Raw genomic sequence first — 118607 nt, forward strand, 5'->3', positions numbered from 1 at the left:
ACACACACACACACACACACACACACACACACACACACACACACACACACACACACACACACAGAGCTCACCTGCGGAGTCTGTGAAGAGCTCATCTTGCCTCTGTTGTCACCGTGGCAACAGGAGGAAGTCCCTGTACCTCCAACTGAGTTCACACAAAGAAGAAGACTGGAGCAGAGGTAGCACTTCAGAGGAATAACAGCTCCACAGTGTGATTTTCTTCACACACTTTCAAAGTATATAGGAATGGGAGAGCAGGGATATCAAATGCAACAACAGCTTATCTCATCCCTGCAAAACAAATCGAGGAGCGTCTCAGTGGGAGCTCTGAATAGTGTCACCGATTATTTTGCAGCACAAAGGAGATTCATTTTTGACGTTTACTCTTTTATCTTCTAACAGCCTGAAATGTCTGAGATCCTTTCCTGTGTGTGTGCAACAAAACCATCAGCCCCATTCATCTGAAAACATTCCCATGAGTACATTAAAAGCATTATTATTGACTGTAATATTTCCTCCTCTATAAAGCTGCTGTGAAACTGTGCTGCAGCATAAATTAAAACACCAAAGTCCTCATATTTCTGAATTCATTTCTCAAAAAGCTGTTTTCTGCAAGTTAGATTTAAATCAAAAAGGAAATAAACTAAGACTGAAATATACAATGTGCAACATAATTCAGTTTTTTGCTGTAATTTGTGTCACAATAGGTAAAGAGTAGAGGCATTCATCGAACAAAACTAAAGCAACAAAGCAAAACAAAGGAAATTTAACAGTATGACCACTTTTCTGTCTGGGAGAGTGGAAGTAAATCCTTTTGGACACTTTCCTGATGCAAATTACAAGTTGACCTACAGAGTTTTAAATATCTTTTTGACTCTGGAAGCTTGACTCAAGTGGTACAGCGCTAAGACTGTTTTATTTTTTCTTTTGAACTACATGATTTTATATTTCAGGAAAATTAGTTACTTACACGGAAGACAAAAATGTGTTAAGACCATCTCCACAGGGTCCAAAGTTTCAGGAGTGCTGGGTTTTAGAAACTAAAATTAATCACATTTTGGTTTCGTTGAGCTTCAGTAGTAAAATCTTACGTCCATGGGGATGACAGATTCTACTCAGTTCTGAGAAACTTTTTTTGTAGACATGCCATGAGGTTTCCTTTTAAAATCATTTCAGTTTAAGCTTTGATGGATTCTGCATTAAGTCCTTAATCTTTAACCAAAAGCCAAATCTAGTGCGAGCTATCAAAAGTCAGAGTAAAAATGATAATATAAAAAAAATAAGGAAAGTGAGAGTAAGATCCCTTCTTAAGTTGAATTAATACAAAATAATAAAAGCATCTATCTTTGAAATGTCAGATGCCCATCTGTGCCCAGTTGATGCTGAGCAAAGAGCCTCTGATGCAGCGCTGCTCAGTCTCGCAACAATGAATCACATACCTCTCGGCACAAACACAAACAAGCTGGAAGCTGACCTTACATTCTAAGGAGTGTTTGTGCATAAGCCAGTGAGCTGAATCTACTTTGTAAAATATGAATCTGAGCTGTTAGAGGGAATGTTTGATTTATGGTGCAGATTAATGTGTTATCCCTTCTAAATGAAATAAAAATTCTGAGCCTTTGCTACTGACAAATACACTCTCTTATTTTTTTTATCCAGCTAAATCCCCCATACAATCAGCTAACAAGCTTTTTTATTGTGTAGCTTTTGTTGATTAAAGCACCTGTAAAAACAAACTCATATACACTGACTTTGATGACTAGTTGTTCTCTTGAACACTTTCAGGCCTCAAGCACGTTCTGTAAATGATCTTTGCCCATTTTGTGCCTCTCTTGAAACTCTAATGAGACAAGCAGGGACATTATCTTGATTAAAATCAATCCCTATTGGATTACACTGTGCTACATCCCCTCGCTCAGCTTCACTGATTACAATAGTGCGCTGAAAACAGAAATTGGGGCTGAAGAGACTCATTAAAGTGCTGCTTGTACATGCATGGACAACTTGACAGCTAATCCCCGGACTCCTCTTAGACATCCAGCCCTGTCCCCAGATTGTGTTGGGGAGCTGTGGCTGCTGGTGTTTTAAAGATGTATATAATTTGTGGACTCATTATTTGATTCTTTTATCGAATGCAATGCAGAGTCACTTATAGGGGGAGTTTTTGGTATGATGGATTTGTCATGCAATAGTGTACCTCTGGAGTTGTGGCGCCTAATACTTAACGATGCTTAACAATTAGGAGAGAGAGAAAAAAGGATGGGGAGCAAGGAAGAAGAACAAAAGGGCAATAAAAAGAAACATGCAATTAGAAAAAATGAAGAAGATCAAAAGGGAAAGGAAATGATTGAGAGACAAAATTTAACGAGAGAACAAGGGGGTACGTACTGAGAAAGGTAAAAGGCCAGAAAAAAAAGTATGGAAGGAAGCATGGACAGAGAGGAAGGAGGCAGACAAGGAAAAGAAAAAGTAAAGGGGAAAATAAAAAAAGACAGTAATAAAGTAGAGTTCATAGGTATCTCAGGGAAGAAGGTAAAGAAAGGAAGAAAATAAGGATGAAAAAATGTAATGAGGGGGAAAAAGTGAAAGAGACGCGAGGGAGTGTTTTAGGACGGAGGAAGACCAAAACGAAAAATAAATAAATTTTGTGAAAAGGGAGGGCTGAGATTGTTAAAAGGAGACGAGGATAGAACCAATGTAGGAAGGGAGCAAGGGAGCGAACTAATTCATTTTCACTCAGTCGCCTCTGTTCTGTACAGGCTGTGGCGCGTGAGGGTAGTCAGTGCTCACTCTATATCACACGCGGCCACATTCTATAGCACGCGGGGATTCGTCGTTACGGGAGCTTTGTCCCGCGCGTGTCAGGCAGCACTTCTCTAAAACAAACAACAGACAGGCTCACTGTGGGACATCGCAGGCACCGGCAAGAGCACATGAGTGGTGGAGAAAGGCGCGTGCAGCACAGTTACCTTTCACACTACCGACCGAGGACCATGGAGAGCGCAGTTAACGGTTCAGACGCGGATTACCGGAGCCAGCTTCCCGTGTTTAACAACAGTAGTAGCTTCTGTCGGAACTTCACCGACAGCAACGACAGCACCAGCTTCACGGAGGTGAGATGTGACGGCGACCGCAGGCTGACGGGCAGGCTCGAGGACGACGCCAACCCTGTTATCATCGCGATTGTAATCACCGCGCTGTACTCTATCGTGTGCGTGGTGGGGCTGGTGGGGAACGTATTGGTCATGTACATCGTGGTCAGGTAAGAAAAGTACCCTGAACACTAACATGTGTGCTGTCTCTCGCTCTCTGTGCTGTATTTCCTACAATCAAACACACCAACCATCACCAACCATCACCAACCATCACCAACATGCCTTCACCTGACTAACATCAGACTCTCCATTAACCTGTTGCTGCATATTGAGCACCAAGCTGTGTTTGTGTTCTGATGAGGCTGAGTGTGACCATGTGAATGTAGTGTTGACAGTCCAGCTGTCACTCGTGCGTAAAATCCCATCAAGCTCGCGGCAAGTTGCTCCCGCGCGCATAAACAAGCGAGCCAAGCGAGGGGAGAAGAAGAGGACAGACATCTGCACCAAACAGACACATGTACAACAACAGAGGGCGAGTTGTGTATGTGTCAAGAAGCCAACACACGCTCCTTTCCCTTGAGCCTCTTTCATGCCCTTGCTGAAGTGGGAAAATCTCACTGTTATTGCAAAATGCTGTATATTACTCCCATGTGAGCTCCCAACGGAAACAGTGAGTCCCATTAAAGGCTTCTGTTTTCATATGCTAAGTATCATGTTCCCTTATGGTTGTTCTTCATGTAAACTAGATGAAAACCCTTATATAAGCTTGGTAAAGCAATTATAGTGAGCCATTTGCATATTATTAAGTGTAATTTCCATTGCAGAATTACTTCTTCTAAAATAGATTGTATAATGCTCCTCCACATATTTCCTGCTCCTTTCTTGGATAGGGAACACTGGCACTGGATATATTCTTTCATCTGACATGCACACATCTCTTTATCAATATTTCAAACTCTGCTTAAAAGAGAATTCATGGGGCTCATGTAGTCATGTCCTCCATAAAAGGCCTGTCACATAGACCAAAGGCCAAAACACAAGATGAGGGGAGTAGAACTTTAGAAATTCAAGGCCACCTGCAGTTACAGTCAACAATGTACTATTACGATGAGAAAAGTCAGTGGAAGGAAGTATTTCAAAAGTTTGACACAAGACTGATCAGCACAAGTTTCCTGATTTGATAAAACGGACTCAAGTTTTGCTTCAGTGCCAGACAAATACTTTCAAGGTAACCTATTCTGTCAAGCATATCCACCCTGGGAGAGTTCTGTCTTGAGAAGGGTTTTGTGAGTCGGCACGAAAACCCTCACTTGTCTCCACAAGACAATTCCCATCTGATTTCAGTACTTGTTAAAGCAAACCCATTTAGGTGATAGAAGTCAGGGAACGATGGGAGGAGAAAATGGTACAAAAGACACGAGAGATGAGGAAGTTAAGATGATAACAGGAGGAGGTGAGGACCACTGGATAGATCTGACAGAAGCAATAAGGAGTGGAAGAAGGATTGTACTAAACTTGTCAGACAGGTGCTTGAACCACTATCTGAGTGAATGAAGAGAGTTAAAATCGCCTCTTTTATTTGATTTACTTCTCGACCACCTCTACAATTACTGTCTGACACCCGTAATTCCTCTCACTCCCCCACTGTTCCACGGGCAGATGCAGCACCAAGTAAATGCTCATTTGCCAGACTGCACACATGATCCTCTTCAGTCTGAGTGCTTCCCCAAATAGTCCAGCACAACTCTTATCAGTTTGTTTTCTGCATCCATTCCTATTGTTTTCTCTCTAGACCCTCAATTCCACAGCTCTGCCTCAGGCTCAGGAATGGGAGCGCTACACTTCATACTTAATGTAGAAGCAGACTGAGGTTTGATTGCAGTGTTATATAATTGAGGTGATGAACATTATCTTCAATTGAGTTATAAAATGATGTGTATTAACATGTCTACAGTCAAGGGGAACAGAAGCACTGAGCAGTGCTTGTCCAACATGAAATTATTGTGCCATGGACAAAATGTGCAGCCTCTGTGCTCAGCTGATTATGAATAATGAATACAGTATATTTCACCCTCCTCAGCAAAGCCTTATGAGGACAAAACCCATTAAATTCCCAGCCATCGACAGGGCAGCTGATGCTTAAAGCAATGTTGGGCTCTAAAGATTAAATAACCTGCCACTTTAACAGCTGAATAAAACATTATCAATGTCATATAATCTAAAAAGCTAAAATATTATTGCTGGGCAAAGAGTGTTCCCTGCAGAGTGGTTACATCCATCAGTGAGTTTAGAGTGCTGTAGCATACTCCTCAACCTGCTTTAAGTTCAGTTGCATAGCTCAGATATTATCAGTGACGAACATAACCAGTGGGACCAGACTATCTGTGCCACAGGGTTCAAAGCAGACTGAGAACTAAGCAGCCACAACGAGAAACAGTGATGACTGGTATAAAAAGGTAGACAGCACAACAGCTCTCCAAAAGTGAAGCAAACACATTTCTCCGCACTACAGCAGAGGTCATATCAACATCTCATCTATGTGGTCATTTGGAATTTGATCCAGCGTTCAAATCTGAAAATATATTTAATTAGATTTTTTTTTCTGCTTTCATAGTTATTCAATGTTGCTCTGATTCTTGCGCCTTTGTTCTGCTTGAATCAGTTAATTGACGCTATAGAAAAGAACAAAGATATGACTGACAGCTATTTTGACAAGAGTGGTAGAGAGGAGGAAAAATTAAAATGCAAACTCCAACACAGAGTCTTTTAACTCTCCTTTACTGTGCGGTTTTAACGAGCACAGTAATCTATCCCTCTCTGAAATCTTCGGAATCTTAATTATTTAGGTTTGTGTTTTAAGAAGGGGAGAACATTGATATTCTCCATCTTTACTGTATCAAACTATATTATCATTAAAGATAGCTGAGGAAACAAAAGAAAAGCCCAACACACCTGACCTGATTTTAGTCCTTCCTCAGCAAACACTTAAATAGTGGAGTATTCAAAGGTTAATTATTATAAATGAGCCCTCAACCCCGGACCCACACAGGTCAGGTCTTATTATAGGCAATAACATCTGAGTCGAGTCTTATGCTATTATTGCAGGTCTAAGGTCTGATTATCATTTTGTACAACACCCTAGTGGATTCAAGAAGGCTCTTGATCAGCGCTGATTACAGGAGCATTGCTTGAGCACTGTTGATGGATCATGCATAAAGATTACTTTGAAAAGAGTCAGATTACAAAGAGATGTGTAAGACAAAGGGTTTGAATGTTTCAAATCTGATGACAGATGGTTGATTTCCCTGATGATTTAGGGATGGAACAGTTCACAAAATCCGTGCTCCAGATCTCATTATGGTTTAATGGTCACAATTTTGGGGTCATGGTATTGATTTAGTTTGGTGTTTATTGTTGTTGTTATAAACTCCCCAGAATGCCAGATATCCCAGTAATCCACCGTTAACAGTTTTTTCAAATTTGTCATGTATTATCAAATAAAACCTAGACAGTTTTCCATTTGAAACACCATTAAATCTGGTGCCAACTCCTCAGTAAGGAAAGTCGCTATTGGCTGTCCCAGAAGTCGCTAAAAGTCGCTAATGACACCATCGCCTATTTTGCATAATATGCCATTTGCATGTATTTGTCCTTGATGCTGTAGGTGAGAGAAATAACGTGGGAGAGACAGAAAGCACACAAAAACTAAACAGATGTTTTTAATAAACCATTCCATCCCTACTGCTGATTTAAGAAGGATGCAGCACTGAGATCTTGATGAGAGGAGATCGTGGTTTTTCAAGGGTTTATATGGTCTCTGTTTTTTCCTCACGCCGGTGTTTTCAAAAAAAAAAAAAACCTTATTGTAAAAACCTGAAACGTCTTTTTAAAGCTCCCTGTTCTATAATCCAGCGGGTGGGAGAGCAATGGGCAGACCTTGGTGTTTGAGGCCCATTGTTCTTTAATAGAATTTGTCAGTTCTAGCCAAACAAACAAACCAAAAAAAAGGCAAGTGTACTAGGTGCAACATGTTGAGTTACTGTTAAATCCAGAATCTATATATTAAATTGTGCTCCTTTGAAAGCTAAAGTTAATTTTGGAGGTAGGGGAGGTTTCCCTGTGTTCCTGCATGAAGACCCCCATCTTGTTAACATTCAGTTTGTTTACAGATATGGCGCTCTCTCCAGTACTGTCTGTTATTGCAAACCTGTTAGACATTGATTTGTGTGAATTTTTCAATAATTTTTATAGGAAATCATTTGAAGTTACTGATCTTCTGGGTAAATGTTTGTAAACACACAGGTACACATTTAGTCATTTAAATGTCATATCCCAGCCCTTTATGTGATTACACAATTTCACATTCTCACATTGTGATTGTCACTGGATTTATTGCAGCACTATTTCTCATCAGTTTTTCTTGGATAGCAGAACAATATCTCTGCGATAGGGCTGGGTATTGCTAAGCACCTCATAACTCAATTCGATTTTGATTCTTTAGGTTGGAGGGGAATCATAGTTGAATCAAAATGGAATCAATTCGATTTCGATTTGATTTCGATTTGATTTCGATTTGATTTCGATTCGATTCGATTTCGATTTCGATTCGATTTCGATTCGATATGATTCGATATGATTCGATTTGATATCGCTTTGATTTGATTTGATTTGATTTGATTGGATATTAATTGGATATTGGTTTAAATGCTTCTATTATCGATTTTCATGCCCCATGTGAACATATATGGTATGTCACCTATAGTGCTGCAGGATTTGGGGAAAAGGTGCGATTTGCGGTTAGGTGGACAATATTGCGATTGTGATTGTGCTTGCAATTTAATAAAAAAAAGTTGTGTCATGATGAGTCTACAGACTTGCTTGGTTATCATGGAGAAAAATCTGAATTTCATGTGCTGACATTGTGATTGCGATTGCGATATCCTCTTTTGCAATTACGTAATTGCATGTGCTGACATTGCGATTGCGATTGCAATTGCGATAATCGTGCAGCTCTAGTCACCTCACCTTTTGGAGAAATTAAACAACCCAAACGTCACACTTTAGAGCTCAAGGATCTGGCTTTATGCTGCTGCCGCTTTGGCTGCCATTTTTTTATGTTATCTGGTTTCTCGCGGCCCTCGTCCACACAACAGGGATAACACACACTCTCCCTCCATTCGCCGGGAGATGAATCGATTGATAGGATTTGCTGAATTGATATTGAATTGGGTGCGGCAATAATTCAATGCATTGATTCATCAATATTTTTACCCACCCCTATGCTGAGAACAGCTACCCTCATGTAAGCCAATTGATCTATAGCTAAAAATATCCAGATAAAGGAACACTTCTTCTTCTTTTCTGTCACCCATTTTTTCTTTCCGTTGCTAGGCGCTACCCAAGTAGCTGCCTGTTGCAGCAGCTCTCTCGTCTTTGTCCGTTTCTTGTAATTTTTTGTCTCTTTTTCGTAATCTTTGTATTTGGAGTGGATCATCACTTTGTATGGTTCATTGTCGGTGTCGGACACCAAAATTTTTGTGGCTTCGGCGATATTTTTTACTACTTTTCTCCTGTGTTTGTCTGGAGATCCTACATGTAACCATGGCTGCATTGTTTACAAGCAAAATTAGCTGTTAGCAGCCTGTAGCATGTCAATGCTAACTAGTGTAGGGCTTGATGATTTCCCTCGAGCTGAGGAGGAGGAGGTGAGGACGACGTGCTGGTTCTCGGATGTGAGCTGGGAGGTGACGACGTGGACCTGTCCTTCCATCCATCGTTGTTGGGAACGTGGGATTTAGCCCCGGGGGATGGACGAGCTAGCTGTGCTAACCCAGCGGCATCGTGCTGTTCACGGATGTGGCTGACGGAGCTGACATCGGACGCCGGCGCCACATTGGAGGAGCTTCGCCTGCTGTGAGCAGACAGGATCCAGGAGACAGAGACTGAACAGACTTCTGGGGAGGCTCAGTCCTGGACCCTGTGGAGGTGGAGACTGGCTGGGCTGGAGAGTGGTGGACAAGTGGTGGACGGGATGTCGTCATCTAATTTCTTATGGACTTTTTTTGCACTTTCTATACTCTTCCTTACTTTTGTTTTCTTAAATGCTGCGGTGACTCCTGAATTTCCCCTCGGGGATAAATAAAGTATTTTCTATTCTATTTTCTATTCTATTCTATTCTATTCTATTCTATTCTATTCTATTCTATTCTATTTCTTCTGACACTGGCATTTTTCACAGGAAAAAACAAAGTGTAGAAGAAACACCGGTCAAATAGAGGTGAAATCACCTCCTGAAGCATTAGTCATGCCCCAGAATTGTTCTAATATTGGGTTCACTGTCTGGCGAGGGTACAAGAGCATTTATGATGTATAAGATGGCAGCCACACTCTTATTATGGATTCCAAACTTGTTTTCCTACAAAGCAGATGATCGATGTAAGGGCATTACTTTCAGCTCTCTCAGCCTTGGCTGTTTTGTGACAGCAGATATAGGACATCCAAGCTGTCCCCCACCTGTCTGTCACAGCAAAGAAATGGGCTTTCGTGTTGAAAGTGATGTGTGTGAGCGAATATGGTGATTTACAACATTTTGAACTTGGCTAATGAAACTTCTAGAAAGTTAGAGGATGTGTACCCAGAGGACCACAATTCATCAGGGTCAACATTCATCAGATTCTTTGTTCCTCACTCTCTGTCTTTTGTGTTTCCTCTCCCTGTCGGCTGATTCAGGAGGAACATCCATTTAGTTAATGGCACACAGCGGATGTTTATTTGAAAATGTTAATGCAGTCTTAAACTCTTCCTACATTTTGGCCTTTAATGCATTTTTGCTTGATTAAAAGGAGGCAGCAGCAGATGAGACACGATTTCCCCTTTCTGTCTGACATTTGATAAGTTAAAAGCCATAAAAAATTCCTCCCTTTGTCTTTATTTCTTTGTCCCTAAGTTGCGTTCACGTCACACTTAACCCTTCTGCTAACTTCTTTTGAGCAAACAAACACAAGCAGAGGTCTGCATGCTCAGAAAGGGAAAATCCAACACAACCGGGCTACACAAGGTATATGCCAGCAGTGCAGAGTATTTCTTGTTACCAAGGAAACACTGAAAGGCTTTCTGTGTGTGTCGAGTGCAAAATGGCTCCACCACCTCTCTTTAAACCCCTGCTTCAATGCCCCATCAGAGGCTTTTACCATCTGAACCAGCTGACCTGGACGTGCATTTCCTCTGAAAGTCATGTAAAACAAAAGTGACCTTATATATTTCTCTAACTCTTTCACACGAGGCACATTTTCCATGACCCTGGGCTCAGATGTCAGAGAAGCCTCTAAACATCTGGTTTCTTGCTGTTTATGTAAGAGTCTCAAACTCGCTCACATGAAAAATGATGTTATGATGTGAGTCAACACAATCTGCCTCCCAAGAGTCATGCCATAGATTCTCCTTGCTAATGTTTCTGTGTAACGGGTTTACATGTACCTCCTGCCGTCTTGACAAATAGCTTTATGTAGAGTTTTAAACAACCAACCTGAACTGTTTCAAAAGTTAGAGGCTATTTAGCCCTCAACTTTAATCATTGCTTGTGCTTGTTTTAATCTTAAGAATTCTGAAGTAGCTCATGGAAATATTTCTTTTTTTTCCTTTGCACTATTGTTTGAAGAACAGCAGAACAACGGAGGCAGACAGAAGAAGCTCCCGGTGAACTCTCAAACAAATGCTATGTTTTGTTTCTTGAGTGAAGTGTTCAGCAGAAATGTTCTCTAAGAATCGCAGTCCTGGAAGACAAATCTCTTTGTTTTTTGGTATACAGGCTATGGGACTTTAAATGAAAGCTTTGTTGATCCATATAGGGGCTCTAAAGGGGGTTTGTCATGCCCAGGAGCTTGGGTAGATCCCATAACTTTCCCCAAACCAACAACAGCCAGAAGTTCAACATCACATGATGAATCACTCTTTCAATTAAACCAGTTAATCATTTGTCAAATTGCTTCCTGTTAATGGCACGGTCCTTGCTAGTGAAATGATAGAAAAAAACAACCACAATCGTTAATGACTCACGCTGCTTTATCCTTTAAAGCCAGTAATACTTACAGTCAGCCTGGTACTTTCTCTCTGTCTCCTCTTTAAAATCAATAAATGTGTCAGAAATGTCTTTTGTAGAAATTATTTTTTTCCTTTTTCAGGATGAACTTAACTTAAGAAGTCTCTAGAGAATTTGTCATTTTAATATGTTTTGAATGCTTTGAACTGCACAAATAACATTGTACAGCTATAATACAGCTACAAGCAGTGTAGTTGGCCTGGACCTTTAATTTCAGCTACAGCTTGACTAAGTACAGTAATGACCAGTGTCTTTTTCATGAATGACATTTCCTGAAGTAGTTTCTGACCAGTTGGAGGCAGAGTCCAGAGTACATTTGGGGACAAATCTAGGCGGGCATTTCTAGGAACAAATATTCAAGTAAGACAGAAAAGTTATAAATGAGCAATGATACAGCAATTTGAGACAAAGCCAATGAGAAAAAATGTGCTAGGTATTGGAAATAATTTGTTTAACAAACCTGGAAATGAATATTTAGTGTAAACAAACTGTTTCCAATGTGTTTGGGATGGCAACACGCCCCCCGTCTCCTCCTATATCTTCATCAGCTCCCCTTTCTCCACATATCTAACTCTCCTCTATCTTGTGGATGACTCAACGTTTTTTCTTACTGCAGTACAGAACAGTATTACCTATACAACAACTACTGACTGATTATATAAAAAGATTAACTTCGTAAAAACAGGCAGACGGTGGTGAAATACAGGCGAGCGTCAGCCAGATCTTGGGAAAAAAAAAAAAGGCAAAACGACCCTTGAAACTTCCAGTCAAAAAAACAAAGACTGAAACTATTCTTCACAGCAAAGAAAAATCTAAAGATGAAGTAGACACTGCAAAAACCCAGCTTAACACTCAATGCTTGCACTCTCTCTCATACTCAGTCTCACCAGTTTCTCTTTCTTACCCTGATGCAAAACTTAACGCAAAGCTGTGCTTCTCAGCTCTAAGAGTTCATTTGAGATATGTCAATACCATGGACAGTAGGGATGCACTGATACCGATCGATGGTGTCGGTAATCACTGTATCATTGCCCCTCAAAGCTGGATTGGTATCGGTGGGAAGAGATCCAGGTGAACAGCTCTATGCCTTTTTTTCTTTTTTACCAGCGCTCTTTGCTACTTGATTTAAAGTGTTGCCTCTAATGTACTTGCTTTGTTTTTTGCTGCATTACCAGTCAACAGGGTATGAAATTTTACATTTGAAAATAATTTGTGTATATTTTGAAGAATTGTTTTGATTGTCAACATTTAAATATTTCATAGTTTTAAAGAATATTAACTTCCTTAATTCCATATACTTATTTTCTGCCTTTGACCCAAAACATTACTGGTCTTATCCTACCGTGGGGCATGCAGGTTATTATTTAACACTGGTATTGGGTCGGTATCCGTATTGGTATCCGTATGGACATCGGTCAATACCAAAGCCCAGGTATCAGTAGTATCGGAACCACAAAAGTGGGATTGGTGCACCCACCCAAAGTTGGAGAGTCAAGTTGCTACCAATTTCTAAGATTGTAGGTCATTTTCTGTTGTTGATAATAGCATCTAGTTTAAAATGGTTAAGTGAAGTAACCACCTAGCTGTGTATGATGCGATTATGACACTTGAAAATCAAGGATGAATGATTCAAAACAGCAAATGAGATGGTTGGGACAACCTGGTTCCACATCATATTGGGTCCATCCCCAGCAGGGAGTCTGGGAAATTTCACCACTGCCTTTGACACTGGAGTAAAATCGTTAGCTTAGCGACAGGGTGTTGGTCAACTTGTAGTAGTTTCCAATGATTAGATAAGTTTAAAGGATAAATAGAAGACATTCCTGGCTCTATGACAGCACTAAAAGCTGGTCCTTGGCTGGATTATAATGCAGCAGCTGTGTTTATATTTCAGTTGGTTGAAACTCTGGCTGGTGTTTGAAAGCATGGGAATCAGAACTGGCTGGTCTTCTCTTCAGCTCTGATTAAGCAAGAAACATTTTTCAGAGAAGTAGTAGGAGGGCAGTACACACTACTGGGGAAAATAATTGCATGGTATGTGTAGTTTAGATTGCACAACTTTTGTCTTATATCAGCCAAGACTGCATCAATGAATTGATTGAATACACCAAAAAATCTGTAAAAATGTGTTGGCATATTTCAGTAGTGGAAGTGAAGCACAAAAAAACCAATGATCTACGTGAAACACGACAGAGGCGGAGGAAGCAGCTAGGCCAAAAATATCATCATTTAGGGGGTGTTAAATGTTAACATTAGAGAGTGTGTTAATCCCAGACTCTGCAGCAACATTATGGCATGGCACCAGAGCAGCATGGTGAGAACTCAGCACCTCGAATAAAAACATGGTGAGGTCATCAGTGAGGAAAAAGGCCTCAATAGCTGGGTAAGTTACCACGTGTTTCCTTTAAAATTTGGAAATGTAATGGTTGTGTCTTGGTATGAACTCGTCACCCTGTTTGATAAGCAGTCTTTCAAGCACAAGCACGCTCCATATAGCAAACACAGAGCTGGAAAACTACCTCAAGAAACATTCCCTACCAGCTTCTCTATGAAGATACAACACTCGTTCTCCTCACCTCCCCCCAAGGCTGTAAACCCAGGGGAAACACTGATAAGTATGAGAAGTTCATGAACTAACTTCTGAGTTAGCTGTTAAAGTGGTGTGGCAGAGGCGATGTACCATTTGACTTGCAAATAATATAAATGAGGTTTACTAATCCCTCAATCCATTGTTATGTCAGTCTGTTTTCTCTGATGGTTTTCTTTCATATTGTTAATTGTTAAATATTTTACTTGAGTTTACCTTTAGCACCTGATCAGCTTAAGCTGTTTGCAAATTTGTTGCTTAAATTTACATTCCTTTTTTTGAAATGCAATGATGCAGCCATTAACTTTTGATTCTTTAAAAGGAGCTCTGAGGTGCTGTTGAATGTCAGTGAGTAGTGAGGCAGGACTATGCATTCAGACATGAATAACGATGTGTGAAAATTTATTCAAGTATCATTCAAATACTGGAAGTTTTATTTCTTATGGAATAATATTTCACTGATGTTATAATCAGACAGGCGTGTAAGTTCAGAGGTCTTTCCACCACTGCATACAAAGTATATCTCTCATATTCAGTGAATGTCTCCTGTCTGTAAATGGTCTTTGTGCTACAGACTTTAATCTAAATACCTATTATGAACTAAAACAGGAAGGCGTCTATTATTGATGTGTACTTTGCAATAGTTGTACACCCACAATATTCTGGAAGAAAAAAACATGATTGGACACTTGACAGAAAACATATCCACCTGAGCAAGCAGCAGTCTCAATTGATTGCGTCTTAGACATGAGAGCAAGCATAAGCCGTCAGAGTGTGGACATACTCACATTCTTAACCTACAATGTTAAGTACCTGAAGAAGGAAGAGAGAGAGAGGGAGAGAGAGAGAGAGAGAGAGAGAGAGTGTGTGTGTGTGTGTGTGTGTGTGTGTGTGTGTGTGTGTGTGTGTGTGTCATTTTCATTCTTATTTTGCAAAAAAAAAAAAAAAGATTCTTAATAAAAGGAATTGGAGGCACAAAAGGCCCCTTATTTATGTTATAACATGAATCAGTCCGACCCTCTGACGGTAGTTTCATTTATGGTTGTCAAGCTCTGGAGGGGCACAAAAGGTCCCTTATATATGAGCTGCACCTATCCAATGCTGCCAACTTATCACAAAATGATGTCATAATTCAGTGCTAGAAAATAACATCATAATTTAGTATCATGAAATAATGTGAAAATTTAGTATCACATTCAGGGTTGCATAGTTCTTGCAATGTTCAAGGTTAAAATCTTTCCATGCAAATTTTCAGGAATTAACTGCATTTACATGATCATAAACATTTTGGTTTCTTTTGAGCACACTTGCATGCTAATATGTCTAATACTTTAAAATGACATTATAAATAAATTTTAAGGATTTTTTTCTGAGTCTTTCATAAATAAAGGCATAAATATTTGTTGTAGCTAGCCTCTAAAAAAGTCATACATATTTTGTCGACACTTGCCATATTTTCTGGGAATTTTTTGAAAAATTCATGTAGGTTGACGGCAACGAAACCTTGAACATTTCTAATGTTCTAGTGCTAAAATTTGTTGTCTAGACTTCAAGAAACTTTCCTGAAATTTTCTGGAATTTTCCACCACTTTGCAACACTTGAAACGTCATTACATGTTCATTATTATATTGTAATGTGATTCTGATACATTGCTTGTTTATCATTTCTGGCATGGCAGCAATATGCTTTACGTCTCATGGAGTAATTAAAAATATAACTGGCAGGTGAAATGATTTTTGAAGATAATTGTTATTGCTAAGCTTTGATTTTCAACTAACACATAGATCAAAACAAATTACAGACCTTCTTTGATGAAGTTTTTTTTGGAACAATTGCAGATTCTTTTCAATACTCACCAATATGGTTATTTTTTCACAGAGCAGATATGCTGACCACAATGTCTGGCTTAATGTAGAAACAGGTGCAGTTTGTGTTCTGACCAGTAAAGAAGGCACAGACTTAATAATTTACACTGGGCCCTGCGCTCTCACCCATCACATGGAGCAGAGTATCACAGACCAGCAGCGAACTATGTGAGCCCATGCAGCTCATCTGCTACGTATGCAGCCACTTTATGTGAAACATTCTCGCTACAACGGAGGAGCACTCAGACAAACATGTCTGCACTCTTTACAGCCCTAGCCAGACGCTGCCGCACACTCAACAACAGCTCAAAAGCATATGTTTGACAGCCATTACTGTCTGGGAATGAAAGTCTCATCCAGAGCAACAGAGGAGAAGCCTCTTTTCCTTCTGGCGGAGATGTTCCCAATTTTTCAAAGTGACACTTGGTAGTTAGACTGTCCCATTATAATCCATAAAGTAAACCCACCAGGGATTTGGGGCCAGGAGGAAAATGAGAACTTGGCCTTCTGGTATTACTTAAGGACACGGTCGGTCACACTGGTCATCCAAACCGTGCTGTGCTCAAACACGATTGCTCCCCTGCCGCGTCGTTCGTCTGCTGGACAGTACGGCTGGTGGTCACCATTCTCCAGTATGAACCAGACTGTAGCAGACCTCATTCACATACTCACACCCATATGCACACACACTCACTCACCCGCCTACCTTATCGTGAAGCCCCTGTTCACACAAAGTGCAATCTCATCAGAGACAGGACAATGAGACTCTGAGAACACTAACTTGACTTTTTGGCTTGTGTTTAGTTGTTTTGGTCCGACACAGCCCTCTCACACGCTGTTTAAAACGGTTGTCAAGAGGAGCTTTTGCGGCGTTCCTACATCATGGATCATATGCGCTGTCTATGAGCTTGTGTCTTGCATGAAGTGAAGTGTGCTGAAGCCCACTTCTCTGAAGCATGCCAAAGCAGAGAAGTGAATCGTGCTCAAGCACGGCATGCTTGCGGTCATACTGGCCAAACGAACTTGGCTTTAGAGCCGAAGCTTGCTTAAGCACAGTTTGCCAGTGTGACTGCATCCTAAGTCTCCTTTGAGATTTGTTCTAAATTTCCTCCCCCTATGGCTCCCCTTATTGGGAGATCTGACAGCGAGGTCATAAAGTTGCAACATTTTGATCGGACATGTTTTCAAAATGTGGATAGTGGATGACATCATTGAAGGTAGAGTACGGTTGTTAAACACTGCTACCTTCATGTTTTAGACGTGTGAGACCCTGCTCATGTGGTGCCTGAGAGTGTGAAAATCCAGCATATGATTTGTTTGGCACTAGCACCTCTGATCATCCCTGCCAATCCAGAACAGCGTGAAAACTGTGACATTAAAGGGGACATATCATGCTGATCCGTGATTTAATACTTACATATAAAATAAAGTTGAAAACAAGACCTTTCACCCCCCTGAATTTTCAAAAAATGAGATATTGTATTTTTTCTGATATCCTAGAATGAGATTTGATGCCTCTGAAAATAGGTCATTGACATTTGGCTTCGAGATTTTGACCTCAGTGACGACATTAGGATCCTTTCTTTTTATTGGAGTAATCTGATAAAGCAGCTCCTCCTCTGTGAAGTAGGTTAGTCACACAACCGAGAGAAAAGTGAAGGAGCAGGATGGAGCCCTGTTATAGAAAAAGTTTATTGGTGAAGTCTGCCTATATTTCCACGTATAAACGATACATGTTACAGTACCGGTTTGACTCACCACACTGAAGCGTCCTGAGATGATCTGTGTCGAGGTGGATTTTCTTCCCCCTGAGCTGCAGAACCGTCCGGGTCTGACTCGGGGTCCAATACAAAAGGACGTATCCTACACTCTGCCATTTTATTAGTGCTATCAATGCCTTACAGTGAAGTTTTGGCAAACAGCAAACTCGCTCGGTCTGCAAAATTCAATGTGGCGATTTTGTAAATACTGCCATGCTGCAAAAACCGCCCCCTGGCCCTACCCCCTCCACCCCTCTGATAGAACTGACCAATCAGAGCACAAAGGGCAGTGATGTTGTGTGGTTACTGGAGGTCATTCTGGAAACGGAGCATTTCAACGAGATCTTCAGAATTGCCTAAACTGAGGATATTGAGAACGCTATTGTGGGAAAATGAAGGAACTAAATGACTTGTACTGAGGGCAGAAATGCTTTACAGGCATCCTAGTCTGGCATAGTGAAAAGGAGAAACAAGCATGATATGTCCCCTTTAAAATTGTAATGTAGATCTGCAGCCCACTTTGTGTCTCTAGGTAGGGTGATGTACTCCAGGCATCCCATCCTCACCTCTTAACATGCTGTGACCTGCTACTGACCTCAGTGTACAGCTGAACAATCTGCCTTTGAGTAGTGGGACCTTGAATGCATTTAAACCAATCAGAAGTGGACAGCTTGATAATGGCGTGTACAGTTAACGCTCCATTACTCTGTTTGCTTAAGATTCCTGACAAACTCACCTGGCACAAAACAATTGAGAAAGAATTGCCTGCCTTCAACAATAAAACTATCAACATTTATGAAGATTAATTGTTTGGACATGTGTCAGGCAGAATTTCATTGATAAACCTTATCAGAGTTTTACAGCTCAGTGTTGGGCTTATGAAGGAGGTAATTCGGCATGCTGCTTTCCTTGAATGTGTGTAAATGGAGACAGCAGAGGGTTCAGAGTCCAATTTGTTGTTGAGGAGAAAGTGCAGGAGGTAATTAGGCGATCCATCCTGTGTCTGTGTGCGACAGTGTGTTTCTGACTAATGAGCTTTTTAACATCACTGGACACACTGCTGAAGAGTAAGCATGCTGGTAGTCTAGACTTTAAAAAAGAAGTTAAAGACTAAAAGAAAAAGACTGAAAATTTACATTTACATCATGTTTAAATGTTTCAGAGCTTGGCAGGCCTTGCCTTTGGCGACTGAAAAACTCAGGGAAAGGATAAAGTAATTTTGCAGTCATTTTGTGTTGTTTTAGTTGAACCTTTGCACTCGTGGTTTTGAGCTGTGTCATTTACCAGGAAACCAGCTGCTGGCAGAGTTCTCCCTTTTACCAATACAACTGGATATAGTGTTTACATCTGTTTCAAGCGAGCATCCCTCCATCAAATAGACTGAACTTGGAGCTGTTTTTTGCAGGTCTCCCTCAGTCTTAAACTTAAAACAATGAACAAGTTGTAGGAACTAGGAAGTTTTAAAATTTATTACGAGGGTGTTGGGGGTGATAGTGAAGCTGAATCAGCAGAGCAACTTGCTTGCTTTTGGCTCTCCCTGCAACCGTAACCAGTGTCCTCCCCACTCCCTTTCCTAGAATTCCTGTCTCTCTTTATCTGTTTTACCTAACCAAGGCAAAAGCTGAATTAAAGAAGCTGTTTTTTTATTTTCTCAAAAAAAGGTTGCTCTTGTCTGCTCCATGAGAACAATTCACTTTGCAACTGAGATGGGGACTCAAGTTTGCAACTCTAACTCGAGTCGCACACACACAGACTTAAGATTTGACTTGGACTCACGCTCAAAAGACTTCAGACTTGACCTGACTCGTGTTTTGGGATTTGTGAACGCTCAGTGTTTTCTTTTGTGGCACATTAAGATTGAGGAAACTCTTCCTTTTTACATAATAACCGTGATAAACCACTTTACGCATCGGGTGTGTGCCTCGCAGCATCATGCAATATCGCTTATATGTTGGATTACCACAAGGGTGACTGGTGGCGGGTCTGCAGCTGCTGCTGTGCCATTTTTCATTACATCTCATTACAAAAACTTCAAACAGGAAAGCACCAACAAAAGGAGTGCTGACTGCAAAGTCTGCAGTATCTGGATCAAAGATGCTGGATCCACATCATATTTTATCAGGCACCTGAAACTCACCAGATAGGTCAGTCACATTAGCACATATGGACAGTTAGCTCAGCATTAGCTACATAACGTTCACTTAGCTTTCTTCTACCTTTGTAACTGAACATTTGAAGAGATGAGTAAAAGTTTGCTTGTTGCACTTGTTTACATTGAGGTGCATTGACGTGACAAATGGGTAATGTTAATCATCTATGTTCCACTGCCATCCTCTACTGGCTAGCATTAACCATAGAAAAATACAGTTGCACTGTCAGCGTAAAGGCAAGCAGGTTAAACTCAGTTGAGCACTTAACGTTTGCTCAACCCGCTGCTGGAGAGATTTCTCTCCAGCAGCTGGCAGGGGGTTCGGGGGGATCTGCTCTGGTGGACCAATCAGGTCAGACTTGCTCCTGATTGGTTAAAAAAGGGAATCACTGACGTCGGCAAATCCCCAAAATCCAAACAGCTCGGTTTAGGTCAGGATTTTACATTCACAAGCACCACTGAGTACAGGTTTTGTCATTAAATATCACATTTTGTGGGCTGGGAGGAAAGCCAAAATCCACACATTTCAGTAAAAGACTTAATCAAGCCCCTCCATGAGTGAGCTACCACCTTATCGTGGTGGAGGGGTTTGCGTGTCCCAATGATCCTAGGAGCTAAGTTGTCGGGGGCTTTATGCCCCTGGTAGGGTCTCCCATGGCAAACAGGTCCTAGGGGAGGGGCCAGACAAAGTGTAGCTCACACAGACCCCTTATGATGAGTACAAACAATGGTTTTACGTTTCCCTTGCCCGGACGTGGGTCACCGGGGCCCCCTCCTGGAGCCAGGCCTGGGGGTGGGGCTCGATGGCGAGCGCCTGGTGGCCGGGCCTGTTCCCATGGGGCCCGGCCGGGCACAGCCCGAAGAGGCAACGTGGGACCCCCTTCCCGTGGACTCACCACCCGCAGGAGGGGCCATAGGGGTCGGGTGCAGTGTGAGTTGGGCGGCAGCCGAAGGCAGGGACCTTGGCGGTCTGATCCTCGGCTGCAGAAGCTAGCTCTAGGGACGTGGAACGTCACCTCTCTGGCGGGGAAGGAGCCTGAGCTGGTGCGGGAGGTTGAGAAGTTCCGGCTAGACATAGTCGGCCTCACCTCAACGCACAGCAAGGGCTCTGGATCCAGCCTTCTCGAGAGGGGTTGGACTCTCTTCTACTCTGGAGTTGCCGATGGTGAGAGGCGGCGGGCTGGGGTGGCGATACTCGTTGCCCCCAGGCTCGGTGCCTGTACGTTGGAGTTCACCCCGGTGGACGAGAGGGTAGCCTCCCTCCGCCTTCGGGTGGGGGGACGGATCCTGACTGTTGTTTGTGGCTATGGTCCAAATAGCAGTTCAGAGTATCCACCCTTTCTGGAGTCCTTGGAGGGAGTGCTTGAGAGTGCTCCGTCTGGGGATTCCCTTGTCCTACTGGGGGACTTCAACGCTCACGTCGGCAATGACAGTGAGACCTGGAGGGGCGTGATTGGAAGGAACGGCCCCCCGGATCTGAACCCGAGTGGTGTTTTGTTGTTGGATTTCTGTGCTCGTCACAGGTTGTCCATAACGAACACCATGTTCAAGCATAAGGGTGTCCATATGTGCACCTGGCACCAGGACACCCTAGGTCGCAGTTCGATGATCGACTTTGTAGTCGTGTCATCGGACTTGCAGCCGCATGTCTTGGACACTCGGGTAAAGAGAGGGGCGGAGCTGTCAACCGATCACCACCTGGTGGTGAGTTGGCTCCGATGGTGGGGGAAGATGCAGGTCAGACCTGGTAGACCCAAACGTATCGTGAGGGTCTGCTGGGAACGTCTGGCAGAATCTCCCGTCAGAGAGAGCTTTAACTCCCACCTCCGGGAGAGCTTCAACTGTGTTCCGGGGGATGTAGGGGACATTGAGTCTGAATGGACTTTGTTCCGTGCATCCATTGTTGAGGCGGCTGATCGGAGCTGTGGCCGTAAGGTGGTTGGTGCCTGTCGGGGAGGCAACACCCGAACCCGCTGGTGGACACCAGTGGTGAGGGATGCCGTCCAGCTGAAGAAGGAGTCCTATCGCGCCTTTTTGGCGTGTGGGACTCCTGAGGCAGCAGACAGGTATCGACAGGCCAAGCGGAATGCAGCTTCGGCGGTCACCGAGGCAAAAACCCGGACATGGGAGGAGTTCGGTGAGGCCATGGAGAACGACTTCCGGACAGCTTCGAAGAGGTTCTGGACCACCATCCGGCATCTCAGGAGGGGGAAGCAGTGCACTGTAAACACTGTGCTCAGTGGAGACGGTGCGCTGCTGACCTCGACTCGGGATGTTGTGGATCGGTGGAAGGAATACTTCGAAGACCTCCTCAATCCCACCGGCACGTCTTCCTTGGAGGAAGCAGGGTCTGGGAATGATGGGGTGGGCTCATCCATCTCTGGGGTTGAAGTCGCCGAGGTGGTTAAAAAGCTCCTCAGTGGCAGGGCCCCGGGGGTGGATGAGATCCGCCCAGAGTTCCTTAAGGCCCTGGATGTTGTGGGTCTGTCGTGGCTGACACGACTTTGCAACATCGCGTGGACATCGGGGGCAGTGCCTCTGGATTGGCAGTCTGGGGTGGTGGTCCCCCTTTTTAAGAAGGGGGACCGGAGGGTGTGTTCCAACTACAGGGGGATCACACTCCTCAGCCTCCCTGGTAAGGTCTATTCGGGGGTACTGGAGAGGAGGGTCCGTAAGATCGTAGAACCTCGGATTCAGGAGGAGCAATGTGGTTTTCGTCCTGGCCGTGGAACTGTGGACCAGCTCTATACCCTCAGCAGGGTTCTTGAGGGTGCATGGGAGTTTGCCCAACCTGTCCACATGTGTTTTGTGGACTTGGAGAAGGCATTCGACCGTGTCCCTCGGGGAGTCCTGTGGGGGGTTCTCCGGGAGTATGGGGTGTCGGGCTGCTTGTTACGAGCCGTCCGTTCCCTGTACGACCGGTGCCAGAGCTTGGTCCGCATTGCTGGCAGTAAGTCGGACTCGTTTCCAGTGAGGGTTGGACTCCGCCAGGGCTGCCCTTTGTCACCGATTCTGTTCATAACTTTTATGGACAGAATTTCTAGGTGCAGCCAGGGTGTCGAGGGGGTCCGGTTTGGTGACCTCAGGATTGGATCACTGCTTTTTGCAGATGATGTGGTCCTGTTGGCTTCATCAAGCCGTGACCTTCAACTCTCTCTGGAGCGGTTCGCAGCCCAGTGTGAAGCGGCTGGGATGAGAATCAGCACCTCCAAATCTGAGTCCATGGTCCTCAGCCGGAAAAGGGTGGACTGCCCTCTCCGGGTCGGGGATGAGATCCTGTCCCAAGTGGAGGAGTTTAAGTATCTCGGGGTCTTGTTCACGAGAGAGGGAAGGATGGAGCGAGAGATCGGCAGGCGGATCGGTGCGGCGTCCGCAGTAATGCGGACTCTGCACAGGTCTGTCGTGGTGAAGAGGGAGCTGAGCCGGAAGGCGAAGCTCTCTGTTTACCGGTCGATCTTCGTTCCCACCCTCACCTATGGTCATGAGCTTTGGGTAGTGACCGAAAGAACAAGATCGCGGGTACAAGCGGCCGAAATGAGCTTCCTCCGTAGGGTGGCCGGGCTCTCCCTTAGAGATAGGGTGAGAAGCTCGGCTATCCGGGAGGAGCTCGGAGTAGAGCCGCTACTCCTCCGCGTTGAGAGGAGCCAGATGAGGTGGCTCGGGCATCTGATGAGGATGCCTCCCGGACGCCTCCCTGGTGAGGTGTTCAGGGCACGTCCCACCGGGGGTAGACCCCGGGGCAGACCCAGGACACGCTGGAGAGACTACATCTCTCGGCTGGCCTGGGAACGTCTTGGGATCCCCCCGGAAGAGCTGGCTGAAGTGGCTAGGGAGAGGGAGGTCTGGGCTTCCCTGCTTAGGCTGCTGCCCCCGCGACCCGACCCCGGATAAGCGGAAGAAGATGGATGGATGGATGGATGGACTTAATCAAGTGATTTTTGCATAATATGGGACCTTTAACTTTTTTGTACACTTAATAGGCAGATAGCAGCAGATGACAAAAGCTGATAAGACTAATTCTTTAGACACTTAAATTAGGCTTGTGACCTAAGACCTGGGACTTGACTTGGACTTGCAAAAAAAGACTTGTGAACATCTCTGCTTTGTACATGAAAAAGTTTTGCAGTTACACTTTGCACATACAGCAGTATACTAGTCTTCATACACTGCAAAAAACTGAAATCTTTTCAAGTGTTTTTGTCTTTTTTTTAAGTAAAAGTTGTCTTATTATACTCCATATGAGCCACTTTCAACTTATCAATCCAGAAAAATGTCTTGTTTCAAGTTATCAGAGTACAAAAATGAGGTTTGAATCGCTTGTAACCAGTAAAAAAATCTGCCAATGGAACAAGAAAAAATTGCTTGAAAATTTCCTTGAGACTAGAATAATGTCTTATTACAAATAACTTTTCTCTTGTTCCATTGGCAGATTTTTTTACTGGTTGCGAATTCAGACCTCATTTTTGTCCTTAAATAACTTTAAACAAGACATTTTTCTGGATTGGTCACGTGAATTTGGCTCATATTGAGTCTAAAAATGAATTTTCTACTGAAAATAAACAAAATGAACACTTGATAAGATTTCAGTTTTTGCAGCGTAAGCTGAACATGATTCATCAACACCCATCCATCCGTAATCTTTACCGCTTATCCCTCCCCCCCCCATCGGGGTTAATATGAAAAGAAAACCATACACACTCACACCTGCTGGCAATTTCAAGTGACCAATCAACCTGACAAGCATATCTTTGGACAGTGGGAGGAAGCCAGAGAATCCAGAAAAAAGAGGCTCACACAAGGAGACCATGTGAAGTCTACACAGAGAGGCACCTGCCCAGCTGGGGATTTGAACCAGGAACCTTCTTGATGTGTGGCAACAGCGCTGACGACTTACCAAAAAACACTCCTTCCTTTTAAAGAAAGCAGTATGCTGACTGTTTAAATGTTACCTCAGGCTTTGTGAAACCTAAATCATCGAGCGGTCAAATCATGAGACTCATTTATCCTCCCAGTGCAGCCTGTTGTGAAATGCAATTTATCAAATAGAAACAAAAGTCATATTTTTGTACTGCAGACAAACTCTCTAAAAATCCTAGCTTGTGTTTGAGGGACTAAAGCGTCAGCCACAGTTCTCTGTGAAAAATGAGCCATGATAAAGGACTGATGACAAACTTAAAAAGAAGGAACAGAGGACAGTTTTCATCCCTCTTTATTCTTAATGATTGATGGGGCCTTTCAGCTCTTTTGTCCGTCCGTCAATAACAAAGCGACTTGCTCTGTAACCCTGTTGCAACTCTTTATTCTTTATGACAGGTAGTGTTAAACACATCTTTCTTCACCCAGCCTGGCATTTCAAAACACGGGGGGGTATCACAGATTTGAAGAATTAATATGTCAATACTGTTACCCTGCTAGTTGTTAGTCTTCTGAACATTTTGTTTTAAAAAAAGGGATTTGCTGTCGACAGCTTATCGTTGCACAAGGATGAGCAAGCAAATCAAAGAAACAATCACATAGTGTCTCATGACTCCTGACCTCTTCTGAAGTAAAATCTGCTTCAGTTTCAGAGTTGCAGAGCCACACCACTGCTGTTTACTAATGTTGCACTTAGTAAATGTGGACTGAAGATAAAGACCAAGGGCACAGAGAGAGCCTCTAGTGGAGATCTCCAGTACACAGAGGACAGTGTTCCTAAGCAACAAGCTGATAAACTCTTGTGGAGGTTCTGTGGAGGAACCAACATCTCTGAAAGGATTGTTTTTTTTCTAAATTAGGTTCACTTTCTTTTGCAACAGAAGTGGAAACCATTATGATGAGTCGCAATGACGCAGGTAGAGATTGTCAAACTCAAGAGCAGAACACAATACAGTAGTTGAATGAATGTAGAGTGTGCAATTAACTTTGATTGAAATTTTCCCTTTTGAGGCTGCTGCTAAGTGTTTTGCAAACTTAATTTGAGCACCCTCAGGTTTGAATTCTTGAAGATATAACCACTGATGAATAGTAATTTGTGGATCTGTTTTTCCAAGCCATTTTCCTCTACTCTTATGAATCCTAACTATAATAGATCATATTCTCTATGTTTTCAAGAATAAAGAGGAAAAATACCTCACATTTTGTTCAACTGGATTACAAATTATCATTTTAGTAAACTCAAGTACCAGGTAGCTCGTACAAACCTTATTTATTTGCCCCTGGAAGTGACTGGGAAGCAATTTTACATCGGACAAACAAAGACAAACTCCACTCGAGTTTGCCTTTGTTTGTACATGGATATGGATATTGATCTCCTTGCATCTATTACGGTACAGCCAACCAAAAGCGTTAGCAATATGTCACCTCTCAATGTTGATGGATGATTTTATTAAATGTTTCCATCTGTGAGCTCGTAGGGAAAATGTCAGCGTGTGCTTTCTTCCTGGCAGCAGCCACTGTGGCTGGGATACAGAAATCCAAGGACAGGTTTTGTTATCTCTTAGAGGTCAAAAGTTTTACTCAGGCTGACAGAAGTACAGCAGTAATGATTATGATGACATATAACCTCTCAAACACCTGTTGTCAAATTGGTAAAATATGGTGCAGTGTCTCTTTGGTAATAGACCCTTGTTTGTTTGCAGACTTAGCTTTTGTGTGTTGAAGCAAATCACAGCTCAGTGTGTGCACTTGAAAAAGAAAACTCAGAGCAGTCAGTTTCAAAGAGAACTCTCATTTTTTTTAAACTAATCCTTGCATTTTTATCATCAGTTAATAAAGATATGGAAGAAATAAACAGCAGTGATCATTTCACTTTAATGCAGATGACTTGCATCTGCATGCTATCTGAAATTTGATTCAACTCAACTAAAAATGTGTCACATTACAGTTTTATTGGAGACATGAGTCATTTTTTGGCGTCATCTGGAAAGCTTTGACCTCTTACCACCATGATTAGTTTGTACTTTCTCTTACTCTGTGGTCAATTCAATCACACACCACCTGTTTCCAACATCATCTGATACCCATCGCCGTGCCTAATCGCATATTGCAGCCTCTATTTTATAAGATCCATAATTCAATCATTGTGGATACATCACAGCTCTTTTCTTTCCTGTCATACACAGAATGCATATCAAAGTTTTCACTTAGCAGACCCTCTCTTATCTTCTCTCTGCTGATTGTTTATCTTAAAGGTCAGAAATCCACTCACACAACTTCACCAACAAGATGAGGTGAATTGAGTGCTTCTTCAAAGGAGCTTCGAAGACAATCTAGAAAAACTAGTGTTTTCTGAGATAGACTACATTTCCCATGAGCACTTACATCCAATGTTGTGAGGATGTGACTCTTGCAATGGCGTGTTTGTTTTAAACCAAATGAACGGAGAGTGGATCTATTTGACATTACTTTTCTTCTGCCCAAGGCAACTTTTTAAAGGATGCAGTGTGACAAGATAAGGTATGCATTTGTATTTACATAGTAGTGCAAAATGAATCTGCAAAATCCTTCCAGCAGAGAAAAACACAGATTTCTCTTATTGTGGCTAATCTGTGTTGGCCTGGTGTCATAGAGATTTTGACGTGCTGTAACTCAATCCTGTCCTGTTGGAACTGATCAGGAAGCTAAGAAATAGCATTTAGAAATAACCTATTTCGCTGCTGATGATCTCATTTAAATTGTGAATTACGATCTGGCATATAGCTACAACTTTTTCAAGATCGTTTGGCCCCTTTTCTACAGCAACACTTCACCCGAAAACACAGAGATGCAGACAAAAAACTCTGCCTTTACACAGAATTGCTAAGGGACTAAAAACGCTGTAGTAAGCATGCCAGGCCTGGAGCTGGCGCTATAACTGTCTTGTCCAGAAGCGGCTCTTGCTAGATCACCACCAAAGCAGAGTGGAGCTGATCATGTGGTGTATTGGCCAATGCTAAGTGCAGAAGTGATTCAACAGATGCACATTTTGTTGAAAGACAGTCAGCAGATTCAGCAGCACAAGCACGAGGGTGTAGTTTGCGACAATCGTAACAATAATACTGTTGCATGTCATATGGGCATGCGTGAAGTGTAGCATGACGTCAGCATTTCCACTGAAAACACCAGCTTGCTGTTTACATGGCAATGGTGACTGCAGCGTTTCAGAAAAACTACACTCTGGAGGCCGTTTTTAGAAGTTTGTGTTTTCAATCGGCTAAAATGACGTTTTCGTGTATACGAGCGGCTGAAACACAACAATACTTTTTAATAACTTAGATTTATATAGCACCTTTAAAGGAACCCAAGAATACTCTTAACTTTCTTGTGGAGTTGATACCAGCATCAAAAACTCTGCTGTAATTGCATTATATTGGACCCATATGCACATTGGGTTCACGAAGATGAAACTATCAGCATTCACACCTCATGCCCAAATCTTCCACTGTAATTCTTATTGGTAGACCACACATTGACATGTCTCATACACATGAATGTATCAGTATCCTGTGCATATCAATCCCTAAAGGTATCTCACTAATGTTTCCTTCTCTTACCCCTCCTCAGCTGAACCCTTCTCAATTTTGCTTGTCAGTGGGGATTGAAAAGAGCACCTGCGTGATTCTACGCTCATGAATTTATTCTTTCCCTGTCTCAGTGATGCTGAATTACTCCAAGATCACAGTTTTTGTACTAATGAAAAGTTTGAAGAGTTAAATGAGTTGACAGGCTCTGCATGGATGTCTGGTTTTATGACTAAATTAATATGCATGTGTTGAGACTGATTTCCACTCATCCAACACGCCACTTAAGCAAGTCAAGATTATCAGAACTGAATTTTGTCGACCTAATTTGAGTATTCTGGGAGACAAATTTGCAAAGCAATCAAGATTTATCTCCACTGGTGTTCATAATTAAATCATCCAGTTTAGTTTGTGTATTCTGGAGGCTTAATCAGTTCTTTTTATGTAAATGAATGGTTAATTCAGAAAAGCAACACATCATCAAACTGACAGATTTAGTTTTCTTGATGTAATTTTTTCTAATGTCAAGTTTATACATTGAGCAATAGAGCTAGGACGATATGCTTTTCTTGTGATTCAATTCTTTCATGATTATTGGGATGCTGATTTGATTTGTATTTTGAATCTTTGATAGTTCTGATTTTTGTAATTTTTAGTTTTCTTCTTTTCAACACCAGACCATGTGAAAAGGTTGAATGATAATGATGTCTACAGACTATATGAGGAGCCATATTTGACTGACATAGTCAGTTTTTAGGATTTATTCAGGGGATCTGACATCTCAGTTTGTTTCCAACCCAGCTTAAAAAAAACACTAAAAAGGATTAAAATTTGAAGAAAAAAAGCCCAGCAAAAGCAAACAATTTTTGAACCAAAAAATTGTGATTCAGAATTATTAAACAACCCAAGATACTTCCATCATTGTTTCTTAAAGTAAAGTCTCTGAATAAAGTTTACATGTTTTCTCTTCAATCTAAGAGAAAAAGTCATTCCAGCACTGCTAGAATGGGCCAAACACCTCCAGGGTTGGCACTCCTCCAGAGGAAAACAAATTGCTTTCATACCTGTAAGGTCTGATCTCTGAACAACCAAGAAAAAGAGCAGCCATCTTCCCTTATTCTTATCAACTTTACATGGATTGAACTGAACTCAGAAGTCAGCACAAGAGTGCGATCCCAGCAGCAGAAATCACAGCCCACTTTTCCTGCCATCTGGCTTATGATAGGGGAAAATTGCTCTGAGCTGCAAAACTTTGCTTTCAATTGAACATTACTCGGTATATCTTTTCAGAAGCACGAGAGCACTGTGAATTGTGCATCAGTTACAACCATTATCTGCCCCATCAGCGACAGTAGTTTCTTTCTTTGGAGGATACAACTACAGAGCAGGGAAAAGTAAAACTGGGGAAGCCCTTGAAAAGATGTTTTGAAAGATGTTGAAATTTACATACAGCTACAAAAAAGCGACTCTGGCTTTGTGAGTGGGTCTGAATGGCTTTGCCCTGCATTACTGAGATGACTGGGAGAATAGCCGAGAGAACAATGAGAGGCAAATTAAAGCAGAACAACACTGAGTTGTGATTTTCTACATTTATGGTGCAAACATCCACCACTGGACCCTGAAAAATCTTTTTGGACAGAAAGATGGGTTGAGGAGAACCCTTGCCTGACTCAAAGTCTCTCAAATGCCTTTAACACGTTTCCATTTGTAATGAGGCAAGTTTATGAGATGATGGCAGAGTTTCCCTCTTTCTCTTAACAGCTGAAATGTCCTTAACTGCAATCAAAAGAGATTGGTTCGAGACCAATGTGCATTAGCAATAGTTTGAGACAGTGGAGAGAAAACTAATAACAGACAAAAGTGACTTACAGTGGTTGATTCGCTGCACATTTAATAGTATTCTGTGACTTTTGAGCTCCTCACATAGGTGAAAACCTGAATGCAATGTCTTGTAGGTTTAACAGCCGTTCGCAATTGTCACTTTTTCCCCTTCGTCTACCCCTTCCCCTTGGCCCTCTGCTTCCAAGGTTTTAATATTTCTTTTCCATATGGATTGTAGGAATAACAACTGTTTACACTCTTTCAAATCCAACATATTTTTACAAAGTGATAATGGCCGATGACAGACTAGGGCGACAAATTCATAGCAAATGGGCTGCGCTGATGTAAGCGATAGGGATGTCCCGGTATTACATTTTCACTTCCGATACGATACCGATACTGCGGCATTGAGTATTGGCCGATACCAATATTAATCCGATACGATATCAGCATTAAACATGCATACCTTTATTACTTATTTTGTAGTATGTCTGTCATGTTAGAAAATGCTTGATTAATTGATATTATTCGAACAAAGAACAGTAATCAGCAACAGTAGGTATGAGGAAAAACTAACCCATTTATTGTTAACCAATGGGTAACAGAAACTGCTTATACCGGAGTGTTTATATCGGAGATTTGGGATGCATTCCGATATGATACTGATACGTATTTTTTTGCTGATATTGGACCGATATCTGATATCAATATCGGACTGGGAAACCTCTAGCAAGCGAACATTACAGCGTTTGCAGCCTGTCAGTTTTCTAATCATTCTGTCTTAATATTCATGAAATGCAGTACATTGTATTGAGAAATGTATTATACCCCTTGGTTTTAAGTGAGGTCCCAGTTTGTCTGCATTTCAGAGGCTGTGTAGCCCTCCCTTTAACCTTATGGAGAACTGGGATACCTCTTTATGAGGATCAAGGGCAAAAGGGTAAAACAAGGGCTGGAGGGTAGACGTGGGATTAGCCCTAAACATATTTAATGTTAATAAATATGTTCTGCTTTGTTGTGCTGTTACACTCAGACAAAGACAAAAAATGAAAGTTGTTTTGTGGTTGGCATAGGCCATGGATATGTGTCTGCCAAGTCGTTAAACTTATCTGAGGTCAATCAGTATGTTAGCAGTTAGAAGTTTTTTAATGGTGTTGTACTTTAAAATTGAGCAGATGTTACATGCTGTTTGACCGAGTTCCTGTCAAGGTTCATCTGTGTTCAGCTTGAAACATACTGGATGTTGTTGTAAATAGACTTGGGCATCTTTATCAGAGTGGAGCAGTGACACACACAGTGCTTAGGAAGAGCGGAGATCCATTGCAGAGCTGGATATTGACAAGAATGGGAAAAGATCGACTCCACTGTGCAGGGCACTGATAGATTACAATGTACATTGTTCTAGTGGAAAATGAATGGTAGCAACACAGAGGAGATAGAAGCAGTTAAGCTCTAAGAACAATGGAAGAACTAAATAACTAAAAAATAAATGAACGAGACATAAGGACAATAAAGTGGATATAAGCATCAACAAAGCAATAGATGTAAGGCATGAAACAAATAACGACAATGAATCAAAGCAAAGCAATGAAAGGTGGAAAGATAATTACATGAAATGATAGCAATAAAAACTGAGAAAAGTGATCAGAGGAATATTAAGAAATGAGGTTATATATGAAAGCACATTGAGGACATGACAATGAGAAGACGTATGAAAACAAGTCTATAAAAACAGGTTTGAAGAAGTGATATAGCAACAGAACCCGTAAAACTGTCTGACAACTCCACTGGTACCTTTGTCCTGCAAACTAATGCAAATCACTTGGCCTTATTGTTTCCAAGAGATTTGTTATGTAGTATAAATAAATAAATGAATCTAATACAGTTGTAGTATTGGAAGGTAAAGTTGCCCTGTGTCTCAGGCTGTAAGCATGTTTAGTTGTTGGACTTTTAACTGGCTTTTGAGCCAGCCTTTAGTGAACTCTTGATACATTCGCTTAATTTCTGCATGGACTTCACATTTAATTTCAGGGAAACTGGACCAAACATACTCCCACGAGTCCCGCCTCAGTTGTCATAGTCAGGAACTTTCAGGGTGGACCTCTCTGACTGAACAAACTGTGACTTTTTAGACTTCTCTTCGACCTTACGGCTATCTGAAACTTGTGCAAATGACTTTTTATTGTTGCCAGACCATCTTTAAGGGTACAGAGATAAAACAAGGGAGTATAAATAAGCTGAGTGCACAGTCAAGAGAACAAAGTGAGGGGCCAGGAGATATAAACATTTATTTGCTATAAGCTTTAAAAAGGGTTTGCCACTTGGAGTTTCACTTTCTTCCATCGTGTCAGCATGTTGAACACAAAAGAGACTTAGCAAAAGAAGATTTAGCTTAGATCCTTTCTGACTGCAAGTATTTCATCCATGGCCTTATAGTGTTGTTTTGCCCCCATTCCCTTTTGTTTTTTTTTAAACTCACTTCACCAATGTTTTCTTTTCTTCTCTCTCGTTTTGCTCAGGATTATCTACAGGTTAATCTTACGTATCAAGCTGGTCTCAGCTTTAAAGCACTAATGCTGCAGAGAAGCAGCAACAATGGGTGTTCAGGCAAACCCTTCAGAAATCTATGTACCACTTGATTCAGAGGTCGTTTTATTTTATCAAGTATGATTGCTCGATTCCTTCTTTGATATACACTTTCCCCTTCAGTCATTTCTGTTCAAGTGTTTGCCATTTCCATTTTTCCTTGAGCTCACCTTAGGCAGGTTAAGTGTGATTCATCTCATTAAATTCAAAACATCTCTAAAAGCCTTTTTACCCATGTCAGAGTAAGTGCCGGATGTCGATCAGTCTGTCAAGGCTGAAGACATTGTGTGTGGGTCTTTTTACCAACATTTAAGACTGCACTGGGATCTGTTTCTCTTCCATTGTATTCCCGTTGGGGCTTGTCTAATGACTTCCATTTACTGAATGATTTCCAGGAGAGTGGTAAAAAAAAGGAAAATAATTGGGTCTTGCTTCAATTCAGAGTACCACATGGGAAATATGGTTTGCAAACATATTAATAGCAATAAGGAACAGAGTATCCGCCTTCATGAAAACAGAAAGAGGAATCATTTAGTCACCATCTCCGATCAAAAGAAAACATTTTTTTAAATCATATTTTTATGCATCTTCTCTATTTTTTAGTTCCACTAAAATCCATCCACTTCACACTATACTAGGGATAGAACGGTTCACATAATCCATTTCATGATCTTCTGATCTTCTGTTCCTTCATCCATCCATTTTGGTATAATGCTAATTCACAACAAGCATCATCTCAAGGCTTCCATAGAGAGATTGCCGCTGTGGCTGATGCTGAACACGCAACCTTCTCTAAAATGGGTTCTGTTCAGGGTAAGAGAACTGTTTATCAAAAACTCTGCCTACTAACCTATCAAATCGCTTCATCATGGAGCTCTTTGAACTGATTGTAGTGTCTCACATGAGTTTTTCTAAGATGGTGTGTATGATAGGATTGTTGATGTGGTTCTTTATAGGGCACAACCTTGAAATTCAAAATTTCAAGTGTTGTTGGAAGACATAAGACTTTTTTTTGTTTTACTTTTGTGACATTTTTCAGCATTTTTTCATTGTGTAGTGTCTACAGAAGTCAGCGTTGAGACTAAACATCAAGGTAAGAAGAGATTCGATCTTATCTTGGCTAATCCACCACGATAGGGGCACTTAGGAGCTTTAAGCAAGTTACAGTGAGGTGAAAAAACTTCTTTCCAACAGGCAGAAACCTCGAGCAGAGTCAGACTTCCACTGCGAATGCTGGGCTTAGAAAAAGGGATAAAAAGAGGTGCAGAAAGAGAGGGATAGATAGAAAGAACAGCTTACACAGACCTGTAATTACAGTGCCATTATTGATGATAGAAGGATTTGTATTGTTTGCAGGGACAGCAAATGGATGACAGTAAACTGAACCTAATGTACAGCACTTAAAGCCTATATTTGGTAAATGCCTTTATAATAGTACAGATTATAGGAAAGATGATATCACTCAGAGCATTTGGAGTTGAGCTATTCTATACTTTTGCATTTTAACAATAATGATAATAAAAATGTTAGGACTGATAGCTGTTGGGGTCAGCAGCTGACTTCCTGCAGCAACATTATGAAGATATGAAAGGAGGAAGCTCAGGGACTCTTAAAAAGATCTATGGTTAAAGACTTAAATGGGAAATTAAGAGCTCCATTTTAACAAGCTTCAATTTGTAGGATATATTGGCTTCTCTGTCTTAGTGTGTGCTTATTTTTACCACAAGCGCTACAGCCCTGAGATTTTACAATACCTACACAGTCTTGGCTTTCTTCATAATAGGGGTTAATGATGCAAATAAACAAAAAGTACTTTTTTATGGCATTATTGGATTTTTATAAGACATAAATGTGAAGGAGCGCCTTAAATTTGTCAGGCTTTCAGATCAGTGGAATTAATTTCCAAGACTGGCTTGTGTACAAATACAGCTACACTTCCCACATCTTGATGGTGTACATATGTTATTATTAAGAGTTTGTGGGAGAAAAATATGCTTCATTTTCATTCACCAAAGGCAAAAACAAATTTCTACTTCCTGACACCACTCTCTACAGAAACATGCCCAGCAGCCAGACAGACACCCACAGTCACACACCGTGCACCCTCATCCATCATGCTCCACACAGCGTGCATGGACAGTGTTATTGGTGGGAGCCAGAGGCATACAGATGTCTGTTCACATGAGCAGCCTCTGTTTTTGCAGCCACGACTTAATGGTTTATCAGCACCCAGCAGCAGCCCATGAATCACAAGGTTACACACACACACTGGCCAGCTTGGCCGGGTGATGATGAATTATGTTTAGCTCTCTGTGTAACAAAAGGCACCAAAAAAATTTATCGGCTCCCATTCCAAACTGTTGAATACAAGTGCGTAGGTTTCAGCTTGACGTTTGAGGAAGCATGTGGACTAGACTGTTGACTCACCAAAGGCTTGCTCTGAAGATAGACAGAGCTCAGACTGGAGCTGAAAGGGATGACATCAAAATGTCCTGCCAAGTTATTGATCTCTTTTAATCTGTCCGCCTCTCAACATCTTTAAACTGCTGCCCCCTTGCAAGAGGAATCCAGAGGAAATGTTAACAGAAGCTTAATTTACAGAAGAAAAGGAAAGGATTCAGTCCAATCTAAAAATAACCCTCATCACATTCATGTTTATTAACAGTTGTGTTTTTCTGACTCTCAAATCTGCCAAAAAAATAAAAGCTTTGAATGTTTTTTCTCACTCAATTGGATGTTACTATGCCATAGATTTAATCAAAATCAAAAACAACACATACACAAGTAGTTTCTTGTTTGTAGTCATTAATTGCACAGAAAAAAAAAAAATCTAGTTTCAACTCATTAAATGCGACTCTAAATGTTTTGGTCTTCTCTTGCGATTAAAGCCCCACTTATAGAAATGTATTTCCTTGCAAAGTTTGCTATCTGTGCTTTGATGTCATGAAGTGACCACTGGTACAAAAAACAAAGTCATTTTTATCATCTTCATCACTAATACAATCACCCCCACATCACAGTCACGGTTGTTGCCATGGTGAAGCACGATCCCCACATGTGCGAACAGACAGTTATCAACTAATTACCATTCAGGCCCATGTGAGTGGCTCCACGTTGCTTACTTTATTCATGCTGAGGAGACGTGTAGTGCTTTATCCCCTGCTTTTTACTTGTCCCACATGTTTTCATGTCAATCATCGTCCAACACAAAAGAAAAAACACTCAGATGCTGTGAATAGTTTTTTAAGCGTTTATCTTTTGTTACTGAACAGCTGGGGTTAGACTCCTTTTGCCTAGTTTTCTGGAAAGCACGTGCAACTTAAATTGACAGTTTTATGGACTGTTTTTTAACCACAGAAAGCTTAAGTGATAAATATTTTAATTAGTGGTGGGACTTGATTAAAAAAATTAATTGAATTAATTATGCCATTTGTAATTAATTTATCGTAATTAATCACATTTTAATCACATCAATATTCAACATCAGAAGCAACACTTTTCAAGCTAAACAGATTTTGGTAGAAGACTAAATCATTGCATATTCTCACACACAAGTTTAAACCACAAAATCCTGTTTATTTTGGTTTGAAGATTTTTTTTTTTTTTATTGTGGACACTACTTTCAATTACATTCATCAGCCATTATGTGGTAAATAGTGCTGTCAGGAGATTAAAAAATAATCAAATTGTTTACAGCAGGGATGTCCAACTTGTGCCATGGAGGGCCAAGAGGCTGCAGGTTTTCTTTCCAACCAAGAACTCCACCAGCTGATTCCATTGAGTACCTCACCTTCAAGCAGAGAGCAGGGGCTAATCAGTGGAATCAGCTGGTGGAGTTCTTGGTTGGAAAGAAAACCTGCAGCCTCTTGGCCCTCCATGGCACGAGTTGGACATCCCTGGTTTACAGGATTTGTTATTAATTGATCTGATTAATCACATTTTAATCTTATATCTGCTGAAGGTCCCCACATAAAGAATCTGAACTGTAGGACATTACAAAATTATAGTGCATGACTAATCAAATGAATTCACGAAAAAGAGAAGATTTGTAAATCCTTTTTTTTTCAGCTGGTCAATATTAATTAAAATGTCCGTGTTCCCTGCCATTGACATTGGATTACTGTTTACTGCGTCTATAGAAGTAAATTATCTTTTTCAGCGGAGGGAGGTGGGGTCTGGTGGAGCTTGTCAATCAAAATCCTGCTCGTAAACTACTGTGGGTGGTGCGCTCTTTGGATGAGAGCTCAGCATGGATATGAGGAGAAATGTGAGATGACAGAGACACAGAGAGACGCTGCAAGTCAGGAAAGTTCAGGCAGCTCACGCTGACACAAAGATGTGTCACAGTAGTTCAGAGAGAAAGAGCGGCGCCATCGTGAGAAAAGGCGACGGAGATCATCGTGAGGATCAAAGGATGGAGCGCTCGAGATGAACACGATCAAAAAAGTTTGATATTTCTATTTTTTGGACCAAAAACAGGAAGAGAGACATAAAAGAAGAGAGTCCACTCTTCTTGAGTAACTTTGGTGTTTACATGGTCAGAGAAAACAAGATTATTTGGGTCTTAAAAGATCATTCAAGATGCTCTGAAAATGGCTGTCAGCCAATGAGTTAATCTTGCATTGATTTTTATAACGCGTTAATGTGCGGTGTAATTAACTAATCTAATTAACACGTTAAAGTCACAACCCTAATTTTAATGTATCAATACAGATTGAAAACTCTTCACAAACACTGATGGTACGTTGTTCTGTTTCAATTATTCACTCTTAATCCATTCTTAACTTCTTCCCAAGTAGCCCAGAATATGTTGAATTATTGGTTTTGAAAGAATCATCTCCATCCATCTCCGTGTCTTGTTTCACATGCCTTGGAAAATGCTACAAAGCCTTTTTAAAACCTCCTTTGGTGTATTAAGACCTTAAAGAACAGTCACTGGGGTCTCTTTTGAGTGTTTTGTACCACATGCAATCTGTTAGTCTGGAGTTATATATTGAAGACCTCTGCTTCTACACTGAATGTTGAAATGAAAGAGACTATCACCTACAATATTGATATTTGGTGCCTGATACCTGTTAAATACAAGTCAGGGCAATGAAATATCAATCTTTTGTTCCTTTCCCGGTCATATTATTCCTTTTTTCAAATTATTATTTTTTCAAACTTTCTAAAGTCAAACTCTCAATTTTCCTTCTTTTTTAAATTACAAGGGCAAGAAATAGAAGACAGAAAGTAATTTAAAAAATGAATAACCATTTTAGATAGCTGTTCGGTGCTTCTCATTACAGCTTCAACAGATGGAGCTCATTAGATAGTGTAGCTAGAGGTTATTGCTATTTTAATTTTAATGATTTGTTATACAGCTCAAGTTACCTAAGATGAGTTAGATTATGAGTCAAACTGAAAAAATTATATCACTTTTCTGAAATGATCAAATTAGTCACTGTTAAATTTGCTTCTATGAAAATAACCAATCTTTATTGGCTCAGTGCGGGCCTGTTTATCACAGGTTTTTGAAATAGCACATCATCAAGGTTATAAGACTGAGCCTTTGCAAATGTGTTCAGTGATCTGGGTCTTTAAATGATGCGCTATAGAAAAATAGACCAGATGATGGTTTCTGTCTGTCTTTGCTGCTGGTTTGTTAGTTCTAAATGCACGTTTCTCTTCAGAATAGTGTCAAGGATAATTGAACATATTTATCTTGTGATTTTCTCTGTCATTTAGAGCGAAAGAGACAGAAGAGAGACAGGCTGAATGAGAAAGTGTCCCCCTCTGTCAGGTGGGAACCAGAGCTAACGTGTTGATGGAGGTCTATAAATTATAAATGATTTCACTGAAAGGACTGTTTTGGTTGATTCTAAGCTCCATTATTGCTGGCTGTCTGCCGCCTCGGTGCTTCAGTGGTCCACATAAAGACCAAGTCAGGGTTGTTTAGAGGCAGACTGAACCATTTCTGCTGTCTGGTGTTGTTTATGCACAGACAGCATAATAAAGATTTACTTTTTCCGGACAGTTACTTCTGCCTGGTTCCTGCAGTGCACTGTCACTTTCTTTTCCTGTCAATTATAGGGGAGATCTTGGCGGCTCATGTTTTCATTTATGGTGTAGTTACACAATCATTAAGAGAAAATGTTTAAGTTTAATTTAACCTTAATTTATCCTTATTATGCACTTTTATTTCATATCTAGAAGCAAATCCAAAAGATATTCTTGCACTCTAGCTAAATGTAAGACGGTCAAAGGAAGACTCACTGAGCTAAGTAAAAAGGGACTAGTTGTGCTCAAGCATGGGAGATAAAGCAGCATGAAAGATAATCTGTTGAAGGTTAAAAAATAAAGACATCAAATTTTATCTTTGCAGTATTGCTGAGCAAAAATATCTTAGATTTAATAGTTTTGTCAAAAACTGCCCGATCAAATATTCTGAAAAGATTTCTCACAGATCTTTTCAAAGCTTGGCAACTTTTTCAGTCATTGTCTGATACTATGCTGAATTCTAACAAGTATTTTATCTGCTGAAAGCTGTCAGTCATCCACCTTTTTAATGTAGTGCTGTACTTGAATAGGGAATAAAGCATGAATAAAGACACTAATACTGAAAGCCCCCACAACACTTGAGAAGTACTGGTCTATGGGAAGAAGGTCCATAGAAAGTAATATATACTATAGAGGGATTATTTGTTTATCAACAACGGCAGATGCGCGCGCAACTTGGGTGCAAAAGCACTGCAGAGTATAATGGTTTGTCAACCAATGTGGAAGAATTAACCACCAAAAAAACCACATTTTTCAACTTAAAGTCATCACTTTGACGGACGGTAAAATGCTCCCAGGTTTGTGAAATAGCAGTGATTGGACAGAAGAGATCAGCAAGTGGACAGATATTAGGTGGACGGACGTTTTTAGCAGAGAAACCCAGCATGTACCCAGAGAGGAAACAAAACTCTCACTCGATGCTCATGGCTGCATTATCTGTGGACACTTGTCAGACTGTGACATACCAGGATGTAAACATCATTTCATAATATTTCCTAATTTTACTTTGGTCATAAAATCTGTTTCTGTTAATCATAATTAATAGGTTCACTCATTATTTACTGTCCATACTGAGTCCATGTTTGGTCTGAACCTCAGCCCCAAACCAACTTTTTCATTAAAAAAGCAAAGTCAAATCTGTATTTTGAGTATCAGCAGTTATTATTGCTTGTTTGCAGTCAAACCTGGTTAACTGAGGTTGGGTAAAGAATACACATTAAATTACACACGCAGACGTCGCTGGTGTATCAGTGTAAAGTGTGACCCTGTTAACTGGTGACTCTCGGCCGTTGATCACAGCTGCCACTGGCTGAAAGTCACCAGTTAGCATGGTCGCTATTAACGCCGAAACACCGGTTGCGCTGTAACTGTCGAAACTTGACAGAAGTTGCCTCTATTGTGTAGTGTTGTTTTTGACAGCTGTCCTTGGAACAACCGTACATTTTGATGCTTCCAACAGGTTGAATTTACTGTTTCAAAAAGGGTAACTTGTCTGAATGAATGGAGCTAAATGCTGCTTCTGCAGTCAAGATGTGTGCGCATCTTTAGGATGATGTAGACTGATAATCCCTCCATAGGGCTAAAGACAGTACCTTGAGGCAAACCACAGAAAGAGGCAACAAACAGAAAAAAATGGAGTCTTGTTGACTCCAATCTTGGGCTTGTTGAACCTTTAAAACATGTCTTTGATGGGGCAAATAAATGTTTCTCAAGATTTTGATTGACCTATGCCCTGCAAGGCTGCCACCTTTTGGGCTTGAGTAAATAATGTGTTATCCCTGTGCTTAGAGCTCAAGGGCAAAGAAAAAATTAAAGCTGAAAACTCATTAATAAAACACTTCATTGAGTTAATTCAGACTGGATGAGCCCATTCACCTTAACGTTCAGCAGGATCTACATAATCCTTGAGCTGGAGACACACCGCACACAGGAGAACCACAAGCTATCATCTGCAGCCATGTTAACAACAGTCACAAAGACAATAAAGGGATGTCATTACCTTCAGCTCCACCACTCTATTCAGCGTACAGTGATGGCTTTCCACTCTATCTCCAGGTGCCTCACCAGTCCCTGTGCAAATAAAGCCTGAAACAACAAACACAATAAGCTGTCAGTGTTGGAGTTAATCAGAATTTAATGAGCTAACTGTCATCTCTAGCTAAGAGGATTTGGGATTATTGAGAGAGCACTGTAACAAAGCAAAAGTAAATTATGAGGCAAGTAAAATGACAGCTGGGGGTTTAATAAAGTGAGGGCAGAGGGTGTAATACATCTTTGTCACTTAATGTTTTACAATTAATTCAATAACATAACTGCAGAGACATGTTTCAGTGGGCTTTACATAGAGAAGTGTGGCAGCGGTATCATCTGTTAAAGCCTCAGGAATTAAATAAAGGAAAAGTGTTAGGGTAATTGAGCTGGATCTTATCGTCTGTTAAGTCACTTGTGTGCCCATAATCAGGAGCAGAAATGAAAATTTGCTGTTCTAAGATTTTTTTTCTACGCCAGTAACTCTCGGATTATCTTTTTATTGCCTGGAATCTGATCAAACCTAAGAAACAAATCCAAACACTTTTCATCTATGCTACTAGAGGGGAACCCTCTGGGCCTTCAAGGTATTCGGTGAAGGCCTAATAAAAAATATTGAAAGAATTTTTGTACTCCTAAGTAATTATTCTATTTCCTCATTTTGTTTTATTTTGTTTTTATTAATTTATTTTACTCAATGAAATCATGCAGAGCCACAGCTGGCTACGAGGCGCTCGCCGCTTAGTGTATCAGTCCGCGCGCTGTGTGCCAGATATAAACAAACGCAGGTAGTCTGCCAGGACAAAGGGACACGATGAGAACTAGAGCCTTATTTAGCGGTGTTTCTGTGTGAAAGTAAGTAGAAAATTCTCTAAATAAAGCGTGAATGCAGACCGATATCAGATTTTTTCGGTGGGAGTCCGTTTATTTGTGTTCTTGGTCAAGTAAAATATGGCCCCGTCTGAGTGCAGAGGAAACCGGCAGAGGAGCAGGGAGGGGGTGTTTGGTGTGTGCGCTCTGGGCTTCTGCTGCACAAAAACACTGCTGTAGGGGTAATTTCTGCCCTAAACCTTGTGATAGGACCCAACTTGTTCCATCCCGGAGTATCACTTTAATGGATAAGCGCCGAACTGTAGCTGTGAGTGAGTGAAGAGAAAAGAGAAGATCTAGTTGGTAGAACGTGAAGAGAAATGGCGGAAAGTAATGGAGAGGACTGTGTGGTTACTGGATTACTTGAAATTCCATTTTGTTTTTTTGTTTTTTTCAATTTTATATCTAATTTTTTTAATTGTTTGAAGTTGTATTAGGTGTTGCAGTGTTCAGTGTTCAGTGTTCAATTTGTAATCCCACAAAACTATTAATATACTAAACTTCCATGTCACATTATTCTGGCTATTGTTTTTATTTCTTTGTTTGATTGTTTATTGCCACGTGTGGTCCCATGGTCCTACTGAAGGCCCAGTGGCTGGGGCCACGGTTCGCCACTGTATGCCACCCATGTATTTTTTGAAAGAAGCTGGATATAATAGGGTTGTTTTAATAGCTTTAAAGGTTCTTGGTTGTAGAAACCGTCACCATCTGGGGAAAATTAGCTGATCTCTTTGTGGTTGACTTAAAAACAAGTGTACTTTGGTGGAGATGCTCCCTGCACAGTTATGCTAAGTTAAGCTAGCCCGAATGTGTTTGCAATAACTGGAAATACAGCTCTAAAACAAATATTCCTCATATTTGTCATTGACCTTACTTTGGACCCAGAAGCAGGAATCTGACATTTACAATTATCAAACTGAAAGCAGCAAGATTAAAATGTCATCCTTCACTCTGTCTCATCAGATGCAGGTGTTTTCTTGAGGCTGGGGCTGAACTTTAACTCCATTCAAATCAGAAATTACACACGTCTCATAATGTTATTCTATTTTTTCACATGGAAACCAGCAAAGACTGGATAGTGGTTGTTTCTTACTTTGTATCTTTGATCTGCAGTTTACAGTCTGTGCAAATCATTTCAGATTTCACTGATGTGATCCAGCTTCACCCACGCCTCATGGAAGATGGTAAACAAAGTATACATCTTCAATGACAAGTGCTCTAAACAACCACGCCATCTCACTCGTCTGTTCTCTGTCCTAATGGATCCATGCCTCTTCTCTTCTCTTCTCTTCTCTTCTCTTCTCTTCTCTTCTCTTCTCTTCTCTTCTCTTCTCTTCTCTTCTCTTCTCTTCTCTTCTCTTCTCTTCTCTTCTCTTCTCTTCTCTTCTCTTCATCTGTCCTCTCCTCTATGACCACTCTCTTCTCCTTGAACCCAAATAACGATTTATTTCCTCTCATTTCCTTGTCTCTTTGTTGTGGTCAATATACTGCATTATAAGAGGAGTCATCCTTTGGTCGACCCTCAGCTTCACTTGCTTCACAGCAAGAAGGTCACTAGTTAGCATGAGGTGGGCCTTTCTGTGTGGCATTTGCATATTCTCCTCATGTTTGTGTGGGTTCTCCCCAGGTATTCCAGCTTCCTCTCACATTTCAAAAACATGTTCATTTTTCAGAATACACATTTTTGTTTGAATAAATTGAAATTTAGTCACTGTAGATCATTCCCAGAAAGGATAAAAGAACACAAAACTCAACAAACAATATTACAATTATTTATTTATAGAGCACTGAACTTCAGTGTCAGGTCTTGCACTATGGGCTCTTGTGTCTGTGGGTTTTGAAATGAGATATCAGAGCATCCCATTTAGAATGTAAAAAGGAATTTGGCCTTCACAAAATGAAGCAGTCGTCCCTTCAGAGGGCCTTTATCATCTAAAAAACATCCCACATCACAGTGTCCAGCTCATTCAGCTACAGCCACTGTAGAGGGAACTTTTGCCTGTGCATTTCCAATCTTCACCTAGTGCCAAAAGTCAAGAGTTTAATGTGGGAGTAATTCTCTGTGCAGAAACATAAAAAACAAACTTGAATGATTTTGTAGTGCAGCTTGTTTCCTGTTGACTAGAAAGACTGTATCTTTATTCTAGTTCATGGATAGGAGCCAAAAGGCAAAATAATTAACTTTCACTTTTATTATGTGATTAAAAAAGGACAAAGTGTACCCAGGGGTATTTGTAGAGCAGTGAACCAGGTGAAACTGGAGTCTTGTGGGTTTCTCCTGATGAATTAACATAGTATGATTAGATATCTGGGGTTTTGAGCTGACACAAAAACTGGGCTACAGATAAAAATTTGTATGAGACAGAAATGTACCACAACAAGATGCAAAAGAATCTACATCAAGATCAAATGTCTGATAAAAGACTTAGAACTGGCTTTAAAGACTTTCAAAAAGGTTACAAGTGGACAAAAAGGATCCCAACAGTGTCAATTAAAGAGACTTAACAGTGTGTCATGAGGCCAGTCCATACCCCGCAGTGAAATGAGGGTACACAGCCTCTTTCATTTTAACACCAAGCTGAATGGGAGGCCTGTGTTGAAGCTACATGAGCCTGCTACCACAGTTAAATCAGTTATTTTATCACTAAACCTGCGAAAAGTAGTTTTTGTTCCTCACCTGACTTCAGTTGCCATACTTGGTCTCCACCTTCAAAACCAGGAACTGTCAAACAGAGCAAGAACCTTGCCATTGGCTTCAAGAAGAGGTGTGCAAAGGGAAGGCGCCATGTGTGAATGAACGGGGGGATTCAAAAAGGACACAAGGAATGTTCTTTCGAGTTTAATTTAAAGGCTTTCTGAAAGTGTATCTAGATAATGATTCTGTAACCTCAAAGTGTGTTTTTAATGCCTTTGCAGACCAAATTTGCCAGAAAGTTCACAAACATGTTCACTTCTTAAGGCTTCATGTGCACACAAACCCCCTGCTGGTCAAAGATATATGTGAAAGGCAATGTTAGTTTGTGTGTAATGTGGAGACTGTCTGACTACTGTGTAGCCATAGCATGACTGCCAAGTGAAAAAAAAGAAAGGATTTTAATAAATGCATTTCATGTGCTGTTTATGCATTTATTCATATAACAAGAAACCTGAAAACAAAAAGGAATCTATTATTACTTTTCAGTGTTGATCAATTCATAATTTTAGTTTGAATAATTCAGAATAAAAAATGGTTTTTAAACTGTTGCAGTGTTTGAACAGGAAAGGGGTATTAAATGTGTTTCTAAACATGGAGGAAACAGAGGATGTACAATTTAAGGATTTTAGTTAACTCTGTTTAGAAACTAAATATTTTCTACTGTGCTGGGGTTTAGTTTATTCCTTCTTGTAGAAATAACTTCTCCTGCTTTGAAGGAAACTTTTTTGCAGGGTACAGATAAAACTTTCTCTGTCACACAAGCTGCATCAAAATAAGCAGAAGGGTAACAACACTCACTATGAAGCGTCGGCACAGTACAACCCATCACTAGCAGGAAGGCCTCAGGGATTGATGGAAAGCAGAAGATGAAACAATTATTGGGAGTGTGTTGGAATCAGAGCATACTGAGTGGCAAGGGGCCACCTCAGCTAAGACAACCTTATAAGTGCTTCAAATGAAAAGGCTGCAAAAGGACACACAACTCAGCCATGTCTTCAAAAAGATGCAAGAGGGCTAAAAACTAGAGGTCGACCGATATGGGTTTTTTGGGGGCCGATGCTGATGCCGATGCTTTCCAAATTTGGGCAGCCGATGCCGACATGCATAGCCGATTTTTCCAATTTGATATTCAGGCCGATTGTTAAATAAATATATATTTATCACATTTTTGTGAAACGTAGCAATTTCTGAGCAACTAAAAGAAATCTATTACAACAAGTCGTGTCCAGTCCTCTGAACTTTTATTCAGCTTTAAAAACAATGAAATATTTTGTCTGAGTAAACACACAATGTAACAAGCAGTAGTAAACATTCACACTCTTCTTAAAATGTCAAAAAAGAAATTTAAACTTATTAATATAATTTGAACAAAAGTATATAATGTATCCAAGTGGTTCCACAAGTTTGAGGTGCTCATCTTTTCTGTGCCTGATCAAAAATTGCGTCATTTTATACAACGGATCAAAATCAACTTTTTAAAAGAAAATACAGCCGATGGCCGATAGAGACAAATGTCCAAATATCGACCGATATATCGGCCGGCCGATAAATCGGTCTACCTCTACTAAAAACCCCTTCAAATAGATGCAAAACAACAAGGACACCTATTACAAGTACACAAAAACTGAAACGAAATGAAAACAACACAAGTGATGCAGCCTTGTGTTTTCTTTTTGTCACTTCCTGTAAAAACATTTGCCTTGTAGTCCAATGTTTTATAATACAATCCTGCTTTCCTTACAGATACACTAAAATGAAGACTGCCACCAACATCTACATCTTCAACCTGGCTCTGGCCGACACCTTAGTCACCAGCACGCTACCATTCCAGAGTGTCAACTACCTGATGGGCACCTGGCCGTTCGGAGACATACTGTGTAAGATGGCAATGTCCATCGACTACTACAACATGTTCACCTCCATCTTCACGCTCACCACCATGAGCATAGACCGATACATCGCTGTGTGCCACCCGGTCAAAGCTCTGGACTTTAGGACGCCACGCAACGCCAAGATCGTCAACGTCTGCAACTGGATTCTGTCCTCCGCCATCGGGCTGCCCGTTATGTTCATGGCCTCCACTGCTGCCACTTGTAAGCGCTGACACTGTTACACTGTTGTTTCAAAACTGCTGCTTTCACTTCACATTAGACACGCTCTGATACTCATGACTAGTCTGCAGTGCCCAGGGGGGTCAGCTCTGGAGGTGCTCAGAGTGGATAAGTGGACGAAAATGGATGATCTGATACCTTTAATGCTTGCAGCATATACCTAGATCTACGTGAGGGCTGATAGAGAGTAGGGGGATAAAAAAGCAGAAAGCATTGATAAAGAGCGCCAAAAGCATCAGACTGTTTTGTACCTGAAAACTGCTCATGCTTTGAGAGACGATGAATTATTAAATCTAATCAGAGCTTGGGTGCTGTATCATTCAACTCTTATTATGCATGGAGGGAGTGTGTTAGATATTCACACAAAGAACTCTGAACATAAAATATGTAAGGATTTATTAAACATATCAGATAATCTTCTATGGCGGCTTCTGTAAATATTGGCTCCTTTTCAAATACACTGAAACATTTGGATGCAGGAAATGAGTACGTCTTCTTTTCCCCCCAGAGAGAAAATAAGGAATGAACTTGATGCCAAAAGACACATTCAGTTCATTCTCTAGATTTCAGCTGAAAATGCGCTTCTGTTCTCCAGCAGACTCTATTAAAAAGAGACATCTCAGGTTTTTCTGTACAACTGCACAAAAAGCTGATTTAATGCTCCATGGCTGCTCGGTCACTAAAGCCAATATGTGCATCAAAAGAGCTTTCAACTCAGGTTTCTCTGTCAGGGCGTCTTTGTGTAATTGCAGAAGTAATGGAGGGAAAAAAGGCACCAGAAATAGCTGAGGTGCAATGTGCTGAGTTTGGTATGAAAAGCTCCATAAAAGCTTAATGAAGTGTAAAGTTTACCTTTATTAGTGAGACTGCCTGATATAAACATGCACTGGTGTAGATTTAGCTTGAGTTGTTTGATAATCAAACAGTGAACAAGCTGTTAATTTCATTTGAAACACTCTTCACACATGTACGGTTGCCTTTTAGTCTCCCAATGCAACACCTTCAGATCGAACCGTCCCAAAGAGAGTGAGCAAAAGTCAGCCAAGACCAACTAAAGACACTTATCTTCACAGCTGAAGTGTTTTGTCCATTAAGAGAAAACAAGAGCAGAGGGGTGAGACTTTAACAGTTGTTAAAATCCAAGTAAGGTGTCAGCCACGTTTGGTATTTACTTTCATGAAAAAAAAAAAAAGACAATAATAAAAAAAATATTAGTGCTGAAGCAATTTGTGAAGACATTAAACAAGATAAGATTGTACTTACTGTTATTAATTTCAAATCGAGAAGCAATAGATTTTTAACAAAAAGGCTCATGCGGCTATTTAAATAAGAAAAAAAAGGTGCATGTGGTTTTAAATCCGATTATCAGAATTTTGAATATCTTTCAGATATTTTTTGTTTCATGGACAGTTACTGAACTGTTTTGGTTTTTCTCATTATAAACTGCTCTGATACTTCCTTTACTGCCACACACACAACTGATTTTAGTGTTTACTGTTATAACCTGAGTATGATAAATAACTAAGTTACCACATTCGTTTGAGTTTGGATTTTCCTATTTTCCTGGGATGCTATTGAACATCTCTTGTGCTTACCCCTGATCATAGCACGCTATCTCGTTGCTATCTCGTTCATTCATTAACTGTAACTCTTTCAGTCCATATAAAGTGTTTGAAACCTGGACATAATGTTGTCGACTGTTACCACGTTTACAGTCAAGAAGGAGAGGACAGAAAAGTGTTCGCAATAAGTACAAAACAAAAGGCTAAATTTAACAAATAAGATTAAAAAAATAAAAGTTGTATAAAACACTGTAGAAACAATGTTAATAATAAACAAGATAAATACCTAAAATATAAAGATTAATATGAATTTGGGGTGTATGTACAGTGAGGCAGACGTTACAGTTGGTTTAAGCTTCTTGACCCTCTTGATATTTCCTCAAACTTTCCTGCCTGCTTTCTTCGCTTGGTGGCTGCCTCTTCATAAGCTCTGAAGTTACCACTCCAAACTAGTTTAAGGTCCAAAACACTGATTCAACTCAAGCAGTAATACCACGTCCCAAACACTGAGGTAGTGCAAACAGATCAGACAGAAACACGCACGTCTGTGAACAAAAGAGAGGAGAAAAAAAGAATAGAAATAGAATGGTTAAATAGATTGGGGGAAAGTCACTCGGAGCTGCTGCAACCTGCCGTCGAATTCTCAGTGCTGGGTACAAATGACTTATATTGAACAAGTAAGGGATGATTCATGAGGATATAGATCCTCCAGATCCACACTGGCTCGGTTTGACATGACATAAGTGAATATACATAACTGTCGTCAGGGGTTTGTCAAGGGCTTTCCACCAATCAGAATGAGGCATCTTTAAGTGAGAAGATCAGTAAAAAAAAAGCCAGGTGATGATGCAAAATTAAATGGTCTCTGAAATAAAAATCTGTAATTTTCTGATATCTAATGAAGAATCCAATTCATTTATCTTTTTCAAGACTTAATGATATAATGTTTTTTATCAAACACAAAAAGAAAAACAACCCAACATTTAATAACTTAGCCCAATATAAAACTGTTTAAATGCTCAGTTATTTGTAGTTACATTGCAAACATTTTCTACTTCCAGCCTCTCTTGTTTGTGTCATTAATTGATTTCCTTCTGTTAGGTCACAAAATATGAGCAAAGTATATCTCTTTGTTAGATACACATGTGAGTACCAGATTGACCTTGCCTGACGCCAAAGTGTTGTAGAGCAGATAAAAATAACTCTCTGTGACAGCCTCGCTGATCATGAATGTAACGATGTCTTTCCTCACCATGCACAGCCTCCAACATTATTGACTGCAAGCTGATTTTCCCCCACCCCTCCTGGTACTGGGACACGCTGCTGAAGATCTGTGTGTTCATCTTTGCCTTCATCATGCCCGTCCTCATCATCACCGTTTGCTACGGCCTCATGATCCTGCGGCTCAAGAGTGTGCGCATGCTTTCGGGCTCCCAGGTCCTGGAAAATCTTTCTTAAATTATTTGCTAAATGAATGCAATCATTTTATGTGTCCTTAAAAGTTGGAAATGAAATTTTAGAATAAAAGCACGACTGACCATTAAGTGGGTTTTAAAATCTGATTGACTAACATGAGGCTCTGACTTAATGACTAATTAAAATCATTGATTCTTTTAGGATAATCAAGCAAACTAGAAAGCCTCCAGAGCTTTCACCCAATAAGGGAAATCACCATAAGCTTGAGGCTAGGTTTTAATTAATTTTAGAAGACGGTGAAATGGCTCAAACAAAATGATTTCACAGTCAGTTTTTGAGAAAATGTAGTGAGTGCAAACCTAAATGTACAAATGAGGATTCATCGAAAGGAAATACAGAGCAGGAAATGAAATGAATGTGATTCTGCTCACACCTCTCCATCCACCACTGCACCTTTCCAACCTCTTTTATCCTCCCAGCTCACCTCTTTCATCACCCAACCAGCCACCCTTCCTCTCCTACTTCTCCCTCTTTTCTCTTTGCGTCCCCTTTACATCCAAAAAATACTAAACTACCTCTTTACTACCCTCTATCACTCACAGGAGAAGGACAGAAACCTGCGTCGGATCACCCGCATGGTCCTGGTGGTTGTTGCCGTCTTTATTGTCTGCTGGACGCCAATCCACATCTTTGTGATCATCACAGCTCTGATCAATATCCCCAGCTCCACGCTGCAGACCATCACCTGGCACTTCTGCATCGCACTAGGCTACACAAACAGGTACAGAGGAGGCAGAGTTAGTGGTTAAAAGTCTTTCTTGGAAATGTTTTTTTGTATTTTTTGTGGGCACAATTTGTTAAAGTTGGTAAATGATAAAACACACATTTGGTCGCTCTAACTAAGATGTGAGCATTTTTAACTGTTCACAGTGTAGGAATGTGGCTCACAGGGAGATGCTGAGTTACCTTTGGTGTTGTTTTGCTCTCCTTGCAGTAGTCTTAACCCTGTCCTTTATGGATACCTGGACGAGAACTTCAAGCGTTGCTTCCGTGAGTTCTGCACACCTAGTCCCTCAGTGTTAGAGATGCAGAACTCATCCCGGACCGGGGTCACGAGCCGCAAGCTGCCCCAGCGTGAACACAACAGTGCCAACACAGGGGAGAGGTCCAATCAACAGGTAGACTTTATCCCTGTATGAATATCACATTTCAAACACTGGAAAGAACTCATCTTGTTTTTTATTTACCTAAAGTAAACCTTCTCTAATCTCTCTTGGCAGGTAAGCTTAAACATGTATGACACGATACAGCCATGGCAACATCCTCTCTCTGTTCTTCACTCGTCTCTGTAGGTATGACTAGCCTTGGAGGGGTCGTCGATGGACACTCGTGTTGCCAACGACGATCTCAACTCCGAGATCACGCAGGTCACCACAGGGCTCTGACAAATCGACAACAAACCAAACACACACACACACCACCCAGGAGCAGACTGATACACAGCAGCACAGAGTAGTGAGGATATGTGTGGGGAGTTGGTCTGGCAGCCAGTCTTAGTGCACGGCAGTGCAAGGCTCTTACTTAAACAAATTTGGAAATGTGTCAAGCTGAGCTAAACAGACGTCTATAATAAATAATATAATTTCATGACCTCATGACTGAGGAAGTTGTTGCACTCCACTGTGGAATAAAACTCCCAAATGTTATGACCTTACCAAACATAAACAAAGGCAGGTGTAAAAACAGATTTAAAAAGAGACTTACATAATTCACATTTTTCCTCTGCTCTGTACAAAGCTGGCTCATTGATCGAATCTGTCTGTCCTCGTATTTGTCATTGCTAATTATCAAGTTTGAAAAGTAGATTTACTTTTCTTACATTTTCAGTTTTCACATTATCTTCTCATCTGCCACTTTTATTGCTATGTTCTGGACTTGTTTGCACCTCTTCAAGGACACTCAAAGATGAAGGACTCAAACTGCGGTCACATTGCTCTTTCTGTCTTCATTTCCTCCTTTTTCACTTGTTTTTGAATCACTAAAAAAGACTTTCTCATTGGGCAGACGTACAGTCAAGCACTGTTTGTTCTTTCTGCTGTATATGACACGTTTCTGAATGTACAAGAAGAAAAAAAATCAGCTGGATTATTGGGCTGAACTGTGGATCCCATAAACCAGCAGAGATGATGCATGAGTGTGTTTGCACAGCCCACTGCTATCGAGGCTTATAGTGTGAACATATGGTGAAGCGTGTGTATGATTAACCATCACGTATTACAGCCATTACACCAGGAGTTTAAACAAAGTCGTTTCTCTGAGGATTTCAACAAGTGAGCCAAGCAGGATTGTACATCTGCTGTAATCTTTAGACATGCTTGTGCTTACGTGTTGTGCTGTGTACTATACTTGCCAGTTGCCTTTACAGTAGCTCTACTTGATATTCTGTGTACTGTCAGTATTTTTTAAGGATGTGTAAAGATGATTATGATTGTTTTAATTACTCATGTAAAATATTTGTAAGTATTGTGATGCTCTTTTATAAACAAAACATTTGCCAGGTAAGAGTTTTGGGTGATAGGAGGGGATCATTGTGTTTTTGAAATGCAACTTTTGGCCACATTAAACCCACATAAAAAAATCTTAGATTGTGAGTTAAAAAATAGTTTACTTTAAAGACTGTAGAATAGGTTTCACGGTTATGCAGGGACGTATCCAGGATTTGTTTGGACTGGGTGGCACAGCCCAGGCTTTGACTTAAAACTTGCACAAACCACTGTTGCTCTACAGAAAACCTGTCATACTGTAATACATTCAGACAACTTTTCTTTTGCTTTGAAAGTAAGTAAAAAAAAAACACAGAAGAAGTAGAAGAAAAAGAAAAAAAAATGGGAGCAAATGATCCCAGACCGAAAACTCACTTTAGCTGGGCATCAAGTGTCTTAAATGTACAACATCAATGTTTTATCATAGAAATCACATCATGAGCAAAACAAAGCATTATGGCGCAGAGAGTCAGCAGAAAAACAGTTAGGGCTTATTTTTTTAGTGTCTGAAGCTTGGTGAACTGCTCAGATCACACTCTTAGTAAAAACCAGTTATATAAAACGTGTGATGTAATGTGCAGCCCCATCAAACTTCCTTTTAAACATCTGATGTTTGAGAGACTCAATCATGGCCTACGTGTAATGGCACTTGTTGTAATGAGCATCATTTATACTGTACAGACAACTCTGTGACATAACAGATATAATTTTATGTTAATCAGTGCGTTGTCAGTGGAATACAGTGAAATTCTAAATCTCAATAAATGCCTTTTTCTTGCATCTGAATAAAGAATGTCTTCTATTATTGTCTGGCTTTTTTCCCCTACTTCAAGCACAGCTCACATGTAAGGCTTAAAACACAAAAGCTTTTCATCTCTGTACACTCCAAGATGAAGAATACAGATAGAAGACAATGAAAATGAAATATGGGGAGAGAAGGACTATCATTTCAGCACATGCATCTGTGTAGACATGACTTCAATCCAGCAGTTGTCAGGGAAGCAGAATATCTCTCCATCAATCTTTAGTGTCTCAATGGCTGTGATTCACAACTTCATGATTGATGTGATGTAAAACATATTAATGTGACATAGGGATAGCAGTATTTCAAATAAATTACTGCATCAACCCATAGTGTGTTTTTCTGTGGATTCAAATGGTAAAGCAAATCTTCACATGTTCATTTAAAAATCCTTCTGTCATAATTTGGCCATAAAAAAAGCCCTTTCAGAGCATACATAAAACTAGGATTTGAATCTACCACAGCTTAATGTGTAAATATTTGATCAAATTATGCATGCTTGTGTACTCTGTAAAATTTCTTGATCATTTCCTGGAAAATCCAGGTGAGTATAAGCACCAGGGAGCGATGAAGCATACACCTTGACATCATGTTGTGATTTTTCAACTCTGTGCATGCCAGGGTGTAAAGAAGAATGAGAAAGTCCTACTTTACCTCATATTAATAGAATGTTGTTAAAGGACATATGGAAGATTCACATACTTTAATGTCCAGACTCTACTTTGGGTTAAGCTCTAAAATGGTAAGAGCACTCCTCTTCTTGCTGTGATTACAAAGAATCTCTGGAAAAAAAGAAGCCATTAAAAACCTACTGACACCTTTGAAGGCTTTTGACAAGGACATGCAGTTGAATGGAGATACTTCTTTTCCTGCATCTTCCAGTGCTGTCACGTAATAAATATTTTGTTTTTTCTTTTCAGAACCTCATGATTACAGTGCTGGTTTCCCTGCAATGACAAGTCAATTTCAATATTTTTGGTAAAAAAGATCAAATTCTTTTTTTTTGTTCCACCTTTGAAGATTAAAAGCTGTGTTTTCCAACAAATCCATCCGTCTCATTATTGTGAGATTAAAAAGCTTCCTTTTCTAAGATGAAAAGAACCAATTTCCCATGGTCTTGTTTGCTGGTCACTGGTATATATATCATCATGTTTTTCACAGAACACCTTGAACAAATCTCAAACATTATCATCTTGTGTTTCCTGTAAAATGCAAATGAACCTCACAAGTCGTGAACTGCATTAACCTCAACAATCTGTGATAACGCAGAATGTTAAACATGTTCAAGGGTGCATTTACATGCAAGTGTGCAGAGCACAAGGAGCTTTCCCTGGTGACTGTGTAAGAAAAAAAAAAACAAAAAAAAAACATCAGCAGCAGGCTCCATATTGAGTGGGCGTGTTCTCAAGTCCTCCCTGTCATGTACGGAGCTGTCCAAGAGCCAGGCATTACCTTATAGGAGTTGGCAGCATGATTTTCCCTGTCACAGCAATTAACAGCAGATGGTGAAAACATGACCTCCTTCAGCAGAGACAGAGCTCTCACTCTGCTGTGATGTTGTCAATCTGCCCTCATCTGTGTGGTAAATTAATCAACCAAACCAAAGTTAAATGACCTTTGTCTTGTGAAGCAAAGTAAAATGAATACAACAGAACACATTGTTTTTACCACTAATGTCTTAATTGAAAAGAATGTTTTTGTGTTTTTCGTTGCGTGTGACTTTTTGTGTGTGTGTGTGTGTGTGTGTGTTTGTGTGTGTGTGTGTGTGTGTGTGTGTGTGTGTGTGTGTGTGTGTGTGTGTGTGTGTGTGTGTGTGTGGCTTTTAGCTCAGCTCCACTGTGGTGCAGGATTTTCTTTTGTTGTCCTACAATGCCAACACACCGAACAGTCATTGTTTTATGCCCTGAGCGGATACAATTTTCCCAGCACCCCAGTTTATTGGACAGATATTCACCATAGCCTGTTATTAAGACTTCTTTCTCATTAACTTACGATCTTGTTCTCATAAGATCACAATTTATTTCTCCTTACTTTCTACTTACTTTCTTATAAAGATATGACTTTATACTCATAAAATCATGTCTCTGGTCCTGACATCTACATTTTTCATATACACAATTTGGCCTCAATCCTCTGTTGTGATATCAGTAGCATGGTATTAAAGATGTGATTCATGTATATCTAAGGAGCTCATGCTAGTCTTCTTTATGCTGTACATTGCTTTTCTGCTTCAAAGGCTCATGGGAAAAAAACAAAAGGTCACAGTCTCTGGTGGTTTTACTCAGCTCATAACCAAAGCCTTCAGTAAACGGGCTCTTGACCGAATCTTGCATATAACATAAGGAGAAAATAAGCGCTTCTTTCCAAAGGAAACACAAAGACTTCTTTTAAAAAACCTCAGCAGAATGGGCAGGAAATGGAATGAGACTGTATATTCAGAGCCGTGCCAAATCCAATTTGAGTCCTCCATGCCTTGATACCAAAGCCACTCAGTGCTGTCATAGAGCAGCAGTTTCTTCAGGCAATTTCACACCTGGACAAAAAGGAATAACTAGCTCTCAACCTCTGACCAAGAAAGCCTTGAGATTTTCTCTTGCGTGGTTCACAGCACATTGGAGAGCGAGATGAGGATGCCTGTGAGAGGATCTGGGGTGTCCTGGGGACGACAGAGACTGGAGGGCTCTTCAAGAGACATGATGGAAACAAGCCAGAAAAATGTCTCCAGTTAGCTGAGCTACTGTATCAGCAAGTAAATTAGCGGGACAGACCCCTGAGTCCTGTAAAGCTGCCACAAACAAACCGATGAAGCGACAGATGACCAACAAGCCGTCTCACTTCTGTCCATCGACCATCTAGCCATTGCTAAAACAACCCTGCAGGGTGCTGTTTGATTTTACTACTTCTCTCTATCCACCTCTGACGCCTGCTGCTCAGTAATGTGCTCCATCTTAGGCACTTGGTTTAAATCACAGAAATAATGCTGACTCCAATTTTTACAAGGCTATCACTCTCTGGCTTTGGGGGTGAGGTGGGGGGGATCCATCCAGCCAGGCAGTATGGCCATCCATCCACCTGATTTCATTACCCTCTTCTCCTGCTAGTGCTGTGCATTGCAGTTCCTCGGTGGGCTCACTAAAAGATGGTCCATCAAAGTTTGATTATCACACCCCTGTGGCTATTATTTTACCCCAGAAGCAGCTCCCCGAGGGAAGATTAAGACGCAACTACCAGGAGAGCAAAACACGGAGTAAAAGGATCTCTAGTCTCATAAATGAATATAAAGAAACATTAATGCATCTGTACACACAGGGATCAGTGAGTGACCCCTTAAGGCTTTATAATAAGTGATGTTCTTCCCTGCAACAGCTTGACCTTGCTGGGGAGTCCTGATTCAATTATGAGTAATGAAACCTTTAAAGGAGCACGTCACACAAACTACTCTTCAGTAAAAGCCATCCTCTAACAAGGTCCCCATGTTGCGTTTCAATGTTCTCTATAAATGTATACACACTCTCCATATTGAAAAACAGCCTGGATCAATCCAGCAGTAAATATATGAGGCTTTTAGAATAGAATAGAATAGAATAGAAAATATTTTATTTATCCCAGAGGGGAAATTCAGGAGTCACCGCAGCATTTAAGAAAACAAAAGTAGGAAAGAGTATAGAAAGTGCAAAAAGGTCCTTAAGAAATTAGATGACCACCACTTGTCCACCACTCTCCAGCCCAGCCAGTCTCCACCTCCACAGGGTCCAGAACTGAGCCTCCCCAGCAGTGACCAACAATGAACCATACAAAGTGATGATCCACTCCAAATACAAAGATTACGAAAAAGAGACGAAACAAATTACAAGAAACGGACAAAGACGAGGGACCTGCTGCAACAGGCAGCTACCTGGGCAGCGCCTCTTTAGTGCTAGCTTTGAGTGAACACTTGAGGAACTGCAGTTTTTTGCACCTCCACTCTGGCTTAACATTCGAAGAGACGTATTGTGCTTTTCCTAAATTCAGACATGGATTTAAAACCGTGGCGGCTGCTGGTCAGTCAAGAAGAGAAAGCTCTTTTTTTTCCCGGCCTACAACATAAAACTGTGTATTCATTTAAACATAAATTCTACCCTCTGTTCCTTTTCAAGAAGATGATCTGTGACCCTGTCGTACCAACCAGGAGTTTTTTCCAGGGATTTTACCAGTGTTCTCTCAAAGCTTCTCGTTTTTAAGAAAGGTAAACTCACTAGGGATCGATAAAGCCTCCAGATCAGTCCAGAACGAGTAAATGTAGAACTAAGAAGATGCTCCAGTGGAGGGTTATACTTCAAGATCACTGACTGGCTCATTTCACTGTCAATCAAAAAAGGATTCGGCCTCAGACAGATCATCCAATCATCATGCAGAAACCCAGCGACCAGGCCAGCCCACTGCCTCACAGACCCCCAGAGACGCTGAGCATCCGATGGGCAGGACAAAGCCCAGGGTTTATCCAATTACTGCCCCGTGTCCACAGCAGAACAACCCACTCTATGCTTCCACACTGAAGTCAGAAGACACTCAGCATCCGACTGTGTTAGAGCGCTGAGACGCTGCGGGGATGAATGAGAAGGAGGTGGAGCCAGTTACCTGTGATAGGTAGCTGATTCTGTACAAAAGATGAAGGAATTCCAGCGCATATTTTGTCAATGAAATGTACACACAGCAGAACATATCGCTACATTTTTGGGGGGAAATTTTAGGGGAAACTGAGCTTCCCTTGCAGTCTTAGAGCAATCGCCACTGATTTAAAATAACAATGCAATATGTCCACACCAAATGTGTGCCAAACTGCTACATATTCAAAAAGTAATTATAGCATGAGAGTTTCATGAAATATTCACACACTTACTGCTAATTCATGATACGCTGGAGGAATGGGCCTCAAACACCAAGGCCAATCAGCAGGAAGGGAATTTGTGGGGAGGGATTTTGAATCGAAAATCAATGCCACCCTTCACCTTGAGCTTTTTGACCAGATTGGTAACATGTTCATTATGTAGAAGCTTATTATTTTTCTTAACACATAAATATTTAGATCCCCCCCTTGTCCCATGGGTTTACCAGCAGAAATAAAGCTATTGAAATTATTCCTCCTGTTTTATCTATAAGGACTGAAAGCCATCTTTAAGCCCTTGCACTGCTTTTGCCTTGGAGGTGTCATACATGCAGATGATGTTGTCATCAATCATTAAAGTGTATAGAAAATAGAACCTCACTCAGGGGCTCACTCAGAGATTTCAAGAAAATCAGATACATAGCCATCAACAAATGGAAACTTACTGATGCAGTAAAAGGCACAAAAAGTTGAGTTGTTTCACAAGAGGGGTATGAACACTGACAGTGAGTTAGATACCGCAAAGGATGTTCAGCACTACAAGAAGTAGACTGAAATTAACAACCAATTTCGTTGTTCAGAACAACTGTACAACTACTTTAAGAGTCATGCATAATTACGCACATTTATAGATATGACTGATGTGATGGACATGAGAAAGTGTAGCTGTTTGCCTGGCTTCAAGGCTTTGACCTCATTTTCATTTTATATTAGCCTGAAGTAAGTCAGAGTTGGAATTTCCAATAGGGCTTTAAAATACATCTTCAGACACACAATTATCCAAACTAAGATGCATGCCCTACATGTTCAGGATGAAATAAGCAAAGAGATTAGAGGCACAGTTTCACTGAAGTTTTTGAAGTTTTTGTTTTGTTCCCTGGTTATACTTGAGGCTTTACATTACATTAACTCAGCTGTTTGTTGCTGGTGGATAACTTTTTCAATTTCATATTCTTCAAGCTGTAAATCTATAAGGCCAGATCTGTTGAACAAAATGTGTCATTCAGGCTAGGAATAGTCATTAAAAACTCATTTAACACAGAAAGTGAATCAGTGGAAATCTATGACTCACCCAGTCAGGCGAGCAAAGGTCATGTTTTTGTCTTTCATTGTTTCTTTCTCGTCTTTGTTTGGCTCATCTTCATCCCCTGCCTGTGTCTCATTACTCCTCGATTGTCTGTGTTCCCCGTGTGTCTCCCCTCTTGTTCCCACTTTGTGGTGTGTTTACTTGGACCATTACTTGCATTTTTGTCTGCTGCCTTTTAGATTGATTCCTCTTTTTTATTTTAACAGTTTGCTTGTTTCATCACGTGTTCATGTATATTTCATGCAATATTTAGCACCATCCCTCTGTTCCCACTGAATGTTAAAATCCATTCAATTTTCAGCTCTGCTGGATGGCATTGATTAAAAAGATGGATGAAAGGAACTCATCCATTTGAAAGAGACACACACCATCTCCACTTCTCCATCAAGTTATCTGTTCATTTTCTCACAGAATACTTTTCTATAACAGCTCCTTCCCAGGAAACTGTTGGTCTGTGGAAATGTTTATGATCAGCATTCTCCTCACTGTGTTTTGTGTTTTTTTTTTTTTTTTAAGTATCTCCTCATTGTCATGTTATATAAATCTAGTGTTTGTTATGTAACTGAAGAGTGATGGAAAGTGGAAATGGAAAGACCACATGCTGGATCAGAAAATCCTTCAGATAACAGGGAAAGGTTCTGTGCTCTACCAGCAGGCACAGGGAAAGGATTCAAGGACAGAGACAGGCAGAATTTTCACAGAAGAGTCTTAAATCCAAAAGCAGACTTGGTACACAGAAGGCAAAGGTACTTAGTCAGGCAAAGGGGGAAAAAAGGAAACTGAGAGGTCAGAAAAGGGTCAAAACTATGAAGGTGAGTGACAATCTGGCAGGGAAGTGAGGAAACAAGAGAGCCTAAGGAGGAGAGGGGAGTGAGCTCACAGACACAGGTGCAACACATTACACAAGGGTGAACAAAATAAAAAAGAAATTTCAGAAATAATAATTCAACTTGGCAGATACTGAGAAGCACGTCCGTACCTTGTTTCTTACTGTTTGATTTCTCATCTTTTAAAATACAACACTGGCTGAAGCCATATGTTTAACAGTATTGTAATTCTCATCCTGAAGCAGTGCTGATACAGCTTTTTCCACAGTCTGCTGAATTCATAGTACATTCAGCTCCTCCTGTTCTAAGAATCTCAAGACACAGTCCAGTTTTACACTCCACACTGTAGAGCTGCACTGCACAAGCATAGAGCCATGGAAACTAATTAAAACTCACAACACCCTCCAGGCTCTCTCTCTCATTTTGTTTGATGAAATAAGGACAATATCTGGTCTGCCTCACAGTGAAAATGTCAGGCAGCTTTGACCTCAATCCCTGTGGTTTGTGCAAGGATGTCCTTGCAGAAATGTAATCTCAATCCCTATAGATCTCTGCGGTGCAACATGATGAATGGATCTTCTCTAATTACTATTATCCTTCATGCTCGGATATTCTCATCAGGTGTTTTTCTTAAGAGCAGTCAGCTGTGGAGACAATCAATGAAAAGTAATCCACAGAGGACGTTGCAGCAGAAGCCGTGTTTTCTGATTTGTTCTACATCAAGGTGAACCTCTGAAAAGTGATCATCAGTTAGTGGATGCGTTTCTTCTAACTCCCGAAAATGACTCAAAGAGAAACTTTTACTCTTCCGAGAAAATTAGCTACCGACACTTGTGTGAATGAATGCTAGAGATGCCTGTCAGTAGACCTTTTATATTGCCATGATGCACGATCCTCCCTGTCTTCATGGATGTGTGCTTTAATATTGATCCTGCCGCAGAATGTTATTAATGTCCTAGCGTGTGATTTCACATTGCATTAGCATGAAAGGTAAGCACACAGCAGGAGCTTCACATGGACACACAATCTGGCATGTACACACATGTAGCTGTTCCACCCGGCCTGCTGTGCCAGCTCAAGGTAATCCTGACTGACTCCTAACACCTCTGTTCCTTCCTCTAAAGCTGGCACAGCCGCGGCAGAATGTGATCCCAACATCACACCGTGGAGACATTCAGATATGAGAGGAAACATGACAGGGGTATAAATATCATGTCTGAGACTGGTACAATGTAATTAATTAACAAACAAAATACTTATACTGGTATTTAAAAAAAAAAAAAAAAAGACAGATTAAGCACCTCGAAAAAAAAAAACATAACTTTTCAATGCAAATGCTCCACTATAGGAGTAAGAAGGGTAAAAAACAGCAGAAAGAAAGAGAGAAAGAAAGAATTCACTTTCCATGATTGGGGTAATTTTTTGACGACTGTATCTCCAGAGGGAGCTAACATTGGGCTGAGGACCGTACAAGAAGCTGTTATTCCCGTCATTGGATTCTGCTCATCCTTTGTATCTCTCTGCTGATTCTCATGGGAACCAACAAGAAAAGGAGCATTTTCACCTCAGCCAAACCATATTAAAAAAGTTTGAAATTGAAATGGAAAAGATCCTGTGCAAAAGTCAGGTAATTACCCAAAGTGCAAAGTGTTCTCATCAAGGGACCAGAGCTGGGAATGAGCCTCTGGCTCTGAAGAATATATTCTCCACAGGGGACACCGTTATGCAACATTTCATAAGGTTTGTCCTGAGATAACCTCATAGAACAATACATTTCCTGTTATCATCAAAAGAAATGCCTCTTCTCCCCCTAGAATCAAAGAATAAAATAACTTAGGAGGGGAACTTTTTAGGTTACTGGATAATATATAGAATTCCAGTGGAAGGGGAAACATCTTATTTGTTTGTCATATCTATCAGTAAAATATAAATATTAGTTCTGCTCCAAATTATTTATCATTCCCCCAAGACAGTTAAAAATATACAAGATCAAAAAGTCACATTGGAGAAAAAGGCTCCTGAATGATAACAGGTAAGAAATGTTGTTTTTGTTGTCAGTCTCAGTACCAGGGTGTCTTTGGGGTGCAGTGTGGACCTGTATGTCCCTTTCTTTGCTCCGAACTAAATAACCTCATAAACAATTTAGCATATCCCCACGAAAGATTGCACAGATTCAAATACTAGATTAATATCTCTCCACCTCTGGCAAGCCATTTACTCTTTAAGGGTCACAAGATTGATATTTGTATGCGATGAAGTGTTGCATCAACTGTTCAGTGGATTCATGGGGCTTGGAGCTGACTTATTTCAGTATTTTGATCTAGGAAGCTAAACAGAGTTGGACCTGATAAATTCTTGTTTGGGATACCATTCGGAAATTCCAGACGTTTTTTTCTTTTTGTATTCCTGATGCATTTTTAGATTTAAAACACATTTTATAACCAACATTTAGAGGTCCCGGCAAAAATGAGTCAAAACCTATGAAAAAAGTTTGAATAAAACTGTATCTAACCTTTCACCGGGAGTTTAGAAACTTTACCAAGTGGGCTCAGGTGTGCTGACTTAGCATGTTGCAGGTCATGAGATACACGAATATGCTAATGCGTTTTCTAAAATGAAGAGTTCCAGCCTTTGTTTCTGTCCGTGTTTTTTTTACAGCTGGACACACCGGAAGTCGCTCCTCTCAACGTACTGTGGACGGATAGAAATACTACATCGATCGGCTTCGTGGTAAAACACTCAACACCGCGTTAAGTGAGTATAAGTTTTACAGATATGTGTTGAATATTTAACTGAAAGACTAGTTTAAGTTACACAAAGAATAATGATTTGACTTACACTCGCGTGCTCGTTTCACGTTAGCTTACGTCGAATTGGAACTAGCATTAGCATGCTAAACTGTTGTTTGGAGAGTCGCTAAGTTTTGGTAAGCTAGTTAGATTCTTTTGAGATGGTCTTTTGAGAAAGTCACCCTTCAGAATAAAGACAATAAATCTATTTAACATAGGATTAATACTTTGTGTTTTCAGTTTCAAATTAACTTTAAATACCCATCAATGATGAGTGATAAAACAGTGCATCCGGAAAGTATTCACAGTGCTTCACTTTCCACACATTTTCTTTTTAATCTTACAGCATCATTCCAAAATGGAATAAATCATTATTTTCCTCAAATTCTACTCACAACACTGCAGAATGATAACGTTAAAAAATTTTTCCTTTTTATTTTCAATCGAATAAGAAAAAAAACTCACATACGTAGTCTTTGCAAAACGTTTTAGCCCTTGGAGCGTGCCCGGTGAGTTTTCTCAAAAACCGGCATCTGAGCTCTAAATTGAGCTCAGGTGCGTCCTGTTTCCGGTGATCATCCTTGAGATGTTCCTACAGCTTATTTAGTCCACCTGTGATAAATTCATTGATTGGATATTATATCCACAGGCACACACCGGTGTATAAACTGTGGATTGTTTCCGGAAATTCGACTTAAATGGTTGTTGTTCATATGTACACTGTATTAGATAATGATATAGGCCAGAGACAAATGTGGTGGGACGGTTTCAACATGTTGTTATCATAGTCTCTGCAGTGCTCTGCACGGATTTTCATTTGCTGGAGCACTTTATCCTCTAAAGCCATGGACAGATATATACTATATGTCATCAAGGATCATAAGAGTAAAAACAAAAACTTTACTTTGGAACCAGGAAATATATTATTATTTGATCTTTTTGCAGACATGTGATGTGGTTAAAAGTGGTTCATCATTACAACCAGGGATTTAGAAGACAATGACATGATTCATGTTGTGTTATGAATACCTGTACAAGCTTTTGATTTATCACTGGAACATCCATCTCACTCCACTTGACTATTTTGGTTATAGTAGTTCCTGAGCAAAAACATCACAATTGTGTCATCATAACCTCATCACTTAATTTGTCATTGCTTAGGAATGTTTTAATAATGCATCCACTATTTCCCTCTGCATGAGTCCTGTATTCATTTTTTATTTTTGTTTTCAGCCATTCTCAACCCCTCTGACTACAATGACGGACAGATACAACATCCACAGTCAGCTGGAACATCTCCAGTCCAAATACATTGGTACAGGACATGCTGACACCAGCAAGTGGGAGTGGCTGGTCAACCAGCACAGAGACTCATACTGCTCCTACATGGGACATTTTGACCTGCTTAACTACTTCTCTGTGGCTGAGAATGAAAGCAAAGCCCGTGTCCGCTTTAACTTGATGGAGAAGATGCTTCAGCCATGTGGGCCACCAGCTGACAAACCTGATGATGCTTAGATTAAGCAGGAAGGAGATGTGTGATTAAGTGTTTTTTTAACGTAACCCTTTTCTAACAATACAATTATGGGAAATGCTCCTCGGATATGTTTTTTTTTGTCCTCTGATGCTTCAGCTTTGTGTGAGTCTGACCACACTAAAAGATTTTCCTCTGAAACAACTTAAGATACTCGAACTCTCATCTTCAGTTTTGTTATTGTTCTTTTTGTGTGATGTGTCAGGACCAGAAGTTGAATTCAAGAGGATTACAAAAATGATTTACCAAGAGGGATGCTTCCTTAGTCCAGTTTTGTACTTACTGTTAAAACTTTACTCATGACTAAAATTTCTGTTGTGATTATTAAATCACTTTTCTAAATTGTCATTCTCTTGTTGTTATTCTGTAACTGCTTGAACTTGCTTAATAGTTAGTTGGTCATTGACCTGGTTAGTAAGAAGGTAAACTTATAATTGTTCATCACTGACGGCAAAGTAAAGAGGATAGCTGACAAAAAGGTATAGAGTTAGGTCAGCATGGCCAATCTCCACTGACCCACAAATATTGGAGCATGCTCTGGTCATGTGTCAGTGCTTGTTCTACTTCCCTTTTTATCAGCTGCAAGTGGGCCTTGATGCAGTCTTTAAAACCTCAGATTGTTTGCTTTGCGTTTGTTTGCATTTTTGCAGGTTTCCCTGTTGATGTATTTAGAGTTCATTATGAATTTGGTGACACAGGGGTATAATTGTTGCAGCTCATAACTAAATGTTCTATTAATATTCAATTTTTTTTTTTGTTTTGTTTTGAAAATATTTTATTTTTAATTTGATATTTTCTTCTGATATCTAACTAAATACAGCGTGCAGATATGGCTCTACCATTAAATCTATATTACCATGAATTGTTTTATGTTATAACACTGTAATAAGACATATAGTGATGCACCAGAGGATGTTTTCCCATCTGATTAATTGTGCTTCTTGTTACCAGGCAGAAGTCTTGTGAGGGCCCAGCATGTAATGACCTGAAGTTAAATTTTAAAATGAAACACAAAATTAAATATCTGGTGATAATGTGACAAAAGTGCTGAGCCCAAAACAGAATGACATTTTGCCCACACTAATGGTTATGTATCAGCATTATTTAAGTTTGTGGGATTTTAGGGTTTAAGGTCTGGGGTACAGATTGATATTTGGCCTGTGCGTACACAACAGCCTTTATACTCTTGGGTATCTATTCTATACGTTTCTGTAACACCAATTGCAGAGTAAAGACCAAAATGTCCACTTATTCAATATTTTTCGTATGGAGAACTGTGCATTTACCAGATTCTTCATACCAGGTATGGATAAACTCTGAACAGCCACTGCAGCTTATCATTTACATAATGTTTGTTACTTGACGTGACTTGATTTTATCAAGGTTATCAGTATAATAGGCAGTATACAAAACACAAGGTAGATATCTGTACTTGTAGTAGTCATGGAGAACATGATAAGCCTCTTGGCTGTATGTCTATAAATGTTAGCCCTGTAACAGACTGTCCAGAGTGTCTTTACCCAGGGACACCTGGGATAAGCCTTCTTTAGCCCTGCAAAACAAAAAGAGGAAGAAATAATGGCTGGATGATCCTTTAAAGTTCTTCCATTGTGCTGAATGAAAAAACTTCAACAGTGACCTTGAAACTTCTTTGGAGCTTCACAGCAGCACAGCTTTCTGTTTATAGAGGCCAATATGATTTATAACGCCTGGGATTAAGATCTTCCACTGATATTTTCATTGCGCACTAAAAACGTTGAGTTCACAAAGTCTGTTTGGAAAATGAAAACTGCAGGTTTTACATGATCTACTTCTATTTCAGGCATGAGCTCATCTGTTGTGTGTATATGCTCTATGGTAACATATTCACTGTTGTGAATTTCATGTTTGGCCTTGCAGAATCATCATGTTGTCCACCTACGCAGTCTCTCACTTATGCACCACATTCAGGCACACACACACTCACACACATGCAGAGTTGTACCCTATCATCCACCCACACATTTGAGTGCACAAAGATCAGCTTTGCATGGCAGCTTAACATGCAGCCTGACACGCTACATTACATCGTTCCTGAAAGTTGGGTATATTTGTTAGATAACATAGTGTTTTTAGATGTACTGTCCATGCAGTAGATGACAGTCTGAGTTCAGTCAGGGAGAAACCCGTCAGAAACTACTCTTGTTTAATGCTGAAAAGAAGTGACGATTGCTGATGTGGGGTTTTTCATTAACATAATTGAAAAATTAGATCTCAGGGTGCAAATTCACTTCTCAAGCAGTGGCATCTGTTTAAACACAGCTCAGGGTTTGAATATCATGCTGAATGTGAATCTTTGCCTTTGATCCTAATCTGCTGAGCAGAAAACGGATTTTGTGATGTAATGGCCTTAGGGTGGTGATGAGAAATGATTATTGAAATCTGACGCTGATACAAATCTTTTATTTGGACTTAAGGGGGCAGAAGCAGTCAAAGCATAGCTAAAAAAAAGGGAAAAAAAACAGCAGGAGTTATTGTTTTCCTTGCTGACTTTGTGTGATTTATCAAAACATAATGTCAGCAAGACTCCAGTGCACAAATACAATCACTTGGTGAGAAAGGATGCTATGTATGAGTCATTGTTGGATTGAGAGACAAGTCAGCGGGTGCCATGGAAGTTCTTAAGCCGCACATCACGTCTGCTCAAGTGTGTGTGTTGGAGGGTGTCTTCGTGGGGTAAGTCCTCGCCATCTGTCCTCACCATGAGAGTCGTGGAGACAGCAATGCCAAGTCAAGCGCGGAAGCAACGTGATGTCTGTGCTGTGCTCTCAGTCAGTCACACACACACACACACACACACACAAACACACACACACACACACACACACACACACACACACACACACACACACACACACACACGCGCGCAAACAACTCTCACATAAACTGCCTGACTTGTTCTCTCTGCTCCTCGGTTTCGAGCTACATCAGTCGGGGTAACTGTGGTTAGTTATTAGTGCTGGGGCTTGTGGATGGGTGTGCTTTCATGGTAAGCAATTACACCTACACTGCAGGTAATGCACTTTGAGAGACACTGTTGATGCTCTTCTTTTTCCATATACGGGGAGAAAACAACATGCAAATGGAAAAGACCACAAACTTTTAAATTTTATTTCATAAAACAGGTTTGGTGGGAATGGAAAACATGGTCGGTTTATGATTCAAGTTCCCTCAATTAAAAGTATGATCACACTAAAGTCAAATAACACAGTTTAAGATCATAAATACTCAATGTGATGTTTTATGGCGATTCTCTGTGTATGTTATAATCTTACACTAACCTCACATTTGCTGTAAGTGTGCCCCCTCACAACTGCATGTGAACTCTCGTTGCTGAATCCTTAAATTTGTATACATGAAGCAGCTTTGTTGTATTCTTTTGTTGATTTTTGTTGTTGTTGTTTTGCAGGCCGAACAGTTATTATGCCTCAAATCACCATTCTCAGAAAGATGAGCAATCAAAAATTCACCCTCTATGCTGTGGGTTTGAAAAGTGAAACTTGCTACACAGAGTTACAAAATTTTTGTACCACACTGTTTGTTTTTGCTATTTTTAAATGAAACAAAAAGAGGAATTTCAACAATAGCATTAATGGGGATTCCTGGGCTTTTGGTGTCTGCCTCAAGTGGACACACAAAGAACTGCAGGGCTTTGCACTTCTTCATTTTTTTAGAACCAGTGACTGTGGCTTGGTTTGCAGGAGGTGATAAATTCTCTTTTTTTTTCATTTAAAGTTTTTCTGAGGTGAGGATGTGCAGTGGTTCAGTGGTTGCCTAAGGAAGGTTCCAGATTTGAATCCCTGCTTGGCATTCTTCTGTTGATGTTGAGTTTGTATGTTCCCCTTGTATGGCATAAGTGGTGAAAGACAGTGGATGAATGGATGTTTCTGAAGCATTTCTGATACTATTAAAAGTATCAGAACAACTCTAGAGGTAGGATGAACACTTCTCACTTATGGTGTAAAAACATTTTGTTCTTTCACAAGTCTTTCACATCTAACCTCTACCAAACAAATACACTCTATAAAGAGTTAAAGCCCCCATAAAATACAGCTCATATCTGTGGTGGAACCAGTTCAAATGAGTATTTAGAAAATAATGACCACATTAAAAAAGGTGTACAAAGATATTGAATATCCATAAGGCTCTGAGATGATGTATGGAGCCTATTATTTCTGGAATGAAATGTGTTTTGTTTTCTTCATTTTTGGTCTATGAATATTTTATGTGGCAATTTTAAACTTGCTTCAGCTTGGACGGTGAATTAAACCCACAAAAACCCACCAACACACACACCCACAACCCACCCTCCATATATATATATATATATATATATATATATATATATATATATATATATATATATATATACACATACCATGAGTTAGTTTTTTTTATTACTCTCTTAAAAAGCTATTTTGTCTTAAGGTGACCAATGACCCAGCTTTCATCACTGCGCATAAAAATGTGTGTTAGAGATCAGTGGGAGCCATGCAGCATAAAAAGAAGGGGACTCAGAAACAGTGCGTTGAGGATGTACATGTTAATGTTGAAAGCACCAAACAGTTTTTCAGTTAAACTCAAGCAAAGATGAAACCCCTTCAGACCGGATGTCATTACTTAAACAAATGTGACTCTCTGCTCTAATAGCACTCCCAGAATAACCCTGACACATTGATAAAGCACTCAGTCAGTGCGTCCGTGGTGACTCTGGGGCTGAGCACTGTGAAGAGAAGACTGTCTCTTTGTTCTGTTGTGTATTAAACAACAATAGACTTGTGTAAAAGAAAAACAGCTCTCAAAAGGCAGCTGGCTCTCATTTCCATGCGCATGAACTGTCTCTAAGGAGTGATTCATTCATCACTGAACATCACAGTTTTTGTCATTATGCACAAAAAAGGTCAAAACTTGATTTCAACCTGCACCAAACAAAAACTGTAATCCTTGTTGCAGCAACTCCAGGCCATGGCCATTTGCTGCACTCTTTACACCCAATATTTCCTCTCTATTCTGCTGTCAAAGGTATCCCAAAAATTTAACTTCAAATTTACATTTTGAAAGAAGGTGGAAATATTGCCGAGGGAAATGTTCAATTCAATGTGGAGAATAAAGTACAAATCTTTTTTCGATGAAAGAAAAAAAAAAAAGCCAAGCTGTTACCATGTCATATTTTCTAACCAAATGTAATGCAGAGTCCATTCGGAGGGCACACAGATACTGCTATAGAAGGACATAATCAGGATTAACTAATCTCATTCATACACATTAAAACACATCTTAACAACAGCTGGCACAGTTTGGGGTTGCTCAAGGACACTTAGGCATGTGACTGCAGGATGTGGGATTGAACCCAGGCTAAATGAGGGACAACTCTGCCACCAAAGCACAACTAAAAAAAAAAGTGTCTTTGTTGTTGTGCGGTAGACCACAACATCAACTTATCTTGAATGAAATTAACAAAGAGGTCTACGTCTGTTCTAAGGTAAGTCAACATTTTATTTTAGGCAACATTTTGTCACTTTGCTGGAAATAAATATAAAATTATCCTTAATATCTCTCGCATTAGCTAAAGTTAGCCTAATGTTAGCTCCTAGCTAGGTTGTTCAGCATATCTGTTTGTTTGGAGTTCATCTGCGTATTTTGTTCTAGCATTTGTACTTAGGTGATCATACATCATTGTTTACAGTTGTCCAAAGGGCTCTAGTTAAACTAATGTTAACCTCTGGATATTAGCATAATTAGCTTATCTGTAATAGCTGAGATAGCAAAGGTTTGAAAACATTATGTCAACTGATTCAATGTAAATACTGAAGCACCTAACTGAAGGAAACACACTCTTGTTATAGAAGGTAAAAAGGCAGTTGTATTTTTCTCATAGTCTGAGCAAGAACTTAAGTGGTGATGGCAACAAGTTTTGACTCATCACATTAGCACTGGGATCTGTACATTTTGGCTTGAAACTGAAGCTTTTTATCAACCCTCTCAACAACTAAATGGTTAATTTATCCCTCCAAACACATTTAGACCCTTTAGGTGACTTTAAGATGATATGTGATCTTTCTGTCTCCAAAAATTATCAATGGCCTCCAACAAAATGTCACCTACTTTGGCACCTGGCCTAGCGCCTGTTGCTGCATGTTGTTTATTTGTCCAAGTAGGCGGAGAGGGGTGCGGCTTAGCCACGCCTCTCAGGATATTTTGCGTTGGAGTTACATGTACCCCATGAACACAGTTTGACCATTTTTACACTGAAAATCTTAGAAAAAACTCATAAAACCAAATGAAAATTGTCTTAATGCAATGCATATCAGTGAATACAGAGAATGTCCGAATGTATGGGAAGGCTATATGCACTGTGATTGGCTCATCGCATTTGTGGGTAGGACTTTGCCATAGGTCAGTTGCAACTTTAGAAGCAGGAATGGAGTAAGTGTTGACAAACTACTGTTTGTGAACTATCCTTGCATGTGGGTACCTGTTTATTAAGATAAGCTGAAACTAACTGTTCAGAGGTTACTGAGATGAGTTCTGGGATGATGTAAAGGTTGCATTTATCCTTTTTCTTCCTTCACTTGAGCGTCTTACAACAGGTAGCTAATTAGCTAATACATTTAGCGTCATGCAACTTAACCACTATCATCATTATTTTTTAGATGATTTCAAGTGTTGGAGTGTCGTTCTGTACTATTCCACTGAGTTTAAACTAGATGCTTATATTCGACAGTGTATCATTCACCTGCTTCAGTGCCATCTGGTTTGAATCGTCAAATTCAAACTACATGGCAAAGTCTTGTGGAACACTGCAAATACAGTCAATGTATGGTTTGCAGGTCAATGAATGATGCTTATGAAAACAGGACGGCCTTTGATCTACCACTATTATATAAAAGACTGAACTGAGTGAACCTCCAGCAAACATCCACTGAGATGCTACAAAGCAATACTTCTAGAGCTATAAACAGAAACCAGAACAAAGTGTGTACCACAACACTTTGAGTTTCATGTATAAAATCAAATAAAATAAAACAATCGTTTGAATGCTAACAAGCTAAACTGAGATCATAAACAGGAAAAAGTGTGAATAAGATTCTATCCTCGTGCTAGTTCTGGCTGTGTGAATATAAGTTTTGATTCTGTAAAGAAAAGTAAGACACAAGTAGAGTTTCAATGAAGAGCTTTTGACTTTTATTGAGTGATTTAATGATACTTAATGTCTTGCAGTAAATTATTAAAGTGTATTAGTTCATTCTTATAAACATGTTGGACTTTTTGCTCGCCTCATTTCACTTTGTTTTTCCAATCTCGGGATGCACCAACGTGCTGATAGATTAAGTCTATTTAAAACAGTTTAGCTAACTGTGTTTTGATGGTGAAGCTCTTTGAAGCTGGCACTGAAATCAGGCCCATGCTTCAGTATTTCACAGCCTGACACCCACGACATCGATCTAATCTGGCGTGGCAGCTCATTATCACCTCACCTCTGTGAGTACTCCAGCTTCCTGCAGCGTCTTGATAGCTGAGGTAATTAATTCTATCCCTCCTCACAAGCCCACGAAAGCTACGCTAAGACGGGGAGCTGCATCAGAACTGGTGCATGATTGCATTTTTAAATGGCTTCTGACACGGTGAATTGTACCTTTTAATGACCACTTGGCCTTTTTGTGTTGATGTCTGTTTGGCTTAGGGGGCACACACACCCTCCATTTCTCTGTCGTCTGATTGAACAGGAGCCCTGCCAAAAGAGGTGAGAAGGTCCAGGAAGCATAGTCACCTTTGTCAAATATAAGCGCTCACACAATCCAATTATCCTCACGAGTTCCTGCCTCCCACCCGTTTTATTCATCCGTCTGTGTTTTCCATCTCACTCTCATTTCCTTGAGCTTACACCCACCTTACCACTTACTCCTTTTTATTCTGGACCGTTTCATCTTTCTCTTGCCAATAGGTTTACCTGCAGGGTGGAAACATGCAAGTTTTATTTGTGATTAAGGACGACCATACCAGTAAATGAATCAAAGCTAAACCTTTAAGGGATTTCCATGCCTTAACATTTGGATTTCATTAATTTAAGAATAAAACTGTTACCCACAGCTCTTGGGAACAGTCACCTTTCGTAGGTTTCAGGGAAGAGGAATTTAAATTTGACTGGGTTTAAGAGTTTTCTTGCCTGCATCATAACGTTTTACTCACTTTTGCAAAGAGTACACGTAATTAAAGAAGTGATATGAAGGACAGGATAAAATGAATCACCTTTTATAACTTTGCAGAGTTGGGGACTGATGATTCACAGCCAGCCTTTTAAATTTAAGGACTAGACCTCCAGGCTGTGTGCCAGGGACAATAACTGCTTCCTCGTGCTTCCTGGTAATCTTCTTTATTTGCTTGAGTGTGTGCTTGTGTGTGTTTTACAAAAAGCATTGCTTTTCAGAGTGAAAGGTGTAAACATTTTGGTTAAAAAAAGGGTTATCTAGCACTTTGAGTCTCAGGTTTAGGTTAACAGTTCTGTTCTAAGGAAATATGACCTAAGGTAAAGTTGAGGATGAACGTTGTTTTGTGGTTTTCACAGATGAACGATTTGAGAGCAGGAGGTTTATGATCTCTGTGGTTCAGAAGGGCACCTCTCAGGTATAAGCACCAGCTGCTGCAGTCATCTTGGCGCCCTCCTTTGCGTTATAAAACAGATTATCGCCACTCCTGGAAATATATATTTATATATGAAGCTGCAAAGCCAGCAAATGGGCATTCATAAAGGACATATCAAAAAATTCCATTTACACTTCTCGCCACTTAGGTCAAGCTTAAGCCCCCTTCTGCTGTAAAACCAATTCCAGAGACAGAGAGTTATCAGGCCTTCAAATCTCAACAAAAGCCCTGCTGGTTGTTTTGTCTTTCATTACCAGTGGTCTCAGTCTCTGCGGCCTCTTCTTCCCTCTCCACCTACCCCTCTACCCTTCAATCTTTGTTGTTTTCTTCTCTTGGCCCTCTCCTTAAGAATCAACTCCATTACGCCCACATCCTCTCTAAAAGCTGGCAGGCTCTCGATGAGGCTGAAAAGATAGAGCTGAAATTGGATACCTTAATGGTCATTGGCATGGAAACCTCCCATATAAATGCAATTTCACACTGAGTCAAAGGTTCAGAGATGTTTGCAACTAAGACATGAGGGTGGTGTGCACTTAAAGATCCTCAAAATCCAACATGCAAATAATAATGAGATGAAAGCAGCAGAGAGGAGGAGAAATCAGATAAGTAGCACTCATCTGGGATATTTGTCAGAAACCTATCAGGCTAGATGTTCTTTTAATGGCCCAACAGATTGGGCTCAGTTCTCTGTGTGTCACATTATGCTTGGAAATTGCAGGCTGGTCATGCATTTGTATGTGGACTTCCTGTTTAGGAAGTAATAATTAGAGTTCCTGAAAATGTCTTGTTTTACATGTCGGACACATAGACTGTATGGACTGTATCGAATAGACAGCTTGGCACTTTACCATTGTACCATTTTGAAGCCAAAATACCCCCGTGAGAGGCGCCACCTTTGTGCAGCCAAAGACTTCGCTGTACTGCAGTCAGTCACCAGAGAAGTTTTTGTGGCGACCTCACTTGAAGCCGAGGAAGATGACGTCCATGTTTTCTACAGTTTGTGGTTGTTCATCATTAATACAGGAGTCAGGGGCGTAGCTACAATTAGGCAAACACAGGCAGTTGCCTGGGGCCCCAAGATTCCCAGGGGCCCCCAAAGAATCTCTTAAAAACTGATTTATGAAGTTCTCTTCAATTGAGAGCATTTCTTTCTTTCTTTCTTTTCTAAATCTTACTTCACATGCTTCAAAATACATCAAAAGGCTTAATCTTTAATGATTGTTTTGATTACTCCCCCTCCCTTCTTATTTAATGGGCTATTCCATGTTACAACACACCTGGAAATTTGATTCAGGAAGAAAGTGGTAAAAAAAACCTTTTCCCATTTTTTCTTATTTTCAACCAAGTCGGAAATAAAAACAATGTTGCTCTGAGATCTGAATTAAACATATAAGACTTTTAGGATTTAAAGGAATTTATCTAGCCCAGGAAACAGGATAATTTTCTCAAAATCAAACTTTTGATTTGGTGATAAACATTACTGTTCAAAATCTTTTTTTTGGATACATAACTCACTGGACAGGGGGTCAAATAAAAATACATTAACTTTAAAATAACAGTACCAAAAAGTATAGTAACTGTAAATATCACCTCTTTCAGTAGTTTTTTTTCCAGTTTTATTTTGCGCTTGATATTTACTGATTTTTTCTTTACTAAATTTTTTTTTTTTAATATTTACCTATTGTAATGTTTTTCACTTCATACTTTCTTGTTTGTTACTGTTACTCTGTAAATTCCCCACTCTGGGACAAATAAGCAGTCAGTTGGCCATAAAAGATTTCAAATCCTGGACAAAGTGGACTAAATTATGTATTCACTTTTTTCAAAATCAAACTAAAGTACAAAGCTTGAGGAAATGCATTTAGTTGCGTTAAGTTACCATGTACAAGATTAGCACTGTCTCATGCCTTGATTCTTGGAAAGAGACAGTGGACCCAGGGAAGGCCAGTCTAGCTCTGAGGAAGATGAGTTACAAGGACATGGAGGGCCCCATTGACTGGGTTTGCCTTGGGCCCTCAAACGACTAAATACGCCCCTGACAGGAGTCTACATGCAGGCTCTGTTAAATCTACATGAGCAGCAGGGCTTTGAACTCCATGACATTAGAGAAGTAACCACTCTGGTTTTGAAGCCTATCAGAACCCGTATTAAAAACGTTAACTCACCTGTTGTATGATGTTTGGATAAAGGAAGGAGTCTTTTTTGGTACCAGGCTGTAAACATTTTTATTTATTTATTTATTTATTTTTTTTTTTAAATGGGTGTGAATGTGGTTTTTAGTATTTCCAGAGCCAGCCTCAAGTGGTCACAAGCTGAACTGCAGTCTATAGCACTTATCCATCGGCTTCATTTCTTGCGTCAGACGTTGCAGCTTGGCTCAAAGATAATGTCAGCATGCCACTTTTCAGGTGGTTTACCCATAATCTAAAAAATGAAAATTAAAACAAAGCCAACACTTTGTCAGTTTGCCGCTTTTTGGTTTGCCTTTTTCACATCATGTGATTGAAAGTTTTATTGTTGCTGATGTTTGTGGAATCAGAATAAACACTGAGAAAAAGGGCAGATCTCCAAGTCATTGACTGTCTTTTGTCTAAGGCTGTAATCATATATATCATAATCAGAAATTAATTAAGCTATACCAAAACAACCTAGTAAGCACCTGCTGGTCATCAGAAAGAAAAAAAGTTAAGGTCTAAAAACCCTCAGCCTTGACTGCACAGACTTTACTGTGTTCACAAAGCCATGCACATTTTGTACAACTGTATAAAAACAAATACTTTTGTTCTTTCTTGTTCATAGCCAAAACCACTGTACATGTTTTCCCTTCTGGGTGTTTAAATTTACTATGTATGAGTTGAAGATATTGGAGTAAAATGTAGTTTCTATCCTCTACTTGCTGATGAGGAAACCATTAAGATCCTCTGGGTACAATTTACATCCACATAAAATTTCTTAGAAATATTTTAGTCTGGACAGCAGAGGTGGACTGACTGACTAATGTTCCCCTGAGCCTGACAGATAACTGGATAATTAAAATCCCCACCTGCCATCTCCCTTTTTCCTCTGAATCCTTTCTCCTTAAATTACTCTAACAGAAAGCTCGGTAAGAGCCAAAAAGCCTATCAAGCTTCACTGCACATTTATGAAAGTTATTACACCGTCATCCTTTAGAATCTTCTAAATCATGGTACAGGAGGTGATGAGAACAGCTGACTTCCTTCATCTTTGTTTAAATATTCTAAAAAGCCTCAATTGGCACCAGTTGCAAGAGCGCTGAGTTTCCTGTCAGGCTGTGAATTTGTCACAGCTTTCCTTGTGACATTGAGTGAGAATTAAAGGAGAAATGTTGGCACAGTTTTTAATTAGTCTAGAAAATGTGATTGGAATTGAACTGATGTAGTGTATTTAAAAATTAAACCATTCTAAGGATCAATGCCAGCTCTTCCCATTTCATGTATCTGCATGGCTAATGAGGAAATATGGCCTGAAAAGACTGCACATCTTTAGTTTCAATCCTCATTTTCCACTTTCTTCAGCTGATCACATGAGGGGAAATAAAAATTAGAGTCCAAAAATGTTTTTCATGATTCTTTATATACAAAAACAATATACACAGTTTGGACGTAACAGTAGCTCATCGGAGAATACATAACATTTTTATCCTAAGACTTAAAAAAAGACCTCTAGTTTGAGCCAGTCACTGGATTCAGCTTCAGAAGGCTTGTCTACACTTGATGACACTTGAGAATCTCCTACTGTGATTTTGACATGATCAGGAAAACATATGTTAAATATTAAAGGCCTCTGATCGGTAACAGCAGCAGCTGGCTTGTCGGAAACTGAGGGCATTTGGAGAAATTATGAAGGAAGCACCACCATGAAAGCAGACGTCTTCTGGTGTAAACATTTTCATCAAGGGGCAGAACTCCTGGTAATGTTGATCAATAGAATTCACTGAGAGCTTTCTTAAGACAGCAATAAGTTTTCTAGAGGCACAAATTTCATAATCTAAAGGCAAAATCCTAAGTTAAATTTAAAATGCTCAGCTTGATGAACAGTACAGAGAAATGTGAGTGTTTTCAAACTTTAAATGCCTCTTGGGTCTTGTTCAGAAGTTTTATTGGGTTTTTCTGATCGACTGCTTACGAGATGAGATGAAATGAAATGAAACAGAGCACAGCCATTTAATATTTCACAGACTGGGCTCCATGTGATTTAAACCAAGAGTTTATGAGTACACAGTAACTGTCACTACTCTCAGCTGCCTCGTCTAGATGCCATTTCCAATTGTTTAATAAAATAGCAGGAACTATGCATCAGTGTTGCAGCGTTTTGGTCTTCTTGTTTTTGTTCATGTTCAGTTTGCTGATATATAAAATGCATCAGGATTACCTGCTGCACCTTAATGCAGTTTCAGTATTTGACACTTACTTTGATTTACTCAAGTTTTCAAGCCACATCCTAGCTGTTCTTTTCAATTTGGTGCCAGGTGAGCTCTGGTAATCTGAGGAAATAAATCAAATGCGAGGTCCAGGGAGGATTTTCCATTACTTTAAACTGCCCATCCATATAAATACCTGCTGCACTGCATCTGCTGAGTCCAGTTCAAGTGGAAGTGGAACAGAATATGAAATAACCTGCAGATTTATAACTCCCTATGTAATATCTTATACATGGTCTGCTTAGGAAACAGGTAGGTTTGGTAAAGACAGCACATACAGTATGTGAGTGCTGCTTGCGACAATAAACAACTAAAATCAGAGCTTAAAACCTTCACATCAAAGTTTGACTCTATCATATTGGTAGTAAAATTGATTTCAATGTATGCACATGCTCGATATACATTCTGTACAAAATAATCAATATATAACAACAAACACATTGACATCATTGAATACTGTTGTTTCATTTTCACTGTACATCACTTCATGTCACGACCTCCTCACATTCGGGACAATCCGCCCTTTCCTGGATTGATTTAGTTGAGTTCTGTGAAGGTTGGAGGTCTGTTATGACAGCAGCAGCCTTTGGACATCAATAGACCCAATTTGTCCATCACTACTCAGCCAACATCTGTTATACAGTCCAAATGAGCAGGGAGGAAAGACGCCTTTGTAGAACATTCAATATCTACCTCAATCAAAGTGATTTAAGGGCCAGTGTTTGGCTTTTCTGTCCAACTCCTGACATATTTGAAGAGTAAGTTACTTTTTTTTTTGTCCCAACACATTTCATTTACAACTTTCCTGAATTTTACTGTTTTTACAAACCCCTTTACATCTCACATTAACAGATCTTTGTGTATTTTTCCCACAATGGAGCACTTAAAAGAAGCAATTTATAGGCATGATAAAGGTGAATTCAGTTTTACAACATTGATAATAGTTTCTATAATCCTTAAATCTACACATACATCAAAAATCTACCTGCATGTTTGAACTAAAGAAAACCTCTTCCAGAATGCTAATGTCTGTAACGCTTTAACTTATTTGATTTAAATTTTCAAAATGCACGAGTTAGTTCAGTGTGATGCACGTCCAAAAATTTGCTCAAGAGTGTAAAAATCAAAATTTGTTCGAAGGAGTATTACCAATCCTGCTTTAATGTTTTCATGAACAAGTACAAATCATAAATTAATGTCTGAGAGATACTGAGGAGGAAATAATAAAATTCACCACAGACATAAGAGTGGCACTTATCTTCTCATTTAACTTTCATCAAGATAAAGCATTATTGTATTAAAGTGCTTCAACAAGAGGCTGTTTAAAAACTCATTACTGGATAGATTAACTTATCTTTTTATTCATTTAACATCTAAAATAGGGGAAAATAATCCAGAATTCAGTTTGATTTGCAAACTGAAAGCCTGGTCTTAGCTTTTGCTAAGCATTGAAACAGCACCAAAGCACCTGACTATGATAAATACTTAATTCTGGTTGGTCAAGCTATATAATAAGTGGGATTAATTATCAAAATTGACAACACCCCCGCTCAATCCCTTAACTCACTGAATCCATTTCAAACAAACAGAGCCGGGAGGTTTAAGTAAAGGCAAGATGTAAAAGGGGCACTTCTCACCACGTCTCTCCCAACACATCTATAAAATCCAGACAGATAGAAAATTGTGATCAAGATTATGAAAAATAAAGAACTGTCCCCCTCTTCTCCAGACCAGCTGATAGCTTCTGAACAAAATCTAACCTGTAAACTTTCAAGTAAAAATAACAACAGGCAAATTCCTACTTGTCGATTGGCACAAAGTCACAGAGTGACAGCTCCAGCCAAAGTCCTAAAAAAGGAAAACCTGAAAATGAGATCCTTCAAACAGTAAATCCAGCACTTTGTGATCAAAGGTTTGCTCTACATCACACATCACAGGATGTGTAATGAGACTTGATCTCTATCAGTGCGAGTACTGAGGGATCAGAATTGGATAAAATTGGAGTGATTTCATTGCACTTCATCATTAGAGCCTCAGGTGTCCTTTGAACTCTGTGCTTTAGCAGATACAAATACTAAACTCACAGGTTTTTATTAATCTACATGAATGTCTTTATCTGTGCAGTTTATAACTCTTATGATATAATGCCCCCTAGTGGCAGATATACTTCAAATAGCTCTACAAATAAACTGCAATATATCAGAATTGACTCTAAGAGGCACATCAGAGAAGAACAAGCTGTCTCTGCTTCCCTCTGATCTATGACATAGGCACTGACATCAGCAGGCAACAATCCAATCACTCCCATTTCCTGCTGTGGGAGGATGCCCATATTTGGCCATTTGGCAGTTTATCACAAGGCATACCACGGTAAGTACACAGACTCCTATCACTACACCACATTCACTACTCTGAGTGTCACTGAGTCCATATTCCCTCCCTGGGTTGTCTCTGAAAAGGCCTGAAGTGAACAAAACAAACAAACATAAAAACAAAAAAAAACATACACCAGGAAGTTCTGGTCATCTATAATAAATAATCAGAGTGCTATACACACCATTGTTCTGGCAGATCTGTGCAAATGTTTCACAGGTGTCCATAGATGGCCAGAGCCTTAAGACACACCCGTAGCCTTCTAAAGACAAGAAATATACATCGTCATGTTTGTCATCATAATCATCATCATCAGGCGTTTGAGAGGACTGAGGTGTGTACTGAGGGTGTAGAGGGCAGGGAGACTGCTGGAAGCTGTGGTCTGGAGAGCTGTGGCGTTGACATCCAAGCAGACAGCGAGTAATCAGGGCCGATGGAATCTAAAAACAGAAACAGACAGAATTTAGATCAGGACTTTGTCTCTGTGTATTGTATTGCTGTGGAAAACCAACCTCTTGAAGTCAAGAATAAATTCAGTATTCAATGACAAACAGTCTCACAAGGCATCCCTGTGTTCTCCAGCAGTGTGAATACATAAAAAGTCTGACCTACTCTACTCTCTTTTCAGAAAACTATTCTGAGTCCTTGGTTTTCTTCTTCATGGGTTTTTAAAGAGAATAAATGGAGCTGAGCTGAATCTGAGATATAATAAGATATAAACGAAGACATGACTAGTTTATTACTACAACTTTTTGATCAGTTTTCCAGGCCCAAAAATGCTCCTCAAACAAATGCTCTCTGTCCTACAGAATAAAAATGTGTTGGTGTAATGTTACCTTTGAATAGTTTTTTCCCAAGATTTATAACTGATCTTAACTCTGCAGTAGTAGATAAAGAGGCTATTGTTTTCAGGATGTTATGCAATACAAAACATTGTTCAGATTGGCAGAGCTGAACTGTTCTCCAGGGGCCTAAGAAACAATCACAACATAAAAACAAGTCCAAATGATCCACAGTGATGGGATTCTTTAAATGTGTCAGAGGGATAATAAAAATGTTTGAATACAGAACAAGCATGAAAAATGGTAAAATAGTGTTACACAAGGGGCTGACAAATCATGAGAACCTCCACTGATGGTGATTCTAAAGTTAGGTAGTAAAACATTATTAAGATGCTTTCAAAGGTGTTTTAGCTCTATTCAAAATTTCTCTCTGCACTATTTTAAACTGCACAACCACGAAATAAACAGAATGTCCAAGAACATAAGAGAGCAAGCCTGAACTTTATTAACAATAGACACCTGAGGTCAATGAACTGGAGTCAATAGTGGCACAAACAGTACATTCTGACTTCAGTATGTTCAGAGGAAACAGCTCTTAAACACCAGAATAATTGAAGTATTGATCAGCGTGAGCTAATAAAGAGAAGGATTAACACTGGCTAAGCTATCATCACAGCTGACTGAGTGGTAAAGGTCAGTGATGGCTTCAGTACCTGGTCAGATGTTTGCTGTCTACATGAACCTCCATCTCTCGGCTCTTAAACTCATTCAGCTCCTTGCGGATAGCAGCCTGAAGGGACACAAAAGCACACAAAAACACAATTAAGTGCACCAGCAAGGATAAGACTCACCTGTCCCCAGAGTCACTGCTCACTGTGATTTCTGATGTTATTAGATTCAATCTTAAAAGCTCCCACAATCCACAGGGGAATGTATAATAATAATGATAATAATAAAGTATGTAATAAAGCAGTGATAGCTTTGATGTTTCATCAAAAAGCCTCTTTATGTACTATCCAAAGGCATATTTGACAAAAAGAAAAAAATCCTATCTCCACCATATACACAGTCAGATACACCCTCAGTGACATTTAGACCACAAATTAAGGTGATGTGAAATGATGTTCCTTTTTTAACCCACTTTAATGTGCATATGGCACCTGCTCCTATCATTTTCAGAGCTCTACAAACCTCTGTTTATCTAATATTTAAGTACAACAGAATTTCTATATCCATATGCAGCACATTAGAGGCCTTTTCATAGTAATTTATTGTTGTGTTTACTATAACATGGCCTTGCAAGGATAATGTAATAGTGACACAATTTGTATAGTTCTGCACATGAACAGCAGAGGGAGAGCTTCACACAGAGACTGTCCTCCAGTTCACTCTGCAGGGGTTTTTATTCTATGGGAGGTTTAATGAAGACATAGAAGGAAAATGCAGTCCAGGTCATGTGACTCATTAACATATATTTTCTTTTTTTTGTCTCTCCAAATATTGACAAAGTATATTTTCGAACAACTCATCTGCTGTTAGCTCATAAATTCATGATATGTACTTCTGGTCTGGGTTTGGTTTGGTTTTGGTTTGAGTTCTTATTAAGAGAAACTAAAGTGGTATTTTGGACAATCATGCTCTTCTGGATTTATGATAGCAGTTTGAGGTGAGTTTGTTCCTCTCTCACAAAGGGAGGTCTGAAAATGACTAGCCTGCACTAAGTGGTAAATCCATCCAGCACCTCTGTGATGAAGCGAAACATTAACAAGCACCCGAGCCTTATTTCCAAACATTAGTGCCTGATCTCACTAAAGCTCTCGCAGGCTGGACGAGAACAAATCCCTACAGCCAACATTTTGTGTAAAGCTGCCTGAGAGGAGTATAGGCTGTATTAGCAGGATGATTATGCACAAGGTTTTCCCACTTGTTTTGTTTCCACATATTTTGTCCATGTAACATCCTCCACCCCCATAGCACAGTGAACAAAAAGCAAACTTGTTAAAAGCAGCACATTGTGGGTTTACCACCTTGTCAGCTGGCGTAAGCCGTGTCCAGGGTTTGTCTGCCCGCCGGTCATAATCCTTGGCGTCTGTTACCTCGACATACTCATTGAAACGCAGGATTCTGCGAGCAACAAGCTCTGCTACTGTCGGCCTCCCACTCAGCTGAAAGCACACACCAGAAAAAAAGGGTAAAAAATTAACCACACATATGTAAAACAGTGTCTTTGGCTTTCAGTTACTGTAAACAGGTGTCTAAATCACCGTAAAAGTGTGTGCTGACTCTGTAAAACAATTTTCAGACTCAAAGGTAACAGGTTATCATTAACAACAAGGACAATGCACGAATCCAAAACCTCTGAGCTAAAGGATAAGTTTCAGTTCTGTCTGTGTCCACTAGATGGGCTGATTTCTGCAGGCAGCATCCTCTCTACCTCCTAATAGGACTCATAAGGTGGAGCAAAACATATTAGAGGCTAAAAATAGCACAGCTGTGTCCTTTCAGTTGTCCCATGTGTGCATGTGCGTATGTTTGCTGTAGGTGTTTACATTACCTTCCTAGTAAGTCTTCTTTTAATCTCTTGCTTGGCTTCTTTCTCCTCTGCTTCATTCTTTTCTGCAGGCAGAGAACAAACAGTCATTTCACACCCTTTAGCTGCTACAAACTTTAGCTGCTATTTTTAACAGCATGATGTCATTCTTTTCAATAAAGTGTGTCTGTGGTTATGACGGGTTGTGACTGCCTGAGCGTACAAAAAGCAAAGAAATAAATTCATTCTTCAGTTATTCTCCTTAATCAGACAAGTTTATCATCATGGTTAAATAAGTTATGCACTTCTGTGGCATCTTTATGACAAGTTTAAACTCTGTGTGTCACAAAATTCATATGGAAATGATATCTCACCTTGTGAATAAATGAATATGAATCATTAACAATGCACTTCATGTTTTTGCCCTTTAAATCTGAGCGGTGAATCGTTTTATTAACAGCTATAGTTTGTGTGTTTGTATTCTATCTTCACTTGCAGTATAATGTAACTGTACTGGTACAATAACATTAAAAGATTTTCCACTATATATTCTTTACTTTAGTGATCCGATTAGTGAAAAATAAACCATTTGAGATTCACAAAAAAGCCCCTTGTCGATTCTTGAACTGAGTAAAAATACTATCTTGTATTTTTTCCACTGTAAATCTGAGCTGACTTTGTGCGAAAAACATCAGCTGTGTCTGTGTATTACACTGTAAACCATATCGAACCTTGGACTGAACAGCTCCATGTTGATTCCAAAATGTGAAAAATAAAAAGATTATAAGGTAAAAAATGTCTAGCAAATGATCACGATTATTTTAATTATAATTTGTTTTTATATTCTCACCTATTAATTGCCATAGACCTGAATTTTAAAACTAGACATCCAATATTAAATCAGTTTAATTTTAGTTTCCTGTATAAATTGAAACACTTTAGTTTTCCAATACACGTCCAACAGCAAATATTGCAAAACTACTTAGTCATTGGTGATAGAAACAGCTGCTTTAGTAAGTTCAGGAGCATAACAGTTTTGAAATTATAATACCTCAAGGCCTTAATGCCTCTTTTTAAGTCTCTGTTGGCACTGAAACTAATCTTAACGAAACCTCCAGATGAATGATTCAATCCCTGCTTGATGGCATAAAGTGCAATTTTTTCCCATTATCTTTCCAAATATCAGAGTTCATATTATGAAACCTTTGTAGTTTGTGTATTGGCTACAATTCAGTCTCATTGACCAAACTGTAATTACAGGTGTGACCAAAGTAAGGAAAGAAACAAAGTATTTTACACTATGTTGCAAACGGCCATTGTAGCCTAGCCACTACTTATGTATGCTGCTCTCTTTGAACCTATAACCTCCCCTTTTTTGAAACAACATGTCTGTTGGTTAAAAAAATATGGCTGTCCTAACTGAACCCACCAATTTGAGGGCTTAAATTGACTCTTAGCAATGAATATAATATGTATTAAATGAGCTGGTATGAAACTAAGCATGATTCTGATGTTAAGTCTGTTAGGTGTGGAGGGAAAATGGATGAAATGTTAAAAAGTGTATTCCACTGCATACTCCAATGTATTCAATACTTTGTAATTTTTAGCTTGTAAATTGATTTATTTTCTACAGAAGTCCCCAAACTTCCTTACAGCCATTCATCACCCTAGCTACTGTGCTTTAAAAACTCACGTTTGAGGATGTTCCTCTGCTCCAGCTCCTCTGTGGTCGGTCTTTGGCTCAGGCGCCTGAAAAGAGAAAACTGTGATCACATCCGCTTTCAAAAGGAGCAGATAAGAAATCAATTTTTAATCACACTTACTCCATAAAAACCCATCACAAATTATCACAGTTATGACAATTTGACACCTTTTTTCTGTGAGTCATTCGAGGGCTTTTTGCTACAAGCCGAACCAAACTTCCACCAGATTTTTGGAGCGCATCTCTGCCACCTCACCACCCACAGATACACCAAATGAAAGAATTAACACTCCTTGTTATAACCCTGCAGCTCTGCCCAATCTATGCTGAAATTCACACCTTGTAAGATCTCACACCACAGTGAGTGTGCTTGTGTGTACCTGACTAGTTTACTGCCTATCTGCTGGCGGAGCACGTTTCTCTCCGTCTCAGAGCTTCGTGGCAGGATGTTTTTCTCCTCCAGCTCCTTCTTGCTTGGTCTGTTCCCCAGTTTGATGTTCAGGGTGTCTCGTCGGCGGATCTTCAGGAACAGAGGATCTGAAACAGAGTCAGAAAAGGAGAACATATCAGGAGCTTTCAAGTACCTTGTACTAAGTACTTTTATCTTCCGTCTGCAGCAAAATCTTACAGAAAACACACAAGAAGCTACCTCATAAATTAAATAACATTACTCAAATGTCTCCTAAAATCAACGTTAACATCACTTGTCTCAGTTTTGAAGGTTAAATTCTGTTTTTTTTTTCTCTGCATTTCTTAGTTACAGTTTAATATGAAGGATAAGAAATCTCATACTGCGTGTGAACTCATCATCATCGTCCTCATCTTCCTCTTCAGTGCGGTACAAGATCGGGCCGTCAGAGTCGGAATCACTAGTTGTGCTGTCTCTCGGCCTGTCAGGGATCACAGTAACCTCAGCCTGCTCCATGTTCACACTAAGGCCTGCTGGCTTTTCAGCTTGGAGCTCAGGCGAACTGCAGGAGAAAAGGACCAAACAGCACAAGTGTCTTAGTTATGTTAACACTGTTATCTGGGTTTTGTAACCAGTTAATAAAAAATAAAGATGGAATTGCTGCTTAAATATCAGCTAACTTTGTCACACATGTTTAACATAATAGTTTTTATTGTTTGTTTTTTTTACCTTGGGCCATTCTCCACAGCAGACTCTGTTTCTTCTTCCTGTTTCTTCTTTTCTTCCTCTACTCCCTCCCCTCCTGTCCTCTCCTCTTTCTCCTCCTTTGAGCTGCTCCCCGTCTCTCCCTCTGTGAAGGAGGTGTCCTCAGTTGCAGAGTTGATATAGGGAATCTGCTCTGTGGCCTCAGCAACCATCTCCTTGGGGGTCCCCTCACCTGTAGTTGTCCCATTAGGAGCAGATTTAGTCTCAGTGCTGGACTGAGAAGCAGTCTGAGTTCCTCCTGTCTCACTGCCTGAGGCTTCAGATGAGGCAGCTGTCTTGTTGTCTGAGGAAAGGGGAGCGGACTGTGACTCCCCAGGCTCGCTTGAAGTCTCTATAGAAGCCTTTTGAGGTACTGAGGATGAGGTGGGAGTGTCTGATCTCCGGTTGGTCTTCCCATCTGTCCTGCCGTTGTGTGCTGCACTGTCCTTTGATGCACGAGAACGCAGGGTGGAGGTTGTGGTGGAGCTAGGGGTGGTTTTAGTTGTGGATCCTGTCTTCTTTGGATGGGATTTGACTGGGGAGAAAAAAGGAGAATGATCAAATCTTGTCTCTCGGATCCTTATGTTTGTTCTCCATCACACTCGGAAGAAATACAGGTTTTGCAAATCATTAAAAGTTTTCTGCAGGCACCAATGTGTTTCTATTTTTACTCTGTATACCTTGAGCAGTAAAGTCAAACACACTGTTTGTAATTATTTTTCAGTTATATCATTCTCAACTTCTTCACATGTCATTACTTTATTTTAACTGTAAAAAAAAAAAAGAAAACGGACAAGATTTTTAGAGAAATATTGAATATGCTCAATATAATATCTCAGCCAGCTGGATTGGCACATCTATTCAGACTGAAATTAGTATGATAAGAAGATCAACAGCTTAGAAACAGATGCAAATTTAAACAGCTTTTAAGAGATATTTGCCATAAAGCTTACAGGCTTTGTGTTCATGTTTGTATGTCAGATTAGAAGAAGACTTTAGTAGATATGTTTTTTGTTGTTAAGTATCAAAAAGTTGATCTTTGGCACTGCCATCATCTGCTTGTTTAAGGAGGAATAAGTGGATCTCTATAATTAATGTCCAAAACCAGAATCAAGATCAGTTCTTGAGTTTCATGAGATGACTTCTGTATTTTGGAGCAGGATGGATGCCAAGTTTGATGGGGTGATCTGAGACTGTGGAAATCTGTCTAGTTTCACAGATAAAACAGATTTTACAGCTTTGACCAAATATCCTAATCTGATTGGTGGCATGAAAAAGCTTTTTATTCACGGAGTAGAAGATCACACCCTTTTTTCCGCTTTTATAAAGTGTAGGGTGCCATCATGAAAAATAAGACAACATCCTGCAGCCATAACTGTCTAATAATAAAACACATATTTAAAATCACATGATTACAACTGTGTACTTGAAATGTTTGCCGTAGTGCTTTACGTGTCTGTGGAGTGACTGTATGTGTCAGCACAGAAAGCCTGAGGAAATGTACAAACTTCACTTTCAGAGATAAATGAAACCACTTCAGTCCCTTCCCCTGTAACCGAACTTAAAATAAACAGAAGCCTTCAGCGCAGACTGTGTGAAAGTCACATGCAGTATTTTGCCCTGTGTGCTGCCGAGCTTCATCATGCTGTAGGTTACACAAGGACACGCTCGCACTGGAGGATGGGTGGTGGTCATGCTCTGACATCAGCCATGCTACACTGACTTCACTTATCTTCACATGAATACACACACACACACACACACACACACACACACACACACACACACACACACACACACACACACACACACACACACACACACACACACACACATACACACACACACACACACACACACAGGAGAGGTAGTCATAGAGCTTGACAAATAAGTTTTCACTTCTGCTTTCCCAGAAAACAGAGAACTCAAGAAAGAAACACATCCACAGTTGAGTTTCTTAACTGGAAACTGTTCTGATAAGAAAAGGACGATACCAAGCGGGGAAATCAGGGAAAGTCTGTTTTGTCGTCACTTGACAGGAACTTGACAAGTGAATACTTGCACATGAAGCAGTGATCTCAGAGGCAAAGGTCTTTGTGACGACTTTCTCTTTTCCTTTTAGTAAGTGAATCAAGCAGATTTTCCATGCAGGGAGTTCAGGCAGGCAGCAAACAGGCTCCAAACTAGCTAAACTTACCAGTCCCTCGACCAGTAGTGTTAGTGCTCCGTGGGTTAGCTTTACATTGAGTTGATGAGCCTGCCTTGCCTGTAGTTTTAGTTGTCTTTTTAGTTCCCGTAGCGCCTTCTCTGTGCCTGGTTGTGGCCGCAGGGCCACCTGCAGGTTTGGAAGAGGCAGGTAGAGTGGCGCTTGGCTGTTTTTTAGCTTGTGCATCTCGAAGTCGCACTGGGTTCACCCGAGGTAGCGGTTTAGTATCACGCCTCTCTGAGCACATCAGTGGAAGTAGGGAGGAAAAATGTAATACGACAAGTTGTTGAAAGGTAAAAAGATAAAGGTTGAACAATTCAACATGTGAGAACCAAAGACAGATTTAGTGAACAATAAGAGGTGAACTGAGTATGAGACAATGTTTACATTCTAGATACTGAGCAGCTTCATTCAGAGAGTATCCAGGTAAACTACATACAGCTGAGTCTTGCAATACTGTTGATAAAATGAAACCATTAACCTTCCCTGTCCTCCAGGGTGAAGGTATGTGTGTTCTATTCCCATACATGCAGTATTTGTTACCTGCACCTTTCTGTTTATTGACAAATGAACAAACAAATGGCTCAGGTTCAATGCTAACAGGGTTGAGATGGGAGAAGCCCAACACTTAAACAGCATCAGACGGGAGAACAGAAGCCTGTCTCTTGAGGCATAGGGAGACATTAGGAGAAGGTTACCGCTCTGTGCAGACCGTGAATACCTGCTGGAGGCTGGCATAATGGGAATATCTATTTGAGCACATTAGATCAGGTCTGGAAAACCCAAAGAGGATTCAATGTCAGGCAGAAACTGCAGCTGATACAAATGCATTATACATCCATGGAAAAAAAACAAGATCTAAAAGAAACAGCCTTTGATTCAACCATGATGCATGATGTCACTGTAAACACTGAGCAAAACATTTTTCAGCATGAGGCAAAAAGGACGCTATGATCCCTGACAGTAAAAAAGGAGAGGAAGAGCCTCTGTGTAACAAAACATTTATTTATTTTCTCTGCCCTTTGAAAATCTCTGTTCCACGTGTTTTTTCTTTTTCTTTGAGATAACTTTTCCCAAAACAAACAGCACTAAAGGTCAAAAATCCTAAACTTGCAGACTTTCAGAAGCTTAACACACTCTCAGCCCCAGATCAAAGGTCAAAGTATGACACGTCACATATCTGATACCTGTTTTGTCTTCACTGCTGGCAGGCGCAGTGGCCTGTTCCTCCGGCACTGTTTCTGGAGACTCAATGTCAACTTTGACCTCCTCTGCTGTTTCTGTTGCTGTGGCATGGCCATTCAGGTTTTCACTGCCTATGGTTTCCTCTGAAAGAGAAAAAGGAAAACACAATTGCTTTAACATAAATCTCTGCTTTTAATTTATGTAATATTATTACAAACAGTGAAATCTCAGAATTTGTATTTAGACCTGCTTGTACTGGAATTACTGCAGGTGAATATAAGAACAAGTTGGACTTAGCATACAAGGCCTTAAGAAGAAAAACATGCACAGTTTATGCACATTCTGCACTTTGCTGAATCAAATACTTTTCTACTTCCTAAAATCATGATACGCAAGCCTGAGATTGTGCAGGTCACAGATGGGAACACGTGAAACACGTGATGTATCAGACAAACCTTGGTCAGGGATCAGAACTCCTTTCCTGATCAGCTCCTCCCTTGTCTGTCTGGTGGAGATTTTTCTCTCTAGAACTGGAAGATGTACATCAGGTTGGTATGAGACTGAGCAGACAGACACTTTTTTGCAAACATCTGTGAAAGCGCTGCACACAAAACATCACAGCACCATGCTCTGAGACAGAGAGGAGGAACTGAGCTAAGTTTGACACCCTGTGTCAGTCATTAGACGTTTGGTACCTGTAAAAATATGTTTATGGCATTGATTTAACATCCAGTACAGTCAAAACTGTTCCTCCTTTGAATCCATCCTGCATTCCCCTCTTTCTGTCTCTATATCTGTAAAAAACATTGAATATTTAAGCTTTTGCCAGAAACAAATTACTATCCTACCTTTAAATGAGGCTCCACAGAAATCACAAATAACTTGTTTATTTAGTAGTGTAATAACACTAGCAAAGCATATGCAATTGAGTTCAGAGTCAAGATTTTGTGTAAAAATCCTGTAGATGAGGACGAGTAGTGGTTGCATTTTTGGCAACTTCCACTTGATTGATTTAAGTAGCCAAAAAGTCTAGAGAGTACTGTTTATATTGCTATGATTTATAGGGTGCTGATATTACAACTTGATACTTAATGTTTTAAAATGCAGGCCTACATTATGCTTGGATCAGTTTTCAGTAGGGATGGGTACCTTTCACATTTGAAATTATACGGTACCTGGCAATCGGTACCGGTACTCAACGGTACCAATTTTCGGTACTTTTTTGTGTTTATGTGGTAAAAAATATCAATTTGTTCAATAATAAAATATATATTTTTTACAATTTAACAAATATATTCTTCTATATATAACCTTGAAATGCTGTGTTCATGTCCAGCATGGAAAATCGCCTACTCTTCCACTCCTTCACAGTCACAAGGATGTGTTTAGGTACCTAAACATGGTACCTTTTGATTTTACATGAATCGATACCAGGTACTTTTGACAGAACTCGGTCGGTACCTAGAAATGTACCTAATTCGGTATCCATCACTAGTTTTCAGTCTCCTTGAACACAAATCTGACTTCACATTGCATAACACTAACCAATGCCCCAAACATAGTCAGGAGTTTCATACAAATGGCTTTAACACTCAGAAAAGAGCTGCAAGGACTATCTGAAAAAGCTAGTGTTTTTGCGTGATAAAGACTCAATTTCCCGTAAGCACTAGTACCCACTGTGATGAGGACATGACTCTGACCAAAGCGTGTTTGTTTTGAAGCAGATCTTCTTATTAACACTAGTTTGTTTTGTTTTAGACAATTTCCTACTGGATGCAAAGTGAGGAAGTCAGAGGAAATGTATTTGTAAGTAGCGCCTTTGTTTAAAACTTGACGTCAAGCAAACTTTGTTTGTACCATAGTTTAATAGTCGGCCATGTTTGGCCCAGTTAGTGTCTATAACTTGTAATGTTAAAGAATCCTGGTTATGTTCAACCAGCACTCATCTACCAAGCAGTGCTAACGTAACCTCACTCTTCATTACTAATAGATTTTTAAGTTTGAACAGACCACTGCAGAATAACTGCTGACTGTGGGTTTAAATGAACATTATCACAAACAGTTTAACCTGTGTTTTAGCCTGTGCCCTATTATGCTCCCATTTAGCTTTCTTCTGGATTACATGTGTTACATCTTTTGTGGATTACCATCTGGCATATAATTACCATAATTCCCATACTGTTGGGGACACCTGAATATAAGCTCCACCAACAAAATTTAGAAAGAAATGTGCATATATAGGCTGCACTTGACTATAAGCCACAGGTTGTAACGTTAGAGATCATGGGAGATAACTATTGCTGAATGAGTACAACCTAAAGAAAACTCCCTAGCAGGTGTAAACATATCTGTAAATTAGGCACACTGTTGTATGAGCCACAGGGTTTAAAGCATGAGAAAAACAGTAGCAGCTGGTAGAAGTGAGACTTTTTTAACATCGCTTAAAAAGTTTTCACAGGGACTTTAACTTTTGTATTTCAATACTTGAATAACAGCTCACAAAGCTACTTAAAGGAATATTTGAATCTTGAATTTGAATTTATTTATTTTATATGGACAAAGCAGTTTAACATAGTTTTATTACAGAGCATGAATCTGATGTGCTGCATGAGTTTAAAGCAAATGCTAGTTTCCAACTCTTATGAGTAACCAGATCATAAAATGTGCATTTACCAGTAAAAAAAAAAGGCAAAAGAGTTTAGAGAGTAACACTTCAGTATAACACAACTTTTTACCTTTTTATTTTCAAACAGCAGAAGGAAATAATATAAGTAAATTAAACTATTAAATAACTAAAGGAGAGACTATTACTATTTACTCTATTTTGAAAGTTAAATCCAAATTCTGATTATGTGCACTTGATGCTTCAGTCGATGGGTAAACAAGTGACATTCCCAACACTGCAGCACTGAAGAGCTCTAGCAGCAGTAAACTGTAAAGAAAATCTTTCTAAACCGATTGTTTGTGCCCTGCCCCTGGACAACATCCTGAAAGAAACCAGAGACACAAAGCTTGGGAGGGAAGAGTCTGATAGATAGAGAAGGAGAGACTTCTTATACTGAGCAGCTGTGAAGAAAAAGGCGTCTGCTCTCTGTGTTTACTCCTGTTCTCTCTTCTTTCCCAGCTGACACTGGAGTAGAAATCAATCAATGAGCTGCAAACAAACTTCACTTTTTTCCTTTTACAGCTCAACTTGGAGCCACAGTGCTGCTGTTCACACTTGATGCTCAACACAAAGCCACAAATAGAAGCCACACACACACACACACACACACACACACACACACACACACACACACACACACACACACACACACACACACACACACACACACACACACACACACACACACACACAAACGAAATGCCTACCTTTGGACAGATCCTGGAACTTGTCGCTGGTCTTCTTCTTCCTCCACTTCCAGGGTTTGAACAGTTTCCCAAGTGATGATAGCTTGCCTCGCTGCTGCCGTGACGCAGGGGTGTTCGGGGTGTTGGAGGAACTTTCCACAGCAACTTCACAGCTGGAAAGTGATGCTTTCTCCAACCCATCGACTAAAGACACACAAACAGGGATACATAAGGTCTCAGACAAGACATGCACTTCATTTCTCTACATAAGGGATTAAGCATACAAAGTCTTTGTGGACAATGTTTCTCACTGTGAGGCTTTATGTCCTGCAACTAACATTACTGAAACAGCTCTTTGAAAGAACTGTTCAAACTCTCATACATTCATGCATTCATGCCCTCAATAAAGCCTTTGTTTTCTCTGATTAGTGTAAGCAAATGAGGGAAATGCTGGGCAAAGCAAGAATATTATCACTGACTCGGTGTCTGCACAGTGCTGGAAGTGTGTGTGTGTGTGTCTGTGTGTGTGTGTGTGTCTTGGCCAGATCCATGTTCTTCCACAACTCCTCCTCTTCCTGCTGAAAGATTAGACAGGCTGCGAACTCTCTGGAAAACAGTATATGGATGGTATGTGTGTGTGTGTGTGTGTGTGTGTGTGTGTGTGTGTGTGTGTGTGTGTGTGTGTGTGTGTGTGTGTGTGTGTGTGTGTGTACTGACAGAACCACACAGGGGAAAGAGAGGTAGTGTGTGATCTCTCAGATTTGAGCATTGGAAGGATTTTGTTTTTTCAGCTACATAACAGCTCCAGCTGAATCACCCCAGCCTCCTGACTGTAGGGGATTAAGAGTTTAGAATTTCTGCATTAAATCTTTGAGCAATTTTTCCCAGAAGCTCAAAGGTTGGCACCACTTGCAGGGTGCTTGAAGAAATCCTGGAGTACCAACATTTGCTGGTTTTATTAAGTTTAAAGAAACCATCAGATGAGGAGGATTGGTTTCATACTTAAGAATATACGTTTTGTATCCTCAAAATTGACGACCCTTCTTTTCTTTGTTTCTTTAATGGATTTATGGAGCAATGCTAAATGCACAGATTCAACCTTTTATGTAAACTCGATAAGTAAAAATTTACACACAGTAAATATAAAAGTGACGTTCAAAAATGCAACTGCAACTCCAGTGTTTACATGTTGTGTCCTTAGACATTCACACTTCCTCACTGAAAAAATGAGCTGCTGGTGGGAAATCTTTCTACCCCCTCCCTAAACTCAGTACACACACACACACACATACAAAAGACATCAGAGAGCTCAATAATTTGAGGGATTTAACTCACATTTCCTTCAAAGACCACTCTTAACCTTTGAGCACACGTCATGCACATGGACCGTTATGAGTCTGACTCACGTTTCCTGTTGCTTCTGACAGTGAGTAAAGATGCAACAGTCAAACACCAAAATATTTCACAAAGACCATCTGATCCCAGCCAATGCCCTTCTCAAAAACTGCTCAAAAACAAAAGAAAGGTTAAATGACGAGGCAAAAGTGCGGTGTTTTCCTAAATCCACTAAGACGCTTATGCAGATTCCTCAAAGACTGAAGCAAAACACCCCCAAGTGAAACAGACAGAACATAAGTTAGCCATTTTCCTTGCACTTCTACTCTTTAAAATGAATAAAATCATTGTATTGAAATATTTTCTCTTTTGCCAAATCTAATGAAAAAGTCCCAACAAATCAACACAGTAGAAATACCCAATACACTCTTCATGCCTGGCCCCAGCACTGACGGATGTCTGGTGCCAATACTGGGTATTAGCTCCAATCCTGGAATCTCACTGATGGACATGAGCTGGAGCTAATGGATTGACTGCCTCCAACTTCCTGATCAATAGATTTAAATACAAAAGTAGACCACAAAATGCCATGTGCACAATGTACCCTGCAGGAAATTAGAATGAAGCACATTTCATGAGCAACAAAAGTAGATGGACTGATGAAGCAGATTATTTGAAGCATTTATTACAGCCATTTCAAATAATGCAAATGTTTGATCTAATACACAAAATTTAAGCTTTCAAAAATCTGCAAAGATATGAAATCAATTATTCCAGCATGACTGACACAAAATGAAAGTTTCTCACTCTCAGCTTTGAACTGTACAGAAATATTTGTCTCATCAGTCTGAGCTGTCCTAAAAAGAGAAGCACTAGTTTCAAAGGATGCAGTGATTTGCAGCACCATTGTCTGGTGTGTGCAATGTACAATCTCAGCGTGACATAAAACCAAGCCAGACTGACTACTTCTGATTTTGCTCACCTTATGACCCTGACCACTCAGGGGTTAGGAAATGAGGAAAAAAAAAGATCTCACAAATAAACAACACTGTAATTAAGAGCACAAAAACCCAGAGTGAAGACATGGAAAAGTGCACGCAGCACATGCTCTCCCCTGACACTAATTTGGTCCTCCCTCTCTTACACACTGACACACACATGCACACTTACACACTGATTTCCTGTTCCTGTGTTGATATCAAACTGCAACAATAGGTGCATTTCAGCAGCTGCTTTGTGCCACTAATGATGGGAAAATCAGTATCAGTGATTATCATCACCATTAGCCCAGCTATCAAACTTCGAGTGGGAACCAAGCAGGGACAATAGACAGGCTTATTACTTTGAAAGCAGAGAAGAGCAAAAGAGAGGGTGAGCGGGAAAGTGACGAGTGCTTCGTCACTTTCCCGCTCACCCACCCATCTGTCAAACCAGTCTGAGTGCAAACCTCAGACTGGTTTGACAGATGACACAATGCTGCATTTTTAGGTACAAATTTAACAAATGAGGGAGAGCCTGAAACTCACAGATGATGTCATGCAGCAATACTGTAAATGAACAGTGTTTGAGTAAGCTAACGTTAGCACAATACAATCACAAATACACTCAGTCAAATGAAGTAAGTTCATTTGCAAATCTCACAAAATGCACACTAAAAATATAAAGGGTTTTTAAATTGTTTGTTTAGCTACCTTGTTTAAAAAAATGAACTACTTGTTGTTCCATTCATAGATATAAAGATAACAATGTATTATCAAAAATATACTCAGTAGCTATTTGTCCTACAGACCCATGGTTTCTAAACTGTGGTAGTTTGTGTGAGCCAATGATGCACCATTTTCCGTTGTCCCCTGTAACTTTCTATGTAAAGAATATCTAATAAACAGAATTTATTCACATATTTCATTGACGAAGACCATGTACAGTTAAGTAATTCTGATGTTACAGAGACATTTCCTCCTCCAATAAAATAGCCAGCTTCAATGCTGGGAATACACCAGATAAGTTTCCGACTCCTCTCCACTCCACTGAAGTTCAGATTAATTATAATTCTGGTCGTTTTATTCAATTTCTGTTTACAAAGTTAGAAAATTTCCAAATCACAAGTGTCAGTCTTATCTGCATATCAAGGAATAGAAAGCATTGGGTTTCGATCACACCAGTTTCAGTACCAGCATCGGGACTTCAAATGTTGGATCAATGACAGTTTAAGCCATTTCTGGATATTCCTATGAATGATATTCATCCATGATGAACGGAGGCAGTCATGTGATGTTGTTATAGAGGGATACAGTTCTTATGGCAGCAGCACCTAGACTGCTTGAGTATGCATTGGCATGCCAGACCATATGTCAGCGAGGCACATGCTGAAAGAACATGGTCCGACACTGAGACTTCTGTCTTGGGGAAATACTTTAAATGTCTAACATGTTATGATCTGTTAGGGCTGGGCGATATGACCTCAAATCAATATCACAATAAACTGGGCAGTTTAACCTTTAGTACGATAAATACACAATAAATCCTTGACTACTGTGAATCTTTGCCATCTGAAAGTAACTGCAGGGAATTCAAATTAACTGCTTTTTGTTGATTTATTTACCAACTGGCACACATTACTATCAATGAAATATTAAAGTAGAAAAATCCCTTGTAACCCTTCAAGTATAAACAGGCTCATACAGGGCTCCGACTTGACCACAGGTCGGATGTGGCTGCAAAATGCTTGACATATCTAAGCTTGGTTTTTGGGCGTTCGCCAAATCATGGTGGATTCATCCCTGGAGTGCAGCACAGTACCTATGGCAGCTGGATATCCGAGATCACAAGATCACAAAGGAACGACATATTCCTGCAGGAATCCTACTCATGACAATATACAGCATTTTAATTCATTAGTATGTTAAACTCACCTGGCCCTTCCAAAACTTTAGCCAGTTCAGTCCAAACCTTCTCCTTTCTGGTTGTGTCCTTAACAAAAGAATGTTTTGTGTCATGTAGAATTGTGTTTTGCACCTGCAAGGTTAACGCATTTCCTCTGGATCTGACCTGCTGATAACTTCTGGCTAAGTGCCAGTAGCTTAGTTCTGATAAACAAGGATGAGATTTACGACCAGGAGCCAGAATATGGTGCTTTATTTTGAAATGACCACATACTCTGTTTTCATGTCTGATTTCCTGTTTGGTTTATCACCCAGGCATATGATCTGTGGGGACTTAGCTGTTTTTTACTGGCACTTAATTGGGACGGATGTTGGACTGCATGTCCTGATGTAATATAAGCTGGCTTTAGGTTAACAGCTGAAATACACCATATGCGTCTCCAGTCTGTCTCCACTCCGTCACCGCAGATCAGATAGGTTTCCGTTCAAGTCAATCATACAACCTACACAGACTCCACTCGGTTGCGGCGAGGCTGGTCCAACAGGTTGAAGGCAATACGCAGCCATCCTATTTTTGCCCGACGCTTCAGCTGTAGTGCATAAATTCAGTGTAGTGAAGATTGAACAGGATAGGAAGTCGTGGACGGGAACTACCTGAAAACACTCAGTGACTTTCAAAATAAAACAAACCGTGTCAAAAAACAAATCGTTTTTAGCTTTACCACCACAACAAACAGACATAATGAGCAGAGCCAAACCAGGAGTAAATAGGTTTTAGTTTTTACGGCCCAACATGAATGAAGAAAGACTTATCAATGGAGTGGGAAGTGCGGGAACTCCTCGGTCTTGCGACTCCAGCTGTCTGTCAGTCATGCAGCTTGCCGGACTGAAGCAGCTGGCAAAAATGCAGTCAACACGCAATGGAGGGGAAACAGACTGTAGGTATTTGAGGTATAAGATTTCAAGTAGGGAAGGGGCTGATGTTGTTTTAGTCAATGGTATCAGGAATTGAAATAATGTTTGTTACCTCATCATGGAAGTACCAAACAGTCATCATTTCACAACATGTAAAAGAGGGACTAAATGAACATAAAGATTCCTCTTTTTACTTCACTATGTTTTAGTCATGATAAAAAATGTGTTCAGTAACATGCAGGTGGTATGTCTGTAAATGTTGTGGTGTGACACTGCCTGCTTTCAATCTGATTGTTACTCCCTCATGGGAAAATTTGGGGGTGAGGTAGAAGATGGTGACTCAAAAATACATACAGGAAACAGACTGTTGCTCTCTGACTGTCAATGTTGTGACCCCTTGATCTTGATATTTCATCTAACCATGCTGATAAACTTCTTTCTGTGACCTTAACAGAAATAAAGTATTCATTCTAACCCAAAGTCCATGATCTTCCCTTAAACTCACCAATTTGTTCTTTAGGGCCTGAATCTAACCAAATCTTAACTACAGTGTTTTTGGTCTATAAAACTGATTTTCAACACTCATCTTTTGATGTAGAGTTTGGCACCACACCCAAAGCTGCTGAACATTTAACCACATCAAATTCAGAAAACAACTATCTGCCACAAAAGAAACTGACAGCATGAATTATAATTATTGGAAAAACAACTTGCAGAAGTCGCAAGCAAAGAAAAATAGTCTCCACAGAGAAAAAGAGTAAAGTTCAAGAACATTTTGAAACACAAGAAGTGCAATGTCGGCAAGTTAGCATTAATGGCATCAATTCAGGTAAAGCAACAGGATTCAATCAAACTTCAGCTTGTTCTGTCTAAACCAACATGTCTCCAACCCAGTTAACGCTGCAACATTTCACTTAACAACTGCTGACTGACTCCCTGGATTTCACACCAAGGGATTTTGGCTGAAAAAAGATGACTCACCAAGCCATGCTAGAGGAGTGAGTCACGATTTGGATACATAGCAGTTGTTGAATAAATTGTATCATCAGAAATACAACTTGAGACAAAGCAGACATCTTAATTAAGTAATCACAAACAGGACTCATGATATGAACTGTGAGCATTGTTTTGAGGAATACATCCCCATCACAGCAGAAACACTACGGCACATACTGTGGAGTTTAAGTAACAGCGTATGACAAAGCCACTATGCTTTTACAGACGTTACAGCTGGAACATGTGTTGAGTAGGAGGGGAAAGGGAGAGGCTTCCTTCCTTCTCTGCAAGTCCCCAGAGAGGGAAGAGGAAGACGTCATGAAGAGATGAAGAGGGATGAAGAGTGAGAGAGACACAAAAGAGAGGAGAAAATGGGGAGGGAAGGACAAATGTGGACAAATGTGGAAAAGGAGGTTGGGTAAAAGAAACTGCGGGGAAGAGGAGAGGACAAAAATGGGGAAGGAAGAGAAGTAGAAAAAAAAACTTCTTGCAGTGTGTTGGACAGATCTAAGGGAGGGGCGGCACCGGGCACAGCCTGAGGTTTTAACACTTTGGTCATTTCTTCCAAAACTTTCTCCAATGTAGGCCAGACAAACATAGTACTGCTAAACTCATGATACTCACAGGACCAAACGGCTTGGGTTGAGTAACAAGCAAAAAGAAACCAAACAGAAGGCTTACCTTAAGAGTGGTGTTTTACCACACAGATATAGCTCAAAGAGGCTGAGAGGATATCAGTTTACGTTAATGATCTTTCAATAAGACCAGACTAAGTCACTTCCTTATCCTGCTCTTAGTACAGTACATTTTATAGCACATCATAGTGTTATTATGTAAGCCATAATGCAGCCATGCAGACTATATACATCATAATTATAGCTCCAGGTTCCTATACATGTTGGCTTAAGTGAGCTACAAAACAGTTTGAGTTTTACTCAAATGCTGACAGCATCGTAAAAAGATCCAGTTTTGTCTTCATCCGGAGTTCTTTGTGGCTTCCTGTACCTCACTGCCTTACAGCTTCCCCATAAAAATGAGAACAAATGTGAAATGTTTACATTTAAAGGCTGGATGATGGACCTAAGACTAGGAATGGAAGATAAAAAACATTTGCAAGCAGAGAGGTGCAGCAGTTTCTCACCCACTCCTGTGCTGGCACAAAGTCAGAAACTTAAGATAAGGTTCACATCTTATTGGTCAGCATTTAGGTATAACAATATCCACGCAGGTACTTTTAGCATGAGTTCACTTCTACAGTGGCAGGCTAAGACACATCTCTTATCTTTTATTCAAATGTTTGGAAGAGTTCTGTAAAAATGTACATGTAATTTTGACAAATCTTTGTTTTTTTGGGGGTCTGATTTTGTTGTATAAAGCTCATGTTTTGAAAAAGATAAGATCATATGGTGGTTGACTTTTTGATAACAGCATACACAGTATCATTTTTAAAGGATATATGTATATATAGCGCTTTAAGAGCTCTTTTGCACTTTTTATGTTGGTGATTATTTTAGCTTATTGTGTTTTATTTTCATTCCATCAGGGTGTATTAAATCTGTATTCTGCATCTTTTTCTATTGTTATGAACTCTGCTCCAATATTCCAGGGACTACTTATGAAAATTTGCCTCATGGCTACCTCTGGCATAGCCATATTGACGCTGTGCTGAAATATTCATTAGTATGTACTCTCTTTTTAAATAAATAAATCAATATTGTCCGATCATGATGTCGTGGTGAATACCCCTCCTAACAACTGAAATTCCAGCGTAAACCAATGTAACGAGAAACAAACTGTTACCTACACCTGCACAGAAGTTGTTTTTACAACATCAGAATTTGTATAAAACACACAACAGGAGTCTGAACACTGTGATTATGAATTAGAGGCAAAGCAGCATCACTTTCTCATTTAGCATTAAAACATTTTAAATGTGGGATGGAGGCCCTGCTTTCACCTTATCTCAGTGCTGTCAGGTGAAGATAAAGCTAGCTATCAGCTGTCTTCAGATCAACTGGTGCCTTCATGATTATAATTGTGTCTTGCAAATATTTTGACACTAAGGAGGAATGTGTTGCACCTACAGGTATACCGAATAGCAACACAGACAGAAACTCATTGATCATACAGACTCTTGGACACCTGTTACTTGATCACACTTAATATTGTAATCAAATATTTTCTTATCATGCTTGCCAGGTGTCAATAAAGCAGTGAATTTATCTGGCAGAAATGACTGTTCTTTCAATCCCAGGTATGTATAGCCAACAAGTTGGAGTTATTTTTCTTCAAAGATACACATTAACCAAGTCTCTGCACTCTTATCATGAAATCCAGAAAAGCACAACTCAATTAGAAAGTGTTTAACCTTGGTGTAGCTTAAAGTAACTGCTTGGGAAATTTGCAACCAAGTCAAAGCATCACTTCCCTCCAATCTGTACTCTACAGAAAGGTTTTAGAATGATGTGGTGATGTGTAGAGGACTCTAAATTGACAATCAAACCTATATACTCTCAATAACTGGTACAACAAGTATTTTTTTCACAACTTATTGGTCAAGCTATTTCTTTACCGATTATAAAGTGATCTTCAGCATCAGACAAAACAGTCACCTGGTTGAATGACATATCAAATGAATGAAAACGAGATCTACTCAGGGTTTAAAGTGATGCTTGCACCAACAATGGCCATCTGAGAGCTGCTTGTTGAAATAACCACTATAGCTAAACCTCAAACACACGCCTACTTATAGAAAAAAATCCACTGTCAAATCTCAACCAAGAACGAACAAAGGTCCTTTCCTGAGCCGGCTGAACAAAGACAGTCGGTCCAATAAACAAGGATCAATCAACAGTTTGGTGTGATTGATTGGAATTAACTTTTCACAGTAAATTAATTGTTCTAACTACTTTAAATTTAAAAAAAAAGCGAACACCCTTTTTAGCAGGTCAAAATTTTTTGATATTTGCAGTGAATGCTAGAGAATGTTTTTTAGATTGTTGTTGAGATAAATGAAGCACACAATGGAAAGCACCTATACAAGAAATATTAGTAGGTTTAGGTCCTCGAAGCCTCACTTGTTGAGATTTTAATGACAGTTAAAGAGGACCTGGCAGTGAACTTGATATATATTCACAGGTTTCAGACAACCTTCTGCTTAATTTTGGGACTTCTGTAGAAAAAACGAATTAAGCTGTTCTCCTTCAGCTCCTCTGGACTCATGTCAAACTGGCTGCTAAATACATAAACTCACATCAAACAGTACACTTCATTACCCAGCAGCAGCAACAATGCAGCCTTATAAACAACTCTTTGGTTACACAACACACCTTGCAGCTTTAACACTGGCTAGTTCATTAGTTTTACATAAGTAAGGAAACCAACCAGAGCTACATTTAGAAACAGGCTCTTGTAAAAATGAAATAAACATTTTTTATTGATCTAACACACTTCATGTTAGCTAACTTCCTATTAGCATGAAACCATCCAGCGCGTTGTTTCAGTTAAGTTTTGAGGAAGTTCCGTTTAGTTATTCGATAAAACATGTTAAAGACAAAAGAAACCCAGCAGACATCCTGATAAAGATAGCGGAATGTGTGTGTGAGAGAGGGAAACAGGGAGGGAGTGCTCCACACAGTCTGTACACACACTCACCGCTCGCAGCCTGAGACACGGCAGACACAGCAGTCTGACCCATATTCTGCTTCTCCTGAGCTGCACCGGGCCGGACCGAGCCCGCCCTCCGCAACCAAAATACCCACTATCACGGACTCCTGCCACCGCTTAACTCCACACCACAGCTGCTGAATGAGCTCATATCGTAGAAAGTTGGAGACCGTGAGGGCTGAGTCGCTGGAAACTTGGTTCACTGACTGACTGACTGACTGTGGGTCTGTACTACGTCGTAACTTCCCCTCCCACCTCTTCCTCCTCCTGCCAGCAGCTGAAGAATGCCACTCGGTCCTTTGGCCGGTTTAGAGGCGCTGCTGGGGTCAAAGGGTGCAGGGGACCGACACCCCCCAACAAAGCCTGCAGTATTCTTTATAAGAATATGATCTGTAACAAAGGTGCATCAAATAAATGATAAAAAAAACGTTTATTATTGGGGTATCCGGGATAATTTGACTGATTTAGGCACCATGCAAACACTGGAATATTGCAGGTTTATCAAGTATGAGAAAATCCACGTTCTATTTAGCTTACAAACCAAAAAAAAAAAAATCCAACAACTTATTTTGATAGCAGAAAATAGATTTTTTTAGATGTTTGCAATGATATTTTCTGTTTATTCTTGACCAGATTTATATTTTTTTGAATATCCGAGTAATACTTTAATCTTTTTTAAGGAAGAAGAAGAAGAAGGAGAATATAATGGTTTCTGACTTTTAAGTCATCTTAAAGATGAATTGTTAAAATTTTCATTTGAATTCCCCCTTTTTGTAATGTGGCATTAATGACAAAAACCTTCATAACAAATAAAGAATAGGAGAAAAGGTAGGAACTTGTCCTTTCACATTCAACTAACCAGCAACAACTTTGCAGTTATTAAAGGATCTCTACTCCTGATGGCTGGTGACTGTCGAATCATATTTCTGCTTAAAATGCCCATCCCTGTTTCTGATACAAATGCAAACTTATTTTTTTCTGCAAGCACCCACAAGCTTATATGATTCCATATATCGGATTTTTGTAAACATGCAGATGTTATCCTACAAACACATGCATCATAACATTTACTGAAACCAGCAAGTCTTTCCTGAGGTGACATAGCAGAGGGTTGTATTTTTCCCACTCTAAACATACATATTCTTCCGATCTGGATTACATTTCATACATTCTAAATATAACTGTCATGTAAAGGGCAAAGTATGACCTGCTTTATTTCAGTGTGACTGACATATCACCCACATAATCAAAGTCCTTACCTTGGCAGCTGTTTAGGAATGATATCTTATCAGAGACTGCATTAAAAAATACAGCCACTAGGTAAATTGTAGAAATATTTATGTAATGCATGTCTTGCGAAAGTCTAATATGTCACTCTTGAATAACATCAACCTGGACCCACACATCTACCAAATAAGATGCGATTAACTTTTGTTGTATTACAAATGTAACACAGCTATGTAATTTAACCGAAACCAATTTGCTCTTAATGTAACTAACAGCTTTGGTGCAAACAAACTGCAACCTTTCTCGAGTCAACAGTGCTGTTGTATCTTGTTAGTACAAGCATGTCTGTGTACCTCTTGAATGCCTCCTAAAAGGAAGGCAAGGTTAGGAAACACTCAACCTCTATAAGTTTATGGTTTTGAGCACTTGTTGGTCTCTCTGATAAAGGTGGTCATTTATAAGACATCAGTTAGTAAACTAACATACAAGGGAATTAACTACAAGTTGTTCAAAATTGACATTCTGAGGCTCAAGTTGAGGATGTATTCATCATGCACACACTCATTTACTTTATACTTCTATTGTACTGTACTTAAAAGTAAAATGTCAAACTAGTTACTGCAGTTTTTGCTTTAAATTTTCTAATACTGATGTGAGATGGATTCCCTTTTTTCTAGCTCATATGAACCACTTACAACTGTTTTGTGACTTGGGTCCTTGCATGTGCAGACTTTAATCCTGTGGTGCAAACCTGGATGTCAAAGCGTTCCACAAATAGACCTCGTGTCTTATCCATGAAAGCAATAATAGATAAGACGGGACTGCAGGATGATATGGCTGTAAAAGGTAAAAGGTGTTGATCCCTCTTACCTTTTAATCTGCAGCTTTTTTAAATAAAAGAGCTATAGATTTTTTCCAATCCTGAATTAACTTTTTGGTTGATACAATTTCAGTTTAAGGAGAAATGACTATAGTGGTGTCCTCAAACCCTCCATGGTGCCCTGAATTCAATTATAAAACATCATTTTTTGTTTGTTTGTTTGTTTGTTTGTTTTGTTTTGTTGTGTTTTTAAAGGCAAAGTGTCTTTAAGTTCAAATTTAAGGCTTTCAAAGTGGCACATTGAAAACTGCTTTGTGGACCGACAAACCTTTCACACAAGGGGACAACATAATAAGCTTACAGGCCATGATGTGTAAATGAATGATTCCAGGGTCTGGAGAGTGTTTGGGTCTCAGGGCCAGTCAGTTCAGCAGTCTCTAAGCATAATTTATTCAGAAAGCTTCATAGCAAAGGCTGAAATCCATCACAATTTGTCATCATGGCCTTTTAATCCTTTGATAGTCGAACAGAGAAATAGTATGTTTAATATCAGTCATAAGAGCTTACAGGACTGCAACAGACTGAGCCAAACACTCTACCTCTGACTCTGCGCACGAGGGGAAAACTGTAGCCTAATGTGTTTGAGTGTAGGTTTGAGAGCGTCAGAGGCAGAGAAGGGTGCAGGGAGGAGGGGGGTTTATCCGTCATCACTGTCAACAAAGTGTCAGTTGAGACGGTTCAGATCCTTGCCAGACAGAAGTGAGCTGCCAGACAGCAGACAGTGCACATACACACTCAGAGAAACACACCCACACACAATCAAACACACAGCTTGACACTGCCAAATACAACTGCCCTCATGTAGAGGTAAGTGGTTTCCATTAAGGCAAAGGCTGCCATCTAGTGTCAAGTACACAACTGAAACTAACAAGAAGATTGTTTTCAGTTGTGTCTTGTGAAGAAACATCAGGTCATGATTGATGATTTAAAAGCTCAATTCAGTGTTCTTGGTTCCATTTTATTGTGTATTTGATTTTTTTATTTGTTTGATTTAAATGAATTTATATTTAGTATTTTATAGCATATTTTACACAAAGATAAAACCAGTGTATTTTTGACAGCATAGTAATTGATGATTGGTGTCATGTCTTGCCCTGTGTCCATACCAATAAATCTTAGGGGACTTCCTGGTTAAATAAAAGTGTGATATGTAGGGGGTGGTGTGAGACTCTGTGGCGTTGCACTTCCTGTTTAGGGTAAATCATAATTGTTGGTCTCTGACAAGTGGATTAAGTAGAAGTGAATCAGTTTAATGTCAAGAAAGTCGAAGCAGAGGTGAAAGACTTCAGAGGGGACAGGAGAATGGATGTCCTCAGTGAAGTTGACAGAGAAATGGCTGTTTTTTTTTAGACAGATGGCAATACTATTAACTGAATGTAACACAACTCTGTACCCAATTTGTTGGAGGCTAACAGAAAGTTTGGAATACTGTTGTGATTACACTAAATTTAACAGGTCACTAGGGCAGATGATCCAGCACATCAAGACCAACTGGCTTTTTGTTACATCTTTGAAACACCAGTTCCCCAGTTTTTGTCCTCAAATGTTTTGTTTCTACTTTTAGAATCCATATTCAGAGATCAAAAATGTCTGACAAAATGTAAAATCAAATAGTAGAAAAGTCTGTCTTAACTATAAATGTACTAATTTATTTCTAAAACATGAGTCTAAATGTACCTGAAAGCAGGTTATTGACTACAGAACAGGTCATAAAGCCCATCTCCTCCATTATAACAGATGAAACAATGGTCAAACTAGAAAATTAAAATACATGTCTTTTTCTAGAACAGCCACAGATTTCTTACCTGGCACTCCCATTGCATCATTCTACTTTCTTTTCAAGTGTTGTTTTTCTTGAAAAGTTGAGTTCTGATGAGTTAATTGATGTTAAAAAGGGACAACTGACAGCTCTGGTCATAAATTTTTTAGTCATGAGTGTCTGCTTCAAATCGGAACAATAATCTGTCCTGTCATGGAACTAAGATATCTTTAACCCCAGAGAGGGATGTATCATAAATTCCCCCCAGAAGAGTAAACTTGTCTAAATCCACAATCCCTAACATGAAGCTCTTTGGGGTTACTCCCAAAGTCTGGAAAATTCGAGTAAGGGAATTTAGTGCTAAGGTAACACTTTTCAGGAACCAGGTCTTGCTTGTCCTGACACTAAATGACAGAGATCAACTGAGGGAGTGTGACCTCTTCATTGACCAGAACAGCAAAAAGAAAGGAGGTGGAGACAGGGAGGAGGAGGGCCAGAGGAAAGGAAAGGAGTCATCAAATATTAAGTAGTAGCCTCAGCGGAACACGGGGGTAATAATTGTTTAAGTGCTACTTTTCAGAGACCTTTTACCCTCTCCTTGATTTATTTATTAAACTCACTTTTTTGGCAGGGTTTAATCTCAGAATTTAATCAAAGCTGAAAGGCTGAAACTGCAACCACATATCCCATTTGGGATAATTTGCCAGATGTTATGAAGCAGCTAACTTTTTCAAGCGAGCAGGACCAGACACCTCTGTATGCCAACAGTCTGCACAAACTTCGCAGAGTTTACAGAATTTTCACCCTTTAGGACATTTTTTGGCCTCATTCAAACCCTCTCGTTCTGTTATACCTTCATCCAGAATCTTCATTTAGCCATCTTTTGGCTTTCTTCAGTGGGTTTCAAATTTTTTTGTAGCGTCCATAGTTTCTTTACAATGACCCTTCAAAGGTCATAAAGTTGTTCAGCTCCTTAAGCCATTTGCATACATTGTGTGTATTGGACAAAATGTCTAAGCTCACAGTAAGGGTTTTAAACTTCAAAGTGGGAAAACTGGGAAAAATAACCTGGACACTTTCTGGAAATACTGCTGCTACAGCCACATATTTCACACAACAGACTCAAACGAGGCATCAAAACAGAATCAATCTTGTTCTGCTTCAGTCAAAGTGGTTTTTGGAGCAAAACGATGGAGGCCTTAGTCACAAAAAGGCCAAGTATTGGACAAACTCAACCCACCCCCTACTTACTCCCATGATAAATCTTGAGTTTTTTTTTTTAGATCAGTGAAGGATCAGACATTTTTATCTTTTGACCTGGCCACATTTATGGCTCTACAGACATAAAACTAATATCGACAGTTCCCCAGGGTCTTGGGATTCTCAAGGTCCAATCTTTTTTCTGATGGCTCTCAACATTTTGGTAGAAATGCAGCAGTTTTAGGCCATGAATTTGGTGGAAATGTCTTGAAAATCAGGAGTCTTAACCAACTTTAAAATAGCAGTTGGTAAACTATAATCATCATGGCAACATCTGGTCTAAGATGGGCCTCAATTGACAGATTTATATGATTAATCCCACACACAGTACACAAAGTATCACACTTTGACAGCATTTTCAAGGTCAGACCATAGAATGAATAATAAATGGACGTTTCTCCCTGATGCCAGCCATTTGTTTCTGAAAAAGATTAATGAAGCAAATTGATTGGTGTGGCTCTGTTGGAAGTGGGGCGGGCATGGAGTCACCGCACTAACAGCCATAGGGCAACCGTCAGTCATGTGACCTGGGCTGTGCCTCTGATTGAGCGAATTTCAAAAATTAGAAGAAAAAAAATCAGACGCGATTCAGACAGGAGACATTGCTTGTACCAGACTGTGAATATGCTGGATGTTGCTGTGAAAACATTTTTTATTTTATTTTTTTTATTTTTTTTTTGGGAGGGGGGTTGGTGTGTAGGTGACTTCTGGTAGTTCAAGAGCCAGCCTCAAGCGGACACTCAAAGACTGGCAGTAATATTTTCCAACCTAATCCAGATGTCTGGATTAGAACCCAAACCAAACGTAATCTGGACTTTAGTTTCTTACATTCTGTTTTTTAAATCAAACCTTATCCAATTGGTTGGATAAGGTTTAATTGATTTCCAACTTATGATCACCGACTGATTTTAATCACGAGCATGAAATAAATTTGAGAAGAAGTTGCAATGGGTATTTTCCTTTCAGCACATAATAAACCAAACTGTAATGGAATATTCAGTTCTAGCACATGATCTAACTTGTCCCAGTAAATACAAGGTTTTATACACCTCCTTAAACCAATCAAAAATCAATTATGCCTCCTTACCGAGAGGATGCAAAGTTGTCCATTTTCTCTGCCTTTATAACATCAAACCTTTTTTGTATGACGCGATATCGACCTCATATTATTTACTATGCTTTTATTGCAACAATACAGCCGCGGTTCCTTTCATTCCTCTTCCTCCTCACATATGCCTGCCAGCCTGTCTGTAACCTGATCTCCTGTTTGTTGTATTCTGTTTGGCACAACCCATAAGCAGCCATCATTGCTGAAATGTTGCCTGTATAAATCAATAGTTGACATCCTGCCAGACGGGCGGCCGGAGAGCTGGAGAGGAGAGGAGGTGGAGTGAGATGGGGACAGAAGGAGATGGAGGAAAGATTGTTGGTGTAGTGCGAGGTCTTTCATAAAAATCAAAAGACAACAGCTGCAGAGAAAATGTAATAGTATCCTTAGATTACAGACCCTGAGTGTTGGAGAAAACAAGCTGTGATGTTGTTTTAGAAGTGTTTGCTACAAGGCCATAAGAGGAAAGTGAATGAGGGCAGTAAACAAGCAGCAACCTGTATTTATATCTACACCTCCATATTTTTGCTATATAAGGCCATAGGGACACATTTTGTGGTGAGTCACTGACAATCATTAAAACAGTTGTTCAGAGCATGTCACCAGTGTTTGCTTGGCTGTATTGGGGTGCTATTTCTTTTATGGAGACTGTGTGGTTTAGCTGGAAATGGACAGTCATTGGTTGAAGACGGTTGCTTTGGCCAACTTCCAAATGGCTCAAAAGGGTTTGTGGCGCTACCACATGTTGACCTTTCCGCGTTTTGACACATTTGCTTTGCGATTACAGCAACTGTGCAAAGATTTCTGTGGTTATTACCACCAAATAGGAGAGGAAGTACTTTTGCAACACAGATCAGACAAGGAAATTTCCAGATTTTCTCAACAAGTTGTTGCTTTTACACATAGTTCTCTCCAAAAATAATGAATAATAGGTGTGTATGAGAAATTATAGACATACCTTACAGGGACAGTTACTATCTGAGGACTGGCACAATTGCTCAGACTTTATCAGAAGTTGGGATATATCGGAATTTCTTCTGTACAACTAAATGTATGTAGCAACTCTGTCCTGGGTTTCTGTTCAGTGCATTCTTAAGTTAATTAATTTAGTCATATGGCATTATGCAAGGGGTCCAGTCCCTCTAGTCACACAGTTGCACAAAATATGACACATACTGTAAAAAAATTCTTACAAGAGCTTTATGTCCAACCACCTGCGCTCCCTGCATCATATTACATTCACATGCAACACACACAGATGCTGCTTTGCTTTGCAAAATTCTCCCCCACAAACCCACAACAGCAACGACATCACATATCCACACAGAAGGGCAGACAGAAGCACATATTACGTTGGTATGATGTGCTCTCTGTCATGAAATGACTTTTATTTTATGTATATTATGTTCATTATTGTCTCTTCTTGCAATTTGTAGTTATATGTGTAGCCTACTGCAAAATCAAAATCAGAATTGCCCATTGGGATAAAAAAAAAAAGTTGTCTAAACTGTCTAAAAGAGAAAATAAAACAACTGGAGTTTCATCTCTGCTTTGAATGTCTGGTTTACTTCATTCACACACACAGCGACAGCAGATTTCGCCAATTAAACACTGTGATATGTTATGACAACCTCTGCAAACAGTAATTAAACTATATTAGATAACACAGGCCCAATATAGCCCGCCTGTCTGATTCTTCTGGCTGTGACACCAACATATCATTGTTGTTTTAGTCGAATACACCCATGATGGCTTCCAGCAAATTCCACCTGGCTGTTTCCTGCCCTTTAAAAATGAATCAAAATAAAGTTGCTGCAATTAAAAGAGGCATTGTCTCTGATGCAACCACGGCACACTTGCAAACTTATAATTGCTTTTAAAGTTAAGCACACAATCATCACTGCCTCATAAGCATTGCCAAAATGCTCTCTCACAGCACACCAGAAGCCTGGTTAAGTGAAGATGTAAGCTTGCCAGCCTTAATGTTATTAAGTGTTCTATGCTTGCAGCATTAGCATCTTATTAATATTGCACACAGCTTAGTTCTTTTTAAAGTAGTGTTCCTGTACATAATGCATGACTTTTGTGCTGTTGTCATGGCTCTATTGCACATATTTATTTTAGATTATGAGACCAGGCAAAAGGAGCAGCAAATGATCTCTGTCAACAATGGCCAGATGCTCCTATTGCAAAGCAGACAAAGCCTCACACACTGATTAATGTGCTTGTTAAAACACACCATGACCTTCCTTTAAAGCTGTTTAACTGAGCGGTGTTAACAAAGATGGGCTGAAACTAAACACAGATACTTTAAGCAGTCATAAATCTTGTTACAAATGTGGAAGATTCACAGCACTATCAAAGTAATACTGAGCTAACAGGTGCAAACAAAGCTGCTCAAGACAAGAGTAAATGATGTCTCTATGTGTCTTAAATGCCTTCTGTGAATAAAGACAGAGAAAGACAATAAAACACTGAAGGCAGCAAACAGAGAGAAAGAGGAAGATGCTTTATATAGAAGAAAACTCACCGTCATGTTCCATGACTTGACCCAGGGAATATTATCAGCAGTGTGAGCTGATACTTGCCTCTTCCCGACACACTACCTCTCTCTGCTTCCCTCCCTCCTCAACACACTCCACCTCCCTCTCTTACTGTCTCCTGTCTCTTCCTGTTCTCTCTCTACTTCCTTACTTCATCACTCTTCCCTCCCTCCTTCCCTTCCTCCCTCCCTCCACTGTCTGCAACAGACTCACCCCTCCCTTCTCCTCTCCCCTCACTCCAATAAAGAGCATTAAAAGTTAATGTTTGTTTCCATCTCAGTTCCCTCCCAATCTGCATCTCCTCCTGCGTTTATCCCCATCTCCCTGCCTGTCAAGTTTTTTCCTCCCTCCTCTGGCTGCTGAGTCTGACTCCTGTCTCCATTTTTTCTTCATCTTGTTTTTCCCCTCTCCCTCCTGCGTTGGGGTCCCACAGTGACGTAGGAAATAAAGAAAGGACAGGAGTTCCCATTTTTATTCTTATTTTCCTTTCCTTATTTTCCTTATTTATATTTTTATCGCAGTCATTCATCTTCAGCAGACATGAACAGACCTTACTGCAACATTATCAATGATGTAATAAAGCAGTAGACAGTGTTAAATGGAAGTCTTAAGTGCAGTCGCACTTACATGTTTGGTGGTGATTTGATGCTTTCTGGCTGCAGTGATAATCAGCATCAAGCCAAACTGTGACAAAGCAGTTTTTTTTCTTCCAAATGTATCATTACAACACAGCTTTTAGACACATTCAAGTTAGAACTCATTTAATTTTGTTTACTTCTGTCTTCATAAATTCTTGAGGTTCCAGTGCTTTACTGGTTTAACCTACTTATTGTATTAACAACATGTTTTCGCTTTCACCCATTGTGAGATACGATGTCAAAGTTCTGCCTTAGGGAGCAAGTGCCACCAAAGCACAAACAGAAGCAAACTGGATGTTTAATCATCACATTCCTTCCACTATCCAAAATGTACATTTTACTTTGTGATAAAACAGCCAAAAGTCCATAGCAGGAAAGATTCTTTTCTTGATTTGAAGGGGGCAGTCTTTTGTTTTTGGTTCATAACACCATTTCTGTCATAATTTATGAGCAATGTTGCGAGGAGTCACTAGGGGGAGCTCTAAAGGGTATAAATTCACATAGGTAGCTGTTATGTCTATTATTTCATACAGTCTATGGTATCATTACATTACTTTTATGGAGATATAATGCGAACCATAACCACAATATTGAAGTCACAATTTTGACAAAGCTATACAGAAATATAAAAAAATTTACAGTCATTTTGCAGAAGTCATCTCAGTGGACCATTCATTGTTTATTCTTGTACTATTAAAAAAAATTAAGCCAATAAATAAGTAAAGTTGATGAGCAATCATAATAAAAATAAACGTTTCTTTTTTTTAATGTCATCGTGGAAACTGTCTTCAATAAGCCTGTGAAAATGGGTATTAATTTTTCACATACAAACATAAATATCACCGTACAATGCTAAAACAAAAATAAACCATAGTTAACCAAGCTATTTCAACACCTTTTGAATTAATCAAAATGCTTTTTTTATATATACACCATAAATCACAACTTTCAGTAAGTATGATTTTTTTTTTTTAATAAAATCAAGCAGAGTAAGAAATGGATAAGGAACCTTGACCCTTGAATGGTGAACCAGCTCACAATGACACACAGAGATGAAAAAAGCATGTTTACCTTACAGATCAAAAACACATCAGTTATTATAACAACACTAAATAAATCAGTATAAATAAAGCCTCAAATGACCTCATACACAGAGAGAAAGCTTTAGGTGGAGGGTGGAGATAGAGGATGGAGAGTATGAGACAATCAGGATGGTTATTCATTAGGTTATTAGGTTATGTCTCTGTCACCCCCTTTACACACACACACACACACACACACACACACACACACACACACACACACACACACACACACACACACACACACACACACACACACACACACACACACACACACACTTCTGATCTCTCAAGTACTGTGAAGAGCCCCTCAAAGCAGTTACATGTCCTCAATAAGCAAGGGTTGCTCTAATGCTGGGTGATCCAACTTGCATGTGAAAGAGAAAAAACACTGTAAAGACAGCTGTCTGGACACACACTGCTTTGTGTTTGTAATATCTGTGTATTTTAAGTCTGTTCCTACTTCTGTGAGATGTTATTTCACATTGTCCTGAATTTGATTATCTTGCCTGTGTTAAACCTTTCCTTCTTTTAAGCCAAGAATTTCATGTTTACAGCTTTAGTTACAAATAAATCTCCGGTTATCTGTCTTTAATTTTTAACCCAATAGTTATAAGTTTCCATTTCACATATACATCTATTGTCTGTACACATAGCCTTATTAGAAGCTGTGCAGTGCATTGTTAACATGTTCATGTGCTGCTGAAGCGCCTGAGCAAATATTAATTGAGTTAAAGGCTGAGCGAGTAACCATAAAGAGTTACTGATAGACAGACAGAAGGGGAGAGAGACTTGAGTGGTCCAAACAACAAATGAAGAGAAAAACAACTGGCTCATCGACTCCAACAACACCCACACACACACAATCACACACAAAGGAAATGAGGTGAAAACATGTAAAAGCCAGCACCTCACAGGGTCAGCTGATAATTAAAAACACATTAAGTCTAAAAGTGTTTTCTCACCATTTAATGTGAGAACAACACTTAAAGTACATCCAAAAAAAAAAACAGGCAGAATAGATCACGTTTTACACTGTGAGGAGTCAACAGCAGGTACTGCTCAGAGACATAGTGTGGCTCAAAATAAAACTGGTTTTATTTTTCACACAGCAAGACAGCGCTATGTCATTTTTAAGATATAGGTATGCTTTATGCAGATTTACTATGTACTAACTCTATTTGGCTGGGGAAGCATCAAGCTGCGAGTTAGAATAATTACTTTGTTAGGGTTAAGAGGACCTGAACTATAGTGGTCTTGATGATTACCGCGCAGTAGTTATAGGTCAGGTCACCACTGTGGTTAAAAATAAATCATTTTCAATTTCTGATTGTTCCTTCACTCCTTTGCTATAAAAAGTAGTAAGTAAGTAAGTAAGTAGTCTATGGTTTAATTCTATCTTAATTTCAAAGTTTAAATCTGTTGTTTCTGCCTTCACAGCTTGTTTATTTGGACTAGATTAGTAGTAACCGTCATGTCAGCAAAAAATGAGTTCCCCTCCACTTCACTGAGATGTCACTGAGGGGATCATTGCCATATCCAAAATAATCCTCCGCTCTATGATCTATTTTGCTCAGAATGACTTACAAAAATAAATAGTCTTTGAGAAGACTTGAAAGGATAAGAGTCCTTGCTAAAGCCAAAAGGACAGTTATGAGTGATATTGGGCCCCATGAAAGGATATCACACTGGGCTCTGCCACTTTTCTTCTTTGAATGATTTATTATTTTTAGAACCCTTGTAATACGTAAGCCCTTAGAATCATCTTAACTTTTAAGATTAGATTAGATCACTTCTTATTGTCCTCAAGGGGGAACTTTGCGTCAGGCATTAGTCCAAAAGGAAGGCACAGCTCAGGGCATCCTGATGTTCCATTAAAACAACACTCAAGACTGGCAACTATAAAAAGATAGTAGTATAGGATCAAAATACTCACATATATAGGAGTCTCTAATGATGCAAAGGTACACATGGTATGAAAGACAATAGGCTGTACAATAACAAAAGACCAAAAAACTGTCCATTACTCAACCCTGCCTGAAGTTTTATCAGTTTGTGTTCAGGATGTAGAAGATGGGGATGTGTAAGGGGGTCACTTATGATTTTATGTGCTTGCCTCATGCCTCATGTATGACCCTTCTTGAACAGCCTGCACTATCAACATTAGCATGTTGCTTTAAAAGGGGATCATTATTATTATTTCATATTGAGCTGATGCCTCTATTAGATCATCTAAAATACCCTGCACCCTCCTTCACTGCTGCCATTCTACAACATTGTCACCACTGAGTCGACCTTGTTTCCATATAAATAATGACTTTTGAAAGATGTCAAAACACATTTGACCCTAAGTCTGAGTTTAGGAGACCTGGGATCAAAAAGTTTTATGGAAAAATAGAGATTTTTTGTGTTGTAAATCATGCACAGCTGATTTCTTGATTTGAGTAAATCTTATGTAAATCTAGTTTAACTCAACACATTTTCATCTCAAAACTTTAAGATTTTCTTCTGTTTGGTCTTGATTTCCAATACTGGTTAAAGGTTATTCATTTTGTATTTTACTGGATGGACAGAACTTTTGGGACATACATGTGAAATGCTGTTAAAATAGCTCCAGTGGTGTTAGAACTGAGACTGTGTGCAGGCAGTAATGAAGAAGTGCTGCTCTCTGCAGTGCAGGACATTTAACAAGTAGTTATTGCAGTCTAAAAGGGTCTGTAATCAATGTTATTTCGAGAAGAGTGTACCAGTAAGCTGACACTTCTCTGTATCCTCCTCTTTTCAGTCTTTCCATTTGTCCTCTCCCAATCATCATCCTGTCCTCAAATCCTCCCTTATGCCTTATTTCCTTCTTTGCTGTTTTCATCACTCTCCCTTCACTCGTTACTTTTTTGCACTATCTATCTCCTCTGTTGTCACTTATTGTTACCAATTTAACACAACTTGGCCTCCCTTTCCAGCCTTCCCCTCTTGCCCCTCTGCTCTTGCTATTGTTTCTCTTCTTCCTCTTGTTTCTCTCTCTGTTTCTCTGACTATGTAATTACAAGAGCCAAACAGTACCCATCTGGCCGACAGCATGCTATTTACAACAAACAGCAAAGTAGCTTCTCAGCCTGAATACAACTGATTTCTTTTTAAGCACGTACTCTGATGCACATGTGAGAGTGCACAGGGTTATTTTTAGAACAGAGCATTGAGAGGAAATCTAAATTACCGATATCATCAACATGATAAAACCTTAATGCACGGCTATTGAACAGGATCTGATGCAGTTACTATCTTCATCTGAGCTCATACAGGGCCGAGTATATGTATACGTATAGTGTTTATAAAGCACTGTGAACTTAGTTTCTTAAAAAAAAAGCAATACACCAAGTCCCTGTTTTTAGAACATTTTGAACATTTTCATCCAGAAAATAAACGAGGTGGACCTAAAGAAAGGTAAAACTAGGATGATCTGTTTGTGCTCCTGTCACTACTGTTCAGGTTTAAGCTTCAAAGACCTCTTTTGGAGTTCATATCTTGAGACTATGAGCTGCATTTTTTAAAATTCTTTCATTCATTTTAAGAAATGCCTCTTGTTCTGTACAGACCTCCCGTAAAAGTCTGTTTCCATCCCTAAGTAAATAAAAATAATGTCTTCTCCGTTTGGCTGCTGTTGAAGCTTCACTCTGCTCCTGCGCAGTGTCTCCTGTCTCTGTGTTCAAAAAGGTTCAATGACTCCCCCTATTGCTTGTTTTGAAAACACACCGTTCTACTCCAACAATTTCTCACCCACAGACTAAACCTTAACTTGATCTTAAGCTGTGTCATTATGAAGATTAGCATCAAGACAATGCTGTTAGTTTGAGATATACTGTTTAAAGTTTAGCTTCTTAGCCAATGAGTTACTCTTTTTGGGGGGGTTAAATCATGATGCTCCTGATCCAGACAGGCAGGAAACTTCAGCAACTCTGCACTTCTTAATTTTCTAACTGCTTCCCTCCACGATCATTTCCTGTAATTACAACTTTACCATAAACACAGACAACTTCCTGGACACAAGAAGAACTACAACTTCTTGTGTAAACATAACCATAATCTTATAATAAATTAATCAGATTGCAGAACAAGCCAGCCCTAGTGCAGAGCGGTGTATTATTAATAAACTCCATGGCTGCAGCACATGTCAGAGCAGGTGTAGGCGTGTGAGTCGGGTGGAGAGCAGCGCTGCAGGCTGGAGGAAGTGGTTTGAAATGCTGAAATAAAATACGAGCCTGTCGGGGCTCAAACAGCTTCAGGCGGTAAAACTGTGACTGACATTTAAATTAAAGGAAGCTGAAGATGGCTAACACTGTGGCCAAGGTGTAACAATGTCCGTGACATCATATGATAGAAACAGTTTAAAATGATAGGATGTGGTAGGGTGTGATACGAGGTATCAAAAAAATAAAAGAATTAAAAACAACACAAAAAAAATATGAACAGGACCGCATGTACTAAGTCATGGAAAGACCACTTATCAACTTATACTGCACATAACCCATAGTTCAAATGTTCAGTATTAAAAAAACAGCATTATAAAGAAAAAAGAATACCATGATGCTTCAGTACAACTCATTTGGACTTAAAGAGAAAGTTTTAAGAAAGACACAAAGTGTGAGAGGAAGTTTGCTTATGCAGGGCAGCAGGAAGCTACTGCTGCTGTTGAGTCACATAGAAATGAATTTGTGCCAAATGTAACTAGTTAAACTTGCAGCAGCAGAACACAAGCCAGACATTGTCTAATGGAGTATTAAAACCTGACTGACTACCAACACACATGACAGATTTCTCAATTTATACAAGGATTCAACAGCACCATATGAATTGGAGTTAAGTTTCTGAACTTAATTCAAGATTTCATGAGGGCATCTACATTTTCAGCTGTGCATGGTGGCACAGAGTAAAAACTCTGCTTTTTGAGCCTACCTGAGTGGGCCCCTCGGAGCTTGGTGAGCACCCTGGAGCGAAATCCTGAGGTGTCACTGTGAGAGCGACGCCTGGGATGAGACCACAGCAGAGGGAAATGCTTCATCTCCCGGTGAGAGTCTCCCTCCTCATCCTCCTTCATGGTTTACACTTCTGTCAGCCCACAGCTGGAGACACGGTTCACAGAGGCAGACAAGAAACCTGACATTAACCTCGCCTACATTCACAATCCTTTCAAACTCACACTTTTTTTCTGCTGCACCATAAGGACTGAGAGAGAGAGAGAAAGTCAGACAGAGAGATAAAATGTGTGTGTGTGTGTGTGTGTGTTCCTAAGTATTTGTCAACGCCCATTGCCTCTTCCTTTCATAGCCAGTTTTAAAGACTGTGTGAAATGTAAACTGTGACATGTAATACACAACATGGCTCACATTTGACTTACTGTTTTACTGGCTAATCAAAGCTAGCCAAGCTCAGGGCTGATTTTAAATTAATATCTCACAGCCCTTAACTGTGTTTTTCTTCCACATGAGTTATTTGTTCATAATTAAATCATTATTGTACAATGCTACATACGATTGCAGGGCATGTGGTCCAAATCAATGCCTTAAAGAAGTAAATACGAAAACACAAGTTGTTGCCAGAGCAAGAAACAAACACAATAACCACAAAATCTATAGCTTTCACTTACTAAAATTAGAGGTAGTTAATAGAATATTGATTTGTGGAAGACCAAATTAATATTACGCAATATCAAATCCCATTTACCACATGATGGTGAACAGACTGTAGACCTGCGCGGCTGCAAACGTTAGATGTCGCTAAAATGTTGCTAAACCACCACTGACGGATCTTCCACTTCCCATGTGTTGACACCAAACCTCTAACACTAAGCGTAGATATCAAAAGAGTTCCCACTCTGGCCCAATTTTTCCGAAACCATTACTTTGAAATATGCCGTGACAGGAAGTGCGTTTTTTTTTCTAATTGGTCAATACCTAAAACGTAAAAAAAATATTATTATTATTATTATTATTATTATTATTATTATTATTATTAGTAGTAGTAGTAGTAGTAGTAGTATCACTATTATTATTGTTCTTATACAAAATAATAATAATAATAATAATAATAATAATAATAATAATAATAATAATAATAATAATAATAATATAACAATAATAAGAATAATAAAAATTCTTAGCTTGTTATGTCTACCATACCATAAGCAGGTCCCTGCAATATGGCTATCAAGTCATGCTTCTTTTTTCCCACACTCAGAAAGTTAAACTACCTATTTCATTATTGGAATATCAGTAAAAGTATCATGAGTAAACTGTAGAAGCGTGCCTGCT

At 39.7% G+C, this 118607-nt stretch overlaps 3 protein-coding genes across 8 annotated transcripts; 2 read left to right on the forward strand and 1 right to left on the reverse strand.

Moving 5' to 3' along the window:
* Positions 1–2664: 2664 nt before the first annotated feature.
* Positions 2665–52447, forward strand: oprm1 (opioid receptor, mu 1). 2 transcript variants are annotated; one of them, XM_074676208.1, is made up of 6 exons: positions 2665–3262; positions 45815–46164; positions 49006–49181; positions 49763–49941; positions 50155–50338; positions 50441–52447. In XM_074676208.1, exons 1-6 carry the CDS (start codon positions 2934–2936, stop codon positions 50510–50512), a joined length of 1290 nt encoding a protein of 429 aa, XP_074532309.1. In that variant the 5' UTR covers positions 2665–2933; the 3' UTR covers positions 50513–52447. The 2 variants fall into 2 exon arrangements, with proteins under 2 accessions (XP_074532309.1, XP_074532310.1); XM_074676209.1 differs by having other exon boundaries at positions 2666–3262; positions 50513–52444.
* Positions 52448–61875: 9428 nt separating this feature from the next.
* On the forward strand, positions 61876–63952 carry sf3b5 (splicing factor 3b, subunit 5). Of its 2 annotated transcripts, none has more exons than XM_074676114.1 (2): positions 61876–62037; positions 63306–63952. In XM_074676114.1, exon 2 carries the CDS (start codon positions 63330–63332, stop codon positions 63588–63590), a length of 261 nt encoding a protein of 86 aa, XP_074532215.1. In that variant the 5' UTR covers positions 61876–62037; positions 63306–63329; the 3' UTR covers positions 63591–63952. The 2 variants fall into 2 exon arrangements, with proteins under 2 accessions (XP_074532215.1, XP_074532214.1); XM_074676113.1 differs by lacking the exon at positions 61876–62037 and adding an exon at positions 62681–62773.
* Positions 63953–75876: 11924 nt separating this feature from the next.
* On the reverse strand, positions 75877–117408 carry phactr2 (phosphatase and actin regulator 2). Of its 4 annotated transcripts, none has more exons than XM_074676352.1 (13): positions 117253–117408; positions 92033–92215; positions 89116–89190; positions 88663–88803; positions 87467–87712; positions 85255–85804; positions 84909–85087; positions 84497–84653; positions 84108–84163; positions 82439–82500; positions 81912–82049; positions 80598–80674; positions 75877–79542 (listed from the first exon to the last, which is right to left on the reverse strand). In XM_074676352.1, exons 1-13 carry the CDS (start codon positions 117392–117394, stop codon positions 79527–79529), a joined length of 2022 nt encoding a protein of 673 aa, XP_074532453.1. In that variant the 5' UTR covers positions 117395–117408; the 3' UTR covers positions 75877–79526. The 4 variants fall into 4 exon arrangements, with proteins under 4 accessions (XP_074532453.1, XP_074532455.1, XP_074532454.1 ...); XM_074676354.1 differs by lacking the exon at positions 117253–117408 and adding an exon at positions 110570–110665; XM_074676353.1 differs by lacking the exon at positions 117253–117408 and adding an exon at positions 101794–102070.
* Positions 117409–118607: the final 1199 nt, after the last annotated feature.

This window comes from Halichoeres trimaculatus, unplaced genomic scaffold, assembly GCF_033239565.1.
Source record: "Halichoeres trimaculatus isolate MK-OKI-2021-1 unplaced genomic scaffold, fHalTri1.1 fHalTri1_scaffold_8, whole genome shotgun sequence".
NCBI lineage: Eukaryota > Metazoa > Chordata > Actinopteri > Labriformes > Labridae > Halichoeres > Halichoeres trimaculatus.

Coding starts and splice junctions, on each gene's coding strand:
- phactr2 (XM_074676352.1), bottom strand. CDS start 117,394: ATGAAGGAGGATGAGGAGGGAGACTCTCACCGGGAGATGAAGCATTTC. Junction 88,804..89,115: donor AGTTCTGATCCCTGACCAAG/GTTTGTCTGATA, acceptor TTTCTCTTTCAG/AGGAAACCATAGGCAGTGAA. Junction 82,050..82,438: donor AAAGAAGACTTACTAGGAAG/GTAATGTAAACA, acceptor GTGTGCTTTCAG/CTGAGTGGGAGGCCGACAGT.
- oprm1 (XM_074676208.1), top strand. CDS start 2,934: ATGAGTGGTGGAGAAAGGCGCGTGCAGCACAGTTACCTTTCACACTAC. Junction 46,165..49,005: donor GGCCTCCACTGCTGCCACTT/GTAAGCGCTGAC, acceptor CACCATGCACAG/CCTCCAACATTATTGACTGC. Junction 49,942..50,154: donor GCACTAGGCTACACAAACAG/GTACAGAGGAGG, acceptor CTCTCCTTGCAG/TAGTCTTAACCCTGTCCTTT.